The sequence below is a fragment of the Anser cygnoides genome, chromosome 4 (genome assembly GCF_040182565.1).
Source record: "Anser cygnoides isolate HZ-2024a breed goose chromosome 4, Taihu_goose_T2T_genome, whole genome shotgun sequence".
Classification (NCBI taxonomy): Eukaryota; Metazoa; Chordata; class Aves; order Anseriformes; family Anatidae; genus Anser; species Anser cygnoides.
This window is the reverse complement of record NC_089876.1, coordinates 48014633-48146938: the sequence shown is the minus strand read 5'-3', so window position 1 is coordinate 48146938 and position 132306 is coordinate 48014633. Positions and strand designations below refer to the sequence as shown.

The 132306-nt window shown below is 39.9% G+C and overlaps 1 protein-coding gene and 1 long non-coding RNA gene across 2 annotated transcripts; both read left to right on the top strand.

The window, feature by feature from the left end:
* The first annotated feature begins 13122 nt into the window (after positions 1-13122).
* Positions 13123-116378, top strand: DCHS2 (dachsous cadherin-related 2). The gene is made up of 22 exons (XM_066996550.1): positions 13123-13261; positions 13329-15478; positions 54131-54322; positions 59273-59504; positions 73531-73767; positions 74734-75753; positions 77109-77296; positions 78097-78196; positions 84267-84424; positions 85430-86270; positions 86926-87165; positions 91263-91397; positions 91642-91851; positions 93081-93935; positions 99977-100087; positions 102513-102724; positions 104228-104379; positions 107181-107311; positions 108830-109116; positions 111750-111888; positions 112902-115053; positions 115705-116378. Exons 1-22 carry the CDS (start codon positions 13123-13125, stop codon positions 115862-115864), a joined length of 10041 nt encoding a protein of 3346 aa, XP_066852651.1. The 3' UTR covers positions 115865-116378.
* LOC125183695 (uncharacterized) lies at positions 30116-34034 on the top strand. The gene is made up of 3 exons (XR_010831136.1): positions 30116-30284; positions 31037-31151; positions 33226-34034. It is a non-coding gene; the product is annotated as an uncharacterized lncRNA (long non-coding RNA).
* Positions 116379-132306: the final 15928 nt, after the last annotated feature.

The window sequence follows — 132306 nt, the reverse complement described above, 5'->3', positions numbered from 1 at the left end:
GTCAGCTTGGGAAAAAGAAACTCTACAGTTGAATATAAACTGTAGCTGGCTTTCTCACTGCCTACTACAAACATAGTGCGGGCCAGATCCAGCCAGGCCACTGCTTGGTCCTGCCCCACCAAGCTGTGTTGGGGCAGGCTGGCTTGTGGCAGAGCTCCATCAGGCCCCGGGGGGTGGCAGGTGGTGGCCAACAAATTCTTAGGGTGCTGCTGAGGAGCACCAGGTCAGGCTGGCACCACTTCTTCTGGAACTGGTTCTTTTCTGGACTCCAGGACCTAAATTCTGGAGCCTTTGGCTTCTCAGGAGGTGAGGTTTTGGCTTCAGTGAAACCCTGAGACGCAACTCGGGGAGGCTGATGTCTGCAGTAGCCCAGCCAATCTCCCTTTTCATTAAAAAATGCGAGGCTTTTATGCCAAACCTAGCATGCTCCACAACTTAACTATCAGCTTTGCATGATAGAGATTAAGCTAGAAAAATAAAGCAAATGCACATTCTTGTGGAAATAAATTATGGGAAGCTAAGTTTGCAGCTCTTATTTCACTTTTTTTTTTTTTTTTCTCATTTTAAATCAAGCATCAAGGCAGCAAGGGGGTGAGTTGTGGTGTGAGTGTGTGGCAATCCTTGTTGTTGCATCCCACAGAGGGAGGAGGAGAAGTGCTGCTTCTATGTGCTCTACTCTGAAGTCATCTTTGCTCTGATAAAATCTCTTCACTGGCATTTTATCCATATCTGACTCATTGGAGCCATGCATTTGTTTTCCATTAGTTGCCTCTTTTAATACGATGGGTTTCTTTCATATTATCCTTAAATATTGCATTTTAATGAAAGATTTAACATTAACATTGACACTCCTTCAATGGTCTGATAAATCATTGGAAGATAATTTGCTCTTTCTGCCTCATGTTTTTCTTTTCATTCATTTTGCTTCATTTTTCTTTCCCTCCTTCCTTTTCTGTGAGCCGATGTTTCTCACCCGCACACCGTGTTTAATATTTTCATATGCATTGTGCTACACACAGAAGCTGTGAGGAAGAGGTGGTTTTCTGCCATTGTAAACACAAGTTTGCTCTGTGTCCTCTCAGGGAGCGTCCTGTGTGCTGGGAGCAGGATCTGGAGGTACCTGGAGGCCAGGAGGATGAGAAATGGGAAGAGCGAGGTGTCATTAAGAAACGGTGTTATCATTTTTTAATATTCCCCTCAGCTGGGTGCCTTACTTACTTTCAATGTATCTTTAAATTTTGCACGTAGGTTCTGGGGTTTTGCTCCTTTAACAGAAGGAAGTTTAAAAAAAAAATATCGGAGTGCACAAGAGAGTGAGTATTGAGAAATAACTCTGAAGTGAGATTTTTCATGTGCTCTTTGAGTCCTATAAACCCACTACAGAAGTAGGACCATAGGATTAAGCCTTCCAAATTTCATACTGTAAAGTTTCCTCTATCAAGACTGTACATTTTTCCTTTCTTCCCCTTTGCAAAGATTTAAGCCAAAAGATAAGTCTTGCCTCATGGCCCAAAGGTCAATAAATCCAGTCTGACATACACCTGTGGGGAAATTAAAAAGTTACATTGTCCTCATGGCTTCATTTTCTAAAACGTCTTTCCTCTGCCAGTGTTTTGGTCATTAGCTCTTCGCAGCAAATTCTGTAGCTATAGTTGTGCCTTGAAGTTGCTCTAGTAATAGAAATAACAGGGGAGAGTTGATCTCTACCATACTGAGTGGTTTCATTTTTCAAAGTATATTCAGTTACAATCAGTTATTATTAATTTAGGTGAGGCGGACAGAAAAGGGCAAGCTGGGAGTACTGGGGTGGGATGTTTTCATTCCTTTTAAAATGCTCTACCAGCACTAATGTACTGCTGTTTTCATTCACATCCTTCCCCAGCTCAGAAAATGACAAACTGGGGGATCAATATTTGTTCCGCCTAAACATCTGCTTGAACCACTTTTGCATTTCCTGCCCTCACCTTTCTCTCAAAATAAATTAATAAATATAAACCCATAGAGTGAGGTATTAGCCCAATCACTTGGTCTTAATGACAGAGATGTCAAATGATAGGAAATGACAATCTGAACTGAGGTATGTAAAAACTCCCCACCTCAAATGACTGCTTTAGATCTAGGTTTGCCATTGTACTTGTTGAGAGGAATTCCAATACGGTTCCCTTTCCTTAACCTCTCTGTTTTACAGTTTATTCCTTGTTCCACAATTTACTGTGTTTGAAATTGGACACGGAGACACGTATGGGTTGAAAAGCAAAGGACAGGTCCCAAACCGTGCTGTTACACACTATTAACCATAGGGATAGCAGCCAGTGAGCGCACTTGATTATGCCAAACCCAGATTATGCAGCACAAGCCCCAACAATTTGATATCATTTTCTGAAGAAGCTATTCCAAATCTACTTTCTGGTGGGGAGAGAAGACAATGTTTTGGGGGAAAGGAGTGACTCTCTTTAGCTGTTGAGCAAATACAGAGCATCTGTCTAATATGCACTGTGCATATCCAAAGACACTTAGGTGGAAAAGGTTTGTTTTGGAACTAAGGGGATGGATTCCTGTCCCATTAGAGTAAATGGGAGACCTGCCATTGACTTCAGGCAGGCCAGCTTTTCACCCAATATCTTTTACATATGTTCTTATATGTTATGATAATTCATGAATGAACTAAAACAATCCCTGTAGAGAATATATAAAGATTTTTCTTCTCTACCTAGGGGGGAGCAATCTTTGTTGCTTCGTATATTGGGGTTCTTGGAAAAGATATGGATTGGAGAGCCTTTACTACATTAATGATACATACTTTGTCTTGTATTACTCTTTTGTATAATCTATCAACCGCAGCATTACACAGAGGTTAGTTGAGAAAGGAGCACAGATGGGAAGAAAATGCTTGAAACTGGATCTGAATGGGGCTGAGGCGATGTTGTCTGGATGGGGACTGAGCAGAAAATGAAGAGAATAACTTGCCCTTCGAGTGTGTCTATTTCAGATTGTTCCAAGTCTATGTTCCAAAGGCAAGGTTGGATTTCCAGTCCCATTCTGGCTGGATTTCCAAACACTTAGGACAGCATTAGTAGCCAGGACAACTTTTGGGGGGGGGCTTCGGGGGGCAGGGGGATTTCTGTACGTTGCCTGGCCAGGAGATTATGATGAATCCTTCTGGGGATGGGTCTTTTTGTTCTTTATCCAAGCCTTCATCTGCCCAGCAGCAGGTTTGTTCAACATGTTCCTTATGAAGATGCATCTTCCATCTGAGGGGAAACTGATACCCATGGAGATTAGGGGCTGGCTTATCCCTCTGTGAGCATGTAGTGCCTGTGCTCCGCAGTCGGCTTTGGCTTTGGCTACCTCTCATCTTGATTTGAACATGTTAGTTTTGGCCGGAGAAGTTCCAGCAAGCTGAGTGAGCTTGTCCTTTCTTGGCCCAGGCCATGGTTAGTGCTGGCCCTTGGCCTGCAGGGCTGCTAATGTGAGAGGGAATAAGAGGTAGCTGGAGAGCCATTTTCTGTTCAAGATCTTTGATTTGGAAACTCACTTTCTCCTCTTGGTCAGAATGCCTTGTGGTGGGTGAGTAAGAAGTGGTTTGGAGCTTAGGCAAGCAGAGAAAGAGGATGAAACTAATGTCATGCTACTTTCTCTTGCAAGACTGTAGTTAGTTAGCAGGTAACTGGGGGAGCCCTCTAATAGCGTAACTAGAGTCAGTTTAAATATTCGGTGGAGTAAGAAGTGGCCACCCAGAGAAAATAAAATCATAACTAATATAAAGCCTGTGTAAATTAGAGTATGAGAAACTGAGAGGAGAAAAGCACTGTTGACACTGTTGACTGCAGAGTGCCGAAATCCCAAGCCTTTGCTGACAAATTAACATTGCCCACCTCAGGGGTGGAAGCAGTAGAGCTCTTTGGGTTGTTTTGTGTGCAAGTATCACACAGTATCACACAGTATCACAGATTTCTAGGTTGGAAGAGACCTCAAGATCATCGAGTCAAGTAAATAAGCTCAGTTTTTCAGAGCAACTTGGGTGTCTTCCATACCTGTGGTATGAGTGACTTGCAGTCGGGGAAATTGATTTCTGGGTAATTGAGAGCTGTCTATATTTCCAAGGCTATCCAACAATTCTGACTACATGGCTGTTATTTGCATAATAAAATGGACATATTCTAAATGAATAAGAAAATTAAATTGGTCACTGCAAGAGACTTGCATCTGTTTCATGGACTAACAATGTGCAATTCTGAGTGGTCCAGATTTTATATTTCCCCAGCACGCTGCTGATTCCTAGCTTCTAATTGATACTTCTGCTATAGCTTTGTCAGGCAGTTAATCTGCCAGGCAATAAGGACACAAAATTGTTGCAGTAAATAAAGCATTTCAGATAAGCACTGTAGTGCTCAGTTGAAGAAGCCCATGGGAATACTTCAGCTCATTCTGATTTCCTTTAAAGATTATCTTGGCCACAAAGTACTATTATTTGTCCTTACAATATGACTTTTTTTCTGGAAAATGTTAACACAAGCTCTCTTATATCATATTGTCTTATAATAAATTATCATGGTTTGGCTGATGTTCTGGTTACAGTCTGCTCTAAAACAGAAGGAAGGGAAGTAGCCTAAAATAGCAATTAGAAGAGAGATTTGAGGGTCATGCATTATTTTCTATTCCTGTCACTAGTTGAGATCTCAGCTCAAAATGCTTTGAAGTCACAGGAAATCCTTTTATTGATCTCAGCAGGTTTTGGATCAGGTGCATTCCCTCTGACCTCAGACAAGTCAGGTGCCTTCTGTGCTTGGAAAGGAAACATGCAAGCTCTGCTTACCAGTCGGACAGGATTGCCGTAAAGCCTAATTCATTCACATCTGCAGAGAGCAGTAGAACCCGCAAACCAAGGCCGCTTTTTTAAGTACAACCTGTTATTTCTGTGTAGATTAATTCATTTTACCTTCCTACTCGCTGCCAACAGTCTGTTTAGTGCAACAAAATCCTGACAGCCTGTGTCAACAACCGAAAGCAGCTATTTTATGACAGGGAGAGAAAAGAAAAGAAAATACAGACCTGAACTCTTCCCCTTACAGGGAATGTATTAGTTGAAGGATTTCGTTGTGTATGAAAATAAAAATTGTGGCTATCATTTAAAAGACCTTCTCATAAAAGAAATGCACGTTAAATTAAAACCGCTGTTACTTTTTTCATTCCCGTGCAATATGGACCCCTCCTGGTTCTTGATGAAGAGCGAGGTGAAATATCGCACGACTGAGCTGCAGAGAAAATACAGGCTGTTCCAAGCACATCAGCCAAAATGAGCGTTCAGAGAGAGATCACTGTGTCATGAGCTCATGCTGGCAATATGGTTTTTTCTATGGGTGTAAACTGAGATTTAAGCCTAGGAGAGACCCTATAGCGAGCCTCACAGGAGCACTTCCACTTGTGTTGTTTTCTTTAGCATCAGCAAGGAAGCTGTGAGCTGCTCCCAGACCTGGAAGCACTGCAACAGTCCCCGGCGGGTGCCACAGCCCAACAGTCACCTCCACCTCCCTCGGCGATAAACTGATGACAGAGCCAGAGATGGAAACATCCAGATCTTAGCAAGGAGACAACGTAATTTTGTCCCATGTAACTATTTGCCTTTGCACTCCCATTTCAGATGGGGAAGGGCTGTGGTGGGTGGGTGCAGAGATGTAGTGGGCAGGGGTGGGGATGCAGCAGGCAGGAGCAGGATGGGACAGTGGAGGTGCATCGACCCCCCAGTCTTTCTTCATTTCTTCTGAATGGAAAAGGATGCCCTGAGCGTGGCCCAAAGTCAGCAAAGTGCTGGATTTCTCAGCATCCCGACTTTGCAGTCCAGTAAGTGCCATGCTGCACATTTTACAATTCCTCTTAAGAATTTCCTATCTGTATTACTGACAAAGCCTAAAAATCATATTAGTAATTCTTCTCAATGTACTAAAAAAGGATAGTAGCTTGTTAGGAAAAAATGTATTTAAAAATAGGTGCACTCTTCTAATCCCCAAAGCACTGGCACCCGGTTTTAGAGTGTGACTGGGTCAGGGGGACCCTGGTGTTGGGAAGGGACTTCCCCAGCAGCACGACCCCAGGCACCTACTTAGACAAGCAGGTTTAGGAATCTGGTTTCATTTGCCCAGTAGCATTGTCCAGCACCATTCAGCGAAGTGATGTGTCTTGTGTTATTTTGAAAGAAGCAGCCGTGGAGCCTTTGACACTGGAATTTGGAAGCGATGCACCCAAGTCAGGCATGAACAAATGGCAAGGGTGACTGAAACAGTGAGCTAGGCATACAGACAGTCCTTGCCTAAAATTAGCTATATCAGTTTAGTCTTCCTACATTTTCGTTTTACTGTAGCCACATGTTAGGGCATGTATGTATATGGGTTTAGAAGAAATGTTTTCCTTTTGGACATGTCTAGCAGTCTTCCTTTTTCCTATAAATATACACTTAAAATTATAAAGTTTATCATAGAGCCTTGCTTGAAGGCTTGAAAGCTTCTCCTTTCTATTCTTTCTGGTTGAATTCAGTCTGAAATACAAGCACTGGTTTCTGTACCTACTGCCGAATGATATATGCAAGTGTTACAACCCTTAAACAGTTACAGGATATAAAGTCAAGGAGGTGAATATTCTCATATATAACTGGAACCAAAGAAAAGGCATTAAAGAAGACATTACATTGACAATTTCTTGTCAGGGAAGAACATCTGTTTTTAGTGAGTCTGCAATCTTCACATTTTGAAACTTTAAAGTTACTGCTGCAGCTCTGTGATCTCAAGTATTCAGATTATTATAGCATCTGATAGTTGACATTCCAGCTACCAGAGCAGAAGACACATAGCTGAAATTGGTAAATGCCTACATTATTTTATTCTTAAGCACACCAGGAAAAAAAAAAGTATTGGGGGGGAGGGGGGAGCAGTGGTCAAATACTGCTAGAACAGGCTGTAAAAAGCAAGCAGCGAAAAACAAGGCCTGAGGCATGACCTTGGGATCTGAGCTAGTACGTGGCAGAGAGCTTCTCGTCCCAGTGCACGTGCTGTGCACAGGCACTAGTTTGTCCCTAGAAGCCGTGATGAGGGGATATTTGGGCTTGTCTGGCATTTAACCTGCCCCTTTGGCCTGTTATTTCAGGCTCGGCACCCTGAGAGTGCTCCTGTGGCATCACCTGCTGAAAAGCAGGGTCAGCATTTCTTCAGGGCACTTTGTCCATTGCACGACGCACATGTGCCCTGCGGACAAGTAATTCAACATCTGCATGTGCTCCCCTGTGTGGAGTGGTGATAATGAACCTTTTCAGCCCTATAAAGATTCTGTAAAGACAAACTCTGTAAAAAAGGATGAAGACCTTGAATAAGTCAGTGAGAGCATCATAAAAATAAGATTTCCCCCTATAGACATGAAGCGGCTGGAGGAAGCTGGCAGGAAACTGCTTATAGATTCTGCTTCTAAGCCTTAAATTAAAACAGGCAATCAACTTCATCTCCAGCATTCGGTCTTGGCTTACTTTCAAGCAAACAGGATCCATTAATTAGGATTTACACGAATGTGTTTTCACACATAGTAAAAATGGGTGCCTACTCAAAAACCATGAGGTGTTCCTCCACCACTTACCAAAATGAAATCAACAGAATTAGCTAACCAGCAGTTTACCTCTAGCTGCCAGCAAAAACAAACCTGCTGCAGAAGGTAACACAAACATCTGCTCTTCTCCGGCTTCTGCAGGCTGTCACCTCCACACACGGATGCGTAGGACGGCGTAACACTGTGTGTCCTGAAAATCAGCAGGTCAGGGCACTTGCACGGTGGAAAAATGAGGATTGCTTTGTTCCTGTGTATTTATAGACACACCCACCCACCTTCTTTTTAACAGGCGGTTTAAGAAAACAGGCAAACCTTTCAAAATCGTAATTATGTTAGTGTCAGCCGGAGCGCAGCAGCCAAGACTCAGGCGTTCAAGCTCCTTATGAAATTATCATCTGGAAAAGGAGTGCAGAGGCTCAGAAACTGCTGGTTGGTTAGTTGCTTTTAATTTGCGTGTGTGTGTGTGAAAATAGCCAGGGGCCTTAATTCACACGTGGATTACAGTGTATTTTAGTTTTAAAAGCAAAGCCCCTTTCCGATTTATAGCTATTTTAAATAATTACTAAGTTCTGAACAGCGAGGGAATCAGCTGGCACAGTGACTGGAGCATACTAAGATCCAGCTTTGTGCCGACCCTCTCTCCGCTCAGTGCCACAAGCTCGAGTCCCCAGCAGGGACTTGCTCTGATGAAGTGATAGCAGCAGGTTTCCAGACCTCCAGCGCGCTGTGTGGGCTGTTCTTCTGTGATGAGGGCAGCTGCCCTGGGAAATGGGATTTTCGTAGATTTGAAAGCCAGAAAGGAACATTCAAATCATTTAGCCTGACTTCATTTTACTCGGTAATTCCTGCCTAAAGCCCTATAATTTGTGACTGAAAGGGAACGTATCTGTTAGACGTCTAATCTTGATTTAAAGACTGCAAGTGTCAGAAAATGCATCGTATCCCACAGTATCCTGTTGCAGTCATCCTTACTGTTTGCATCTTGTTTGCAGGCTGAAGGCTGCTGACTTTCAACTTCCTACTACCGTATTTTGACTTGCTGGCACCAGTGGTGCTGTGTGCCACATTAACCACAGTTAATGCTGGCTAAATGACTTCCCTGAAGGGAAATCTGGGAAGAGCTAGGTCAGAGCAATCCTGCCTCTGCAGGCTTCTTACGCCTTCAGATATGGTTGTAAAGCTTGTGTGTTACTTGTGAAAAGTCAATACAGTGGTCAAAGGAGGTTACAGTGTTAAATCTGACCTGGGATTATTTCTTCTCAAGCTTCCTGGAGTTCATCTCCAAGTTTTAGAGAGACCACTAAATTCCAGATTCAGTGTTGGTAAGCAGATGCAAAAGACAACTCTACGTGAAATGCAACTCATACAGTTGAAACCTCTTGTGTTTTCCCGCCTGGCCCCAAAGGGTGAACCCTTCTCCATCTTAAAGGGGCTGCTTCAAGCCTGCACTGGTTTGTCAGGAAAACACACAAGAGAAAAAATCCTGTTTCTGTTTTAGAAATAATTTTATAATATGTTAGGTGTGACATATACTGCAAACCACACAAGGAAGTAAAGAGCAATCAAAAATAGGGTCTTTTGCTTCTGGATAAATATTATCGCTAGAATAATAAAATCTGTGGCTAAGCTTATAAACTATATAGAGAGCGTATGTATATATGTGTATATATATAAGTGAATAGAATGTCAAAATCTGAATGAACACAGATCTAGCAGAATCTCATTTATTTCTGTTAATATTTAATTTCATAAATAATTTGACTGATTTTTTCAGAAACTTTCTTCATTAAAAAAAAGGATCAGTTATGTATTACGCATAGACAAGAAGGGTCTTCATCCTGCCAGCAATAGTAGGATTAACGTGATGTGGACAGAAGAAGGAATTTGGATTTCCCAGGCTGTTTGGTGAACCTACCGGCTGGCTGCGAGGCAGCTAGGAGCAGTACACTTGACAAGTGGTGCGGTGCTCTGGCCGGTAGATGGAAAGGCATGGAGTACAAACGGGGCGAGATTGATGGCAGAGAGACTACCAAAGGTCTGTGATGGAAACACAACATCGGGACAGATTAGGCCTGGATGATAGCACATGAGATAAGTGAGCTAGAAATAAAGTTAATGTGAAGTTATCGATCTGGGTAATCTTACTTAGATGGTTATAACCGAGTGACAAATCCTGAAGTGATTGCACATGGAAGGCAGCAGCAACACCCACTCCACAGAGGCAAAGGCACTGCAGCACACCTGGAACTACAAAGAAAAAATAATAACAATAAAAAAACAACTACTACTTTTCCTACCTGTAGCCTCATTCTCTCAAAACAGCTTGAAAGCCTCTCCTATGTTGGAAGGCAAAATCAGGTATGCTATTTCCCATCGGATTCTGGCAATGAAGTGATTCTTGATTAGTGAATGCTCAAGCATCTGTTCCGCAGCAAAAGGAGTTCAGCAAAACACTTTGTGCTCAAGAGTGACGGGATGGCTCCCAGGAAAACGAAATAAAATCAAATCACTCTTAACTACATTGTGCTGCGTTAGTAGGAAAAGCAGTCCCGTACATTGCTTTCTATTACAGTCACTGTGACCAGCCTTCATTTGGTCACCGGCAAATCTTTTGTGCAGCTGACACTCCTTCAGAGAGGTGTTGCTGAAATCAATACACGTCTGCCTGGGGAGCTATAAATAATGAAACGCCTGATGATCTGCAAAGTTAACGCTTTCTCCATACATCATGTATCCCAGGCTGAGTATTCGAAGTGACCCCAGCCGGTAAGGCTGTGGACAGGCATTCTTCCTTAGATCCAGCTGCAATAGTTGGAGATATTAGTGCTTCCCCACCCCACAGTTCTGCCAGAAAGGTGATTTGTATGGGATCTCTGCAATCCAGTGTAGGAAAAATAGCACTGGGGTTAATGGAAATTGTTGTTCCAGTGTTGATTAAACCCAATTCGTGTCCTTAAACCAAACCCACAGAGGATCAGGGAACGCCATCTGGTAGGCAGAAACGCAAGCATGGTGCCCACTTGCTGAAAGTCAGTAACAAGCAGCTGACACCGTACTGTCCTCAGACAGCACAGGAAATAACCTCATGGAAAGACTTTTCCATTTTTTTTTTTTTTCAGCTCTATCTGGAGCAGTTCAGCCACCCTCTGCCCTCAGCTGGCTGCTACCTCCCATATAATGCATGCTGGAAAGGACCTGAAGAGCTCCGGCTCTGTGTCAGTACAGAGCCAGCTGGTTTGGCTGGAGCGGCTGCTGTGGGCTGACTTTGCTGCAGGAAGGGAAGCAGTCGTGCTGCTTCAGCACCACCTCAGCTCCATGGGTCCTGAGTGTCTTGGGGACACATCTGAGGCTGCCACAGCTGCTGCGTAGGCAAGGCGATGTGTGTAGGTACCAGTAAGTCTAGCAGTGAGGGACCTTCATGGCTGTGACGACGTGATCTCTTTCAGTGATCTTTTGTGCTCTAGTATTGTACCACAGCTTTGCTTTGCTACATTTTAATTCTCCTTGAAGGAGGAAGAATTTCCGATTAGCCCAAGGAGCATTAAACCATGGTGAGCATCGACTTACAATCACGGGCCGGTTACATTTGAGCAGCTGATCCAGTTATTGGCCCCGCTTCCTTCCTCGCTCTCTTCCTGGAGGCTGGGTCCCTGCCACAAGGACAGCTGACCTGGCACACGGAGCTGCCCCGGGATCACCGCAGGTTGCTGCCTTGCACAGCATAGCGGTGCCAACGTGGGGCTGCCTGGAGGAACGCCAGGTTGCTGGAAACGTCACTGCTTTGGAAGTGTTGGCGTGAGCTCTTCACCTGCCTATAAAGGCAGGGGTGGCCACCTCCAGGAAAGCATTTGGTGCCAGCCAACATCCCTTGCCTTCAAACAAGGTCATGTCTAAGTGCAACAAAATGAGTAGAGGTACAAATACACAGCACGCTATTCTGTCTGCTGTTTACACCATAAGCTTAGGTAGAAGATGTAAGTAGCAGCCAAGTGTTGTTGCTGCAAGAATGACTCATTTGGGATGTCGGGGTAGTGCACTGAAAATTTGCACCCTTCCTTTGGGATAACGTTGCTGTGGTAGCTTCCCTTTGTGCCTGATGTGATGCCACTTCTATTTTACACATAGGTCAGCATGTCACTGGGAAGATGGGGAACAGCGGGGGTAGCTAAATATATCCAGGAGACTGCAAGCATCTCCTCAAAATTTAGAAACTTCTGTTTGTGATTTGTGGAAGAAAGGGAATGAGATCATGAACACGGCAAAAGAGAGGGGGACAAAAAGCTTAAGAAGGAATGGAGAAAGGAAGAAAATGCTCAAAGGAGGCAGAAGGACAAAGAAGGTGGAGGAGCACTCACGAGGTAGGGCTCAAAGTAGGCAGCACATCTGTGCTGTCCCACAGATGCGGCATTTCTGGAAACATGCTGTAGTTGGGCAGGGTTTTACATGACTTTACATGATGTAAAACTGATGATGTGCCCTGGCCTCACAAAACACAGGGATGCTGGGTTATCTATTTCTATACTGCCAGAACCTCAGACAGCTAAGTCTGTCTTATTTTTTTTTTTTTTTTCCAGCTGCCTCCATGCTTGCTGTGTCTGAATACAGAACCTTGCTCCTTAGGCACTGCCTGAGCTTGGCAACAGCAGGTTTTGTTTATTTCCTCAGTAAACGCGCCTGATTGAACATGATTCACATGTTTTCTTAGTGACTGCATGGGCTGCATGGGACATGGCAGTTTTTCCAAACTTGCTGTGATTCAATGGAATTTAGGCATTTTCATATTGAACATCTGTGACTTGGGGAGGATCCATGTGTTTTCTCAATGAATATGAATGGAACTGGCAAGGGCCTCAGCGTTTCCTTCTTGCTTCTATGCTTGTAATTATCGCAGTATATAAATATACAGAGACTTTCTCAGAATTTGCACTGTGCCTAAGAAGATCTGACAAAATCTAGATTTTGCTCAGCCCTGTCTCTCTACGTAGGGAGGCCAGTCAGATGTAGCGATACGATCTGTGCCTCTCCCCTCCCGCACATGCAGGCACACACACTCGCAGACTTCCAGACTTACTTTGAAAACTGCTTTTCCCTCTTACCTCGGTATGTTGACTTTTTAGGTTATAGCAACGTGGGAAAAAGCCACCCTTCTCTTCCCTTCTCCTGCCCTACGTGGATACTTTCAGGGCTGTTGCAGCGGCTTTGCCCCTTCCTCAGGGAACTGGTGCTCTGGCAGTGGGATGTGGGTAGCAGTTCCTAGGGAGGCAACTAGCAAAAGAGCCGCTCTCCCAAGTGCCCCATGCTCCTTCATAGCAGGGGACCTAACCCGCAGCATCTCCTCCTGCCACTTTATTTTCTTTGCCCTGATTTCACTTGTCTGCCCTAGGATGAATGTGCTTTTCTCCGACTGGCCGGCAGGAGAAAGGGGAAATGGAGTTTGGGAAGGGAGCAGCGGGAGCAGCAGGAGGCTGCAGGTAACTGTTGAAGCATCGCACGTAGCTTTCACGGGAAGATGGATGTCTGGTACTCAGCATTTATATGACGCCGTATATTCTCGGTGGCACCGAAGAATCACTAATTCTTCCCAGTCAGATACGGGAGTCAGGAATAGCGAAAAAGGAAGGAAATCCTGGTCCCACTCAAGCCGACCGAACTTCCTCCTTAGAGCTTACTCCTGGTAAGCGCTCCCCTGCCGTGCCGAGCGCTGTTTACTGACCTAACGCTGGGATAAAGAGCGAGCCTAGAAAGCGAAGACGCGAACATTAAGGCGAGAAAAATCCTGGCCGAACACGGCAAACCCTCGCAGGTTTCCGTCCGATTTAAATCCCTCCCCGTGCCCCCGCGTGCCCCGGCTCCCCGGGGCGCTCCGCTCCCGCCCGAGCCCCCCCAACCCTCCGAGCGCCGGGGGGCGGCGGGGGGCGGCGGGGCGGGGGCTGCGCGGGGCGGTGGCGGCGGCGGGGAGCCGCCCTGCCCGCCCCCTCGCACTCGCTCGTCCTCGCAGCGCCTTGCAGGCTCGCAGGCTCTCCTCCTGCCGGCGCAGCGGAGGAGCATGGCGGGGCGGCGGCGGGGCGGCGGCGGCGACAGGTGCCGGGGCGGCCGAGGGGGGCGAGGCGGCGGCGGAGCCCCGGCGCCGGCCGCCCCGTCGGGGCGGGCGCTGGTGCCGCTGTGGCTGTGGCTGTGCGCGGCGGGCGGCGGCGGCGCGGCGCCGGCCTACAAGCTGAGCCTGGCGGTGGACGAGGGGCTGCCGGCCGACACGCTGGTGGGCGACATCCGCGCCGGGCTGCCGGAGGGCTCCGCGCCGCCGGGGGGCTTCCTGCTGTCGGAGGGCAGCGGCGAGTCGGCGGTGCTGGCCGACTTCCACGTGCAGCCCGACACGGGCATCATCCGCACGGCGCGGCGGCTGGACCGGGAGCGCCGGGCGCGCTACAGCTTCGCGGCGGCCACGCTGCGCGGCGACGTGGTGCAGGTGGAGATCGCGGTGGCCGACGTGAACGACCACCCGCCGCGCTTCCCGAGGGACCGCCTGCGGCTCGACGTGTCGGAGCTGAGCCCCCCCGGCACCGCCTTCCGCCTGCCCGCCGCCCGCGACCCCGACGCCGGCCGCTTCGGCACGCAGGGCTACGCGCTGCTGGCGGCCGGCGAGCCGCCGCTCTTCGCGCTGCGCTACGGGCGCCCGGCGCCGGGCTCGCCGCCGGAGCCGCTGGACCTGGTGCTGCTGCGGCGGCTTGACCGGGAGCGGGCGGCCGAGCACCGGCTGGTGGTGGAGGCGTGGGACGGCGGCAGCCCGCGGCGCCGCGGCCGGCTGCGGGTGGCCGTGCGGGTGCTGGACGAGAACGACAACGCGCCCGCCTTCAGCCGCGCCGAGTACCGGGCGCGCCTGCGGGAGGACGCGGCGCCGGGCACGGCCGTGTGCCGCCTGCTGGCCACCGACCCGGACCTGGGCGCCAACGGCGAGGTGCGCTACGCCATCAACCGCCGGCAGAGCGACCCCGACGGCTACTTCGCCGTGGAGGAGCGCAGCGGCGTGCTGCGGCTCCGCCGCCCGCTGGACCGCGAGGCGCGGGCGCTGCACCGCCTGGTGGTGGAGGCGCGGGACGGCGGCGCGCAGCCCGAGGTGTCCAGCGCGCTCGTCTCCGTGGCCGTGCTGGACGTGAACGACAACCGGCCGGCCATCCGCCTGCTCTTCCTCACCGAGAGCGGCGGCCCGCGGGTCTCCGAGGGGGCGCGGCCGGGCGACTACGTGGCCCGCGTCTCCGTCTCGGACGCCGACGAGGCGGGCGGCGAGCCCGGCGTGGCGCTGGCCCTGCGCGGCGCCGACGGCGCCTTCTCGCTGCGCCCGGCGGGCGCCGGCGTCTTCTTCCTCTGCGTGGCGGCCCCGCTCGACCGGGAGCGCCGCGACCTCTACGAGCTGCGCCTGGTGGCCCGCGACGGCGGCGCGCCGCCGCTCTCCGCCGAGCAGCCGCTGCTGCTGCGCGTCGCCGACCTCAACGACGAGGCGCCCGCCTTCGCGCAGCCCCACTACCGCGCCGCCGTCTCGGAGGCCGCCTCCCCCGGCACGGCCGTGCTGCGCCTCAGCGCCTCGGACGCCGACGAGCCGGGCTCGCCCAACGCCGAGGTGCGCTACGCGCTGGAGGGCGCGCCCGCCGCCCTGGCGCTGCTGCGCATCGACGCGCGGAGCGGCGCCGTCAGCACCCGCGCCCGCCTCGACCGGGAGCGGCAGGCGGCGCTGGAGCTGCGGGTGGTGGCCCGCGACGGCGGCCGCCCGCCCCGCTCCGCCTCCGCCCGGCTCAGCGTCCGCCTGGAGGACGCCAACGACAACGAGCCCCGCTTCGAGCGGCGCGTCTACCGCGGGCGCCTCCCCGAGCACGCCGCGCCCGGCCGCTGCCTGCTGCAGGTGAGCCCCGGGGCGGGACACGACGGCGCCGGCACCCCCGACGGCACCGGCCCCACGACGGCCCCGTGCCCCCGACGGCCTCGTGACCCCGACAGCCGGCCCGCCCCGATGGCTGTGACCCCCCGACGGCAGTGTCACCTCGGCTGCCGTGTCCCCCCGAGGGCCAGCCCGCCCCGACGGCCCCGTCCCCCCGACGGCCGCCCCGGCCCTCCGGGCGGGATGGGAGCAGCAGCGCCGTGCACTGTGGTGGCTAAGTCATAGCCTACACAGCCTACGGGTGCTTATTTTCTTGGTTTTAGGGCTTTAGGTTTTCTGCCCTAGAATAAAAATATCGCTTACCCCTTCTGCAACGTGAAGCAGCCCAGGTAATGAGCACAAAAGCTTGGATCTGCAGAGATTCAGGTGCCGGCTCTCTCCAAGCCCCACACAGTTAAACAGCCTGTTTAAGCTGCCCGCTTTGGAGGATTTGGGAGAGTCCTCAGTGTAGAATCAGTAAGATCACACATCTCGGAGGGTAAGTGTGGTGCACAGGGGAACTTTATGGCAGAGAGCAAGTGTGACACAGAGGGACCTGACATTAAAAAGCATTTCTGGGGCTTTGTAATGTTGTCAGAGCTCTCTCGGATAATGAAGAGAATCAATTCACCCTGCCTTTACAGAAAGTGATTAACGCTGATAGAAAAAAATGTCCGCTTTTGTACATCAAAAAATCCTGCGTAAGTGAGGTTGAATGGAGGTTTTTCAAGGCCAGGATTTGCCAGATACCCCTTCTGCCTTTAGCTTGGAAGATTTCAGAATTTCTACACTGGAAAGCCTTCAGCTTTGTATCTCGTATCCCAAAGCAACGAGAAAACCTGGCTGCAGGGCTGGTGCGCGGGGCCCCTGCGGTCCGTGGTGCTGAAACACAGCGACTCGTGCGTGTGGTTTGGCCGGACAGGCGCTGCTTGAAGGACCTGGGGAAAAAAATAGAAATGCTGGGGTTTGGTACTTGCTCGATACAGGTTTTCTAGCAGGTCAAAGCACCACATGCGAGGGTATCATCCGGGGTGTGCTGAATTTTGCAAACATCACCAGGCTGCCGTGATCCTTCTTAGAGAGTAGGAAAAAGTAGGCAGGTTACATGGGTGGATGATCAGACCTGCGAGATTAAAGCCAAAGGTGATCCAGAGTGTGGGAGGAATAGGAAATGAGCATCCCTTGGACTGCCGGGGAAGGAAGCTGCTGTTTCTGCGTGCAGATTAATCCTGTACCATTGGAGTGATGCCCACATTTCTTACTAGGCTTAATAGGTTTAATCCTTAAACGTGCTCCCTTTTAAAATATCCATTTCCAATCCATTTTCCCTGCTTTCATCCTATTCACCTGTCATAAGCAGGAAAAGCTCTCATAAAGCAGGTGGCTTCATTTTCATTGCTGTTGTAGCTTCAGTGGGTGCTGTGAATGAAGAAAATAGTTTTTGCTTTGGCCAAGCCATCTTTCAGGATCCATGGTAGGAGTCCTGGCTCTCACTTGGCTCTTGAACTTCAGAGCTAGCATGAAGAGGGGGTGACCCCAGAATGTGTTATTGCTCCTCCTGAAAACAAACACCACAAAATGCTGGGCAATTTGTTCCCTTGTGTTCTTCGCTGCACGCTGTTGATGGGAGATTTCTTTCCTTCTGTGAGGCCTTTTACTCTGGCTGTGACTCTCAGTTAGGTTTTCGTTCCCTTCTGCCTCCTTGCCTTTGGGATAATATCTCATGGGGTAGATAAATGAAGTGTGTCAACTTGCATTTAAGCCTGTCTGTCAGTGGTTTCTGCTGTTTTGTAGAAAGTCACTGGTTGAAGGAATTAACTGCACTGCACTTAGGGGACATGGAGTTTTCAGCAGCTGCTGCAACCACTGCTCATTTCCAGGCATAGGGACAGGATTTTCCGTGTTGGCAAAAAGCTCTCCCTTCTGGTGAAGATTTCCCAGGAAAGGAGAATCTGCATCCTGAAAAATAAGTGGTGTTTGTTTACATTGGCTAAGATAGAAAGAAGCGTGGCAATGTAATGATTGCATCACTGAAGAAAATAACACAGGTGAGATCAGAAATCTGAGCAGACAAATGGGAAAAAGTCTAAATGAAGAAAAGGGAAGATCAATGTGGAAGTGATTGGACATTGGAAAGTACTGCACAGGTATACAGTGAAACACGTATAACTAGATTTCTGAAGATGTTATTAGAGTTTATCACATTTTTGTCTCTTTTTGGCTACTGAACTTCTGTCTTGTAAAAGGTTGTGGTAGACGCACCTTTGTTAAAATATAAGGATTACCATGGGTAATTGAATCAAGTCTTATGCAGGAGATGGTGTAGGCTGAGTTTGTGCGGTGTGGTCACCATTATGGCACATTGCGAAGGACGGTGGCTGCAGGGTGAACAAGGGGCATGTTTCATGGTTCCCGTTGAAGGGCAATGGTCTCTGAGGTGGCAGCACTTCTGAACTTGTAGCCTTTGGGGCGCTTTCATAAGTAAAATGCAAGTCAGGACAGGTTGGGTAAGGGAACTTTCAACATAATACGAGTCTGTTTTCTGTGGATCTTCAGTATGACCTAGAAAGGAGATAAGATGGACAAAAAGCGAGAGCAGCTCTGGCTTTCTTCTTTTTTTTTTTTTTCTTTCTATACTTTTCATCCCAGTCTAATGGAGCAATGTGATTGCAAAGCCTGTGGACAGCTGAGTGATGATGATGATGATGTCCTGTTTCCTTGCTCCTTGGTGTCAGCTTGGCAAGTTCAGTTGGGTTTAACAGACGATGATTTATGCCTCTGTGATGATTGCACCTCTGTGGCCTAAGGGTGATGAGTGTGACCGAGTGTCTCTCTTGTGAGCCATTCTCTTACTCCTAATGTAATGAATTGAGGAATAAAGTTTTCCCGTTGACCTGACTTGATAACACAGGTTAAATTCTCATTACTAATTTCATTTTTGAGCTTTTTAGGTGATTGCAGTGCTTTGTAATACTCATTGAAATGGCTCTCTCTAGTACAATACATCTATCTCAAAATTAGAGTACTGAGTTGCCAGGTCTGTCAGGATTTTCAGTCTCCTACCTGAAGCAGCAATATATTTTCTTTGTCTCTCATGCAGCAGGCTAAAACTTGATTTAAAGGAAAATAATTCAGTACATCAGGTTGGCGCCTCTTTTCCTTAGGTTGTACCTTTTACCTTGGTGAAGCAAAAATGTGCCAGTTCTGCTTTGTGTCCTCCAGGGACTCCTGCGTAAATGACTATTTGTCCCTTATTGGGCTATGCAGAGCTTAGAGTTAGAAAGAGATTTGGTGGCTATTGCAGATCTCAGCTGAACTCTTATTTCAAGCTTAATGGAGGTGTTTATTTTGTGTTACACAGCACGGCACATTCTGTATATGTTTGGGACTGGTAGGTTAAACTTGCTTCCCCAGCCGGAGTGTGCTGGAGCTTGTGAGGTGCTCTGTGGCAGGAACGTAGCTCACTTAATTCTGCACATGAGTTCTTAGGAAAAGTATAATAATGTGTTAAAAGCCTGTAATTGCATCTTGAAGAGAACATAAATCGTCATGAATTAGTGACAGTCATGTCAGTAGAGTTTTCTTGTTTTCCTAAGTTCATTTTCTTTCATGGTTTATCAGAAAATATGTTTATTGGCTTTTGAGTGATCTCTGACAGCACAGAAGAGGAGAAAAAACATATGTTATCTGTCAAATGATAAAGACCTATGTACATTCCGCTGTTATGACAACTTGCACTTTTCTGGTCCATTAAGGAGGCTGTTTTAACTCACTGGTTAGAGCTCCTCCGTTCCTTTTATTTAAAAATGACGGTCCTTCTGGTGCTGAGATTGTGAGGGGTTTGTAAATGCAATGACAGCAAAGAAAGATTTTGTTTAGAGCCCTAGAAGCTAGCCTAAGTACACTTGCAATTAGTCCATGATTAGGGAAAGGCCTGCAGGTTTCTATAAAATAATATTTAAAGGTATAATAAGAAGGTTGCTTTGTTTTTGATTTTTGTTTAAGTGCTTAGTATATTTCAGATAAACTGTTTTTACTTGAAATACACATTTCCAAGAGGCACTACCAGAAGGAGAGGGTTCTAAAAAGGACATTTTAACATGCAGCTGTTCCTCATTTTTTCTCTGCTTTCTGCAAAATAAAAAGAAAGAAAAGTAAGAGTATGAAAAGGGATGAGGGATACATCCCTGCTAGAAGTGATGGAGGCTTGGAGGCTGTAATCTTTTGCTGGGCCCCTGACCAGGTAGCAGCACAGCCTGCAGACTGCATTTTCCTTTCTTTTCTTTCCCTGAATGTTGAAGGAGGGAGCTGAAAGGACTGTCCTTTCTCTGAAGGTTTTGGTTTTAGATCATTTCATCCACGCTGCGGTTACTAGAAACAGAAATGAAACCAACAAACTAGACTATAAGGAGCTGTAAAATCTGGCTCATCCTCACTAGACGTAAGAGAAAAAGAGGCTGGAGGAGATCAGGCCATGTGGGCAACTCTTAAGTTTCTTGAGCTTTCCAGGTCTAGCTTCGCTGTATCCTATTTCAAGAATTCAGCTGCAGGGAAGAGTTAGGTTTTGTTTGTTGACTTAGAATGAGACATTTTAAAGCTACTGTAATTGACAACAGGGAGACCAAAAGCCAGGCTGAACTACAGTTACAGCAAAGAAATCAATCATCTCACCTCTAATTACAATGCAACAGTATTTATTCATTCATCCATCCAATTAATACTATATTATTAAGTCTGACAGCAGTCACCATATCATGATTTATCTGTTTGGTATATGATTTTGAAGCAATTATTTTTCTATAAATTCACAACAGATATCCTTTTGCACTCCGGAAGCCATTCAGTAGATTCTCGGTAGATTATAACAGCTTTGCAGAATAAAATCAGTTTTCATGGCTGCCCTGAACTTTATTTGATCTATAAAATATGTAGCTTCACAAGTATGGATGGTCTGGGCCCAGAGAATAATAAGTGGCTCTTTGACTGTGCAATATTCTGATGATTCCTGTATGGAGATGGAGGAAAGGAAAAAATTCAGAAAGCAAAATACATGATTTTAATGATTGCTTTAAAGTCTCTTTAAATGAGTAGGATTTTTAAATATTCTTTTGCTTCAGAATTCTAATTTTGGTGCCCTTTAGCTTTTTAATAATAGGAAAAGAGTTTCGTTCAATAACTGAAAAGTTTATAGTAATGAGAGTCCGATTCTTGATGCTATCCTTTCAGTGCTGGTCTTAAGCACAGGCTGCATGCTTTGTAGGTGCAGGAAGCACTGATCCTAACAATGCACGGATATGAGAAGTGGGAGGTAGAAGTAAGTTCCTCCATAGTCACTGACTTTTTGGGTTAGTGGTTGGTGTGCTACTGTTTCAGATGGGAGCCAGTCCCCTTCAGAAAAGCAATGGTTTTGCTGGTGTTCACCTTTAATCAAAGAGCTGACTTCAGCAGTTGTTTTATGCCACACTCGAGCAAATTATAAATAAGCTGTAAATGGCTGGCTATGGCCTGTCTATTCATTTATCAAACATTAACGTCAGTTTATCATCCGTATAGATTTTCATAAATTGCTGGGTAAGCAGAAGGCTTAGTCTTTCCTGGAAGGTTTTAAAGCATTGGGAAATATATGAGTTCACAACCTCTTAAGGTCTAGCTTGCAATGCAAAGAGATTGACACATCACAGAGCAAGCCCTTGTTTTTATTTCACTGCTTTATTCATTCTTGAAAACAAACTTCTAATTGCACGCTTAAAAAACATGAATGATTTATAGAGTCTGCATTTGTCTTTTAAAATTCATGAGTTTGATTTAGAACCTACTCAGGAGTTTTATGGGATTTGGTGCACTGTGCATGTAGGAGAAACTTGTTCTGTGATGCGTTAATGATAGGGTTTGTTTAAGCAACCCTTACTCCCTGTTCCCTCTTAAGTGGTAAGGAGTAAGAACACCGCTGTAGCAAAGAGTGGGGGGCTCTGCCAGATTGCTTATGAAAATCCCACAATAGGTGTCAACAGCACAGAGGCACAGATATCAGCTGACACAATACACTTGGTGGAAAATACTACAGAGCTCACTTGGCACAGATGTACGTAATCTGTGCAAAAGAGGCTTCTTTCAGGAAGAGTAATAGATTTTTAATATATTACTTATAAGTCACAGTTCATTCAGTCAGTTCAGGAGCTTTTTAATTTCATTGGCACTTGAGTGAAATCATTCTTCTCTGGTTAATGTAGGACTGCAAAGGATTTGCATCATACCTGGAGAACATATCCAGTAATGGTGTATTTGATTCGGCAACAGAAGATGTGCAAACACTTCTCACCTTCTGGTAGTGAACTGCTTTCCTAATAAATGTGTGTGTGTACCTATATACATATATATGTATATATAAATGTGCAGGAGTTTAAACAGTTGCATCCTATTTAACACGTACAGGACCACACGTAGTAACTGTCAGCATTCACAGTGACCACCAGCACACAGTAATGCAGCAGGAGTGTCCCTAAGGACCTGTATGCTGGCCAGCGGTGTGTGGGTGTAAAATCTCTGCCTCGTTCTCTTGGTAATTACTAGGTTAGGGTTTTCAGGGTAGGTGCAGGAGCTATGTACCAAAGCATGTGGATCACCGAGGAAATTGTTCTGTGTGCCAAATCTGTATCATTCTCATTCCTTGCTCAGTCTCCTTTAAATCAGGCAGCATAAAGAAAATGTTAACTAGGTTTTTCTTTATGTGGGTGAAGTTTACTGTACACCCCAAAGCCTCACCCTTCATGGGTGAGACATGAGAGTAAGCAGAACATGTTTTAAGGGAAGATGCTTTTGTTGCAACCCCTTTTCCTCTGCTCCACATTGATACGGAGGTTGCTCCAGAGAGGGTCACATCTATGGACTTTGAGACACTGCTTTGCTGAGAAGTGGACTTGCCTTTTGTAACTGACAGCATAGCATTAGAGATGCTGCTCTAGGTTCTGTCTTCTCTCTTCCCTTTCCTTAAATGAAAACAAGCATTACATTTCTGCCAGACTTTAATGCGTCTGATTCCTGTTGGATGCGACTTAAAAATCCGGATGCTGTCATGCCTATTTACTTGCTCTCACAGGCTGCACTGTTTTAAGAGTAAAACTGTTGTGGTAACAACAATATCTGCTATTATACAAGCAAACGTACTGATTTCCAGCCTTGACAGATGTCTCAATCTCCCGCACTGACCTTGTGGGACTCCTGTGTAGTGTTTTCATCTCCCCTTCCCCCTTCCCCAGCTATGTCCCTCATGCAGGGAATTAGCTTGTCATGCTTATGTCTGCTCCACTTCCACTGGCTTCTACCTACATCTGGTACTGGGAAAGGGGTAACAGGAAGGGCAGTTTTTTTAACTAACGTCTGACTGAACATATGTGAGACAAACAACTTGTGTATGCCTTGGTGGTTTTTTTCTTTACAATTATAAATAAACACATATGGTTTAATGCAGCGTCCAAGGAACTGGATGTATGTCACCAATCAGAGAAACTGCACTCCTGCACTCAGCCTCTGGTAGATTACATGCTACACCATCTTTTGTTTCCTAATGTGTAAAACCCCAGAAAGTATAATTTTATAGTACACATTCATTTTTTCGTACTATGTTTTGTAGTTTCTTTAAATTCTGAACTCATGGCCAGTCATACCAAAGTAATAGTTTATTGGAGCCTGTTCTCCCAGTTGGCCTTCTGCACCATGACTGCCTTGATAGTAGACTGACCATTTGTAGAAAAGAGGTTTTCTCAAAGATTGTTATCAAAGTCAAGGCTTTATTGATATCTTCATCTCTGCTTCCATACAAAAGTAGGGCTACATATTAAGCATTCTCATATAGACACCTAATTATTTTTACATAGTGATGTACTGTTAATCTTGTGATAGGCTATTTCTTTGGACATTTATCCAGTTTGATTCTGTAAGAAACTCCACACACTTTTATTAATTAGCTAATTTCTTGAATACGTTTCAGTTTGTTACTTTTACCACTGTAATACTTGATGATATTACTGTAGGAGTGATGTTGTGCCCTTATGTGGGAATGGACAAGATAAAGCATGTTCTGTAACATAAATTTCTGTTCCGAAAAGATTTTCAGTTGTCTTTAGATGCTGTCAGATGGAGGAGAATAAGCTCTTTGAGACAAGGATTATCACCTTGTTAATGCTTGTGCTGTACGTTGTACTGTAAGTGCCTGCTGGATAGATAGTTTTTTTTGGTGTGGTATTAGAAAATGTATTAATCTCAAGAATGTATCAACACAGAATTTAAACCTTAAAATTCACAGATATGTTTGGGGGAAGGGGATTAGTAACCTGATTTATGCCAGCTCAGTGCTTGCTCTGTTTCCAACAGTTTTGTCCCTGTTTGCGCATTTTATGTGCCGCACTATTACTCATGCTCAAAAAGACATTGAATAATATATATATAATAAATATAATTATAAATATAAATATAAATATAATTTTATAGCATTTTGAGAGGTGAAATCACTAAAGGCATTTCAGACTTCTTGCTTACAATTGTAGTTACTCTAGCGTAGCTTTGGAGTAGCTTTTTAGCGCCATTAGTGCCAAGGGGCAGTTGATGCTCAAAGCCTCAGCAGAATCCCGTTGCCAGCTTGTGCTGGGGTAATAGGATGGGGCAACATTGCTGGGGGAAAATTGGCTGTTTACCTCACAGCACAAGTCAGTAATGTGTGTTTTTAAAAACGAACAAACTTGGTAATTCCTGCCTGCCTTCTGCTTTACATAGACCGCTAAGCCCGTGCAAAGTAAGTGTAAAATGCTACCATATGGTAATGCTGTACGACAACCTCGCGCCCCTTGATGGCTGCAGAAGTTGTGGGGCAGTGGGGAGCTGGAAGGCTGTTTTCAAAAGAGCCTTTGTTGCGCAAGTGTGCAGGCAGCTTAGGAACATAAGCCTCGATGAAATCAGCCAGGACTTGTTCTTTGGGGGTTTTTCAGGTTCTCTGAATTTTGAAAATCCCAGCTAATTTAATGTGTGCCTGTGTCTCCAAGGCGGAGAGAGGGAGCGCTGTATTCATGGTGCTGTAGGAGCAAGGGGATGAAATAAACTGCAGTACAAACATGACCTACTTTCCCAGAGCACAGAACTTTTTCTTAATGTCACATATTTTAACGCAGTCTGTGCTTCCATCACCAGTGACACTAGAATAATGATTTTACCCAAAGGTTGCAGTTGAAGACAGACTCACAGCTTCAAAATTTCTTTTGCTTTTAGTTTCGCGTTCATATAATTTTTAAAGGAGCTAAGAGGGGACATTTCATTCTGGTTCTAAAAAGAAAGAAGAAAGACAAAAATGTATATTTGGCTTCTATTGTTGTTTGTTCTCTCATTTTTGTTACTGTTAAAGTAAAATTCCATATCCCGGAATTTGTTTCTTTTCTTTCTTTAGCTGTCTTTGAAGTTGATGTCTTTAGCAATAATTTTGGCAGTGTTGCAGTCTTATAATGATTTTGTTCTGATAGCAGGCTGCTTTTGCATTCTCTTTTCATTGAAAAAATGAACCGCCAAATCTCTTAGATTTGTGATTTGCAATTAAAGAAGTAAGGTTTGAATTTTCTTGGAACTAATCACTAATTACTACTTTTTTTTTCTTTTTTTTTTCTTTTTTTTTTAATTCTCCATTTGTGCCTGTGTCTTTGGAGGGGAAAAAGAGTTGGCAGTGGGAACACTCATTTTGAAAGTCTAACTGCTTTTCATTTTCTGAAAGGTTTGTCTGAAGCTGTTTGTGTTGAGGACCAAGGCCAACATTCGGGACTTAGACCAGAACATGTGTTGCATTTCCAGAACACTGCAGTTATGGGATACACGTTATCCTAAAGTTTCTGAAACTCTGTTGTTGAAACACCATTTTGGAGAACATTTCTGTTTCCTGGGAGATTTCTGATGTCTATTGTATCTAATTGGAGGCCACTTAAAATGTACTTTGTTACTTCCCTTTTCCCTTCCCATCTTGTTTTCTTTTCTTCTTACCTGGTTTCTAACCATATGATCTTTTGACTAATAGCTGAGTCTGTACTAAATAAAAATGGAAAGAAATGTTGCTTCACAAAATGCAGATCGACTAAATCTATTAAGCTTTGTGTGTCTAGAAAATCCATTGTCAAAAGGATACCAAAATACTTGGCAAAATGTTGTCTTTTATCCACTTATTCTATCTTCTGCCTATTCTTCAGAACTTGTTCTAAAGTTTGTATCTGTTTTGGTCAGCATGATGGGACTGCAGTGCCCACGTTCATTTGCTCTTCTTTTCTACACTGTTGCCTCTCCTTTCGGTATTTTCAAGAGAGGTGGATTTGTTAAGACCTAGAATAGTTTTGGCTGCAACCTTGTAGTTTTATTTGTAAGTTCTTTAACAATTCTAGGTCGGATCCTCCCATTCTGAACACTGATTTAATGTTAACTTCAACATGTATAACTTCCTTTCTCGCATTTTCATTCCCATTAGTTATGATAATTGTTGATACCAGAGTGAGGAAGGTACTCCTTCACCTCTCACGCAGTGGCCAATTTTAACAGTATGCTGGCTTCTCATCTTAGCACACCCAGTTTTGCTCATTCTTTTCTGAGTATCTACATATATTTATCCTGACTGACTTAAGTCCTAGTCTTCTCTCATATCCAAACCCCCGTATTTGTCTGTTTGCCTTTAACTGTCCCTTTCATTTTTAATGTTACTTGCTTATCACTTTAAAACTGAGATACAGACTGTTTATTTCCCTCTTTATTTTACACTCAAGTTATAATTACATGGTCTGAAGTATTCATGTCTAATATCTTTATTACTTTAATTGATTTGTGAGTCTCTGAGAAGCTAAAGCTCCTCATAAAGAACTGATTCCTGGTGATGTTCTTTCTCCAAGATCATTGTAATTCTTTCTGGATATCTTCTAATCTAACCCCAGGGCTGAGGAGGCCTATAGCAGATACTGAGCTTTGTTCCATATGATGATGGGGAAAAAATCCACCAAGCAACATACCCTGTGAGCATTAACTCAACACTTTACAGCTGTTAAAATCTCATCTTCTTGCTCTAAGGACTAACCATCTATGTTTCTCTTGGCTCACAAACTCACATGTGAATTCATTCTAGCTTTGTGTGTGTGTTTTTTTCTTTTTCCTTTTTTTTTTTTTTAATAATAAAATAGGGGTTAGCTGGGGTTGCTCGTAGAGTTTCCTCTCTGCTGGGACACTTCACTGGGTGATATGTTAGGGATTTATTTCATTAGGCCATGCATTCTTTAAGCCCCTGGAATCTGGACCTCCGGGGGGTCTCTAAGCACCTTCTGGAGATACCATAAATCTTTCAAGCGACTGCTGGGATCCTGCCCAGCTCCTCTTGGCTTCTGCAGCTTCCGGCATTTCTTCAGTAACTATGCTTTTCTCCCACTTTTTTCTCACATGAATCTTATATGTCTCCAGTTAAATAAGACCCCATCTTCTTTCTCTTGTCCAAAAATTATTGAGATTGCCCCCTATGCTCATCTTTCAAGTCTTTTTCTAAGCTTGTGTTGTAGCCACTCTCTTAGTGAATATTTCTAGCTTGGGTATTCTCTGCTCTCTCCGCTTCCTCCTGGTGGACAAGCAGGAGAAAATTCACTTCTGGCTTTAATCACTCAGCCAAAGAAGCAATTGTTATTTTCAATGGCCAGTTACTTTATCTGGTTGGGGAGGTGTGGTTGGAAACTTTTACTGGAAATGGTGTGTATGAGATTTACTCGATAAAAAAAAACACTATTTATAAAACAAATTCAGAATGTCAGACAAAGTTCATGAGTGGTTTACAGGGAAGATTCCTGAACTGTCACAAGGAGTGTGGATATTGTCACTGTGCAGTTACTAAAAACGTTTTTCTTGTGTGGAATTGTTAATGAAGCCTTCAGAAAGCCTCAACAGACATACAGTCATCTTTCATATTCCCCATCCTACTTTTAAAAATGCTCTAGATAATTCAGGACTTCTGAATATTTAGAATAGCTGTAATCCCTTTCAGAATTAATATTTACTCAATTAAATAAGATGCATCCCTAAAAAGCAAGAAATGAGAAATTGTGACTGGGGAGAATAAACATCTTAGTTCTTCTATTCCTCTTGCATCAGTGAAGTTCTTAAAGGTTGCCAAGTACAGTGTAGCAATGAGTATGAGGTCTTCGGTGGCTATAATTCAGCCTACTTTTGTTTATAACTTCACTGTTGCATGTACCAAATTGGAGAAAAGAAGACCCTTGAAAAACACTTGAAAAAAGAATTTTAGCTCTGGGATGAATGCTGTTGTAAGAGTTTCACATTATGAATATCTGCACACTGCCCGAGATTCAGATGAGCTTTCAGAGCAAAAGGATGTTTTCCTTTTGTATATAGCTGTCAAAGTGAAGGATGCTCACCTAGAAAAGCTGTGTTACGAAGTAAGGATTTGCACATATGGCTTTGAAGCTACATGTGATTACCACTAAATGTACTGGTCTACTACTCATCTGCAGGGAAATTCTAGCTGTGAGACAGAAGCTGACCATAAGTTGCAGCAGCATCTTTTGAAGACCATCACAATCATATCCATTTCATGTGCTTGACATGTTCTGGTCATTTAAGGCAAGGTAATGTCAGAGCATAGGTATGTGAGACTTCTGTTTGATACATATTTGTATTGGATAACAAACTGTGGTCAAAAAATATTTGCAATTAATGCATGGAAAAAAAAGAGTAACACATTTCAAAGAAGAGATTTCCTCTAAAGTAGTAAACATATGAGTTACAAAAAAATACAGAGGACATCCTGATAAAATGATAGGCATTTGGGGTTATTTTTGTTTGTTGCTGCTGAAAAATCCCTTCCTTGAGTTAGAATTCAAGCTGATAACCCCATCTCATTCCATATACATCCAAAACACCTTCTTCCTTTTAGATATCTACATGCTATTTATCAAACATAGTGTAATCTGTCCATTCACGTTTGTTGTCAAATTATTTTCTAAAAATGAAGTGGTAGTATTGCTGCTTCTTTAAAAGATAATAAAAGTGGGATTCTATCAGGTAGAGAAACATAACTGTATGTCCAGTTATTTGGATACTCTTGTTTAATATGTGAAGTGAAGAACACTTTTTAAACTATAACTAGCCTAGAATTATTCAGCTTCCATGAGAACTACGTCCTCCTCATATGGGCAGTCATTAGAGACCTCCTTGCAAACTGGAATACAGAACACAGATTTAAAGTCTCGGGAGCGTCGTGCATATTTCTAACAACTCCAGGAGGATTTTGTATCTCTACATGGTTAGCAGGCTGTCAGCATATTCATCTGTAGCTGGAGCATTGATATTTGGATGATCTTAATATGATAAATTATTCAAAAATGTAAAATACAAAAATTAATTTGGTAGAGCCATTTTTAATTTGTTCTTTTAATCTATGTGATTTGGGGTAATTTATCAGTTTTTAGTAACTCCAGCATCACCAATCAGAAGTTCCTTTAGGTGAAATTTCTGGGTCATCAGTATGGTTTTGACATTTAGACCAGCAGCACGGAATAAGTAGTAGCAGTATTAGGTTGTTATCTTCTCTGGTTCACATCCCTAAAGTCATGCCTTCTGTTAGCTTTTTTATCACACTTTTTCTGGTTCAATGTTTTACATCTTATCCCGCCTTGTCTAAGCTGAAAAATTAATGCAGGCTTTCAGTCTGAAAAAAAACCTGAAAAGTATTTTATTGCTTTTTTCCCCTTTCAGATTAAATATGAAATTAATAAGGTGCTCCAGGCTGGATGAAACATTGGCTTTGTTTGGAAATAAAGCACTTTTTTTTTTTTTGATCCTTCAAAGAAAGCAAAGAAATTTAAGTAAAAGTGTAAATGTTCTCTCTTCTTATCTAATAGCTCAGTGATTAATTCACTCACACAGGGACTGAGGCAGAAAACAAGCACCCATCTTCTATTTTCTGGAGGGGGTTGTGCACAGTGATATGTGTAAGTAAAGATTTTTCTTGATCCTTTGAGACAGGTACAATTCAGAATATGTTTTCCACAATCACAGGTTTAGACTTGTGCTTGGAAAATACTTTTAGTACTGAAGATGTTCTTAATCGTTGTGACATTATTTTCATGATTCACTTTTTTGGAAAAGAAGGATGAACATAGCATTTGCCATGCAGAAATAGAACATAAGAAAGGAAAGTTGAAAGAGGAAGAAAAGTCCTGGACAGCAATGCGAGGTTCTGTTTCATAAAGAAGAGGTTACTGTGAAATTTCAGTTTCCTTTATTTCCACTCTTGCCCTGTGACTTCTGCTGGTGTATTTCCCCCAGTGCCCTCTTTAATACTGAAAGCCTGACTTAATTGTCTTGTTTTAATTAGTACAATACAAAGTGGAGGAGACTGAACATCTGTGGTTGACAAGGAGGGACCTGCCATGAGGTTGTAGAAGTGGAATAGATTTGTGAAGGTCTTTAGGAACACTTCTCCCTGCAGGAGCACTGAGGTGAAGCTCCCTGGCATTTGCTGGGAGTGATAATGAGTTACTCTGGGACCTAATTGCTTTTTCCAGGTGTTAGCAGTCTTAGAGGGTACAGCCTCAGCTGCATTCACTGCAGTGGGATGTAACACTTGGGGAAGGTAATTACTTAATTTCATTTCTGCAGGAGAGATTATTAATGGCTTCATTCACACACCCTAGAAATTTTACCTGCTCAGCATGTTATTTGCCTTCTGCCTTCACTAGTCACTTAGTGGAGTATTATATTACTGACCTCCATGCTCTGTGTTAGTCTTTCTTTGGTTGTCGTACACTGTAGATAGGAAAAATAGATTACCAGAAATGTAAAGCTGTTATCTGGTAATTAAGACTGTAGTAAGTGTAGGTGGCATGCTACATGTATGATAATTGTAAAACTGTGTAGTTTGTTAACTGAATGTGGGAAAAATATTTGGTAGCTTAAAGTATTTAAAAGTCTAACAGACTTCTTTCCTTTAGCAAGGATTATATTTCAGTGCACTCTAGTCTTGGAAATGGATAGGTTTAAGGTGGTAGCAGTAGATGTCTGTATAATCCTTTTGTCTTTATTTAACCATTTTGATAGCATCTGGAAAGTATTCTTCAGGTACTGAGACGTAGTAAATACCTACTTGCCTTAAAATGATCAGATTATGCTATAGAGATCATCACAGTAATGTGTTAGAATTAGCATGATACTAAATGGAACAGGACAAATTTTCTGCCATTCACAAGCTTTATTGTTTGATTAGAAAGTCCTCTTTACATGTAAATGCTAGGTTGTGGTGAACCTGCATGGAGAAAGTTGTTCTACTTCTGCCTATTAGTAGAGGTAGAACCTAGAGAACTTCTAGAAGTCTAGCAGATATTTGAAATGGTACATTTGGTAAATTTTAGATATCTCTGTTTTCCTTGGGAGCTGCGTGAAAAGACACCCATCCACCCCACCCATTGGCCATAATTTTTGTAATAAAGGGAATTAAAACTAATATTTAGTTATCTTTTCCACCTCACCTACCAGTTCTGTGGTTTAGTTCTGACTTGCATCCAGCCTAGTGTAAAGTTTTCTGCCTCCAAGCTCAGCAAAAGATGGAACGTGAAGCACACCCGTGTTACTGAGGCAGATGTGCTTTCAGGTAAGCCAGTACTGAGCAGTCAGAGGGATTGTGCCTGTGCTTAAATCAGGATGGGATTTCATTGCTGCCAGTTCTCTGCACAAACTAGAAACACTTGTTTTGTTTCTTCTTCTGTATTTTTAAAATTTTATCAAGACGTTATATTTCTGTGCTTTGACCATGTGACTAGTTTATTTTTCTTCTTTGATTTGCAACTGAAGCTGTTTCAAATTATTACATTTTTCTTATGCATTCTGTCTGGAAAGAATACTTTCTCCCAAAGTCACTAAGAAAAGGCACGTAGTGCTACACTGTTTGCTTTATCCCATGAAACCCTTCATGTTGTGACACCGTAGTGAACTGGAAGATATATGAACTGTGAAGTCTGATTTTGATAGAATAGCATTTCCAATTATATAGAGATTTTTACTTACGTGGGGTTTCTTTTTAATTGTTCGTGCTAAACTTTTGTGTTCTAACATTCATCAGCTCAATAGAATTACATTATAAATCTTCATATCATAAGCCAGAATGGTGACTTCTTTTCTGTGCTGCTAAAGAACTTGCTCATATGAAAAACATGCTTTTAATGATACAGATGGCAGTAGATTCTTGAAAAAGCTTTTATGTTTGTCAGCAACATTTGCATTTCATGCTTTAGCAGTCAGGAACACTTTGTAACATCAACGTGACAAATGCGGAACAGTTAGTCCTGTCATGATGCATTTTTGGTGTGTGGCAGGGTTTTTCTTTTTCTAATTAAGTCAACCAAAGACTATTCGTTTTTCTTTCTTGTCTTTCTACAACGTGGTTGGTAAATTCCAAACAGCATTACCCAGGATAGCGGTCAATCTGTTTTGTTCCTGCAGAGAATTGCTGACACGTGTTGGCAAACTTTGTAAAATGTCAGAGCTTATTACATTAACCGTCATACTTCTCTGGTTCTGTTAGTGTTGCCATATTATGTCAGAGTTTAAGTTCTCTTGTATTCCTGGCCATGATGTTTCCCTACTTTGAGTTTAGTAATTGTGAAGCTTAGTCCTAATAGTCCTAATTCTGGATTCCTTGTCCACTCAAGTTGGAAGCTTAAACTGGTAAAAAAAAAAAAGTGAAAATAGATACTCTGGGATGATTTGTCAGCCATTTGTTCCTCTTACTACCATTATTCTTCATTTTCCTTGTTAGTGTCATCTGACTTTTTTTTGAGAACAGAACAAGCATCTTCTGTCAAAGCTGTTGATAACCCTTATCGGACAACACTGTCCAAGGTGTCAGAGTGAAAGACAAACTTCTTTTCCTGTTTTAATTCACTTGAAAATGCCTTGTATTGAGGGCTCTACTGAGATATTTAAGGACAATTACATTAAGTGTAATTACATAGTAACCTAGGCCTTAGGTAGGAAGATGAAGACCAGTTTTAACTTTATCGTGACTGGTTCTCTGTCATAATACTACTATTCCTGTTTATTTAAGTCTAAATTTGGAGGGTGTAGTCATATAGCAGTTTAATCTATCCCCTTGACTACAGTGATATCAGCCATGGAGAACATAAAAATTCAGCATGCTTGGGTTTGGCATTTAGGTTTCCTTTTATTTCTGGAATTTGCCAGCACTATTTGCATTGGCATTATAGCATAAAATCTTTATAATTTTGAGTAACCTTTGTAAGGTCTTCTGCTTTATCAATTTCCCTATTGCGAATTCTTCTCTCCATTTCTGTGATATTGTAAAGAGTTACGTTAAATGAATTTTCAGATGTTACAGCCTGTCTTTAGATACGTATATACAGGAAGTGCAGCTTGATTTCAGTATCTGTGTTCAAGGACGTTTAACACAAGAATCAAAGCCCAAAGTCTGTGAAAGCAGTATTTCAACAAGTATAGAAAAACCTTAAGAGATTATTATAGTTCACAGTAACTGTCAAATTTCCAAGTGTCTTCATTGCTGGGAGATTCTGCCCCAGCTGTGTAGATTGCCCATATATCTTACAATTCCTCAACAACCATCCTAAAACAAATTTAAAGCCATGCATTTTATATTTTTATGATGACCATGGGCAGTATTTTATTACAGAATGAAATTTGCTTTCTTCCAGAGTGTAGCAGCTGTAGTGTGTCCAAATGCCTTCATCTGAGGAGCTCCAGAACCAACAGGTCAGGTCCTATTGTGAAAAGGAAACCAGCCACCTGCTTTCTTTGGAAAACAGGATACTGACTCCTCACCGTGAAATCAGGGCTCAAAGGAGAATGTGAAATTTAACAGCTGCTGCTTAGTTTCTCTTGAGAAGGATCACATGCTTCCATGAGGCTTGCATTCATTGTCCTTAGCAAGAAACCTGGCTGCTTGGAGGAGAAAGGAAGGGGGGTGGACACTTGATGCTCCCCCCAAAAACCTCACTGTCTCCACTTTCCTGGACATTATTCTCTGGAGCTAGCTGATGGCTGTTTACATGGTTGTTTATACTCATCTTTAGCTACATAGAGATTGAATAGATGTGTAGATGTTTTCATGTGCAACTTTGTTATTGAGGCTAAGTGACGAAAGCAAATGTGGATGTTATGGAGGGGAAAACATTACACAGGGCATAACTTGAAAACAAACCATGAAGATTACTTTTTCCATGCTGGCATTAGAAGCCTAGAGTAAGGAAGGAGTTGGGTGTGCGTTATCTTCTGGGACAAAACCAACCAGAGTTGTCAAACTCCAGGGCCAGTACAGCTGACCTGCTTCTTCTCAGGAGTAAAAAATATTTGTGGAGCACGGCAGAGCTGTGGTGCCACCTCCTTATTCAGTCCCTTGGACTGTCAGCCTGGTACTACCAGATGGCATAGACAAAGGAGCTATTAATATGTAAAATGAGACACTGCTGTGTAATGTTAATGAGTGGAGAAGGAGCATATTAACTCTAATTTATAAAACTTGTCAATGTACTATTTTTATTTGTTGTTATAAGAAAAACACTTTTTCCTAAGTACTAATAACAATACTATAAAAATACTATTATAACACACTCTTGTGAGATTTTCATTTAGTGGTTACATGTATACTCTTCTTGTAGAAATCACTGTTGAAAAGATGCACTTCTGACCTTTGGTGTAGCGAAGTAAGAAAAAAGCTTTAAACTTTCCTTATGAACTACGTTCAGTCTGGCTTTAAAAGTTTGTCTCTAAGACTATGTGAACTTCATAGGCAGATAAAGTGGTTGGAATACAATGATCTTCGGGTCCTTTCCAACCCAAACCATTCTCTGATTCTATGATAGTATATGATAAATGATGCTAAAATGTGAGAATTCTCCTCTTCCTCCTCAACATTTCATCAAATATCCAATATCCATCTTCCTGTTCTGGATGTTGGCAACACCTTTTCTTTAGGCCTCAAATAGCAGTATTCTTCCTTTGGCCACAACGTTCTTTCAGCCTTTCAGCGATTCTCTTTCTTTCTTTCCCATCTCCTTGTTGATGTACCTGTGCTATCACTGCGTGTCCTCCAGACACTCCAGAATCTGGGGACCTCATCCTTGTGACATGGGATGTAACTGACCCGCAACTGTGTGTTCTTCCTATTGAACAGCTACTTTGGTGTTTGTGTTATTGAAAAGAGAAATTAGAAAAATCATCTGAAAGAAATTTAACATTTTTCAAGGGAAAAATTTTCTTTTGCTATCACTGACCAGATTTTTATAATTGAGGCAGGGGTGGGGATTTCATTTCAGCTATTGGTGTTAGCAGGGTAGTTTAAGAAAATAGTCTTTGCTTTCTGTTTTGGTAAAGCTAAGGTTTTTTGTTGTCCTCATCCCTTCTGGAAAGGTTCTGCTTATTTTTGCCCCATTTGGGGTGGGGGTGGAGCATTTAGATGTGTAAAGTGCGACTGATAGTTCTGTCATTTTCTAAAAGCAATCTTTCTGGTAGCTGAACTTTAATTCCAATGAAGAGGTCTGAAGATAAGGATGAGAGCCTTCAACTTGACCTGTTCTTTAATGGAGAGTTAATCAAATGAACAAATGGAGAAGAGGTTTGAGTGACTGCGGCTACTGAGCAACGGCTTTGCTGTAGTTGGATCTGGTTAGAGCTTGCCCAGGACTTGAAGTAGTGTGTGGAGTTACCTGTTCAGTTGCAGTTGAAGTGGTGAGGCCTAAAGGTGATAAATTTTGTGATTGAGTGCAAGTGTGACAGGAATGGGACCCTCTTAGTAGGTCTGGCCTTTTGAGTGTTTGGGAAGAATTATAAATTCAGGTAAATACCAAAATTGGTAGCGTAATGTTGTGTGGAGAGATTACTTTTGGTGTGGATGATACTAGAAAGGTGGTATTTTTATTTTAACAACTCTTATTTTTCAGCCAACACTATCTTAGCATTGCTAGGGTTCATCCAGCTGTCTGGTATGCGAATCTTATTCATGTTGTGGATAACTAGGAAATAGCACTCTTACATTTGATAGCAGAGAGGGATGTTAGCAGTACATAAGCGTTTACATTTAACTTTACCCAAGGGCTTTGTGGAGAGGAAGAGCAGAGATGTTTTATGATTTTCTGAAAAGAGCTCTGAAACCATCTCAGCGCAAGCCCAGCAACCCCTGTGAGGTGTTTATGGCAGTGGTGTTCCCAGACAGGAGGAATTCTGCTTTTTGGCAATCCCTGTGTTGACTTGGAGGCAATTCTTGTCAAGTCTCTTATTTGGCTTCCTCAGGAATTGAGAGGTGGTATTACAGATGGGAAGTAGATAGAGGAGTTGAATAAATGGAGAGCTTAATACGGTGTGCTCCAAAGGAGATTCTTCTCAAAAGAGTTTTAAAAGGTAAGATGATATAACTGAAGAACAAGGAAGAGCTTTAGGTTGTTGTTATTCTAAAAGCCTAGGTTGTTAGTTATAGTTTTGTAGCATGTTACTAATGAACATTTTTACTTGTTACTCCTTCTTAGTTTTTAGGACTGGGACTGACCATCTCAGGCTGGCTACTGCCCCTTCATTTGTCTTTGTCACAGAAGCCACCGTGAAGGAAGTCACTCTTCTTGGTAGCCAAGCAAAAAGGTTTAAAGTGTTCAGATATCAAAATTGTCTCAGTACTGAAAGTGTGTTCGCTCATGTTTGGTGCTGATACACATCAAAGAAAACTTCTGTCAGAGGAGAGAGAGAGGTTTTCATTTTGTCAGTGGGGTTAGTTTGGGGCTTTTATGGGAACCAAATGTATGGTAAGGAAATATCTGCAAGTTTCCCACAAAATTCATAAAGTCTCATTACACTTGTTTACATTAAAAGATCCAAATACAGTTGTTCACATGACATTATCTGGTTGCACACAAAATGACTTCTGTGTGACCTTTCAAGTTTGATAAAAGTAGCATGTAATTGTGGACAGGTTACCCCAATAGACAAAATAATAATAGTTACTTTACTGAGTGATTAAAGCCTGAAAAAGAGAGAAAATAGATCTGCTTAGATACTACCCAGCCAAAGAAAATAAGGACCAAGACCTCAACAGTAGCTGAGATTTATGGGATGCTGATGCTCACTGAAAAAAGGGCTTATATCAAGTATATGCTAGCTTAAAATTAATTCAACATTTGTAATTTTACATCTATATTGTAACTGTTTGTGTTTAAGCATGTTAATGTGAGACAGCTGCTGGAGCTTCACACAGAGATGAAGTCCACATGAGCCTCTTTTTCCGTGCAATAGAGACGATTCAGTGTTACTTGTGCTTTGAAGTGTTGCAGCAAAATGGTGTTTCACTACAGAACTGTCTTGCTACCAAGCGACTAGCGAGATACAGCTGACTGCAGGTTTTTCTGATTTCTACTGGTTCTGCTGAAAACTGCTTCTTATCAAACAAAGCAGCAGAAAGGGCTTACTTTTCCTATCTAGCTGCTATTGGTGACACACAGGTGTCAAGGAGAAGCTTTTGAATACTGCTAAGGTGCCTATCAATGACCAATATGCCTGTGGAGGAGGTCAGACTATTTTTTGAGGTAATAATTCCAGTGCTAGTTCTTCAGAGGTGAAGGTGACTGGTGTATTTTAGGGGTGCGGGATGTTGCGAAGCGGATAATAAACAGTTCCTGGTATTGTTTGGAGCCTGTTGGGACTGCATGTAGAGTAAGGCAGACACAGACATATTGTAAATATGCCTCACACTGAAGGCTCTGCTTTTCTACACTTATCTTCTGAGTTATTTGCTGTCATGTAACCCTTGCTTTTTGAGTTGAGTTTTCAAGGTGAATTCACTCAGACATAGATGTGTTTATAAGACCAGTGGGTATTCATTAAGGACTTAATCCCGTTGAGTTTTGTGGTAACTTGACGTGATTGAAGAGCACTTTGAACCCCTGTATTTTGATGCAAGAGATTCCTCACTTCAATCATGAAATTATCATGTCCTGTTCAATACCAACACTCCCATGCTGCTTTTAAAAGGGAAGTTTTACACAATGCCTGAATCCTACAGCATGTGTAGTTCCTGAAATGCCTTTTTTTCCCTGTTGGATCCAATATTTGGGGGTTGGTGGACAAGGTTCTTTCACTGTAGCACCATTGTCTATTGCAGCAGTCCCATGTGCCTGCCCCAGTTGCCCAGGAGCACAGGGCTCTCATGGAGTTGCAGTCCAAAGCACCTGGCCATTGCAGGCTTCCTGTAATTTGTCTCTAGCCTTTTATTTTGCAAAACATTGCTGTTATCTAGTACTAGTTTATTTTCTTAACCTTTGGGGGAAAAAAATATCTTGACATGATTGATTTTGGCACAGGTATCAGATGAATGCATGCCAGCATGACTTTGACATTTTATCACTGATATCATTGCTTTGGAGTGATATTATTTTCTATACTGTGTGAAATGAGCCCTGTTAAAGGCAGTGTGTGCTCATTCTTTTTACTTTATAATGTTATTACCTTAGGTATTTAAAGTTAATGATCACTCTTCCAAAATTTCCCAGGCCATTGCTAGCGTGTTGAAAATCGTGGAATTCAATGCAAGGGGAAAGATTAGTAAAGGAGGATAAACATACCACTGCAGGATTTCCTTTAAATTTTGTATTAAATATTTTATTAATTTCATAATATGAAATTTTATAAGACTTTATCTGTGAAAACTGTAGCGTAAGAATTTTGAAATGCTGAAGCTGCAATTATTTTGTAATTAAAGGAGGCATTGAAGCTGAAGAGAAGTTAGAGCAAACTAGTAGTTATTTCTCATCATGAAATAATGTTACAGGTTGGATGGCACCACAGAGAGGAGGCACTTGCAGGGAGGAGAATAATGTTGAGAATAAGACCCTTTTCTGTGTGTTGGCCTGCATACAGGGCTTTTCTTTTGTCTTCAACCCACCACTAGTGACAGTGGGATTAGTTTCAAAATGTGTTCAAGTGCAGTCATGGTCAGTTCAAATCAGTCCCCCAGGATTCTGTGCCATAATAGAGAATACTGGCTATGCTGGGAAATGGATTTTGATTCACATTTTGCAAATGCCTTTACTTGCTACGGTGGTGGTGGTAAAATACTGAATTCCTCATGCTGTAGAAATTCACAGCAATGTTGTCATATTTCTTATCTTTGGCACATAGGCTACCATGTTTTGTCTTTTTCTCTGTAGGGTAGCTTTATATCAAATTAATACTGGAGTTTCTTAACTTCTGTCTTGCTCTTCTTAGGATTGTGTGGAAAAAAATATTAAATGTATCTTTCCTATCCTCTCTTGTGGCTTTAGGAAGTCATTTTTTTTCCCTTCAGGTAACTTCTATAGTTTTCTTTCTGTACTTTCCTTGGTCTCAGCATATCCCTTCTTTGCTTTTCTGTATGTTATATACTTTGAAAGGTGTTGGTGTGTGGACATCTATTTACAAAACATACTGAGTTGAATTTGCTCCTGGGACTTTGTTTGCTACATGTGCGAAGCTGCACATCTTCCTTTTAAAAGCTGTGGCATGCAAGAACAGCACACAGTGCTGACATCAGTGGCTTTATGTGAAAGCTCGTTTGTCTTCCCTTCACTTGTTTCAGTTCTTCATGCACCAGCAAAATACAAATGGAATTTGCCCTTTTGCCTAGCTCAGTTTACTCCGTTATTTTGCTTTAAATTTTTTTTGTCATTAACGGAGGTTGCTAAACTTCCTTTTCCTTGAAGTGTGGAGGACTCTATTTATTTCATGGTAGTAGGCTGAGGTGGAAGGACATGATGACTTTAGAAAGACTTTTTTTTTTGACTCAAATTATCTTAGAAATTGATGTTATTTACTATGATTAGATGAATTATTCTCATTAATCCTGTGGAAATGCATCTTCACAGGATCAGAAAAGAAAGACCTTTGCATTGTGGGCTGTGAAAAGCCTGATGCTGTTGCCAATGTGGTATTAGCATTGCGGGTGGCTTTACTATGAAGGGCTGTACCAGTTGGTAACCAATGTACATCTCTTGCTTCCTCTGAAGGATGAAGACCTGGATTTCTCTGGTTGTCTCACTTTTCCCAGAGTTTTGTGCTGAATTTCCCATTGAGTCCTTTTTTCTTTTTTTTCAGTGTTATTTCTAGTGAGAAGAAAGGTAAATTCAGTTCCAGCTAGGGCAGCAGAACTGTCTCTCAGCACTTGGCTCTATTGCCAGCCATTCTGACAACATACAGCACCCAGTCGTCTGAGCTGGTTCTTTAGTGTCTGTATACATACAGAGCACTGGTGCTGTCATTGGGAGTTGAGTCACAGTCAGTGTCGTGGACCTTTTCTCTTTAATTGGTGTGACTAACTGTGGAGAAATATTTTGTTTTTGTCTGTAAATCTCTACCTTGCTTGCAGATCTTTTTGAGTGTATTGCACAGCCTTGCAGATAATTACTATAATCAACTACTTGGCAGCATCTCCTGCTGTGTGGTAATCCTGTTTAGCTCAGCTGCTGTCAAGAAACAGCAGTTTTTATCCCCATGTATGCTGTTTATGGATGGGTGTTAATGATAAAGTAGCTCTACCAAGGGTGTGATCAGAGACAGCTCACTGTTCATGAGTTTTGGCTGCTACTGAAAGATCACTGTTCAGTACTGCTAGATGTACTTCTTCCAGTCCGCTCTGCATTTACTTCAAAACATGCCCACTTTTTTATTGACCCACCTGCACTCCTGGTGCATGTGATGTGCATGACATTACCAGATAAACATTCAGGCTGTGCTGCTGGAGCATTGCGTTACAGATGTGAAAACAGCTCAAATGACAGTGTTCTGAATCTTAGTGGTGCACAGAGTATGGTGGCTATATGGAGATCATTTCCTGACACACAAACTTGTCTGCAAAACTAAGTGTGCAGGCTTCTCTACTTCTGAAGCTGGTGGGTAAGATGGACTACATTTACTTTGTGCTAGAGCAGGTGTTCTCCCACCAAAACCCTTCAGTCTAAGCATAATTTTTCTTTAATAAATTTAACTGTTTTTAACACCTTATATGAAGAATGATATTTTAAGATCTGATAACAAGAAAAAGCATTTGATTGCTCTCTTTTCATTCTTAGTTTTCATTTTTATGCAAAGTCTGGTACTTTGGTAACACATTTTGCAGCTAGGGCACTGTTTCCTCCAGCTGCATGCCTCCTGCCCTCCCCAAGTCACTTCTCTGCTGGAGTTAATTAGAGCTATGCAGGTGCCATGCTTCCTTTAGGCCACGTGTTCTTCCATTATTCCCCAATGTCAATGCATACTCTTTAGCTTTTCTATCAGTTGAGTTCAGTCCTGCTCTGTCCTCCATTACTGCATCCTATCTGTAGATCTGCATGCAGGATGCTTCTAGTGTTTCAGAAAATGTGGTATTTCCAAATTTGAAACATCTGTCAGTTAACCAACCTCCATACCTCATGGTGAAGTGAATCTGAACAGCAGAAGTTGTGGAAATAGGCTATAGCAGTGTCTGATGCCAGCTCCCACGATGATAAAGATCTGAAGAAGCTGGACCAACCAGCTCCATCTTCCTTCTTGGTTGAGGACTGACACATTGATAGCAGTTTGTCCTTTAAGAGATCATGTCTTTTTAGCTTTCATGAGCAAGTGACCATTAACAATTATTAGTTATTAGTCATTGCTAGTATTCTTGGAGGCTCAAGACCTTGCTGTGTTCCCTGTGGGCAGAAGCATGGAGAAACATCAAGGATAAATAGGTCATCATTGGCAGAGGAAGATCTCTACTGGCACTGCTCTACCATTTCTAGGACACCCATAGGGACTGGAGTTACTCCTTTCTACAGTGCTGGCCAATGCCACCTTCATAATCAAAGGGATTTTAAAATACCGATTCAGGCACAATCCCTGTTTCCGGGTTGTCTTGGTTACTTCACTCCATAGACTGTAGCTCTAGTGCAAGGACTTGGTCACCGTTGTAACTTCTGAGGACCAGGAGCCTCCCTGACACTGGTGCTGGCAGAGAGATGGCTGAAATCTCCTGTCTTTTTGTTGTCTCAGTATCAATTTCCAAGTACCCATTTTTTTCTTTGGAGTGGAAAGGTATCTAGCTTTTAATTCCTCATGTAACAAAATATACTCCATTACACTGAAAGGCATAAATTCCAAAATGATGAAATAAAATTCTTCCTGAGCAGGAACCTTGTAGCCACGGCACGTCTTCAGAAGTAGTTTAACATGTTTGGAGAAAGCTTGGACGTTTATGCTTGTAATGCAAGAAAAGGTATTTCATTCAGAAAAGTTTGGGGAAGAATATAAGCCTGACCTCTGTTTACTTACCTATTTAACTATTAAATTTATGTTGAATCCTTCATGGAGCAGGAGAAAGATGAGGCGAAGGGAGTAGTATATCAGCTATGGGTTTTTAGCATTTTACTCATAGGGATGTGGCACTAGCCATCCTCCAGGACCAAGGTACTGAACTAGAGAGCCAATTGTTCCATTGTGGTCTGGAAGCTTTGCATCTTTATAATGCCCCTTCAACAGCTACAGTTTCACTTGAGAAAGGGTGGGGGAGTGAGGTTATAATGAGGCAGGACAAATGAGAAAAATGCACTGGAACAAGATCTTGAGAATAAAATACAACAGGGTATTTACAAGCCAACTGGAAACCTGTGGTGCAAAATGGAAAGAGCACACACTGCAGCCCAGATATCCCCATCTCTGTACTGTACATTCTCCAGTGTCTCTTGTGTGGCTGAAATATAATAGTCCTGTTGTGAAAGTGTAGCTGCTGTGATTCCCGCTTGTGTTGTTTAACAGGAGCCAGGTCTCTGTAAGAAACTGTTTGTTTTACAAGGTTAACGAAAAGGCTGTTGCTACGTGTCTGCTGTGTAGCTGCTGGCCAGGGGAAACTGCCACCCTCTGGAGCTACGGAAAGGACAGAACCTGTGCTGGGGATAAAATGACATGGCAAAGGTTGGGAAAAACAAGCTATTTTGGGGCCAGCTGGTGAAAAGCTCCAATGCAAGCAGCTGAGATTAATGAATGTTGTGGACAGGTACCAATACTATGCATGAGAGAGGGAAGCAACTGAGAGCAGGATCTCATTATTCAGCAGTTCCCTATTCTGAGTTCTAACATACCTTTTTAGTTTCTCCAGAAAACAGAGGAATGCTATGCTACAAATTTACCGTGTAGATGGGACAAAACTACAGGCATCATTTTGGCTTAATAGGAATATCTGGTCTGCTTATAGTTTAAATACCATGCTACAAATGGTCTCATCTGTTAGTTTGAGGAAAAATGTAGTGAGTCAGTAAAGAATGGATCATCTAAAAGTAGCACATGTGATAAAGTGATTTAGTATTAGCAACATACTGTCTGAATATTCAGGGAGGCTTCAGTCCTTCCTAACCATATGGATGTGCAAATTCTGCATGCACAAATTGGACATAAGCTTCTTTTTGGAGTTACTGTGTTTTTAATTGTTGTTTCTGTGAAGCAGATACTGAAGAATGCTTCTAGTTGCCAGACTCATCTTGCTCTTCTGGTTGCTGAAGTTGAAATTCATTCCAGTTAGCTGTTTTGATCACTGAAAGGGCCACATCCAAAATGTTCAGAACCAGTCTTCAGAACAGAATATTTCCTTTTCCTAAGAGAGAGCAAGAGACTTCAGAGAATTCTGGAGCTGAGCAAATGGACCTGGCCATCTGGCTTTCATAATCTCCCACTTCAAAACAATTCTGAATTCTGCTGCTGTGCAGGAAATATAAGAACAGCATAGGGCTGCAGTGTACTGTTTGTGGGAGAATTCCTTATTGTGGGGGGGGTGTTGGATGCCTCTATCTGTGTAAGTGATGTGGCCAATTTATACCCTGTCAGCATCTCTCATTTCCTTCCCGGAACTTAACCCATCTGTTGCTTTTACTAATTAAAATACGCTGTTGGTACACAGTGTGCTTTCCTTAGATGTTGTGCTATAAAAAGTAGCTGCATTCCATGCTTGAGATGCTCCCATATGCAATGCTCCTTTTGTTATCTGGTGTATTTTGAAAAGGCTTGGGATTCAGTAGGTGTCACTATTTAAAAACTCTGCATTTATTGGGGGGGGGGACTTATTGATGATTAAAGTAAGCAGAGTCTGAGACGAATCAGTTGTAGCAGGACAGGATCCACTTCTGCAGCAGGTTCATGGCTAGAATGGTTATTTTCTCCTCATTTTCTTTAATTTGATCCTGTTAGTTGGCTCGGGCTGTGTATCCTGACTTGCATACTGGTAACATGCTGGTCTTGTGGCTGTTGCGTAATTGGGGTTGTGTATGAACAGAGAGGGATCATAGGAGAGGAAAGGCTGGTGCACCCTGCAGTTTCATTTAGACACTCAGCCTGTGGCCAGCGTGCACCTGGGGATAGGGGTACTTCTGGGCCTGTAGTCGTGTGCTGGGGCAGTTAATGACCTAAATGTTACGGTGTTTGTTTAAAGATCTGTAGCGTATGAAAGGGTGCTATGCAGAATTATTTTCATTCTTGGTAAGTAAGGCTTGTTTGGCGTGATAGATATCAAGTAAACTTTACTTCATTGAAGTATTTACTTCATTGAAGAATTTACTTCATTGTTCATTTACTTCATTGAACAGTTTTCCTTGTATGCACTTAAGCATAATTCCCATAATACCAATTAAGATTTGTAGTTTGGGAGCAAGAAGTTATTTATGGTAAGTTCTTTTTAGATATTGAAAGTGTTTAAAAGCTCTACCTTTAGAACATCTTGCACAAAGTAGGGCAGTGGCTTTGTGGTGCTTCAGTGACCCCATGATGTATAAGCAACAATATGCAGATATGTCCTTTAACTTCTTGGGAATGGCTCTGCCACCTCCACATATTCAAAGATGGGCCATCTGAATCACTTTTAAAACGTATACCTAATTCAAATCAAAGAAATTGATGGATTAGTTGTATACATCTACTGCACACAGTTTTTTTATTTTGGACTAAATAGTCTTTTTGTTAGACAGTTTCCCAAATATTGTTTAGTGTCATGCAAAACCCTAACCTGGATAGCATGTGTCATGCCTTTTGATCTTTCTGGTTGCTTATTGTTATGTTTTGTAGTCTTCAAGCCTCTAGACTGTGTGTGTGTATGTGTGAGACTGCTATAGAGCAAAAATAGCTAGGGACAGATTTGGAGTGTTGGAGAGATGGGAAACAAAACTGGTGTGTATATGAAAAATTCTTTCAGAAGAAAGGGGAGAAATGTCTCTATAGTTTGTGTCAGGCTTCATTTCTGCACCAATCATTAGGAGATATATAGATCCCTTGCTAATTTTTATGTCTGCAATGAACAGAATATAAAAATATTTTTTAATGTGCTATGAATACATTATTCAAGCTGTGAGTTTGGCCATGTTTTAAATTTTCCATAAAAGCAGAATGAACTAAGAGCCCTCATCTTCTTACTTCCAAATATAAAATGACTATGATTTATAAGGCTAGTTACACAAAATGTATGCTTTTGTTAGGAGAGAAATTGTTCTCTTTAACACACAGCTCTTACAGGGAATGACTGAAAGCAGTGCAGGCCGTGTTTCTGAGAGCCAAGCTAAGGCGCTCACTGATGATTTGAAGATGTTATTAGTAGTGTTATTTTGCAGGTAAGCGCATTAACAGGTATTCACAAGGGGAGAGGGCACTAGGGACCAGTTTTCTGAAGGGATATAGGTGCCACAAGCTGCAGGCCTCTCCATGGGGGTTTTCAAAGCTCTGATTTCTATGGAAGAATATGGGAGGGTAGGCAGGCTCTAGCATGTAAACAAGAAGTGGCCCAAACACTTGAAAGGCTTTTGATATCTGTTGCACAAGTATGGGATAGAAGGGAGCCCACCACTATTTCAAGAAGTAAATAAACTAGATCTGCAAGTCAAAGGATGGTACTGTGGGGAATGTAAAAGAACCTGTGTAGCATTGATTGACTTCTTTTTTAAAGAAGGACTCTTCCTGACTTATGGAAAAACTTGGTGCCTCGGAAAACATCCAAACCCAATCCATAGCACAGCTTCAGTTATAAGGCAAGCCTGGGAGGGAGTTGACATTGGATGGACCCTCTCTGAGATCCTCTGGGCTTGATCAAAACAGTGTGTTTCCTGAGATAACCTTCTGCAAGGGTTTTCTGACCAGTAATGGTATTTTGAAGGCTGGTTTTCCAGAGGCAGCAAGCCTTCCTGTTAATCTGCCACATGAGCCCTTCAGCTATGTTAAACCACCACATTTACCTAACAAATACAGAAATCTGAAAGTGGCAATTTAGGCAGCACACACGTGGTATTTATTTATTATGAAGGTGCAGTAACAAAACCTGTTTCTCTCACAGAAAAATCAATCTGATTTCCATCCTGGTTGCTCATTGATCCTTCCTAGTGTTATTGAAGTGAAGTAGGAAAAGAATTCTTAACGTAATCTGACTAAATACAAATAAAATCCAAGAACACTTATTCTGATTGGTATGTCTTGGGAGGAATTTAAGCTCTGTTCTTAGTGATCTTGTTCACAGCGTGGCTCCATAAATAGTTGTATCAGTCAAGCCAGGAATATTGGTTGAGCACTGTGGTTTGTGGGCAGCAATTAGCAGCTCAGACTGGTTTGAGGGTTTGGAAAATGCTTGCATAAACACATGTAAGTGTGCTGTTTCAGCCTGTCTTAAGTATGTGCTGTTATTGCAAGAGTTTTTAGGTGTTTTCCTGCTGCCCTTCCACTACTTGCCCTGGGCTCAGCTGCATCAGGATCAGAGCTGGCTGGAATCTAATAATGCAACAATAACAGGAAGTTTTAATGACTGGCTTCTACTGGGTCACCTCCTAGAGCTGGCCAGTTGCACAAGCCTGGGTGCCCCCAAGGAATGGATAAGGCTGCTTATCCACATCTGCAGTTCTTTCTCTCCTTTGTAACCATCCTCCTTCAATTTCTCTGTTACAGACACTGGTATAATTGAAAGATTATTTTATCCTTAGTGTTCTGTTTTAAGGTCACACATCTACTCTTCATTCAAGATATCTACTTTGATCATTTAGGCTCAATTAGCTAGTATATCACATTATAGATATTTATATAGTAATTATATCGATTGATCTGAACCAAGAAGATTATTTCTTCTAATTAAAATTAATATTACATAGTGCCAAGAAAAGTCATATAATCAACTTATCATTCATAGGAAGGAACTGTAATAGGAAAAACATCTTAAGCAACAAGATAGCTGGTACCCTGAGTTCTTTACAAATTTTTATAAATCATTTTGTTAAATGCGATATTAAAATGAGTACCACCCCCAAAAGTTAAAACATAGTCCAGTGTAAGATCATCAAAATAACATGGTCTATATGAAATATTTTTGTGACATATTCTAGTTTATTAAAGCCATTATTCATAACTCCTTGCTTTATGCAATTAGCACAAAATAGGAAAACTTTTGTTCTCTGCTATTACTTGGCAGAGGTTCTTAGACTTGGAGCTCTGCAGCTTGCTGAAGTTAATGAATAAAAACGGATTTGTACTTAAATTCTTAACTGTGTATAGCAGGTCTTTAGTGTGCTATAAAATCTGAAATTATAACAGAGTATATGAGCAGCATTAATGAACATGCTGATTTGCTTTTACTGAAAAGTAGGGGTCACCTTTGATTAAATAACACTTTAGTCCTGGAAATATTTTCTATTTGCTATGACAGTTTACCTTCCTCAGAACTATGTTCTCCTGTTCATCATTTCTGTTCTTCCATTTTACATAGGCAATAAAAATAAATGATATAAATCCAGATTGTATTTGCACAGTAAGGAAGGAAGGATGGAAATGTAGACCAAATGGACTGACCAAATAGATGCTGGATCTCTTAGCAGATGATCTTGGCACTGGACCCTAAGCTTCCTGCTCCCAAAACACACTTTCTAATCACTACTCTACCATGTAGCAAGTAGGTATTAGCAGCACTGCTGTTTGCTATGAAGTCAGATATTGACAACTGTATTTTGTGATGGTCCTGATCCTATTGATGTATTAAGTGTGATAAGGGCCTGCCTTGCAGATTGGGCCTGATTCCCAGATTTCTGGATCCTGGCTTGCATCAAAGGGATTTAGCTGCTCACGCCACTTTGGGGGAGGTGTAGAAACAAAACTGAAGGCATGTCAGGAACTTCTGGTTTAAATAGCAGTGAATTCAGGCTCTGGGTAACATCAGAGCAGGAACTGCAGATTACTGTTTGGACTGACATGCACAGTTCTTCCTGGATCCCCCTTGGTTTACTGGATGATGTCTGGTTTTCAGAATAAAAGTGTGATGCTATAATGTACTCATGGTTTTTCTCTACCAATGACTTTCTTTTTCTTCTTTCTACGGATTAACTGAAAGCAGTAAATTGCAGATATGTCAATATTGGCAGGTTTGTTCATTGTCATCGGTTAGAAAAGAAGACAAAAATCTAAAATCTCACCATCATACATCAAGTTAAATGTTTCCTTTCGTTTACTTGAAAGATGAAGTGAAGGTAGCAAATGTTACAAAACAAAAATCAATGTGTTATTAAAAAGATAAAAATTGGTGTGATCTATGAGAGATTCATGTGTGAAATGGGGTTAGGCTTATCTGATTTAAAAACCTTGGGTTTTATTTGTACATGCCATGCTCCTCATGGGTTGGCTCACAAGTACAAAAAAAAAATGCCAACAATGTAGGCTGCTTTTCTCCTTGGTGAGGAGTGGTGGCTGCTTCTGAAATACTGGTGGTCAGTCATTGTGGTGGCATTTGGATTGTACTGCAGGACTTGTCTGGTAAGGGTTTGTCATTGGGCATTGCTATATTGCCATGAACACTTCTGGTGTCCCATAATATGAAGGGTGCTGGAGTTTGGTTTGGTGACCCCTGGATGTCTGTAGGACAGGACTATTTTCATACCACTAATCAGCCCCATAATTGTGTTGCTGAATTGCTTCCTTTCAGTGTCCTGGTAGTTTCACTGTGTCTGTATCCATCTGTAGTGTCCTGCCTTATATTTTGATGAGGAGGATTTTGGAGTAGTAGAGAATGGGTTTATTTACATTCTGATTTTCTTTGACTACCAGCAGTTAATTTGCTTTTCACAATGTCACTTCAATTGAAAGAATTGAATGCACCTTTTATACACAAAATAAAGTCTTTAGTTTTGATGTTGAGAGTCCCCCAAACAGGCTTCATGAACTATAGAAGCTGCATCTTGTCTTGCTGGAATCAAATTGAGGAAACTTGACAAAATGTGTTGTATGGGAGTAATTCTTAAGCTGTGAAAAATTAATTTAGTACTTTTTAGTCGTGTTTAATTGCTATCAGAGATGACCAATGTCACGAATGTTTTGGCCAGACTGCCTGCTCTTTCCCATTGTAGCCTATTTTTATTCTGTCGATCTGAAAGCCATAAAATGAAATCTGGTCACCCACATGTGCAATTCAGTATTGCAAAGCAGTCAGCTTCAAGGCTGCACACTACCGAAGCCCTAGAAATGGTCTTTACATAGAATGCAAAATGCATGCCCTGAATTTTTGGTCTGCATGTTGAGTTAATCAGACTGTATTCTCTGGTGTGGTTTTGTGTGCATAGGTCACTTCTATTTTGTATATAGTTTAAAATATTTGTTCTGCTTTTCAAAATACATTCAGTTGTTAATAAACAGGAAATAATGTCTTAGGAAAAATCGAAAATACCTAAATCTATAGACAGGGACTTTATTTTCATCTGTCAAAACAGTAGGGTGACAGTTAAACACATGCTTGAAGATTTTGAAGCAGTGGAAACAAATCAAAGTGGGAACTTTTCTGTCAAAATGGATTAGTGTTTGAAATAATCTGGACTTTAGAGAATTATAAGTTTTTCTATATAATCATATTACTGTTTCATGCACTTAGAATATGGGGAAAGATTGCACATTGCTGTGAGTTGTTATAGTCCCACTGGAGTGAGTGGAACCAGCTGACAATCTACCAAATGTTTGCTTTCTATTAGTTGTAAAGTCTCTTCTTCCTTAGTATGACACTGAAAAAGATTTTTCTGTTCCCATCTATCTGAGCATGGTGCCAGCATTTTTTCTCTGTTTGGACTTCCACATGTGTTGTAGGATTAAAGTGTACATATAGATGAAGTTAATGATCTTCAAGTACACAGTGGTTCCCATTATTTTTTTCTCTGAGATGAGGCCTTCTTTCCACATGCAAATAGAAAGTTGTTTCTGCACTTCTAATGTTGTCTGTTACTTGGTCATTTAAAGACATGAATTATTTTTATCACTATATTTTATACCCTTTCTTTTCTAACAGTTCCCACCATTTGTTGCCTCATGCACTAATCTGAGCATCACACTGATTGATCAGCTTCTTAATTGTTCTTCATAACACTTCTCTAGGTTCTACCTTCATCCTCTTGAGAGGACATCTCTGTTCTAACCATTTATTACCTTACTGGTAGTGTCAGCAGGGCAAAAAAAAACCTTTCTTTTTCTTTTGACAAGCTTGTGGTCTAGAAAGTGCAGAAATAAGCATGTAGGTTACAGAAAACATGACTGACTGGAGAAGTCCAGTCAGCAGCTATCAGGCTGCTAAGCCATGGCTTTTGTTGGCTTTTAGAAATGTTTCTTGGGAATGCTTTGTCCTGTAGCTACTTATTCCCAAGTTTACACTCCTTAATTACACGTCTTCAATTTGGCACATTGAAAATGTATTTAGTGAAAGAATAAGTAAGGCCCTGAGAGCTTAATTCTCCCCCCCCGCCCCTTCTCCCAGCTCCCGATATCATATCACATTCAGCCTGACTGTCAGAACAGTTGAAGTTACAGCTTTGTGCTCTCTTGCCTTCCCCACCTCCAAGGCCCGTAAATCCTTTCAGCTCTATCACCTCTGTGCTATTGCCAGCACACAATGCTCTTGATCAATGCCCTGTGAAAACTCTGGCTGCTGCCTTCATTTCCTTTTGCTAGGACTGCTGTAACTCAAAGCTACTGAACACTTAATTACTGTAATACCCTGTAGGAATGGTACTAGTGCAGCTTGTAATGCCCTAGTGCAACTGTTATACCCTGCCATGCTTCGGCTCATGACTACAATATGCTTCAGTTCCTAAAATGTGTGGTAACTTGTTCTCTTCACTTGTATCTGAAAGCTTGAACTTGAATCCAGTGAAAACACACAAACCTTCTAAATCAGCTTGTATTGATAATTGCTCCCCAGACCTCAGGTGCTATTCAACTTCTGTTTGCTACAGTAAATTATTCTTTCGTTTGTGATTTCAGATTTTTTCCTCTTCAGAGCCAAGACTCCATGGGTAAAACTGCAGATTAAAAAAACCTGTTAATTGGGTGAAAATTGAGTGGGTGCTAAGGACTTGGACAGAGATCATATTTTTATACATGCAGACATTGCCATTTAATTCTGGCATCATTTATTGGTAACAGTTAGACCTTCAAAGCCATACTGCTTTGAACTGAAGCATTTTCCTTTAAATTCATCAGTCATCATTCCATTGCATGTACTGTTAAAAGCCTAAGGACTGCATAATCTAAAAGAAGGAAAACAAGTTGCTAAGCTTCTAACAATGCTCTCTACCTTCACACTTATAATTACTCACCCATGTTCAATTGCAGACAAATGTCAGCATTTACACATGTAACTACATATAGGTATAATGAGACAGAACCTTTCATTATTGTCACCTGCATTAGATTTCAGGTGCAAAAAATATTTTTCTCCGAAGGACCAAATGAATTACTGTTCCATAACATCAGGGTGATTGAATACGGAGGGCATGCTAGACTTCTGTTCTATTATCTTTTATAATAGTAATAACAAGGTGCAAGAGTGGTAAAATACGTGTGGTAGAATTCATTTTACAGCTGTAAAGCACGCTTAGGGCCAGATCTTGGTTATGCTGAAGCTGAGTTTTGCCTATAACTTAACCAGGAGGAGTCATGGGACTGGAGTCAGGACTGGCCATGAATTGCATGCACCTGGTGCTATAGCTGGGGGCTGCAGACTGCAAGGGAGCATGAAAGGCTCTGAAACTGCAGGGCTCCTTACCATTTGCAGTGCCAGAAATCCTGGTATAATGGCCTGCAGTGCTGTAAGAAACTTGAAAAAGGGATATGCTGGAGTGTGCTGCACAATCCCAGTCAGAGATACCTCTTGACATATAGCAAATGTGGATCATCTCATGCAGAAGCAGGCAAATCCATACAGTGCTTTAAGATAGAAAGGAGAAAAAAGTGTCTGAACTAATGTGCATCTTTTGGGCCGTCACCTTGAAGTTCTGATATAAGTAACTGGTCTAGGGTAAGTTTTAGCCTTATAATTTGCTTCAGCCCTTTGTACACAGTTTCTTTTCCCCCACTTCTACATTTTTGTGCCTTCACAAGCCATGTTTTTGTTCAGGTGAGTTTCCTTCAGTCCCAGTTCAGTACCCTAATGCCAAAATGATTCCTCTGAGGGCCAAGAGGTGAGTGCATGACTAAGGCACTGAGTGGCCTTGACCACATGTTTATAGCAGTGAGGAAGGCAGCTGGGGCCTGTTCTCTGGCCTTGTGGCCACTGACTTGCAACAGCTTGTGTCCATGCACATGAATTCATTTGTCCCCCTTCCAAAGAAACAGGATGAGCTCATCCAGACTCTTTGCTAGGAACAGTCCCTGGTATGTCCTGCTTGGCTGCTGTTGAAACCATGCCTAAAACCGTGCCAGATGTCTAACAGTACAGACAGCTGTGCAGTAGCACACAGACCTCTGCCCTCCCTGGTTCATGACCGTGGGCGTAGCCTACAAACCTGGGTCAGGGCAGGTGGTCAGTCTCACAGGTCTTCTTGGGGAACTTGACTGGGTTTAAACTCCCATACTTGGTGGTCATAAGATTTCCGAAGTTTTGGTAAGGTATTGTACTCACACAGACAGGCAAGAAAAAAGCACAGGACTTCTCTTCAAAGAAGTGGAAAATGAAGCCAGATGAGGAAGAGAAATCCTTCAAGTATCTCCAGTAGTCACAAACTAAAAATGCAGTCTATTTTAATGTGTACTTATGTTTACAGATATCTTAAAGAAATCTTATTTAAAAAGTGAAAATTTTCATGATGGGATATACCACAAAAAAGCCAAACTCAGCACAGTTTTTTTTAATCAGGGACTTTGTGCCTTCAATTTTATTGCTATAATGTACAATACTTCTCTGTTTACCAAATGTTTAAGCTATCCACCCCTCAGCAAAAGAGCAACAGCTTTACACTTCAGCATCCTATTGTATTTGTTTTTTAGTGGCTGGTGGGGCAGCACAGCCTTGTTGCAGTGCTAACGTTGCCTGGCAGAGCTTATTCCTTGGGCTGTGGATGGAGAGTTGGTGGGAGGTCTCTGGTGGTCTTGGGGCCAGACAGCTCTGGCTGCTCGTGGTTGTGTCCCCTTGGGTCTTGGAACTTCAAGAATGGAGACCTCAGCCTCTCTGGGCAGGGGGCTCCATCATCTTCATAGCAACAGTATGTCTTTTCATCCAGACAGTACTGTTGCAGCTTGTGACCGCTGTTTCTCCTCCTGCCCTGCACCTGAAGAGGGACCCTGATGTATTTTCAGTAACATCCTCTTGGATAATGGAGGGCTGCTAGTAAATCTTCCTGCAAACCACCTCTTCTCCGTGCTAAGCAAGCCCATTTCCCTCAGCCTCTCATAGGGCATGTGTATGTTTTATGGACAAAGCCTTCTGATATTATAAGAGCTTTTTTAAAATATTTTTTAAAGACTGTTGATTTTGCTAGGTTGGTGCAGATGAACATCTCTCTGAAGTCTTGCTTTAAAATACTCATTTACAGTGTTTGGGATTTGCAGCAGATTTCATGCTGTTTTTTAAACGTACTTAATATAGCTGAAAAAAAGTTGGTCTTGTTCAGCATCTGTAACTCCATCCAAGGCTGTGCTAGGGACCAAGGGAATCTGGTCTCTCCCAGGAACGTACTGCAGTCTATACATCCTTTGCTTTGTGCTGTGCATGCAGGTGATGGCTGTGTTCAGTAGTGCTGGCAGAGCTCTGGTTCTGTAGAGAACTGCAGATTAAAGCACCCTCCAGCCCTTGCCTTTCATGGATCACTGTGTCGCCAAGCCCTCAATTAAATTAAGGATTTTAATTAAGCTCTGGGAAATCTTTCAGACAACACATTCAGTAAGAATGTCCTGCATCACTTCTCTGATGCACATGTAATATTCATGATAATTCATACAGGAACTGTATGAATTACCTCTGCTGATTAAGATCCTCTCCCTTCCTTTTTTTTTAACGCGTGGCCTAGTGACATGGCTTAGTGTGCATGTCTTTTCTAGTTATAGGATGTTAATTTGATTGAGATGATTATTGACAAATAAACAAGTATGTTACAGACAAGGTCTAATCGATCTTCCATGCTTGTTTCAATAATTACGCTGTCAGCATCTGAGTTTTCATCATTTTACACAATGCAAACAGATAGCTTAGGGCATGTTTGTATTCATAGGGCATCATGTGTATGCATGGTTGCTTTCAAAACACAGGCATTTTTAAAACAAAGTATCTGATTTTTGAGTAATAGTTTCACTGCCTTCATTTTTCCTGTTTCCCTGCAGGTCAAGGCAACAGATGCTGATGCTGACCAGTTTGGTGAAATTGAATATTTTCTTTATGATGGATTCCATTATTATGAGAAATCCAAAGCCTTCCAGATTGATCCCCGTACTGGTCAAATCTGTGTGTCTCAAGATATTGACAGAGAAGGAGATCCAACTACTTACGATCTCTTAGTAAAAGCTACGGATGGGGTAAGTTTTGCCCTGCTGTAATGCAAGGTTTGTGACTATATTAGCAAATTTGGATGTGCTGCGTGTGTACCCTTAAAGGGAAATGGAGTATGTGAAAATTGCATGACTTCTGAATAAATTTTCTTGCCCCTGCAGAGGACAGAATGATACTTCCACAAAACTTAAATTTTGACCTGAACTGATAAAGGTTCACTGTAAAATCCAGAGTCACTCCTAAAAACGTTTCTAGGACACATTAGTCCCTGTTGATTTTCTTTCTCCTTTCAGGAATGGTGGACTCCAACTGGAGTGCATTAGCAGCATTAAGTGCTATCATGGAGTATATCCTTCATTTAGTTTTAGCTTAGCTTGTATGCTTTGAGGCCAGTGCAAACTGAAGCAGGGTAAAGGAGAAGTCAGAGTAGTGAAAACAATAAAGAATGTTATGAAGAACAGTCCATTTCTTCGGACAGGCCAATGGACTGAAAATACAGAAGAGTTTTGCTTGTCAAACCCAGATGTACATTGGGGTAAAACTGCCTAAAGCTGTAAAGAGTTGTTTTTTTTAGATTGTCTTCCTTTGAAATATACTGTGGAGATGTTTGTTCATATCACACATCATGCTGTTCAGGGCTGGACACTTATTCTATAGGGTGATGTAACAGAAGATTTTGGTAAAGTGGCTTCTCAAAAAGAAGGGAAAAATAACTCATAGTTTCATTTAGTGATGATCACAAAACCATCTGAAGGCTGTTTGCAACAAGGTGGCCAGAAGGGAGACCATTCACTACTTTTCTTACTTTCTTTAGCAGTGAACTGTGAGAAGACTGAAGAGAGAGGTTACTGGCTGTTTGCAAATTTTACATTTAACATAAAGGCACTGTTTTAAACTGAGGGATTCATGTTATTCAGGTCACGTTTTACAGTACAAGTTGAGCTGAAAAACATCAAAAATAAATTATTTGTCTATAAAGTTTTTATTTTGTACTTTATATATTATGCTTGCATTTAAAGTAGTCCTAAGCTATCTAGTATACGCTTTTTGAAAAAGCTGTTTTTTCTAGAAGTTTTCCATAAAACATGTGCTTTTCATTATAATTCTCCAAATTTCTTCAGTGTACTGTAATTTCTGTATTCATGAGTAGATGGACTTAACTAGCTGCAGTTGATGCTTGATGCTATTTGTTGCATTTGGATGACGTAGTGGTCAAGGGTATATTATATTTGTATGCTGTCCAATTTGGATATATGTGTATAACTAATGCACCTGTATTTTTCTTTAACTGTGACTAATCAGTGTTTATTTCAGAGGCTACAGAAGCATTCTTTTACATTAACATTGCCTTTTGCAATGTTTTTTCTATAGTTTTCTTTATGAGGAGAAATAGCATAATATCATCTTTTGTTTGTTTCCTGACATACAACTCTATCTTATAGGTTATTTCTTAAATTAAGTCTTTTTTTTGGGGCGATGTTTGAAACTTCCCCAGCAGAAGTCTGTGGCCATTTCGGAGTTTCTCTGGGATGTAATTTCTGTCTTCAAAATTTCTTTCTAGGCAAAATTTCATAGTGTACACCTAAGTGCAGGTGTCAAAAAGACGAAGAATAAAGCAGTCAATAATACAATATATAACACGAGAAAGCTACTTTGCAATAGTTCATAGCTTCATTTTTCTCCTACATCCAGTGCTGATTTTGTGCAGGGCCTCACATGTTTTGGATCTGTATAAAGAACGTGTACAAATACTTGGAATAACAGAATTATTCCTATTCACCAAGGCTATGTGAGAGCTGAACAACAGCACTGAAATTCTGACACATTTCTCACATACGCTTTTTGGCCTGGTCCAGAAGGTTAGCTTGAAAATGTAAAATAAAATAGGTTTACGTGAAAAAGGTAGATCCATTTTTTTGTTAAATTGTTGCTCTGATGATACACTTCACGTCAAAAGTTATAGGAAAATGGGCAATGCATTGAAACTATAGTTTGTTTCATTTTTAAGATAGGTCTGTGATTTATTTCCATTTAGGGACCTTGTGTGTTCAGTAATGGAGAGGACTCAATTTTTGATTGCCTTGTCTGTGACAGACAAGACTTGATCTTTTTACTGGAACCCAGCACTTTACAGCTTCCATTGATTGCACTTCAAAAAATTAGGTCATCTGACACCTCAATACTAAAGCACCAAAAATCAATATTTGCCTTTCAAAATTTCCAGTATGCCTGAAAAAATGCTGAGCCACCAGCTGCCTCTACAGCAGAACTATAGTGGGTTATTTTATCTCCCGGCACTCTGCTGCTGTTTGTGATGGATTAAATGTGTTAGGTGTGCAGTTCAAGGTGGAGGCTGTGATCAGGGGAGAAACGTATACAGAGAAGTTGAGGGAAGAGTGAAGGGTCACTATTGACGAAGGGGAGGGAAGAGATGAAGAGGAGAGAAAATAACAAAGTTAATTAGAAATGAGGAGAAAAAGTGTTTTCCAGGTGGTGCTCAGCTAATCTTACAGTAGGGCTATCAGTTTCTTCCACCTGTTCAGGCCTGCTCCATTACATGGTTTTGGATCTTGTTGGTCTTGTCTTTTATGCCCTATTTAGAAGCAGTAATGGGAGAACTGAAATGGCACACAAGAGCCCATGGACAGGAAGGCACAGAGCAGATTCTGTTAAACTAGTGTTAAATAAACATCCTGTGAGAGCATGTGGGAGCCATCGTGCTGACTTAAATGGGGTCATAGTGTTAGCTTTATCAGCTAACAGCACTGATTTGGGTTCCAAAGTCTCTTACTTCACATGTGTATCTGGTCCTCCTCCTTGAAATGATTTTTATATGGGAAGAAATCATGTAGCTAGCTTATAGAAAAGTTTGCGCTGTATCCCATGGCATCTGCATTTAGCCCTACTTTTGGGTCTTTGTACATGGATTGTGGCAGATCAACATCTTGCTCCCATAGCAAGGGTCACACTCTTGTCACTTGCACACCAGCTCTGCCTGGAATTACCCCAGTTAGTCCTGGCTGTAAACAGCTGTGTTTTGCAATTGTGACAGATCAGGGTTTCAGTAGACATTTTAGGAGTCTTTGAACTTCTAGTCAGATAATTTCCTGTATTGATACTGAAATTGCAATGTTTTTCTTTAAAATAAAATCAGATGAAGGCATTTTGTTTTGGGAAACTTCACAAACAATTGAGAGATTTAGATCAAACTTACTGTGAAATCAAGCCTTACAAAAGGAAAATATGGAAAACCAAGATTTCTAGCAAGTGTTTTCAAATGTATAGGGAACAAAGTTACTACTCTTTCCCATCTGAATGTGTGGAAGTTAGATCCGATAAAGTTTTACTGCTTATGTTTTTTGTTTGTTTTTGAAACATGACTGAAATGGGTACTACAGTGTGTTTTCCTGATTGCCCAAGGGTGTCCAAACAGTTACATATGCAAGTTTATGCTTCCATTACTCCTTTTAAGTGATTCTTAGTCCTAAAATGAATTCATTTTCATACAGGAAAGCTTATTTTTTTACAGCACACATTTTTGCTGCTGTATGGTGGCAAACTTTATTGCTATGTATCATGCATATTTCAATCCTATTGTTTATTTGCATTTTTATGCCTGTCATCTTTCTTTTTCTTTCAACAATAGTAATGCTTGCACCTGTTTAGAAATAAAAAGCAAAACAAAAACAAAACCTGTTATGGTCCATGGAAATTTAATTGGAATAATGCTAGTTTAAATTCTATCTACTGGCACCTATACCATCTGTTTAGAGACAGTAGTTGTCTGGTTTTCAAAGCCAAAATCTTCAAGTTGCACAATTTTGGGGTTGGTGCACAATGAGAGGCCTTCAGGAGTGCGTCCAGCTTCAACTCTCTGAAGACCTGGTCCATGCAGTTTTTCCCAAAAAATGGGGAAGGCCTGATGACCTGTGCTTGCACAGGCTGCTCTCAGGGATTGTCCAGCTCCAGCAACAAACACCTCTCTAGATAACACAGTGCACATACCAGTCTACCACTTCTCTTCATCAGCATGGCAAGAGGTTTCAAAAACTGCAGAGGACAGGCAGGATGTTGTGCTTCTCTGGCCCTCACACCGTAAGGGATGCCACACCACATCCTCGCAGTGGTGGGATTGTATGCATCATTATGGGCTTGAGCGTGTCTGAAATAAAACTATGTAAGCAGTTATGAATTTGACATGAAAAAATCTTTTCAGCTATGTGCTTCAGTGGAATTTGGTTTTGTTCTGTCTGTGTACGTGAAGTGGGGATATGTAGACATATATATATATATACACGTGCATGTACTATATGATTTGTATATGGATGCAATTTACATGCATATATACTTACATATTTATATACAGTGTGGGTGTATATAAGTACACGTAAGTATGCTGCAGAGCTGCTTAAACCTGCCAGGGTGGTAAATTGAGAATGGATCTTACGTGCAGCAGCCTGGCAGGTAGGCTTCTAGCTGTCCTGCAGTGGTCTGCTCTCAGCCTGTGTTCCTAATCAGTGTTGAAAAACTATTGTATTCACTGTTAAAATGGTCACGCTTTTAAATCTGAAAAATGCATAGACAGAAAAAAGTTACTAAGCCCTGACTTTTATCTGTGAAAGAGTAAGCGGCATGTAGGTGATTAACGTAAACATGTGCGAAGTCAGACTAGCAGGAATTGATGTGTGTAGTGCTTGTTGGCATTAACAAAAGTAGTTTTGTGTTCAGGCTTCGCAGTCACAAGAATTTGAACTTTGTGTATTCTGTTAGCGAGCACACTGGAGCTGTTCTCAGTGTGTAGCTGGCCTGAACTCAGTATTTTGGGATACTTACTGTACATACCTTAAATTCTTCTTGATAGACAGTTTCATTGCTCAGTTGTGTTGCAGTGTGTTCTTTAATGATGTGCTGAAGCTAGATTCATGTCATTCTATTGTATGCATTTATAATTATTTTTTTTCTGATTTATCCAACAGGGTGGGCTGAGTGCCCAAGCTTTTGTTCGTATAGAGATAGAAGATATTAACGATAATCAACCAGTTTTTGAACAAGCCACCTATGTGACAAGCATCAGCAGTCACGCACAGCCAGGAACAGAGATCGTCAGTGTTGTTGCCACGGACAGAGATTCAGGAATATATGGAGTAGTCACGTATGAACTGGTCCCAGGAGAATCTTCTTCTCTTGTCACAGTAGATGCCACTACAGGTACTATGTGTGTTTCAGAAAGGCTATAATTATACATGTGTCTCTTCCTTGAGGATGTGTTATGTGATTTCCTACCCCCCCACCTGGAGTCATGTCATAAAGCTGAAACTTAAATTCTGCTGAAAAGTAATTTAGAGGAGGACGGAGGATTTAGGTTTAACATGAAGCCTTTGTATTCACTGGAATAAACAGGAAAAAGGGAAACAGTACACGTCAGTACAATACAGGGCAAGCAATTGTGTCACTTCACCAGTGTTTCAGACAAATACATTCATCGCTCTAAGGAATAAATAAAATAGTTACTTTATACAATAATATCTGAATTCCTCTTTTTTTTAAAGTTTACTCTTGAAGAGCATGCTTCTTTCATTTCATCTGTTTCCTAATCTTTCCCTACGTTGTGCTAGAGTGCATCTCCTGTTCTGCTCACAGTCTGCCATACCCAGCTGCCTCCCTGTTTGATTCAGTGATTAGCTTCAGGAGTGTGTCTTCCGCTTTTTATTTCTGGCAGTGAACCTTCCCCCTTCTGATTTCTGGCGGGAGGTTCAATGAAGGTGTGATGAAGGAGGCAAGAAAACAATTTTGGCAAAAGCAAATCTGGATGATTTTTTTTTCTAAGGGAGCTTGAATCTGGCAGATTGAATTGCTCTTCCCGTGTCCACAAAGCAGCCTGTATAGTCTGCTTTCTAATCTTAAAATAATTATCAATGTCAGCTAGAAGGAACGTGAACCATGTATCCACAAATGTCCATGGTACCTTTCAGAGAGTGAAAGCTAAGCTTCAGCTGCCACTTAACTTGAGAGCTAGCCCTTGCATACTGCAATGACTGTGTTCTCATCAAAAGTTTTGCTTCCTGATGGTCTTGGCACAGTGGATTATTTTACATTCCTAAAAGAATTTTTGGGGCTGTGTGTATTGTATGCATATATAAGCTGTTTGGCATGTGAACCGCTATGAGTCTCTATTCTTTCAAAATTATGCCTGTTTTCACTTTCTTGTACAGTTCCCCAAATATTCTGTTGAACAGAAGAGCCTAATCTTCTTAGGAAGTTGGCCTGGTTGTCTTGGCTATTTCATAATTTACTTTAACTGTGGACTTCAACTGCCTTTCAAATCAGATCCTCTAGGGCATAACTGTTGCCAAAAATATATAGGTCAATCAATAATTAGGGAGCTGGATCTCCACAGGCATTTAACTGGTCGTTTTAAAACTGCACAGGTAGGCTGGTCGGAGAGACCTTGTGGATTGTGCTGGAAGAATTGGCTGTGCAGCAGCCCTTTCTTCTGAAAGGGTTCTTGCTCAGATTGTGACCTTTTGGCCCTTTTTTTCCTAGTTTTGGCACTTTACATAGGAAAAATGTCATCCTTAATCATGGAGAACATATAAGATAACGTTATCTCGCAGATCTATCGTAGTGTTTTATTAAAGGCAGACCAAATTCATGATGAAGTAGCTTAAGGTTGTTATTACTGACATCTCGTGATGAGAAAAGCATTTAGGTTAGAGACGCTATTCCCAACATTGTAGTGCTTGGAATCTGATTGCACTTAATCAGATCTCCTGAGTAATTCAAGAGGTCAGGCTGTGTTTTGTTTTCACTTATTAATATTAATGGTGTGGGGGGTGTTTTGTTATTTTTTTTTTTTCCTGAAGAATATGTTTTCTGTATTTATATTCCTTGTGCACTCACAACCGTGCTTAGGATTAATCGCTAGCAAGTAGAATTATTTTTAGACTGGCAATGTTTAAACAAAATAAGGATAAAAATTGCCAAGTTGCTACTCAGAAGTTGTGCAATCTTTGTGGATTAAATACCTTTGAAATCTGTTCACTATTCAGAGGAAAGTGAAAAAGTGGCTTACTGTTACTGCGCAGAGATTTGAGCTCTTCATTCCTCCTCACCTCTTGTTAGGACAGTTATTTTTCCCTGTTTTCATCTTGCTAAGGCTGTCTGCGTGCACTCATAGGTCCTAGTTTAGATATGTCTCTCTGAAGGTTACGTGTGGAACTTCATCTAGTTACACAGACTGCATTTTGTGAACAGACGGTGATAGACAAATATGGTTAGAACAGAAGTTCTCAGGAGATTAATCACCAAACCCATAGGACAAACGTGATATTACTGCAGTTTTGGTATTAGGGTTTCTGATCTTTCTTGTGGACTTGAAATCTGTCACTGATCTGTTTTGCATTTTTTTCAGTTTGCAATGATGCAAATTGGTTTTTTTGTGTGTGTGTTTTTCACTATTAGAGGACCCAAAAGGAGATGTGTAGTGTTACAGGTATAAGAGGGCAGAGATATATTCAGTAATATGAGATGTAAATTAATTATTAGCTTAACAGTTTGTCAAAGTACACCATGGTACGTGAAAATAATTGCAGGATGGTGCTGTTCTCCACAGCATAGGTAATGGCATCTAGGTTGTGCATTTGAAAAACTCATCTCGTTTTAGTGTTCTTCAGGGATGTTTTTGGTGTGCTGCACTTAGAATACTCACTAAAGATGCACTTTTTTCCCAACTCCCTTTTCATTTTTAGGAGAAATGGGAAAAGTAATAAAAACCGTAGCTGGAATTCTTCACTTTTATGGCTTGCTTCTGGTGGTTGCTTTGTTGAAGCAATTATATGGGTGTAACAAGAAAGCCATTAGCTTTGCATAGTGCACTGTGGTCACAATACAGGTATCATACCAGCTGGTAAAACACTGACTGGACGTAATATATCAATGGTGCTTTTGATACATACAGTTCACGAGGTCGAGCTACATCCAAGCTGCTTGAAGGGGTTCCATCCTTGGTTTCAAGCACTGTGACGTGTGGGTTTCGTGTATTGATAAATTCAATGGGAACGGGAAAGAAGAGCCTTCCACTGGCCAAGAGATACTCATTTAAAAGGTTCTTTGAATTCTAAACAAGTCTTTATTAGTGGCACTTGTTTGCTATTTTAGCTTTTATTTTCTCTATTTATTGTTTGGGATACACTCTTACACTCTTGTAAATAACACTTTTTCTCAAAGGAAAATGCAATAAAAATTGAAATGAAGTATTTTTCACTTGATTGATGATAGACTGTCCACAGGAAAAAAAAACACTCTAAGAATTGTTTAACTAGAAAAATGTATGGATAGGGAACTGTAAACTGGTTCTTTTGCTAGTTCATGACTGTTATTATCATTTGATTCTAGTGTTGGTGTAAACAACATCTTGGCTTTATTATGTTTCCTTTTGTAGATATCTGATCTATGCATGATCTATGAACAGCTCTCGTGAACTGATTAGAAAAGAGCAAGCTGAAGAGCTCTTCTGGCTAAGAAACTGTCTGGACTATGCTTGTTTATTTTCCCTATTGTTACCTAACAACCTATCTGAAAGTGTATTTATAGTTATGGCTGAGCAGGTAATTAAAAACGTAAGTCACAGGGTACAATCAGAAGTGTGGCAGAAAACCTATGCAGTGCTTAACTTTAAGACTTTGGGATTAACAGTTGTATTTACAACTCCCATTATGTTACAAGCATTATTATTTTCTTTCACCCAGGGGCTTAAAGTTAATTTTTCCGTGGATCTTAGTGATACCCTTCTTCAGAGCTGGATAAAAGATGGTTATCATCTCATTGCAATCCTGGTTCAGGGAAGCTGTTTCAGATCAACAAAATTAATAATAGTCTTTGAAAATTATTTTGGGCCAGTGTGAATTCAGCATGGCAGTCTTCAGATAAGCAGCCTGTTCGTATTTGAAGAACAAATCCCATAGCTGGTTGTTGTATATGGAGAAAACTTTGACGTGAAGGTGAAGTAAAAGGCAACAGCCATCAATTTATGTTCGTTTGAAGGTATTAATGATTTAAACCTAGTAAGAAAAGGATTTAGAGAAGGTAGCATTCACAGTCGACATTACAGCAATATAAGCATTTATCTTAGCTTCTCTGTTTCTTTCTTTTGACAATATAAGGCATTTAGGCTCTTGTTTCTGTGAATCCTGCCTATATTAGATGCTTAAAACAGAGGCTATGACTATCCTTCTTGTATATTACCAAGATTGTTTCCACGAGGAATTTAGAGATCTCTCCACTGACTTGAAGATACTTGGTTCAGGCCTTTGTCATGATACCTTCTGTTACTTACTTATGCTAATAAATCTGTACTGAGTACAACAGACCAGCCTTTTTACAAGCTGGTCAGTAGTTTAGTGTTAAAAATTCTCATCTTAAAGTACAGTTTCTACAAAAGAACTATTCTTTTGAGGAAATTTTAACTTGCTAAAAAAAACATAATTAATTTCCTTTAAGATGCATTCTGATTTCTTTTTAACTGAATAGCATAGGGCATCACGCGACTAAAATGTCTTGGAAGAGATGTAGGGCAATCTAGGGTCTTAGTCCATTGGAGACGAATAAAGGAAGAAGGCACATGAAAAACATACAGGTTTAAGAATGTAAAAATTGCTAACTTAGCTAAAAGGCAGATTTAAGTCCAGTATCTTGTCTCCTTAATGGTGTCTGGTAATGGAAGCAAAAGGAGGGGTTAAGAATAGAACCAGTGCAGAATGTTTCTTCCACTGGTACATTTTCCTTGCTTTGGCAGCATGCAATTTAGTGCTGTACTACTTCCATTACTGTACTATGGTACCATATGTAAATGCAATTTAATGTCAAACTGAGTTAAAACAAACTTCTTGATTTGGTTCAGAGCACCAGAATAGATTAATTCCAGTTAAGAATGTTTACAAGTTTTGTTTTACTGAAGAAAATGGAAATGCTATTTTCTGACAATTGCATTTTGGGAGATTTTCATTGCATTAAAATGCCTTGTTTGATTTTTATTACACTACAGGTTGAAAATAAAAGTTAAAATACTAAAATTTCTTTTGGAGGGAAAAAATATCAAATTTTGCTCAACTCCGTGTATTACACAATATTTAATATATAGCAGATTGTAATATGCATTAAAAAAAAAAGAAAAAGAATACATCCTTTTTAAAGAAAGCAAGGCTGTTTTTATGATGATTAATGATGTTTTCATATAGTATTGTAGGAAAATTTTTTTATTTTTAAAGTACTTCTGGCATTTTCATACAGCATATTGTACATTTGCTAAACATATGAAGAGGTTCTCAAAAATAACATTTAAAATTAGGAATGTTTTTATTTTGGAACATTTTGAGACCACATTTTTTAACTGCAGTTTTTCAATTACTGTTTTTCTGATCTTTCATATGAAATTGATACCAATGCTGTAAATTAGAGGAGTATATCTCAGACATTGGATTAGCTCACTAGGCTTTCGACTTTGAAGAATTTTATTCATGTTAAGACACAAAGGAAAAAGTAGAAGTCTCAGCTGAATAATTTGTGGACTTTTACCGTTATCACAGAGATCTCATCTATTGAGTAATATGACATAAAGGACACCAGAAATAGTATATTATCCTTGAAGCATACAAACTTTGCTATAATAAGTATGAGAGTGCAGATTTTGGCCCTGAAAGAAAGCTCTGTGGCAGAACAGCATGAAAAAAATACATAATGCCAGCTCTTCATGTACGTAGCTCTTTTTTTGTTCTTTTATGAATAAAATTCAGTAGAATCAATCATGTACAAAGAGAAAAATACCTGCAAGCTGTGTGCCAAAAACTCAACAATGCAATAGTAGGGACATGTGTACTTGAGATTCATTGTGCACAACAGAATGCAAAGTATTTACCAAAACCAGATACTCTAGCCCACCCCCCTTTCTTGTACTTCAGTCACTGTCAGATCTCAGAAACAAGAATCCACCAGATGAGACAAAGAGCGAGCTGCTGTGGTGATGCACTGCCACAGCTCTTGGTCTGCAAGAGGCAGGTGATGTGGGCCGGTAACAGAAAAAATGGAGAAGAGGAAAAGATTATACTCAAACCTCACATTTTGGAGGAGAGAAATAATGCAAGGTTTATACAGTTAAGTTCAGGCGATCAGCGTGTTTCTTTAATAGTGATTGTATAGGTCTCAGGTACAGAACATTAAGAAACCAGTTATTGCTGGCAGTGAGCACATCATGTTCTTATTTTCTCTTCCATTTCAGTAGAACAAGGTACTGGTGGTATTGTCTTTCTAATCAGAAGCTATAGATAGAAGGGGTTTGCACTTCACTGCCTCTTTCCTGAGGCTGCCCAGTATTTAGTTTTCAGGGAGGTGGCAGTCCTGGAGCCTTGCAGTTAGTCCCTCTGGAAAAATGAAGGCTCTCCTTCATGTTCTCAGTTAACTTGAAGAAGAAAGTGCCAAGTCACACAAAGAACAAATAGGCTTGGAAAAATGCCTTCATGCTGCTAGACTGTTAAACTGAACACGGTAGGGAGTCCATATAGTACAAAATCAGTTTGTGAGGATTAAGATGAGTATCTGGAATGTTTTGTAATGCTCTTAATTTAATACAAGATCAGCAGACCTATCTTATTGGGCTTGTGTTATGCTTCAGTCAGTATCGGTGCTGGAAACGTGCATCTTTTTGCACGGTGCCTTCAAAGAAATATCTCTGGTTACCATGGCAGTGGAGATTTGTTATCAGGTTGTGCATTGAGCTGGTTTTGAATCTGCAAGCTGGCAGCTTGGTTGAGAAGGTCCTCGACTAAGATGTTTTTGGAAAACTGCAGTAAGCTGAGCAACCAAAAGTGACGTGGTGGGGGTGGTGAGGCAGTGCTGGAGCTGCGTGTGTTGCTTGGGGAAGGCTCTGCCTTTGTCTTTGAAAATGCAGCTGTTCGTTGGGCAAGAGTCCAGCCCACTTCATTGTTATATGCTTTGATTTTTTTGTTTGTTTGTTTTTAAACTCAGTTGTCATGTGGAAGTGTTACCTGTTTGCATACAAAGAGAACAAGTGTACTGTGAGTTATGTCAGTTTAAAGAAAACAAAACAATGCAGAATGAAATCTCCATGCAATAGCAAATTGGGTCTTTTCAGTTATGTGGGGCTTTATTGAGAAATTGGATTTTTTTTTTTCTGGTAGGGAGGAATCACTTAAACATGTAGTAGTATAAAAAAGTAGAAAAGGCGATGTCAATGTAATACTTTCTTTTTCTTTGTTCAATTTAGTTTTGGTGTCCTATGGTGAGTCATAGGAGCCTTTGTTGTACTAACATTATCACTGTACTAAGCAAAAAAAAAATGGGGGGGGGGAGGGGGATGGACCTAGTCCTGTCCTGTGAGGTTTATAGCAAGTTGAAATTGTGAGAGTAATGAATAAATATGACAAGCAGTCAGTTCAGCATCTCTAGGTGTTTGTTTTTTTTTTTATTTAATATGCACTGTAGGAAATGCATTTTGAGGAGCTGAATGTTTGATTTGACAGTTTTCTGAAGAATATACAGCAAATATGCTTGTGGGAAATTTGAGTTGTTTTTTTTTAATGTTGAAATTTAACATGGGAGGAAGAAAATCAAGCAAAATGTTTTATTTGACTTAAATGACAAAAAGAAATGAAATGAAGCAATAGCTTCACAAAGTAGGTGAGGAATTGTAATCCCTCATAGTTTAGCGATTGATTGGGTCACCAATAAGACCTACTGCAGCTCTTCAATTGCTTTGAGCACCATTGGATCCGTTAGCCTTCAGGCAGGTTTGCAGTCACCTGAATAAAGCTAGAGCCATAGGGCTTTATTTCCCTTAGTATTTCTGTAAGTGTTTCAGGCAGAGTGGAGCATCTTCCCTGTTCACATTAGCTGCAGGTACTGGTGGCTTCAGTGCAAATGCCCTGGCATTTCTTGCTAGCGGGGGGGCAGCCTGTTGCCTTTTAACTTGTTCAGAGTGCTGCTGTCTGGCTTGCAGCTGGTGGGAGCACAGTCAGCTTGCTTTGCCTGCTCTTTGTTGGGAGCCTGTTAAATGAAACACTCCGTTTAGAACCAACTTAAAAGCTCTGAATAGGTCTGATCCAGCTCGTATCTGAAACCTTTCAGATACACTCTTAGTCTTGCCTACCTTCGGGATTCTACCATCTCTCTTGAAATCAATAGGCAATTTTTCTAATAAATAATTAAAAAAAAAAAAGATATAACCAGTGGTCTCAAAAACTTGCCTTTGTTAAACTCAACTTCTTGAAATCATTAGAGGTGGTCTCTTTTTAAGAGCATTATGAATTTTATTTTTTTTGTGTGATCAGTGAGCACCGTTTTAGGGTTGTCCCACACCTGAGAACGTTTTACAAGGGATGCTTCATAAGAATCTGCTAGAGAAGGGACACTGTCTAAAGCATTCCTGGTGCAGGGGGATGAGGCTTCTGTAAAGAACAAATATAGATATGTGACTGATAAAACTTGAGTCAGTTATTTACTACAGAAGCATTAAAATACTGAATACTTTCAAACTTGAAATAGCCCTCTTATTCACTGAAATTCCAAACAGTGTTTGTGTCACAAAGATTAAGCTTTTAAAAATAACTTCCTATAAGCTGAAGCTGTGTGTATTGATGCGAATAGACTGTAAATAACACTGTAATTCCTCATTAATTCTTCCCTTTCCCCTGACAGTTATTAAACTGGCTCTTCAAATAATGTGTTCTGCAGGGTGTTGTTATGGTTACCATCAAGAATGCAGCTTCATTTGAAATGAATAAATAAATAAAATGTTTTAAATACAGGTGAATGGCTAAAGATTGAATCTAAGTGTGATGCTAAGATTAGAGGATAGGCAGTGAGCCAGACAAATAGAAATGTCAAACACTCTTTTTCTCCCTAGAACAATGCTGTTTTTAATGTTAGTGTGAAGTCTGTGTCCCCTAACTGTATCTGCCTGTCCAAGGCGAATTTTCTAGTGCAGTTCTTTGCCACATGTGAAGAACAAAGCTGTACGTGCATGTCTGTACCAAGAAGTTAGCGTGACGGGTTGGGCAAGACATACTCCCAACAGGTCAGTGGGTCGGCTCCACCCTATATGTGGTACTGAACAGCAGGTTCAACAGCCAGCTTTGGACGTGAATTGAGGTGGTGAGCTATACATCCCTTTTTGCCATCTGCTTGCTGTCTGCATCCTAGGATATGTGCTGAAGAAATATGGCCATCATCTGCAGTTGTTAGGGCATTCAGCTTTGTGGTCTTAACATTATTGGTTGTTGTTGAACTTTATTCTTCTTCCTGCGTGCTGAAGTTGCCTTTTTTTTTTTTTTTACTCCATGAACAATAAGAAAAAATAGAAGCTAATTAAATGAATACACATTTCTATGTGATCAAGACTACGTTACTGAAGTTAGTCTGTCCTGATTTATATCTTTGCCTTTTCAGTGTTTGACTAGTGAAAGTTTTTTTTTTTTCCTACTAATGGCTATAAATGTAGAGCTGTTTTTTGTGTTGATTACTTGAAGACCCTGTGGAAAAACAACTACATTTTCAAAGTGGTCAGCTAGAGGCTTACATGGAAATGCTATTGGAATAACCATCACTGTTTCCTCTATACGAAATATGACTTTGGTGAGTGAGCCTACTTTGCTGATCTATGCTGCTGTGATGTTAAGACTGAACATAGGGTCACGGAGAAGATCAGGAATGTATTTTAACAGAATCATTATATGTGGCCCCTATCTCCTACCTTTAACCCTTGAGAAATAGCACACAGCAGCAAACCCACCTGGGGAAGCAGAATGCACCTCTACAAAAGTAAGTGCAGCAAAATCAAACCCAAGAGGAACTTTGACGTTGCCAGAGAATGGCTGGTGCCACAGAGTCCTGTCTTTCACTACTGTGTTTGCATGTTTTGGGCAAACATTAGCTTTGTTTCACCTTTGTTTGTGTATAGGCACAACGTGGAGAACAACTTTTTGGAAGTGCCCTAGCACATGTCATGAGGGAGGAAGGGTGAAGCAGGTCAAATAGTTGGCACTCATGATTTCACCCCTCATTAGTGCTAGCTCTCACAGCAGTATATTGAATCCCTGGATTGTCGTAACAATTTACACTAGCTAGTAAGCATAGATTGTCCTGCAGCAAAATGTCTTTAACTCCCAGTGTGGCTGTGCTGAGCTAACCTGCCCTGGTGCAGAGCTTTTCTGAAACCACACCTTGTAGTGGCAATTGCCAACATGCAACCAGCATTGCAGCTCTATCTAAAATGTGTATGCAGATCACTATAGGCATTCTCTGGGACATGTTTATGATTTATAAAAGTTCAAATCCACAGTCAGTCACACCCATGAAGATCTATTCAAGAACACAGGCTGGATGATGACATTTCATCTGGAATTTAATTATATAATTGCTCACCTGTGAGTCAGAATTGATTCCAGCACACTCTCCTGCAGAATGAGGAATTACCAAAGGTAAAATCTTCAAGGCAGTGCAATAATATAAACAACAAATTTTAGAAGTGGGAATTAAATGTTATTAAAGACAGCAGATAAGCCTGTCCATATATATGGGAAGCCAAGCCATAAGGAAGGTGCCACTTCTCAAAGTAGAACCACACTTCTGTCTGTGTGGTCCCACACAGGGTGCTTTGGTCTTAACGAGGCATTCCTCACAGAGGAGCTGTCTAACCACTGCGTTGTTCCCTTTCCATCATTAGCCTTCCTGGAAGCTGTTCTTCATAATGGAAGAATATACTTGTACCATAGCAACTCAATTATCTTTTAAGTTCTCTGAAGCCACAAATTCCAGGCTGCACATGACTATGGTAATAATAACAATAATAACCCACTGTCTTTTCTTAATCACAGAACGAGAGAGAGAGGAAAATTATGACTCATCTGCAGTCTGTTATTTAGTGGAGGCATACCTGCTGAGTTTTGTACACCGATGTGTGACTTATGCAGCTGGCTCCCGCCTTGTGTATCTTATGGTTTAGTCCTGTGGGCAAAGACAGAAGTCTGTGCAATGTAGTACCAGGAGTTCTCCCCCACCATGCTTCAGGAGATCAAATGCACCTATGTTGGTAGCTCTTTTTGACCCAAGCAGTCATGGCTGCCCATTTGAGCCAGTCTGGGATTTTTACCTAACTAAATAGAAAGTAGAGTCCCAGGTGCTGTTTATTTCTACAGCTTCTTTCCCATTAAACAGTCATCATAGAGCTTAATGTGTCATGTTCCCTAGCATATGACAGAGCTGTCTGAAACGTCTGTATAGGTTATAATCCATATCACCAGACTCAAAGCTAATCTCTAGTCATACAAATACTGAAACAGAATGTATATAATTAAAACTCAAAACAGGTTATACAATTTCCAACATATTATAGTTTTGAGGCTGGAAGAAACCATCAGGAACACATACTTTTTGCCTGGAGTCTGCCGCTTGTCTTAGTTCATCCTTGGTCCTGAAAGAGAGGACTGAGTTGCTGAGATATACTTGCCTCTTCCCTCTCTAGGGCACAGCGAAAGCATGAAGAACAGGAGCAAAAAAACATTTTCTTTCTTGACTGTTTTCTGTAGTAGTCTGAACTGTCATGGACTGTGCTTTAATCTGTGTTTTGTCTAGGTCAGCAGAGAAGTAATTTTGATTCTGAAATATTTCTGTTCCACAAAGTCATCATAATTCCAGGACTGAAGCAGTTTTTGTTCTGATGTTCTATATGTTCTGATTCACTATTTATTGCTTTTAGAGTAAGAATTTCAACATGATGCATTTCTGTAGCAGTTTTCCCACTCTTCACATATATCTTGAATATTCCAACATGATATTTTTGGCCTTTTCAATAGAAAAATATCTAATAGTGAATTGGTCAAGTTTGTAAAATACAGTCCATTTGCTGTCAAATTAAATGAAACTATCAACAATGTTTAAAATCCATGCCTATACATTTAACCTCTGGGAAAAGAAGGTTAAAAACCTTTTTCGTTCAAGCCACAGTTACTCAGATTACCTCAGGAAATGCCAGAAGTTTATGTCCCTGGAATACTACTTTGTTAAGCTAACTAATCGTAAAACCCAATCATCAGAAGACCAAAAAAAAAAAAGGGCCAAAATAAGGTTTACTCGTGGAATTGCATCAGTTACTGGCCTAGGAACTGGATTAGCAATGAATTCTGAATCTATCTAATCTATCTGTATCTTTTGAGTTTTTACTGTAGTTTGTCACACTGGTATAAGTGTCCTTTGTTGTTAGTGGAAAGCATTCTTCCTTGATCATGAAGACCCTTGCATGTCAAGACACAGTTTGTTATTATAATGTCCTGGCAGCATAATTGGAATATATTCTGCATTCCAATTTGAATATTTGTAAGGATTTAATGCATTTTCCATTATTCTACTTAAAAGTGCATTGTAGCAAATTAAGGTTGTGGCTTCACACTCAATTTTCAGAATATATATTGTAGTTGAATCGTTCACTGATTCTCCTAAGGCAGTTTGAGTTGCATCTAATTTACCCCATTTGACAAATAGGACCACTCAATAACTAGCATGAATGCCAAACATCATCCCTACTAAACCTGTACTGAGAGCCAGGAAGTTACAAAGGTAGCTCAAAGCTTTGAAGTTTGGTTTTACTGAGCTGTTAGAGGCTTTGTGATCTCATCAGTTTCTACAAAAAGCAGTGGCACCTTCTTAAAAATATCCATTGATATATAGAAAGTGGTCCCTATTAGCTGAATTGGTTGAATTTCCTACAACCTCCGTACTTAGAAGCTCACTGCTATTTTTACATTTAGCGTACACTTAATAATAACTCATTTATTGCTAAGAAGAATTTCCTTGCATTTGGTCACCTCTCATCTTCATTTTCGTATCTAAAACCTTACTTTGCAAATGTCTGTTTGTGTTGCGAATTCTGTGACACCCCCCCCTACCCCCCCCCCCCCCCCAAGAGTCTTTGAATACTGAGGGATTTTTGTCCTCCCTTCAGAACAGGTGGAAATGTTCTCCTTCTGCTCAGTGATAGAGAAAATGCTGGACAGCAGACAAACAAAATAATGCTAATGCTCACTAGGGCCTAATTATATTTTTTTTCATTCCATCTTTTACCTGGCTGAAAGCACCTGGTCTTTAACTGTGTGCCACAGTTTATTATTTAATTATACAATTCATTGAAGTAATACAATTTATTGAAGTAATAAACATACTGTGATCTGCTATATTGCCCTATAATTTAGTGTGCTGCCCTACGTTTTTAAGTATTTTGCTCGCTTCATCTAGACCAGACGTTTCAAAGTGCTCTAAGGTTTAATGTCTTACTCAGTGTTTTTGTATCTTCATTTATAAATCCTTAATTTGTTTGCAAAGGACAATCATTAACATGGAACAATAGCAAGTGGTGAACCATTATGAACATCCCATAGAGACCTACATTTCAGATGTAATTGTCACTACTGAGACTGATGTCTTTGCTCAGACAAAGCTTTCTGTGAAGTTTAGACAAGCTTTTACTGCAGAAGATGGGCCAGGATTGCTGCCTTGTGCATGCTTTCTATCCATACTACCATCTTAGGTAATAATAGATGCTAATGTAGATGTGGGCTTCTGTAGTAATATACAGAGTAGCTGAAAATCGTGCATAATTATCTGATATTACTAAAGACTTATTTTAGCAGTCAGAGGAGAATGTATTTGGAGACAGCTAGTCTCATTCATCAGAGCTAAAGGATGAAAATGTATTTATTTTGAGGAAAGCACTTCCAAAGTACTGTATTTCTGGACAAAGCATTGCATTTTCTTTTCAAAGAATTACTTATTTCACGTAGTTTAGACAAAACATAATTGGTGGCAGCTTGCAAATTCAACAGACCTTAGAATTTACCTCAGAAAAAGGGTTTTTTGCCAGAAACTTGTGACCAGACAGCAGGTGATTGCTTCCCAGATAATTCCCACAGAGCCCACTGTTCCTAAGATTGATATTCTGGGTACTCAACTGCCTCCTGTGTGGATGTTTTATATGGGGACTTAAGATGTTTCTGCAAATCCTGTTTGAAATAAAGTTACTCATTTCTCAAACTCTTGAAAAGCTTTCTGTCAACATTGTCTGGTCCTCTCTTAGAGCACAGGTACCTGTTGAAGGCATTTTGACATCCTGCTAGATTTGGCAGAGTGCATCCTTAACTTACTTTATTACTCTTTTATTTCTGTACGGTTTCAGGAATTATTTACCTGCTCTCAGCCCTTAGTCACCTGGCACACTCTGCACTCTTCCTGACTGTTTCTGCACGTGATGGAGGCGGTCTTTCCTCTGCCATCAATGCAGCTGTCACAGTACACATCCTTCAGACCACTTTGGCCCCTGCCATATTTGAGAAATCCCGGTATGCTTTTTCTGTCCCCGAAGATGCTCCTGAAGACAGTCTGGTTGGAACTGTAAAGGCCAAAGAGCCCCCAGGTAAGCTGTTAAATCATTAGTCATGGAAAAAAAAAAAAAAAAAAAGAGCAGTGCTCATGAATAGTGAGTATTCAGAAATTTCAAAGAATCTACAGGATGTGTTGCCCCCTACTCCCCCCCCCCCCCCAATGGTGAAGTCCAGACGAGTGTTTATGGGGCCTTAAAGATATATAGGTATTTGTTTTGTTCTTTTTTAATGCTTTTAGAGGGAAATGGGTTAACCCCTGCCAAGCTCCCGTCATAAAATACCCTGTCCTGAGAGCCATATATAATTGTTTTTTATGCAGAGCAGTAGGAGCCATGAGTCCATGTACCAGCTTGGTGATGGATCTATACATGCAAGTTGGTAGAGGCAGAGGTTTCATATAATTAGTCAGTTCTTCTCCTTGGAAGGGACAGGATGTTGACCACTGTCCCCAGAGAGGTAGCAGCTGCAGGGCAGCCTTGTCAGAAAGACTTTAGATAGCTTTTGCTTTAGATAGCATCTGATGTACGCCAGTTATAGCAATGGCCATCCATGAACAGTAAGTTCAGTAAAATACCATTCTTTCAGGGAACTGCTACCTGTTTCATTCATTGCTGTAGTGAATGCCTGGGTATAGTGAAATTATTCCCTTAAGACTAATTTATAGGGGCTTTTTTCTGTGCTTTAGATCAGAGAAAAACAAGAGGCTATTATACTATTTTCTCTATAGAGTTTTATCATACCAGTGAGAGGAAAAGCAAACAGTGCACAAATGGGCAAAGTATATACACTCAGATCAAACCTGTGCAGTATTTATTTTACTGAAGGGCTCCAGGGACGGGAACAAAGAAGTATATAAAGCTTAAGAAAGTCAAACATCTGTGTAGCTTACATCTATGCTGCTGATTTTAACAGCATGCCTTCTTCACAGCTGTTCTTACCAACTTTTATGCTCTCACTTTGTTGTTGTTGTTACTTTTGTTTATTATTTCCATTTCTAGATTCTGTAGAAGTGGTTTCTTATAGAATTTCCTCTGGTGACCCACAAGGAAGGTTCTGTATTGACCCCCAGTTTGGTATCATCCGCACCAAGAAAAAGCTTGACCACGAAACCCAGTCTGTTGTGATGCTCATGGTTCAGTCACAGTTGGGCAACTCTCCTGTCTACAGCAGTACCCAGGTCAACGTATCTGTGATAGATGTTAATGACAACCCTCCGGTATTTCTTACTAAATCTGATAAAGTAATCATTTCACACACCCAGCCTCCTGGCACTGCTGTCTACATTGCTCATGCAGAAGATAAAGACAGTGGCCTAAATGGGGCAATCAAATACAGTCTTGCAAGCAATCAGTCAAATGCATTTAGCATTGATCCAAGCCTTGGAGTGGTAAACCTCACCAGGACAGTGTTTGAGGATAAACAGCAGGAATATACTCTACGCATAGCAGCTGAAGACCATGGAAGTCCTCCTCTGAGTTCTTTGCTGTTATTGACAGTGGTTGTTGAAGAGCAGAAGATGGGCCCGACTTTGGTTTTTCAGAACTTGGTGTATCAAGTAGAAGTCAGTGAAGCTACTCCTCCGGGTGCCCAAATCCTTCAGATTCAAGCCCACTCACTTGATCCACACGGTGTTACCTACAAGCTGATGTATTCCTTAGAGTCTAGCACAGATTCTGTTGCATTTGGAATCAGAGCTGATACTGGCTGGATTTATCTTCGGAAACGTTTGAACTATGAATATGCACAGTTACTAAGTTTTAGAGCCCTGGTCAGCACCTCAGAGGATGAAAACTCCATGCAAAATGCAAGTACATCAGTAATAGTTAATGTCCTGGATGAAAATGATAATTCCCCTGTGTTTATGCATGAGAGCTACTTCTTCAAAATGGAAGAAAATCCGGTCCCCAGGGGTGTGGTTGGCACTGTCACAGCTGTTGACAAAGACTCGGGAAGAAATGGACAACTTTCCTATTTCCTCCTGTCTGATGGAAAGTATTTCAAGATGAATTCCAACACAGGTAGCGTTTTTATGATTTGTAATCTGCCTAATATTGCTTTTGGAAAGCAGCCCTCCCTAAGGGAATGGAAATCGTGTAAAGCTTTCAGGAAGTGCTGTGAATCTCGGGTTGGTACATGAATATTCTAACTAAAAGCTTCAAAATTTGGGGAGTGAAATAAATTTAATACATGTTGATGAAGGATAAACTAACCCTTAGTATCTGATTTTTCATGGCTTCATTCTGACCACTTGGTTATAAGTTCTGACTGTTCCAAATTAAAAGAGGGAGTTTTAAATTATAGCTTCAATAGATTATGAGGAACTTAATTGCCTGTGTTCAAGTAAAGTTGAAAAATACAGATCAGCCATAAGTAACTATAAGGGTGACTATAATATTTGACGGTTAATGCTTTAAAACATTTGTGAAAGCTTCTGCAAGCTACATCCAAATGGAGTTCATGTTGTACAGGCTACCACAAAAACAGTTTGGCTGAGAGAAATTCTTCACCACACTGTGTACTCTGCAGTGAATCCCAAATGCCTTGTGTGATAGATACTATATTCACACAGTGTAACGATGCAGAACACAACACTGAAAGCCCAGAGGAGGGGAATCCAGTAAGGAATGTGGGTGCTATAAATAATGCAATTAGGCAAAACATGTAATGAGCAAAAATCTGACCATTTCCCATGAGATTCTGTTCTCATGGGCAGTGAAGAGGCTCTTGTAGGATTTCTTTCTATAAAACTCAAAATTTTCATTTCAGAGCATGTTCATTGAGTGCATTTATGGAAATTTAAAGGCAAACAAAGGAATTAACGAAGATCATCTTAATATGTGATTATCTGTGTGAAGGACTTTGGTCATCCGCAAATCTTCGGGTATATAGAGTATGGCTGAGCAGATGGGGACAAGATTTGGTCAGATTTATTTACTGGGCTTACCAAAACATGTAGGAGACACAAGGCTTCCTGATTAACTCACAGATGTTGTACTGAGAATTTCCTAACCCAAGGGCGTAGTAAACGCTGTTTATCGGTAGTTAAAACCCCGTGCTCATAGATTATCTGTCCTGAAATGTGATGAAGAAAGGGACAGGTGGATTTGTTTGGAAGGTCAGTATGTCAGTTTGAAATGTTTTGCACCTTTGCTTGGGGCTACCTAGAGTATGGCAAAGAATGTAATGTAGTACTAAAGTACAAGCACACACTTTCATTGACAAAACACTTCTATGGGTTGGAGCTTGGAAAACTGTGGTTTGGTATCAGCAGCAAGGTGTATCAAAAGACATATCATTACTGCATGTCATAAGAATGGTGCTAACACATAATAATATGTAACTCCCTTTCTCCCTCATTTTCTTTGTCCCTCAGGTGAAATTATAAACTGGGTTGCATTAGATCATGAAAAACAAGCTCACCACCAGTTAACTGTGCTAGTGACTGATCATGGGTCACCACGCCTTAATGCCACAGCAACTGTCTACATTTCGGTGACGGATGTCAACGATAACAAGCCTATCTTCCCTCAGGTTGCACCTGGAAAAGAGCTAAGCGCCAAGGTCTGTAGCAGCCCTTGGCCAGCCTGTGCTGCGTAGTTCAGGGCTTGTTCTGAGCACCACCCTGTGGCAATAGCTCAAACTGTAAATGGGGTTTCAGTCTGCATTCTGGACAGTCTGTGCTTGGTGCAGTGCATGCGGTCAGGCTGCTACCTGGGTGCGCTGCAGAGTGAAGCAGTCGGTCACAACGAGACGTTATCCAGTCTGCCTGGCCAGCACGTTGCCTGCAACGCCTGATCTAACTGAGATTCAGTTAAGGTTAATTAATTGAGACTCGTCTACCAGCCAGAAGTTTTTTGATCAATGTGAAATGAATAATTTATCACCCTAAAGTATTTAAATTGCCATTTTGCTGTAGAACTGAAAAATCATTAAACAGAAACAGTATAACACCGAAACAGAGACATAGCAGATTCTTAATTTAGACCCTGGTATATTTGGGACTTTCAAAATTTGCAAAATGATTTTCCAGCCTTGTAGACTGCTAGATACAAAGGATGTGTATATAATTTTGTTTATGCATGTAGTAGATTTTTTTTTAATTTCTGACCTCCAAGTCTGTTATATTAATGCATATTTTTGAATTAGCAATATATGCTATATATATATATATATGCAGACAGTAAAAGGGGCTTGCTAGAACTGCATTAACCTTTTTCTGAAATGTTATTTGCGCTGACCGTAAACATCACTAAAATGTAAAACATAGCAGCACTAAACTTTTGTGCTAAGGGAATGAATTTGTTTTAAGGCTCACTGTTACATTTGTGTTTGTAAGTTATTTATAAATTGCTTGATGACAGGTTTTGGAAGGGCAGCCATCAGGAACACTTATCACCACTATCTTTGCAAAGGACTTTGATTCTGGGAACAACGGTGTTGTACTATATTCAATAGAATCAGGTAAGAATTTAAAGTGGAATTCATAAGCAAAAATGCAATGAAATAGAGTTTTCAAAGTGGCATATATACACGCAGGATTTCATGTCTCTCTTGTCTCTGTTAGAGTAATGGTGCTTGTGTAAATAGGAAAGAGGACCATTATGTGTCTAATTAAGCATCTCTGGAGGCATGAGGAGCTTCCTTCTTTCCCTTCCTTCCCCACTGCCCTGTTTTCCCAAGGGCTTGGTTGCTTTTGTGGCCAGCCAGAGAGCATTCACCTGGCACTCACAAAGGATTAGGATCATGATCTTGTACAGTACAGTTTAGTGTTTCAGTCAGTTGTTTAACAACAGAAAGGAAAGATGATCTCCCTTTTCCCATGACCAACTGAAAATTTCCTGCTAGAAGAATGGTTCTTGACAGTCTGAGACAGGGATCAGAAGGATCAGCAGATAATCTGGGCAAACAATGAGGCTTGTGGTTTTTAGTTCATATTGCACCCTTTTATTAGTCTTGTGTTAGCCTGACATAGCATAGCTGCTTAAAAACACTTCTCTTTTTTAGTTTTTCCCTAACTCAGATGTGTAGCACCCAACTTTATTGGCAGTGGAATCAGTAGCAGAGTAGTCCTAAATGAGAATGTGAGCAGGACTGAGGCATGGATATTGGTAAGAGACATAGATGTCATCTATTTTTGTCAGGTATCACTTACTGCATTTTTACACAAGGGAGACTTCCATCTGCAAACAGTGAGGAAAATGTCTCTTCCTCCTGTTTTAATTTGTTATTGGTTCAAAACAGCAAAAGATGCCAAGAACTGAACTTTCTTTTATTTTGTACTTGCTCTATTTTACCAGCTTACTGCAATCAATGTCTTTTAACCTTGGTGTATCATTGTGATAATTTTCACATTCAACACACTGTTTCATCAGAGAAAGAAAGCATTTCCAATATTTCTGTCTGCTCAGCAGGTTTTCTCAGGTGTTCTTTCCTCCTTAGGGAGAATGCAAATGGGTGCTCAGTTGGTTTAAACTCATTATGATTACTTGTCGCTGCCGAGTAAAGAACAAAATACCATAAAGCTACTTTACTCCTCGGTCTTTAAGGGAAAGGGAGTCTGAAGCCTCTTGCCAAGGGTGAAATTACTGAAAGATTCCTATGGATTATGTTATACTGTGTCTTTATGTACCCTTTGGACTTCTGTGGGGTAATGGAAGGATTTTAAGATCCAAAATTCACAGGGGCCAGAGAGCTAACTTTGCTCTCATCCACCAAGAGATGCTTAAAGAAATGAGATGTTTAACAACTCTATTGAAAATTTTGCAGTTGAAATGTATTTAGGTAATCAGTCTTCAGTTTTTTTGCCATATTTTTATTGCATTAATTTGGATACAATTGACCACCTCTTCCAAAGGGATTTGGAAGAAAAAAGGAAACTGCAGAATGGGTAGTATCCAACCCTTTGTTTGGTGGGTGATGGTCCAGCAGCCATGGGAAGTGTTCTTAAGGGGTCACTGCCTCTCTGCAAATCTCACTGTATCCCTTCCTTCAAACAGCACACTGGATTTTCTTATGGCTTCTCTGTAGAGCCAGCAAGTCCCCTCTGTGAGAAAGAATTCAAAATATAAAAATGACTAGCAACACAAAATACGACTGGTCTTGTAAATGCTGTCTCTAGCAAGGACAAAAGGATAAAAACAGCAGCAAAAATAAACAACAACAAAAAACAATACTAAAATAGCTCTCTAAGTCTTGGAACTAGATATCTTTCTGATAAACAGATCCAGAAACAGCTGAGCTTCTCTGATACTAATTTTTGTCATTGTTTTTGGTTGGCTTACAGCCTTGAACATCTGCTCTTTTGTTTCATGGTGAAGTTCTTGCCTGGTTTATATTTAAAATAGTATTTTCTAGTTTGGAGACACTGTTCAGTGCTAAAATTTGAGGAAGAAATATGATTTGATTTAAAGCCATATTTACTAAACACAGTTATCGGGTTAATTGGAGGACTGGAGAAAAAGAAATACCTTAAAGAAATGTAACAACAGATAAAAATAGAAACAATAGATTAAGCTATGCAGGCGGGCTAGTAACAAATGTCAGCAAATTATACAAGCAAAAATCTGTAAAGTAAAAAATAAAGAAATAAAAATGTTGGGAGGAATCAGCTTTCAGAGTGTGTTTCCTTCAAAATGCACTTCCCTTTTCCAAGATAATGAAAACAAATCATCCCTACACGTTCACATGTCTGGAAATACATGATCATATGGTCATACCCCTCACTTTTGTAGTATCACTAATTACCTAATTCAGAAGGAAGTAAATCCCAGCTATGTTTGTTATCCCTTATGGTCGCCTTTATGACTGTCAATAGATTATATTATAGCCTTTATACCAGAAACGAGCCTGTATTTATAGTGCATCATAAATGATTGCTTGTGTGCTAAGAGTAGCACAGGCAAAGTAGAGGCTCTTACGATTGCCTTTGGATCTATTCTGCAAATACGTTAAAACTTGACCACTAGAGTGCTGTGAGAAGACTAGTTTGCACTGCTAAGACACAAACTGGCAAGTGTTGAATGTACGTCTGTAGACAAGTGAAAAGCCAATATTTGAGATTCACTCCAGGGTGTTGTGTAAGCACCATGTAGGGAGCATTCCTAGCCTGGTGGAGGGCTACATTTCTGCAGCAGCCCCATGGTGTTCAAACTATTTCAGAGCCATGGCACTGCTTACCTCTTTTCTATTAAGAAAAACAATTTTAATTTTATCTCAAAGGACAATGAGATGGCCAAGGCACCAAGTATTTTAAAGAATATGTAAAATACGTTTCTTTGGGAAATTAGGCAAAAATGTATGTGACTGCATACTGAGGTTGCTATTTTGGGGGAAAAATCTCATGCTGCTTTCTGTCTGCTTTTTGGGCCATTTTGCCTGAGTGCCAGTCCTCCTGGAAGGCTTGAATGTTCTCCCGAAGTTCGCAGCCACACATTGCATTGCAATATTTTTGTCCAAATTTGCGGATTCTGTGGTTGTGTTTGAGAGCACAGAGTTGAATAAGTGCCTGGTCTTTGGAGAACTCAAGTGAATGAAAGCCTGGTGGACAGGTCAGGCAATGAAGAGTTAGAAAACCTGAGTGAAACAGCGTATTGGTTTATTGGCAGGTTAGAGTAGAGTTAAAAGCACAAGAAGAAATTGTGGTGGCATTGGAGTCTAGTCGCTGACATATTTTTCTGTTCCATGGTTTGTCTGCTCTTTTCTATCTCTTTTCTGATCCATTTGTCTCATACTTCTTTTTTTCTTTATGCATAAAGGGAAGCCCTTAGGATGTATGATAAAAGGAGCAGTTGCCTAATTCAGGTGACTTACAGAGATGAAAGTTGGGCAAATGTTTCTGGAAGCGCAGGGAGCATGAGCTTTTAGAGAAACAACTCTTTGAGCATAAAACTTAAAACCATCTTTTTCATTGCTTTGAGCTCCCCAAAAAATAATGTGGAGTATTTGGAATGTATTTAGAAAGTGAGCAAGCAAGGACTTACATCCACTTGCTCTCTGTTATCTTGGGCAAAAGTATTTAAAAGTGATCTGTCTGTTCTCTTAGCATGTGTCATCTGTTAAATCAGTGGCAAAACAAGATTGGCTGTTTAAGTAGGCTTTTGAAATTCAGAAATTGAATAAAATGGTTTAGCATCAGAATATAGCATAAAAGGCTGTTTAAGCTGTTTGTAGATGAAGGGAAATCCGTTGCATGGCAAGATTTTTTTTCTTGATAATTTTATTTAGAATCAAATAGCTCTACTTTGAAATCGTCCATGAGGAAAATAAAAAATAGACTGATAAAAATATTAGCAAAATAAAACCGAGACATTTCAGCTTTGAATGTCTTAATAGTGCAGTACCAAGTAAAAATATGAAAATAAGAAACAATTCCATAATAGAGGTTCTGAAGGGCTCTGGTTATACAGTCACTTTCCAACGTGAGCAGACTGTCTTGTTACTGAAGTCTCCAGCAAAATGTGCTAAATTGATGGTTTCAAGCAATTTTTGGATTTTAGGAGAATGATAGTCTCTAATGAGTAACACTACGGTAGTTTCTTTTCTGACCAGTTCTTTTATGTTATTCAGAAATGTAAATTCCTTTCTCCTGTGAGATAAGCGTCAGCCCTCCTGAAGCTCTGTATGATGCCTGTTTCAGTTGACCTTAACTATATGCTCTGTTACTTCAAATAAAAAAATGGGTATTGGTGTTTATGGTAGAGATACTGACGATCCTCAGTTACTGCTGGAGCAATGGTGAATCCTTGTAGCTTCTGTCTCAGACTGCAGTTATATGCAGTATTTCTTGTTTACTGGTATTCTTTTTTGGCTCAATTTTGTAACTACAGATCTGTTTTGATAGAAAAAAGAAGGGAATGGTTTTCATGCACTTTTGTTTACTGTTTTGTTTTTCGTGTTAGCTCTCACTATCAATTATTTTAAATGTCAATTTTAGCAAAATGTTGAAAATATTTGCATGCAATTCACATCGTGTTCTTTTTTTCATATCTCCTTTGCTGTTTTTCTTAGCTGGGGTTTTGTGTCATGAAATACTATATTGGACAAAATAGCATATCTGTGTATGTAGATGTACTGTTGGGACCTAAAACTGAAAAGTAACCAAAAGCAATTTATGAAAACAGTAATGTGGCAGCATTAATATTTTGAAACTATTGCAATGCAGAATGTGAGACTGTATCATTCAATGTAATTGTCACTACATATTGCTTCCTTTTGTTGGCAATTTCCTCATTTTGTTCCAGACTGTGAGAGTCAACCCAGAAGGGACTCGTGGAGCATTAAAAACCTATAGTCAGTCAAAAATAACAGAACAATGTTAGAAAAAATTATTTGTAGATTGTCAAAACTCTGTTTTCTAACTAGCAAGCTCAGTGTTTGTTCAAATTCTACAGGTGCAAGTATTTTGCAGTTAGAGACAATGTTATTGGGTATATGAATGAACACTTATATGGGCAGCTAACTAATTTTCATGTGCAGATTTGGAGAATATAAACAGCTTCATGCTCGCTTAGGTGCCTATGGAAATACAGGTTTTTTATGGATGTCTTCTGTACTACATCTGCATTGAATTTATTTTTACCACAGTTGCTTATTAGAATAGCAGCTGTTACGCTACATGACTTTGTTTAACCCACCAGCACACCTTATTAAAAATTGATGTAGCAAAATTGTTTGTGTACTATTTTAAGAGAGAAGTGGTTAGGACAAATTTTGATTTTCTCGGTTTCTGGTAATGTACATCAAATACTAGATATTTTCCAATTTTACTAAAAACTGGAGAGTGATTTCTATTGTGCTCCCTGAAAGTGGAGGAGAAATTGCAAAGACCTATTTACTCTTCTGTGGTAGATTTTTTCTTTGAAACTGAAATAAATGTTATATGATGCTACTGGTAGTAATTTTAATTAGAACTTGCCAGTTATTAGCGTGAAGCCAGTTCTTGGTGATGGATGAAAATGCAATTTCCAATATTCACATTGCTTTGGAAGAAATCAGTGTAAGATGCTAGTCACCCCCAGATGTCTCCCTGTTCAGAGCAGAGGCAGGGCAGGCTGCATCACCGTGATTGCTTTGTTTTAGGGGTAGAGGGGTCTCTTTGCTGACTCGTAGTCCACCAGGGATGTGAGCCAGCTGTGTATTCAGCACCACCTAACTGACTCTTCATGCCACTTCAGAGAAAAAGACTTTCTCTGGCCCTGATTGCCAACTTAGGTTGGAAACAGGAGTGGCAGTCCTGGGCTGTCTGCTGCACTCCTGATGCACACACCATTAATGTGAGCAACATCAGTACAAAAGTGAGCAGTTGCTTTTGTATTCCACGGTGTTTCTCTCTCTGAATTTTTAAATTTAGAGTAAGCAGGTTATAATAATTATTATTCAAATTAAATTCAAATTCAAATGGCTGCAGCAGTTCCCTTTCCTTTGTGCCCTGCTCCTTCTTACTCGTTAATTAAATTATCATGTTCAGTGCCATGGAGGCACTTGGCAAGCTGAAGAGATCTGTAATAACTGATACCCATTTTTTCCCCTATAGAAGAGGGTGCAGGATGCTTCCAGATTGATGCTGTCACTGGGGAGCTGAGAACGACCCAGTTTCTGTCATATACTGCGAGATCAAACTACAGGATGACAGTCACTGCCAGGGATCAGGGAATGCCTTCCCTTCAAGGACACACTGCTGTTTCCATCCAGGTACTTGTTTGTATTGTGCCAGTAGAAAAACTATGCTGCATACTTCGTTCCTTTAAAATAATAACAAAATAAAAAAAGCAGTCTGGGAAGACTTTAGGGAACTAAATTGAAGAAAGGAAAAATCTGGAAATAAGTGTATTGTCTCAATTTTCCTTAGTCTAACTGCTTTTCTGTTAAGTGAGGAAATCAGAGGCCAAATTCATTTTGATTTGTTTTGAAGACACAATATTATGGGTTGTCCTGCAAATAGATCATGATTGTGCTTTAGTAGGGGGTCTTTATGAACACTGGAAAAGAGAAGGTAAATATCCGGGTAGGCAGAATGAAAAGCAGATTTCAGGAGGGATTGGAAGTGGGACAGATAGAAGCTAAAACACCTGTTGGAGTAGATGTTGTTTCTCAGCTATATTAATATCTTTTCTGAATTCTCTCTCTGTGCAAGGACAGCTCATTCGCTTGTGCTGATTCACAGTGGGCTGCTCTGCACAGGAGTGTGAAATGCAGCCTGTGCTCTTCCTGCATGCAGGAGGTCTGCCTGGCCACGGCCCTCTGCACGCTCCTCTGTCACAGGTTGAGTGTCACCTGCTCTGTGCGTGTTTGGCAAAATGTATAGCATAGTACCCCGTGCTTCCTTGTCCAATCCATCTGTGTGAGTGCTGAGCTGCTGTCCCAGGGAGAAAGGCAGCTGAAGTGCTCTGGAGCAGGGGCAGAGGTACCAGTGTTGGAGGCTCCTGTCTTTGGATGCCTGCAAATCAGATGACGACAGACTATCTTGTCCCTTATTTTTTTTCATATGGGAATGAAAGAGAGAATTATGGAGTGACTGGCCAAGGGCCGTTTGAACTCTGCTAGAGCATGTCAAGTTTGTTTTCTGGCTTTCAGGCATAGTTAGTATAATTACATAGTCACAAACGATAAATGATTAAACTGTCAAGAAAATAATTTTCATTACACTACTTCTAATAACAATGGGAAAATATGGCAGTCTTTGTGCTTTTGTTATAGGTAATCCCACTTCCCCCAGGGAGGCCTGTCTTCTCTCAAGATTTCAAGCACTTGGTCATACCTGAGAACTTTAAACCTGCACAAATATTGACTTCTGTAAAGCTGCCTGGTAATCATCTGGCAACTAACAGGAAATTGTATTTTAGTATCGCTGAAGATGTTGATGATGTTCATTTCGAATTAGATAGTTTGACGGGAGACCTTTTTCTTTCCAAGGAACTTGACTATGAAACAGCTTCACACTTCCTTTTACAAGTTCTTGTAAAGGATTACAATAATAATCCTCCACAGAATAACACCGTGTTCCTCAATATTGATGTAGAAGATCGGAATGACCATTCCCCATGTTTCCAAGGTGACTTCATAGTGATTGGCATAGAGGAAAATGTACCTGTTGGGACTCTGGTTTACACATTCAATGCAAAAGATGGAGATGGCAGTTTTCTAAACAGCAAAATACAGTATTCTGTGGAAATGAGTAGCGTGGCTGAAAATCCATTTCTTATTCACCCTTCGTATGGCACCTTGGTCACAGCATTTCCACTGGACAGGGAGATCACTCAGTCTGTGATCCTTACAGTGTCTGCCACAGACCAGACAATAAACGTGGCTGATCGCAGGCTTGATTCCCTGACTGCAAAAATTGTTATTCTAGATATCAATGACAACACTCCCAGTTTCATGTCTTCATCTCTTTCCTATGTCGTGGAGGATGCGGAGGTGGGTTTTCTTGTGCACCGCATAAATGCAAAGGATCCTGACGAGGGAAGAAATGGACAAGTTACATATCACATCGTTTCAGGCAATGAAAACAAATCGTTTATATTGGATAAAATCACAGGTACTGTAACTTCTGTCTACAGTCTGTACGATGTGCTTCTCAGGGTCATATTTGGGAGTATATACAGTGCAATACTGAAATACCACATTACTGTGGTACTCTACCCCAGGTGATGAGCATGGTGGTGCTACTTTCAGTATGCATACTCAGTGAGACTCAGCTCAGAAATTTATGCATGGCACTGTGACTGTGTTGTGCAGATGTACTGAAATGCCTTCCAGTAGGGCACTGAGGGAAGCAGGGAAAAAAGTGTGTGCAATGAAATACTTCACTCAGATTTTTACACAATGCATACTTAAAGCATGTATACGCAGCTACATTAATATATGTAGATGCTATATGTAGAGCTGCTAATTGTAGAGCTAATGTGCAAAAAGAAAATAAAGCTAAGTAAAAACTTTAAGCCAAAAGTTAAATAAAAATAAATCTCTTAGCTTCAACTTCACTTCAATTTCCATGAATCCCAATTTTCCCTGATGTCAAAATGAGTATTTCTGGGTGACTCCAAAAGGAATGATCTGCTCCAAAGTCTGGAAGCCTTGCAACAGTGGCACAGAGTGCCCTGCGCTGCTACACTGAAGCCGTGAGTGCTGGAACAACTAGCATCCTAACCTGGAGCAGAGCACTTCTTTAATGATTCCTTTCTTTATAACAGGATTCCTAAGTACAGCCCAGCTTCTGGACCATGAGGTTCAGGAGCGCTACAGTCTGATGGTCATGGCTATTGATGATGGCAGCCCAGCTCTCTCTGCAACTCAAGTTCTGACCATCGTTGTTCTTGATGTGAATGACGAGAGACCAATATTTCTGCAGCAACTTTATGAGACTGCAGTTCGTGAAAACCAGGATCCAGGGGAGCTGGTCGTAAAGGTAGAAGCTATGGATAGAGACACAGGTAATTTCAGTCCCTTTGCTATACATTTCATTGTGAACACTGTGGACTGATCAAATCTTGCTGCCTGATTAGTATATTAAATATAAACTGAGTGCTTGGGTGATGTGGATAGCTCAGCATGCTCTAGATTTCATGTGAAAACAGTCGGAGTATTCTGTTTATAAGTCAGAAAACAATGTTCATCTCCATTAGAGTTAATATTTGAACATTTTGTTTCTCTCCATCAGTTTTGCATAGTTTTAAAAGTTATGAGATAGGGTCCTGGTTTTGTAAGAGAACCAGTAAATATGCACTAATCTCTTCTGACCAGAGAGGGGCACTGTCATCCAAGATTTTCCAGGTAGCTGAGCTGTGAAGGAATTTTGGAAACCACTCTGGATTTCAAATACGATTTTACATACCTAAAAATATTAATGCACTGCTTTTCAAACATACACGAAATGGATGAGTAAAAAGGGTGGTTCATAAGCTCACAGAAAATGGTGAAATGTGAGAGAGTCTTTGCTGAGCAAATAAAAAACTCCATCCAGTTCTTCAACTACCTGTTCTTTCGGAATATCTGAAATGCATGTGATGCTACAGGTGGTCTGTGTGCTGGAGATAATCATACCTTCAGGAATACCAAGCACAGCATATGCAGTTGGTGTAACCTGAAGCAGTTGCCCAGAGTTTGATTTGTAGTAAAATAAAATATGAGAAAAGAATTAAACTTGTGGATATTGCTGCAATTGTCCTAAAACTTGTCTCAGCTTTGTGAATGACTTTCTCTTTACCATGAGTTTGCTTTCTGCACATCTTGAGAATGGTTTAAGATTGTGCTATCCAAAAAATAAAACTCTTGAGCAAAATCATCTTTCGTCTCCCAGTAAGATTTACCATTTTAAAGTAGAGCACATACTGATTATGAAAGGCTGATGTGAGATGCACAGCTCAGCAGAGATGCTGTATGGGAGAGCTATTTCTCCACAACTATGTAAAGTATTTGGAAATTCGGAAGGAGTGGGTAGCCCTGTATATGAACATCTTCATGCCAGTTGAGCAGCATTACCGTCTGCCTCTGTCTCCCTCACTCTTCCATGTACTTTCTTTCCTTTGCGCATCACTCTATAAAAACAAAGGCTGAATTTGATGTTAAAAATTGCTAGATAATATAGAAAAAGAATGGGAATTTGCTTGAATTCCTCTGTCTCCTTTCTCCATCCCTTATATTATTTTATCCCACCTTTTGTGGGAAATACAACAGAAGGGAAATTTTGGGAGCCATTAGTAGGAGGGAGCGCGACTGGCTTGGCAGGGTGGAGAGGAAGGGCGCTCCAGGTCTACCAGGTGGCATGTGGCCGGCCAGTGTGCACATGATGGAACAGATACTTGAGGCTGGAGCAGTGTTGGAGCTAATGGATCCTTCCTGTTTTGTTTGTTTTTTGTTGTTGTTGTTGGAGGTGTGTGTGTGTGTTTATTTTTGTTATTATTAATTATATTTTAGTTTATAATTTTTCCAGTAATCAGAGTCGTTCTGTTGTCTTTTTCTCACATTTTCATGATTTGGCCCAATCTCATATGTATGTTGCAGTATTGTTCCAAATACTGAAAATGGTGCTTGTAATGTAAGAAAAGATTTATATAGGCGCCATACAAATATAACATAAGTAACTTTTCTTATCCTTTTGGGACATAATTTTTGAGTAAGACAACTGCTCTCATGGTGTTCTTTTTTTCTTTTTTTATCACATTTTAAACATCATTTTTATTTGCTCTTTAAATTGCAATTCAAATCTCAGTAATATTTCCAGTCTCAGAAGAGGACTTTCCTTCCTGTATTGTTTCTTTCACCTCATATGTTCCCTGACTGACCACGGGGAGGAATGATGGAATGATTTTTACTGACAATTGCAGCCATCATCAACCGTTTGGTTTCATTTGTTTCTCTACTTTATGTATTATCTGTGAAGGAAAGAGCAAGCAGCTGTCATCTACTTTGTGTTTGACCCAAGCTTTAAGGTCACTGCCACTTCAAAAGGTCTTTTGTGGAAATCACTGCTAAAATTTTTGCCTGTACAGATTTTTTTTTTCCCCACATAGATATCCATGAAAATTCTTGTTCCACTGACTCCTATCTCTAGCTGTACTTACTGCAACCCTGCCCTTCCTCATCTTATATAAGTCTTCTACACAGTGTGGGAGCTCTCTACTTGCCCCAAGGCCAACATCTAGCTGTGTGATGAGAGTAAACACAAGTCTTCAATTGGTCATTCCAGTTTATAATGTCAGCCCCCCAAAATGTGACTAGTAACCAGTTAACCGGGAGGTTGGATTAAGTGCAGATGTGTCAGCTGCTACGTCAAGCCCATGGCGCGTGAACGCATAGAGTCATCACCCTCCTCTCTTGGCAGTATACAGGCATGCATTTTTTTCTGTCTGTAGCATGTTGGTAATTAAGGATGGATAAATGCAGACAAAGTTGCAAATATCTTTTTAAAGGTAGTTGAGAGTTGATAGACTGTTGGTAATATCAAGTTTTCAAGATACTCTTCTTCGTTGTCCCTACAGCCATGATTTTCCTCCTTTCTTCCAGAGAGCTGGAAGGATTTCTGTAACTCATTTTTTTTGTATTTTCATGAATACGTTGCTTCCTTGAATTGGTTTAGATGCGAATAACAGTAATAATTCCTTCAATCAAATTTCAGTAGCATTGTCAACTACTTAGCAAAGCTATTCAAAGGCAAACAAAGGCAGTCATGGGCATCAAAACTGTAGAATCTGTTTCTTGTCTCACTTTGGTGTTTCTCCATCAACTCCACTGCAGACCATCCTATTTTCTGCTGCTGTAGCTGACATCAAGGATGCAGTGTTAACTCGGAATAGCAGTTATAGTATTACCAGGAGTACTTTAGTTTTCCGGGTGCACTAACTGTCTCTGTGTGACCAAAAGATTGTTTATTGTGTGGAAAAAACAAACAAACAAAAACAAAAAAAAGTATTTGCATGAAACAGAAAAATGTGTAAATGAATGAGCACAGTTGTACAAGATGTGTGGTTGCTGCCTTTTAATTGTAATGTAGGATTAAACTCATTAGCGATCTTGTAATTGAGATTACATTGTATTTTCCTCTGATGGGTGTTGAAACTACATGAAATATGAAATAAATTATAAAATAACCATAACTCATAGGAATGTGGAATCCCATTTCTTGTTCAACTCAGGCAGCTTTGGAAGAAGGAGTTGTAAAAGCCTGTACAGTTTTAGCCTAGTATTTCCTAGAGAAGGACAGGAAGAATAATATTTGTGTACTGTATACAAATGGTAGGTGCAATTAGGAACAGATTGGAGATGGCATTCAGAAAAACATTGAGGGAGGGAAAATCTTTAATCTTCCCTTTTGGAAATTCTACAAGACTTCACAAAGGCAAGCAGTATGATTTCAGAGGTTGGCTACGAGCATGAACAGTCTAAAAGGCCTGAGACGTGCTGTGGGAATGTCCACCAAGTTGGCTTTTGTGTTGAAGACAACTAGGAAATGCCTACCCTATGAATCCTGATTGGACTTAGGCACCTGCCTGCTCAATATTACAAATGTTTACAACTTGTGGGCATGCCAAGAAGCAGATGCTTTCTCTGGATGTTTATGCTATTCTGTATCATACTTTATAGAGATGCTTGTATTGGCTCTGAGTGAGGAAACTGGAGAAACAGAGCTGCCAGACAAGCCTGGTGCACTGCCTGACGTCCTGTTGAGAAATAATTAATTACCTCAGGGAGAGCACAAGACAGATGCACAGATTCCACGATCTAAGCTAGTGCTGTATTACACCACAACAATATGTGAGCTTGCTTGGAGACTTGCCCTGGATGCTGAGAAATGCTGCTGGGGTCACTTTGAGTGGCAGGCAACACATTAGGTACAATGCAGCAGCTGGACAAGCATTTTGAAGATCCAATTTTAAATTTTAATCTCTTATGCTAATGAAGAAGCAGTTAATCATTGCATTAAAAATAATAATTTCATCCATAATCCATTTCCCAGAACGTGGGGGGAAAATAAAGAGAGCATGTAAGGAGAGTGGCTGAGTTTTACTAACACTTCTATTCTGCTTTTAAGGACGAAATTCCTTGCTTCAGTATGAAATCTTTCCAGGAACTGGATCTGAAAAATTTAGGATGAACTCAGAGAATGGAGAACTCACAACAGCTGTATCACTGAACAGGGAAACCCAGGAGTTTTTCAGCATTAAAGGTAACAGTGTGAAATACCTGGGACTGCTTGTAAAATGGGAGGTGAGAATGGAATTGGTGTTGCCGTCATCATTACCTTCACTTCTTGCCATCTGGATTAGATGGAAGTGGTAGTGTTTTGAGGAGCAGGAGAGTATGTGCACTTTGCATAACACAAATAACTCTAGTGCTCTGATATTGCTAAAGAGTATCCCTTGTTGCACCTACCCTCTGTACAAAATTTGCTTTCTGTTTTTTAACCTTAGTTTTGGTTCGAGATGGTGGAACTCCCTCACTATCAAGCACAGTGACAGTTATCTGCAAAGTGCTGGATGAAAATGACTGCTCTCCCAAGTTTCTCTTCCCTGTTTCTGAGATTCATATTCCGGAGAATCAACAGCCTTCAGTAGTCTACGTTGCTGGGGCTGTAGATATGGATGCAGGCAATAACGGAGCTCTAAGATACCAAATAATTGGTAAGTTATACCCTATCATTTTTGTTAGTTAGTATAAATTGGGAAGCATATAAACAGCAGTATCCAGGTTTTAGACTACCTCCTGCCTTGTCCACATCCTTCTTTTATGTAGAGAGGAAAAAAAAAAAATCTTTCACTCCTTTGTCAGCATTAATAAGCCCTTTTCAAGCACACTTTCAGTCTGTTTTCTGGATTTGAAATAGTACAGAACAGAAGAACAAAAACAATCAAATGCTGGAAGGAGGCATTTATCACAAAAGCATAGTTTTGTCCCTGTTGTAATAGTTGTGGAAGTATTGAATGTAAATATACCCTTGCAAGTAAGTACAAGAACTAACTGAATTTTATTATTTTATTATTTATTTTATATATTTATATAAATTTTGTTTCTTGAGAGCTTCTTTCACTCACCAATTAAAGTTATACTTAATTTTCATGTTGCCAGACTCTCCACATGTCCACTATGCCAATGTAAGCTCCACAGCTGTTCAAAGCCTCCGGTAAAATTTGTGCAGAAATACAAGCACACTGCGCTTACTTTGGTTTGTGGCTCTCAGCAATAGCTGAAAAAGTAGGCACATAGCTACTGTGGTAACAGCCAACAAATTTTTCTTTGAAGAAGCAGTTAAGAATTCCTTTGTGTTTTCTTGGTTTTCATTTCATGATCTTTAATGATCTTTAATTACCTTTAATGGTCTTTCTACGTGTTATAAAGTATGTATGCCATTCACTGTTACTAAAAATGCTAACTTTTCTTCTGTCAACTTCTTCATATTTACCTTCCCCCGCAAATCAAGATCTTGCACAATTCTTCACTTCCAAGAGACAGGTTTGTAGAAGAGAGCAAGGAGCATGTAATTACAATCGTCAGCAATGCTTTATAGGTTTCTGGAGTTTGTAACTAAGGTTGGGAAGAGGTCACTTTGTGCAGCAGCATAGTTGCAGGAGATTTTATAAGGTGTGCTGCTTTAGGAAAAAAGACATGCATCTGGCAAAATAGCCACTCTGTAAATTGATATGATATTCTGTATTTACTGTCATTGCCACCCACTGATTTAAATGAAATGCAGGTTTTAATTCTTATAAGAGGAATAAAATATGTGAAAGACACATGAGCACAACAGCTGCACTGGCAATTGGATTGTGTTATTGCAATTAATGTGGTATTCACAAGGGATTCTTTTTCAAAAGCAATTGTTTGTCATCATTTGATTTTGTGTGTTTGAAAGGTGGAAACGATGGAGAATACTTCACACTAAATAATACTTCAGGAAAACTGTTGGTCACTCGTACCTTAGACAGAGAGGATATCAGCAATTTCACCCTTGTAATTGAGTGCCATGACCTAGGCAGGCCCTCGAGAAGCTCCACTGCACTGTTGTACGTAACAGTCCTGGATGAAAATGACCACAGCCCTCTGTTTGCAAAGAACCAGTATCACGTCTCTGTGAGAGAAGACCTAGAGGAAGGCTCAGCCGTCCTTGACCTTTTTGCTTCTGACGAAGATGATGGCCTGAACGGTGAAGTTATGTACCGGCTTATCGACGACACCTTTGGAGCATTTGCCATTGACAGCGTAACAGGTTCCATAGTTACCACAAAGGCACTGGACCGGGAGACCAAATCCCAGTACACGTTCAGGGCTGTGGCAAGTGACTGTAGCGCTCACTGGCCGAGAAGTGCCACTGTCAGCGTTGTGGTGCATGTTGACGATGTCAATGACAATGACCCGGTGTTTCTGCAGAACCCTATCAGGGTCTTCATGCCTGCTGAAACTGCTGTCAACGAGACGGTAGCCACTGTGAGAGCAGAGGACGTGGATCTGGGGCCAAATGGAGCTGTTGTCTTTAGCTTGGTGCCAGAAACTGTATTTCAGATTGACGCAATGACGGGTGCCATCGTTCTTCAGCAGCCCTTGGCTTCCGAAGACTTCAGTGCTCAGCTGCTTGTGATGGCTTCGGATCAAGGTAGCTCACCTCGAACAGCCACGGCCATGGTCATTATCTTTACGGAGGGACAAGAGGAGCAGATTTCGTTCAGTCGTAACTTGTATGAAGCAAGTGTGCCTGAGAACAGTGCAGCAGGTAGGTATCAAATCCCCATCTGTGTTCTTGCAGCTGCTGGGATCCTTTCCATTTGGGATGGTAATTTTAACAAACAGCGTAGGGAAATGTCCTTCCTGTGCAGCAACGGGGAAAAGTTAAGCTTGATGGAGCAAATACCCCTCTGCCCTTTGCCAGCGTACCAGCTAAAGGATCATAATCTGTTAGTTGGAGGCATTGTCTGGCACACGGGTTTGCTGCTCGTGTACAGTGGTGTTGCTCACATTAAGCAGAAAACTCCCGTACCAGAGATGGTGTGTTCCCAGCCCCTCAGTCTGCGAAGCACTGAACATCAGTGGGTTAACTCCTTTAGCAAAATGACTTTAATGATGGGTGGACAGTGCTTACTCCTTGTTTCACTTGTCAACACACTAAGGTTCAGATGAGATGAGTGGTATGTACCAGTTGCAACACAAGTTTTTATTTTTATTTTTGTTACTTTTGCAAAACCCTTAATGAACTGTAATAGCTTTCAGAGAGACTGTAAAACCTTACTTAAGTTTTGGACTTTCCAGAAAGAGAATAAGGGGGTAGGGTGAGGTGAAGGGGGAAGAAGTTCGGAAACTGTAGTACATCAACATTCAGACTTCTACAATACATCTCTAGGTAGAGCCTGCTACCAATAGATAAACAGCTTAAATCACAAGGTGCTTACAGATTTATTTTTTGTTCATTGTAATGATGAGAATTACTGCTTTAATTTTTTATCATTTAGAGGGTATTTGTAGTTGTGCATCCTGCTGATTAGATATGGTAAGTACTTTTTCAGGCTTCAGGGGATGGGTTCATCATAATGAGGGGCAGAAAGGAGTGCCTTTCACTTTTTTTTCCACCCACAAATACCACTGTACAATTGACCAGACGTATTTAGAGGTCTGACCTGGACTACATTCTTGATTCAAAAGCTGCCTCACAAGGTTCACCTTGAACAAGTCATTTATTCTCTTTATAGTTCAAATTTCCCTCTGTAAAATGAGAGCAATATTCCTCTATATCCTAAGGGTATTGTGAGACTAGTGAATTCTTAGATCTTGAATAACAGCCTATATATTTGATTAGGAATCAGTAAAGACGAAATGTGCTATTAATTTTGGAAAACCAATCAATATACATGGATAATTACAAACAGAATAGAGAACTGAGGGTGAAGATGGCTGTGGCAGAAACTACTGCTAGGATTGCTTAGACATTTCTTCCTATGTACCTCACTGAGACTACAAGCCAAATTTTCAGCAGCGTATTTTAAAATTAAGATAATGCTGTGAGTATTAATAATGTTTCAGTTAACAGGCCAAAAATATGCAATATTGTGAAAAAACACTTTAGATTAAGTGACTTTTTTTGACCGTAGATAAAATAGCCTGAAAGCAAAACATTTCACAAAAAAGTTGTGAACTGTGACCAAGCCACCAGACTAGAGCATCCATCTTGTTTTCTCACTGTCTGTCAAAAAACATGCATGATTTTGGAAAAAGTGGAAGACTTCCTACAGGAAATAGAAGAGAATGCAGTAGAATGGTGGTTACAACACCCTCTGGAAATAAGAAAGGTATAGATTCAGGTCTCCTCGGGTAGAGGAGTATTTCCATTTCCCTTACTCTATTCTGAGCACTCTAAGTACTGAATCCACAGGATAAAAGTTTATTATTATTATTATTCTTTTGTGTGTGAAACCAGTGCTTCATTTATGGCTTCTATTTCAAATACAAAAAATGTATAAATTCCTAAGTACATTTGTCTTGACATTTAAAATATGTTTTTTATTCCATGAATTTGACCAGGCTTTGCAAGTAATTTTGGGTGGCCTAAACATGTTTTTTTCTGACTGTGAGTCACAGATACACCCTGTTTTATTAGAATCAGCACTGTACAGTAATTAATTGCGTGTTGCTCTGCAAAGGAGAGGGAAGCCCTGAACTCTGAAGTTTGTCTATCTGTTGATGCAGCAAGCTTATATTTTTAGAATGTGTCACAGGAACTTAATTCTCACTCTTCCATGGAGAGTAAGATGAAGATCCTGGCATCGGCCTTTTCATAACAGATTGGATTAATTTGCACTAATCCTGCATTGTATCAGGAAAGATCTAAATTTCTTTCTGTTCAGGAAAAGATAATAAGAGCAAAGATAGGTTTTGTTAGGAAACAAGTTAAAAGAAAGAAAATGAAAATGAGAACTTTGCAGCAATTGATAAACTAATCTGATCCTAAATTTTCCTAAGTGTGGATACATTTATGGGTCAGGCTAGACAATCCAGCCTGAAATCATGGAAATACCCCAAGGAACTGTGGTAACAGAATGCCATAGTCAGATGTTCTCCCACTCAATCTATAGAAAACATAAATCAGATTTGATTTAAGTTGTTTTGATTAAAAGAAATCTCACAAAGCTTCAGGGTAAGCTAGAGGGTTTCATCCCAAAATTTTAGTTTGTATTTTTAATAAAAGGCTATTTATAAAGAAGATCAAATTCTTTTAAGAGTATGAAAGATTTTACCAAATATTAATCTGTTTTGCTCTGCTTATAGTATTTTCTTATTTATATAAGTATAAGTGCATATCAAATACTTCACTTCTCAGGAAAAAAGGCATGATTATAATTAAAACTCCCATAGAAGTTAGCTTACAGGATATATGTGATCTGGGACCCCTTCAAGTATGAATAGCAGCAGTGTATTCAGTCCAAGGGAGATTTACATTACATACTGATTATTTGTAGACCTGGTATTAATAAATGTGGCTTTTCCTCCTCATTTTATTTCTGCCTTAACTAATAGAGTGGGAAAGCTCTAAGTTTATTTTTAAAAGAATCAAAACTCAAAACAATATAAACAATGAAAGTCAAAGCCAAGGGTCCATAGTTTGAATTTAGTCTAAAATTGTCTTTTAGATAAGTACCTCAGGAACTGGCTCTTATGGTCAGATTTTCTTTACTTAAAGTGTATGACCTCCAAGTTTAATGATCTTCAGAAAACCTATTCTTCTATTTTTTCTTTAATAATGAATATTTAATGTATTTAAATATTATAAACTGCATTTAGAAGCCAGTCAATACTTAATTAGGTCTCTGCATTCTTCAGAGGGTACCCAGAGAAACCCTTATTATTCACCAGGCTTTCAGTTGAATGATTATATGCATAGCACTTCCTTGAAGACAGATTCAGCAAAAAACCTTGTTGACTCCTCTGCATTTGCAGAATCATTTTTTTCTAACAGATATAAAATATGTAGCCTCTTATTCTGCGAGTCATCTCTTTGTGCTCAGTTAGCTTTTTCTTTCATTAGCAATTAAGAGATCTCAAGAAATAAGGACAAGGATGAATCAGAGTTAGATGATAAAGGAGGAGAAAATGACTGCAAGGCTGACTGCAGAAGACAGAAGAAAAAGAATTGTATAGATTATATGGTAGCTCAGTTCTGGTGTGCATTGTATGTCCGAACACAGAATACAACAAACATTGTTATGAGCTTTTTTTGCCAGGTAGGCAAATAGTGCCCAAGCTCCCCTACTTCAGTTTCAAGTCTGCAGGCATAAAGTAAAAGTTGGTACGCATGATATTTTAAAGCAGTTTGAGATACTTTCAAAAGCAGTATGTCTGTGATTTAACTGAAAAACGAAGCATAAACATTTTAAACTGCTCTTCTTACACCTTTAATATTCTTAACTAATTTAGAAGTTGATTGTGTAGTGTTTTAAGAGCATCTGACTATCGTCAGCTGTGATCCTCATCTCCATCCTTCCTTATACTGGCTTCAGTGCTGACCTGATCCTCACCGTGACATTTCACTGTGCTTTACAGCCAGAAAGCTCCCTTTCTCCTGTGTTAATTTTCTACCAGCTTGGCACAGTGAAATGGCTCAAGAAGGGGTCTGCTGAACTTCAGCTCCAGGGGGGGAAAAGGACTGTGAGGAACCACAGGTGAAGGCAATATTTTGGCATGCAACATCTCGGCAGCTACAAGTCACTGTGATTTGGAATGCTGTAGGGGCTGAAGCTTCAGTGCGACATGCTGTGACCTCCGCTTGAGCAATGTTTGAGTCACGTATGCTTGATGTTGTAAGCTACTGGATGGGTGCTGTCTTTTAATATTTATCTGTATAGGATTTATTTGTGTCACAGTAGAGATATCAGAGCTTGGTCGTATGTTTTTTCACAATGAGCTGTAAAAAAAAATGCTGTTTAAAGGAGTCATTTTCCGTGAAATTTATCAGAAACAAAGGAAACATGTTCTTTGCCAAAAATAAATAAATAAGGTTTAAACAATTTTCATCACATGAAAATATAAAACTTAAAGTATTAGGATTTGAGGACCCAGAGCAACATTTTATTAACTTAATCCCTGAAAAACGGATTCAAATGGAAATACTGCTGCTTGCTGTATTTGTGGTAGGTTTTCTTCTAAAGCCAGCAGTCAAAAAGTACAGAAAGATTGCTGACAGTGTTGGAAGATAAATATAAACAGTCTGGACCTTGAGTTTTTTTTCTTATCTTTAGCTCTGGTAGGAGGATGCTATAAATGATTGCCCTTTTGCTGTCTTCTATTGTAAATCAAAGTTGCCCAGCAATGAACATTCAACCTACTATCATCCAGAAGTTCCCCATTTTAGATCCTAAAAGCAACTGCACAATCTTCGTATCCGTCTGTTGGATGGGTAGATCTTATTTCCAGAACCCTTATAATAAATATATTCACTAGTGCAGAAAACTGTATCTGTCACAATCAGAGTGTTTGTGTTTTTAATTGGCAGATTTTAGGAGAAAATTACAAAGCATATAAAACAAGATTTCCTGTTTTTAAAAATTAGTGGCTAACTGTACTAAAATAAAATAAAATGAATAAGTAACAGTACCAAGAACAAAACTTCCTCTCACATTTACACTAAAGATAAAGCCCTTCCTTCCAAAATTGAATGTGAACAGCATGCCCTTTGTAATGTAATAAAATAGCTAGCTGACTGTAATGCTGTTTGGAAGAGTTCAGGATGTATGGTAACCTCATTCCATCACAGCTGGATGGAATCAATTAAAATTAATTTAAACAATTAAAATTGGTTAAAAATCAATTACCATATGTGCTAAAAGATTTCATAACTCTTGAAAAGAACAGTTATTTGAGAATATTGATAATTTTTTTAAATAAAACTTGCTACAATTCTGTTTAACATGACTGATTAGGATAATGTATTCAGTTTCAAATTTTTTTCTCTAATCCTATTTCAAATAGGATTTTTATTTCACATCTTTTATATTCTGTATTAAATCATTACTTTTTTTCACTGAATTCAGATAATGCTCAACTCATCTGTCTTTGACACATTCAGTTTTTCATTCCATCTGTCAGAAAATGACTACTTAAAATTTTTAAGAATATTTCAAGTATTTCTCAAAAATTCAAATTGAACTTAGATAAATGAAGGAAAAATAGAGGACCTCTTTGTAGTGATTTAGAAGTAACACGCATTCTTATGCATGCTACAAGAAGGACTATTTTCCTTGACAGAATTCATGAAAAGGTTAGATTGTAATGACCAAAGGTAGCATAACCCGAATAAGAAGACCACACAAATAAAAAGACACTTTCTCAGACAACCTCAGAAAGGGAGTTTAATATTCAATGTCTATTTTGGCCTTCAACTCAATCAATGTTATCACCACTAGAAAGAAAAAATAATATCATTTTTTCTTTTCCAAATGTAACTTCAGTTAAGAGGTAATTTTGGTGGTGCTTGGGAGTTTGCAATCAACAGAAGTTAAAAACTTATACTTTCATTAGGCGGGTGATGAAGTCACAATCAGACAGGTAATTTACTGGGCAAGGAGGGATAGATAGTGCCTTGCCTATGAAGTTGCATTACAGTGAAAGGTCGTTGAGGATTTGTTTTTCTTGTCTACTATTTCAAATCGATAATAAGCAGCTAGGCTAGTTCACGTGTGTTTGGCTGTGCATCTGCTATCACTCAAAGTAATATAAAAGCGCAATAAAACTTTATCAAGTGGACATTATGAAAATGTCTTGTTTCCATAGGTACATCACTTCTAACTGTAGAAGCTTATGAACACAAATTTACAGGAGAAAGCATAAAATACAGTATCCTTGGTGATGAGGAAAGCGTATTCTCCATACACCCAATTACAGGTAAACTTGGTTGTTTTTCTCAAGTGTCTGTCTAGGTTAAAGAGTGTGGTCTCTTCCCTGGTGTGTAAGAGAGCGTAACTTCTCCGTTTGCTTCAGTTCCTTCTGAATATGAGCAGCAAGAAAGCTGCCTTTTGAACAGCCGTAGTCTATTTGGGCTGGCCGTAGACAGTATAAGCAGTTTTCCTCAGAAGTAGCGTAGATAGGTTGTACTCTTAACAAATGCCATTCTCTCTGACTTCCTGGTGGCTTTCATCTCTGATTATTCTGCTGTCACCAGGCACCAAGCAGTGAACTCCTGCAGAGCTGCTAATGTTTGCTGCAGATGGACAGTTTAAAATGATTTTGTTTTGTTCAGATGAGAGGCACTTAGAAGTGCATATGCTTGATTTCCAAGTCCTTCTCATTTCACTGAAATAAAGCTAGAAGTGTTAAGCTGAATGACTGTCATAGTCACAGGCAAGTTTATCCCTGAGGAAGTGAATCTTCTCCAATATCAACTGCCCAAAAATATCGAATGCCAAAAAAAGAAAAAAGAGATGCTACTATTTTTTTGTTTTGTTTTGTTTTTTATCAGCCAAGTTGCAAAATGGTTACACAATGTTTTAAGTCTCATAAGCACTTTCTTCACAAACACCAGTGGGATTTGTGTAGCCCAGGATGTCGCAAATCTTCCTTTGAGACTTTTGAGCCATTGTAGTTGAGTATTGAAATAGTTGGTGTAAATGTAATAAAACCTTTTTCCCATTTCTTAGAAAATATTGAAGTGCTGCCTTTCCATACTTTTAAGAGCAGTTCTTTCCTCAATACTAATTTTGACACCAGTGGCTCTCTACCCATTCTTTATAAAGCAGAAGTATTTGGAGTTGTATTGATGCCCTCTGTAACTTAGGTGTTCATAACAGATAGAGGTCTGCTCCTCTTCAGTTTTCAAGCACTGATGTTAATTAACCCTGCTTTGGAAAAAATAAAAATAAAAAAATCTCCAGAATTGTTTGCTGTTACCAGACATCCACTATACTATCTAGAAACTTTCCCCTTATTAGGGGAATTTATTATATTGTTGAATCACATAAACTATAGTTAGAAGTGACCCAAGGATGTAAACTAATCTGTCCCCTGCCACAGAAAGGGAACCAACTGTGCCTAAATCTAACAGGCATTAGTCTGTCATGTTCTTAACAACCTCCAGCGATAGTAATTCTGCAAACTTGGTAGTCTCTACAAGTCTTTGCAGCTGGAAAGTTTTTATTCAAATTTACCCAAATGTCTGCTGAAAGAATTTCAACTCATTACTTCTTAACCTAATAGCAATAGATATAAAGAGTTTTTGCCTTTGTCTTTAATGTATTTGAAGAGCGTTACCCTATTTCTTCTTTGTGTGCACTTCTCTAGAATGAAGCTCTGGTTCTTTCACATTGTCCTCATAGGTGATGTTTCTCAAACTTGATTCTTTGCTCCATGTTGCTACCCAAGGATCTTTCAGTTACTCTCTGCCTTCTTGAAATGTATTCCTTCTGCCACTGTACTTTTTTTTTTCTGTATACAGAATGTGATAATTTTTAAGTATTGTGCTGGATATAGACTACCTGCCACCTTTACGTTCAAAACACAACTCTTGATCACTGGAGAGATCCATAAACAACAATTAATCATTGCCGCTTGTCTTAGAAAACAAAATAAGAAGTACTAGCTTAGAAAGACACGGTAGTTGGGGCCTTACGCTATCACAATTTTGGAATATAGATATTCATGGCATCATTACTGAAAAATTAATGCAAAACTCAATTTGAAATCTAAGGAAACTGACATACAAATGGGCTATGTTTGATGCTAATGAAGAATTTTAATATATCACTATATTAGAACGTTGAAATGATGACGACAGATTTCCAAGGAAATTTCAGATGTAACGTGGAGATGTCTAGTTCTGTCTGTTGTCTCAGTCACTGATTATTTTTGACAGAATAACAGTTGGTGGGGAAACTCACTGCATCAGAAGGAATCTAAGTGCTTTGCCTATTTGTCAGATACAGCTATTGCCCTGTTTGTATATAAATGGAGCATTAGATGTAGCTACGCTGCAGATGAGAGCCAGGAGTCTCTTGAGACACAGCTGGTCCATTGTCACATGTCAAGGAACCCACATCACACAGCCACTTTCTTCCTCTCTAACCCCTCTACAAGTTGATTTCTTTTGCTTTAGGAAATTGCCAACACAGTGGTTGATCAGTAAGAACTTAGCTGAGATTTATCCAATAACTTGCACTTAGAAGATGATGTCAGGTATAGGGAGGACACAGTGGGAAGCTTGCTGAACTTCTGTGGTGTGTCCAGCAAAGGAGACCACATACATTATAGGTTTCGTAACTGCTTTTGTTGGTGTTCTTTCCTAACTATGCATGTCATCTCTTTCTCTCATAAACAGGTACAATCACAGTAAAAGAGCCAAAGTTTCTTGATTATGAAGTTAAGAATAAAATACATCTTTCAGTTTTGGCTGAAAATAGTTTGGATTCAGCGCTCTGTGGAGTGACTATTTTGATACAGGATGTGAATGACAACTTACCGAAATTTGAGCAAAGCTGTTACAAAGCATCGGTATGGGAAGGCCAAACTGCTAAAACAGTCATCATACAGGTAAGTAAATGTTTGTAACTACAGAACTCAGCCTGCGAAGATACAAGTTTGGTTAATTTGGTCACGAATGCAGTCTTAGTCTGTTTTGGACCACTATCATCTTTCAAAAATCAAGAGTGGGGTTCTTGGTGTAGCTACTACTTTGCTTGCATATCTAAAATATTCAATGATTTAGTCTACACCATGCTTCAGGTCTTTCAGTTTTATCAAGTTGAAGGAGAAATATCTCATTTATATTATTTAAAAATCTTTATATTTGTACTAGTTGTGCAGCTGGACTTAAAATTCTTCTTTTTTTTAATATTCTGTTTATCTCTTCAAGTAGTTGAAAAGAATTATTCAAAGCTATGGTTCTGGTTACAATGTAGGCTGGGTCCTGCATTAATGCATCTACTGTGAAAGGGCTGTAGCAATAAAAAGAATACTTTCAACCCATCAGACTAGGAGTGGAGTCAAATCCAAGTGTTCAATTTAAAATCTCATGCTTAAAGAGCAGCTTGTCTCAATTTAAATGTGCAAACACTTCTTCCTCTGAATGGATCCATTCTCTGAAAGTGTTTCCAGCTGGCCACGTTAGAGCAAAAGAAGACATCAGATGGACTAGAAGAACACATAATTTCCTCAGTACATGTTCTTGCATTGCAAGTCAGGTCACAGTGAGGGTCATGTTAGGTACTAAAGATATTCCTCCTCTAGAGAATAAATAAATGGAAAGCTACAAATGCCTCACAGGCAAAGCGATTAGAAACTGATGGACGTTGTATTTAGAGAAACATATGTCCAGCAATGGAGAAGAATCAAAAGGCAGTCAACCCAGATGTGTAGTCAAAATTTTATGACATGATACATTCTACTATGTTTCCTTTATTCCGTCTGACTGGTTGCCTCTGCCATGGTTTGGATCCTGTACTCATTATAATGCTTGTTCAACAACCAGAAAAATACAAAGACAACTCGTTGAAGAGAGTCAGAAAAATCTTTGAGGAACCTGTGCGCTGCTGTTGAATGTTATTAACAATATTGCTTTTATAGCAACATTTACGCTGCTGGTTTTTATTTTAAAAAGTAATTAATGAACCATCCAATGAAAGGTTTGAAAACTTTAATAATTCCTTTTACCCTTTATCTGTATAGCAGTAATGCTTTAAAGGGTAGTCCTGGACTAGTGAGAAAGTTCATTTTTAGGCACTAAACAGAGATAGGATTCTAACAGAAACATTATAGTAATGTAAACAGTGTAAAAATGATTACATTCACCTCTAATGCTTTATGTAGTTGAATTTCAAATTGTGTGGGCAAAGAATTTATGTGCATACTATCTCAATTCATGAGCAGATTTCATGACCTCACATGACACTTGTGTTGAGGGCCAATATGATTATTTGCTTAAATCTGTGCTGTCATGAGGAAAGTAAGCAGAAATAGATAACTGTAGTATATTTTTTTCTTGCTGAAATAATGTTCTGCCATTTTGAATTAAGCCTCAGGTTTCCTCCTAAACAGATATTTGCAACTGACCTTGACAGTGGGCTGAATGGAGAAACCGAATACTCAATTTTATCTGGTAACGAAAATGCAACATTTCTAATTGATTCAGCAAGAGGGATTTTAGCAACTAACACAATCCTAAATCGTGAAAACACTTCATCTTACAGGTTTGTATGCAGGGATCTTATAAAACCTTATTCTTCTTTTTGTTCACTTCAGCATGAGATTGCTCATGGTATGTGTTTTACAGTTTTCAGTTGATATCCATTAGCCACAGAGCCTGGGTGCAAGCCAGGCAGCATTGAAAACAGCCCTAAAACTGGCCATTTGTACCATGGATTCTTGGGTACTTCTCAAAGTTAAGAAGGAAAATAGTTTTATTCAATCAATTGCAGCACTTACTGATATAAGTGAGCATGATGATTCACTAGAGGAATGATGACAGTTCCTGGTTTTCAGTTCATTAAGAACTACACAGCCATTCCTTTTCTGGAACCATTTTTTTTTATACATAAAGGCAGAGGGAAAGCACTCAAACCAAATCCAAAAAGCAGGGACATGTTCTGTTTTTTGATTTAAAATAGAATATATTTCAAACTTCCTGTATAATCAGATAAAGATTCTTCTGTAATTTGTTTCCATCTATAAGTTGTCTTGTGCTCAATATTAGTTTTTTCCTGTTTTCCAAGAAATTGTGAGTAAATACAATCAAGTGGATGTGACAATTTTTCTTTATCAGTCGTGCCATACTTGAATTTAGAAAGAAAACAAATCATGCCTTGAGAGAAAGAGCATCCTGATTCATAAATATACCCTTTTTATATACTGCAATCTCTACAAAAATTAGGTTGCTTTATATGTGTTAGTGGAAATTACTTTTTTTTCCCATATGGCTGGGGCATCAGTTAAAGTATTTGCAAGTTTCTGATCCTCCAGGGCCTCAAATTTTTAATCATCCAATCACAGTTCTTATGAACCAGAATAACTTTTAGAAAACCACATTAAAAAGATGAACAGAATATGATTTTTTTTAAATATCAGTGTAAGATAATAGTCTCCTAAAGGGAATGCTTTGTGTTAACTTAATATGCAGAGTACTTCATTTGGAGTTTCTTTTTCAGTTTTTCACTGAATCAGAAACATCAGTCCTGATTTTTAGTCACTTAAATAGCATAATACATTTTATTTACGAGTAGTACTTTAAAGAATGCCTGTAATAAATCCTTCAAGGAAGGATGTTTGCTGTTAGTGAAGCATTGAACATGTAAGTCTAACAATTCTGATATCTATCTTTAATTGGAAGCCTGACTTATTTCAGTATTTATGTTGGAATTCTAGCAATTTAAATAGACAATTTGTTCAAGGAGTCTGAAGCTTCATATCCCTTCTCTTTATTAATACTTTTTTAATCGTGTTGCTAGGTGAAAAGTGAATAGCAAAAGAAGCTTTTAAAAGTGTTATGCTGTTTAATTTCAAAATGACACCATTGGTTCTTTCCAATTTGCAAGGAGTTGTTTATTTTATCTAAATTGAACATTTTCATCCCCAGAAGTTCTAAGCCTCTTGTAAGAGGGATTGTAATGAAAGTGTTGACAGAACCTTAATTTTAATGCCTTGGCTGAGATATTTTTATGGGAGTTTTTTCCTGAAACCTTAGAAAGTGATTATTTTTAGTAAAATATTTCCATATGTACCTTCCCAATATTCATTCTAGAAAAAATACACTTTATGTATGGAATTATACATGGTCACTGACTGAATACTAGTCGGCAATTCAAGTTGTGTTCTCTCAGTGTCAGAAACCACAGGGGCACCCAGAGCAGAGTTTATGTGGTTCAGGAGTGGAAGTGCCATCCACAGCTTGAGTTACAGCCTTGGTTTTCTGTACTGTCATGTGAACCTTTAGAAGTTGGTATCTCCATGACACTTTGAACAGCAATTGTGACTTAGAGGGAGAAATTAAACTTTCAGGAGATCTGTAAGGAGACCCAGGAAGCATGACACACATAAAAATTGTTAGTACCCAAAACATTTAATAGATATGCTGGGTCCTGACATGTAAATTCTTTCTTGTAGCTTGATGTTATCTGTTTTCAATCATCTCTTTTTTTAGAGCACCTGCTGAGTTAGATTTAATTTTAAATTTCATTCTGGATAATTCATAATTGTGGGGAAGAGTGAAGAAAGAATTTTTTGCTTACAGTAACAGTTTTCTCTCTATTGTTTAGAAGCTGGTTCCCACAGAGTAAACATCCTTCTATCTGTGTTTATCCTTGCTTATTGTTTTCTTTGCTATGTTGTTTGTGGAAATCAAAACGTTGTTGACAGTTCACTACTGATCCTTATGCAGGCCTAACATGGATGCCTAAAGGCAAGCTCTCTTAATCTGACTATGAGATTCTGGTCCCACTAAAACCAGTGGGAACTTCGAGAAATGGTGTCTGTATTCAGTAGTTTCATTTTATCGCTTAATAATATAATGGGGGGGTTATTCTATATCTCCACAGACATTGTCTGAGTATTACTTTGGAAGTTTTCATAACACCTGATTTTCTTGTTTCTGTTGTCTCTCCGTAATCAATGAGGACAGTCAGGTTCCTCCAAAGGACAATTCAATACTTACAATTTATTCCTGCTCTGAGTTGCTTTCTGGAGAAATGTCTTATTTGCAAGAGTCTTGCTAGCTTTTTTAACTACCTGCATTTCATATGAAATTGCGTGAAATAAATGCATCCTTTTGTCATTGTTTTCAGTATATTTTTGCCACCTAGAGTCTTTTGGACATCGTTCATACAAGAGACAAATCATAAAACTGCAGACAGTCACCCTTATGGAAAGAAAGATGGAGTTTACATTGAGCAACAAGGAGCTGAAAGAGCTAACCTGTTTTTTTCCCTGTTTATATCATTGGTGAATAATTCTGTGAATTTTGACAGATGGTGACAATTGCTGCTTCCTTTAATTGTAGGTTGGTTGTACAAGCTGCTGATAAAGGAAACCCTAGACTTTCTGCTACAAGTATTGTGAGGATACAAGTGGTAGATGTTAATGACAATGCTCCGATTGTCCAACCACTGGGGGAAGTGGAGGTCCCAGAAAGTAAGTGTCATGGTACAGCTAGGTGATAAGATCAGGATTTGTCAGACCACGACAGTACTTTCAGTGAGTTGTTTAACCGTAAGATTATAGTCAAAAGGATAATGGATCATATTAATACTGAAATATCAAAGTAAAATGTGATCTGCTTTTGTTCTCAGAGGCATTGTTCTTACTCTGTAGACATTGTATTTAAGAACAGTTTGGAATAAAATCATAGGCAATTCAGAAAGAAAAACAAACTCTACAGAAATACATCTGTAATCTGTTCCTTTTGGACTCCAATGTCATATTGTTCAGATGTCTTCAATTTCTTCTTTTCTGCAATAACAATACTTGGTGTTAAAACCAGCATTGCTAGAAATTAGACATTCTGAAGTTCATTGTGATGAAAGAAATTCTTTCTGTAAATTTGAATGAAACTTTAAAGTGCTATGTAGCTTGATCTAGTTGATGAACACGAAGAAAAGGGCCCAGACCTCCAGAGTTCTCATCCCATCTGGTATGTTGTGTGACATTAGCTCAGCACTTGCATATCTTAAGTCCTAAGCCCAGCAGTTTCAATTACAGACATCATATATGTGATGCATTAAGATAAGCAGCAGCATGTTTATAAAGACTTAGTCCAATCCTCTTGTTAACAGAATGTATCAAGGCTGTCTTTCCAGTGATTTTTTTTTAGCTTTTTCTAAATTTAGCTCCCACTGGTAATGACAAGAACAGGAGCCATGGATGCACAGCAGCTGTAAAGTACTGGCTATTTATTTATTTATTTTTTATTCAGTTTAAGAACATTTGCCTGAGGGCATGGCACAACATGTTTGAGGCTTAATGCTCCAGGTGTGCAAATGGGAAATGGTTTAGTTTCTGTTAGCTCCAGGCTTGATTAGATTATCACTGATAGTCGGATTCAATTTGGAATCTGTGGTACTGTCAATTTGACACATGACAAAAGCTGTCTGTATACAATTTCTAAATCTCCTAGAAATATATATTGAGCCCTTAAGGTTTTGTGCCATGTGGCTCTGGCTGGATATTTCTCTAGTGGCCTCTTCCTCCCGTGGAAAAGCTATCATAACTGCGGTTGTTGATTCTAGAAAGACCAGGAGACTCAGTTAATGCCTCAGTTAAATATTCCTGTGGAATTTTGTGACACCGTTCAGTAAATTCATGTCAGCTAAACATATATCACATTTCCACATGTTGCCATGTGGAAAAACATGGAAGTTCCTGTTGCTGGTGAAGAAGCAGTTATCAGTATACTGCATCTGTGAAAGCCTAAAGAAAACCCAGACTAAAACTGGGAAGAAGCAGAAGCATGTGAAGAAATCTGCTACTTGTTTCTGTATTATTTCTGGATCTTGCTTTTATTCTAAAACATGAAGCCATAAGACAAAAAAAAATCTAAGGCAGAAAGATTACATATGCCTAAGATTTAGTATTAGAAAATTGGCAAAATCCTCAGAAATTGTAATATCATCTTTAGCTATGACTTACTTACTCCAAAAATTATTGTTTCAGATGTCCTTCCTGGTTTTACAGTGACTCAAGTGTCAGCAACTGATGCGGACTCCAACCCAGCACTTCAGTTTGGCTTTACTGATGACAATAGTTCTGGAATGAAATTTGCTATCGATCAACACACCGGTGTAGTCACAGTGGTGGAACCATTAGATTTTGAAGAAACTGCTGTGTATAAGCTGGAAATCATAGTTTCAGATTCTGTCCATCAAACAGAAACAGAACTCACAGTCCTTGTTTTGGACATCAATGATAACCCACCAGTGTTTACTCAGGATTCATATCAGGTGGGGAAGTGGGAAACAAACAACAAATGTGTGATGTCCTTCTCTATATGAGGATAAGTAGTGGGAGGGCTTGTTCACATTTGTGTGTTAAAAATGTATTTGATCACCACTAAGAAGGGAGGTCTCTGCAAACTATTACTGAGAACAGAAACAGCAGATCGTGCAAAATGCTCTTCTAGGAAACCCCTGCCCTTTCCTAAGAATTCTGCTGAAAGGACTGGAAGACTTGTTCTGTTTTTGTGTTTGTATATTCTGGCTTCAGAAGAAAAGTGGTGTGAATGCTAGCTGTACTCCTTACACTATGCATTCATCACACACTTACTGGATATAATCCAAAACCAGTTTGGGGAGCAGTGTCCATTGTTCAGGACTGATTGTTCCTTCTGACAGAATGGTAAACAAGTTGGTACGTTTATTTTGGCCCAATTACTATGGCATGCATTTCTTCATTTCCAGTTATGCAGCTCTTCCAGTTATGCAGCTTTTCAGAGGTGTAGTAAATGTCCCTGTGGTAGGTTAAACATGTATGTTTGTAACATGTAGCCCTGCTTTATAGCCATGGCACTCTTCTAGGCAGTGGGGGTGTATCGGTTTTGACCTCCCGTACAGCTCCTACTAGACTGAAGGCACAGCTCAGCTTTTGAACTACTAGACAATTGTAGAAGACAAGTTGTCTGACATGTTTTGAACCAAAGCTGTTTTAGGAGCCACAGGCCACCAAGATGTTGTCCGTGGGTTCGTGCCCGGTGCGCCATGCCAATAAGCACACAGAATCGGAATCCACATAAAGGTTTTTAATTAAATAATAGGCCTGACTTCTTCATGGGAGACGAAGGCTGTGGGGCTTCGATGAGGGTTACAGACAGGAGAGAGACAGTCTGGAGCTGCAGGGGAGATGAGGCTGCCAAAGCAGTCCTCTCTTTAGGCCTCATTCATGTGTGGCTAGGCTGTGGGGCTTGCCCAAGAGAGCCTAGAGCGTGGATTGTTCAGTCTGGCAAGAAAGATGCTCAGGAGGTATCTTACCAATGTATCCTAACCTGGTGGGGGGAGTAAAGAAAAGCCAGACAGTTCTTCATGGTGCCCAGTGACAGGGCAAGAGGCAATGGGCACAAACTGAAATACAGGAAATTCCTTTTAAACTTCAGGAATAACTTTTTGTTCTAACAGTGATTGAACACTGGCATAGGTTGCCCAGAGAGGCTGTGGAGTCTCCATCCTTGGAGTTATCCAAAACCACAAGCATATGTGCTCCTGAGCTATGTGCATTAGGTGACCCTGCTCTGAGCAGGGCTTGGACAAGATGGCTGCTTCCTGTGGTGCCTGCAGGCCTCAGCTGTTCTGCGGGCCCGTGGACTGAGCTCTTTGCTTGACTTGGTGCTTTTTGTGTGCAGGGTGTGCTCAGAGCCAAATATATGAGGCACCACAGAAGACTTTGATTTAGTAATGCTTCATTTGTAAATCTCAGACAGTTTTAAGAAATAAGTTTAAACATTTGGCTTAGTAGAGAAATTTCAACCTCTGAGCATGTGTGGGGGAAGCAGTTTAGCTGCTCAGATAACTGTGGGTCAGGCTCTAGGCACCTGTGAAACTTTCAGGCATCTGAGTTGTCAGGCTTTGTGTAAATCACCCACTTAGACTTTTAAGTCAAGATCCCAGAAAAAAATACACTTTTAATGCTCAAATGATTTCTAGATCTGGCCTTAAGTTTTTCTCAACACTCGTGTGTGTCTGATTTTGACGAATAGTTTAGGCAAGTACTTGCTTGTGCAGGTGCTAGGAATTTTTTGTAGATAGAAGCAGACCTTACAGGCAGGGTTATGAACTGATGTAAATCAGTACAGTTCTATTGACTATGCTAACATAAACAGCTGAACTCTCTCCACAGTCCTGATGTTTTGATATGTTGCCTGGACAGTATGGTACACTGCTTCTTTTTAGACAACGATATGTATAATTCCCTATTCACAGTCCTGTAATTTTTACCCTTTTACTGTCCTTTAAAGATAATGGAAGCTCTTAAGAAGAGCAAGGACTGGCTTGGCTTTCCAGATTAAGTGAAGAAAACAAAAAAATGTTTTTTCAAATTAAATTACAGGAGTAATCTGGTGATTATTCAGGCTCTAGTGCTGGAATTTTCAGGGTTTAGGAGTTGTGGGGGTTTTGTTTGTTTTTGGTTTTTTGTTTGTTTGTTTTAGATTCCCCAGACTGGCACTGGAAACTGTATTGTATCTGTAGAAATCAAGATATTTCTGAAAGCAGGGAGAAAAGCCTGTGAGAAAGCCAGGGAGAGTGCCAGGGAGAGTGCTGTGAAGTATTCCTTCCATTAGTGTATTACTGAAGAGAAATTCAGCAATTCATTGAATTTTTCATAACTAAACCTGAACTAGATGGATTTTACTACTATTTAAATCTTACTATAAATTTTGGCTATATTGTATGCAATATTTTCAATATCACAGCTCTTCGTTTTGTCCCTGAAGGAAATGGGTAGGTGAAACTTTACAAAGTTGGGAATTGTATTTGTGTGTTTTTTTTTTTCCCCTAACCAGATCAAATGAAGGGAAATGTATCTTTTTATGTTCAAAATATTTCATTAAGTTTTATCAAAACTGTCATTTTACTTTACGTGCCAGGTGAGCTTTCCAGAACTCATTTCAGTGGGTGCCACTGTTCTGACTATCTCTGCTGTGGATAGGGATTCACAGCATAATGGAATGATTTCCTACAAAATCCTCTCCTCCTCTGAGGGATTTTCTATTGATCATAAGAATGGTGAGTCTGTAAGCATAGTTTATTATTTCAGCTTATTCACTGTAAACTGAAAAGTCTTATTCCATTCCTCACCTATTTCCAGTGATCAATTCTGGAAATCATTGATGACTGAAGTCCACCATATATTTTGGCTAAATCTGCCATTATCTCTGTAGAACTGATATTATCAAAGACCAGGGTTCTATTTGTCCCTGAACCATGCACAAGATATCTACTTACAGCATTTCATAGGTGCTATTTCCTTGATGTAGTTTAATAAAATGTTGATATATGTTTTGTTTTGTCTCATGACATTTCAGATCACATATTAGGCTGCATTAAATTTAAGTTCATATCTACTATTTTTCAGAATAAGATGAACATATCATAATGGAGTTTTTCTACATTTTGGGCTGTATGTTTTTAAGATTTCTACTTTACAGTACTTGTTATTCAATAATCCTAAATGGATTTTAAAAGTTTTCTAAATTGAGAACACACTTTCCAAAGTACATAATTTTCTTTAATAGTGAAGAGATTTACTGATTTTTCTGACCGAAGTCTGTAACACTCTGGGAGGTAGCAAATTGTGGGTGTGTGTGTGTCTCAGTATGCATGTGTATGTATTACTTTTGATAATGTCAGCTTCAGAGATCATCAGATACTGTGAAAACGATGTGTAACTGTTGTTCAGTGAGCAAGTGCATGTCACTTTCTGTTCCCAGGCATTTGTGAGATGAATTTTTTGAATGTTTTATTTTGCCTCTTGTTTTCTACAGTTTACATGTTCAGCCTGCTATAAGGAAGATACATTTTTGGTAGTCTAAATGCAGTATGTGTATTTGATACTGCATCATTGTGGGTAGGCCTTGGCTTAGAGCATTAGCTGTGATTTCGTAGAATTACTTTGGGGTGTGCAACCATTACATTACAACCATGTCATTTTTAGACATGACTGATAAGATTCAGCTTTTGCAATAACATTTACATGTCTTAATGAGTGTGGGTTTTTATTATGTCTATTTTATTTTCAGGTTCAGTGTACACTACCAAACCAATGTCACAGCTGAAAAACAATACCAGTATTCAGCTTCTGATAGCTGCCATGGATGGTGGCAATCCTGCCCTGAGTGCAGTCACCTCCGTAGAGGTACACATAGAAGATGTAAATAACCATGCCCCTCAGTTCACAAGGGCATTGTACAATCTCAGTGTGAGAGAGAATGCCTCAGTTGGAGAAAGTGTCCTCGTGTTTTCAGCAGTTGACTATGACTGGACACATGAAAATACATACATGGAATACTCTATTATTGATGGTGATGCTGAGAATCTATTCACTGTGGAAACAAGTGTCATGGAGTCAGAAACATCCTACAAACTCGTTGGCAATCTTGTTTTGAGCAATATTCTTGACAGGGAAACTGCTGCTTCTCATCGTTTGATCCTCCTTGCCTCTGATCATGGAATGCCCTCCTTGAATTCCACTGCTACCGTGCTAATAACTGTACTGGATGTCAATGATAATCCTCCAGTATTCAGCAGCCCAGAGTACCATATTCATGTTAAAGAAAGCACCTCTGTACATAGTCATGTCACTGAAGTTTCAGCAAATGACCGTGATGTGGGCACTAATGCAGAGATCACTTACGCTATAATCTCTGGAAATGACAAACAGTATTTTTCCTTGGATGGGAAAACTGGATCAGTGGATTTGATAAAAACTCTGGATTATGAGGATACCATGAAATTCACTTTACTTGTCCAAGCCACAGATGGAGGAGCTGATGTAAAAAATGTGGCTTTTTCTGTTGTCCATATTAGTGTCCTAGATGACAATGATTATGCCCCACTGTTTTTGTTTCCCAGCATGAACTGTATTGTCAGTGAAAACTTGCCTACTTTTTCTTTTGTGTGCTCTATTAATGCACTGGATTTTGATAAAGGCTCTTACGGACATCTTACCTACTCCATCCAGTCTTCATGTTTGGCTCAACGTGAAGTTCCTAGAGACCATGATATGTTTTTCATTGACGCTTTGACAGGAGATATTCATACAAAGCAAATGTTTGACTTTGAACGTCAGAATAGGTACTGTCTCATAATCCAAGCAAAAGACAAAGGTGACTCACTGGCCACAGTTACAGTTCAGGTAGATATTGAGGGAAAGGATGAATTTGACCCAGTGTTTGCACAAGATCGGTATTTCTTCAATCTCCCTGAGAAAAACGAAGCAGGCCAGTTGCTTGGCCAAGTGACAGCGTCAGATAATGATGGTGGACTAGATGGAGTTGTTCATTACTCACTGCTAAAAACTTCTCCATTCTTTTCTGTAAATCAAACCAGTGGTAATATATATTTGACTGAAAGTGTTCATAGAAAGAAAAATGGCAGCAAATGGAATGATGACAGCCTGGAATTGTTGATAAAAGCACAGAGCCCAAAAATGGAATCAAAGTTCACTGTATGCACTGTTTTTGTGAATGTTTCTAATTCTCCTGAGAGTTATCCCATCGTGTCAGCATACAGCCTGACCTTTAGCCTTTCTGTTTCCTTGATAGTGTTCCTGCTGCTTTCTATCAGCCTTATTGCACTGATTCTGAGACATAAGCAGAAAGATACAATGAACTCTGGTGTGGAAAAAGAAGCAGTATCCTCCTCGGCTTCTGATTTCAATTTGGCCAGAGAAGATGAGGACTGCCAGAAAATCCAAAGTACTGAGAGCAGTATGCTTCCCATGGGTGCCATAGCAGAATGGCTGAGCTTGGCAGGAATCGAAGAGAGGAAGGATGGTGGTGTCCCCTGCAGGCATTCAGACTCCAGTGGCCGCAGTTCTGCTGAAGGAGAAACAGCGGAGGATGAGGAAATCAAAAGGATCAATGAACATCCTTGTAGAAAGAGGGCCGGCTCTGTGTTGAGTGAGCAAGGCTCACGGGTACCAGATTCGGGAATCCCAAGAGAGTCTGACCAGTTCTCCTGGCAGTCTGGTGAAAATGATGTGGCTACCACACGAAGTATGGAGAGCATGCAGGCCATTCAAGGTGAAGGTGGAGAAGAAGCCTGTGATGTTGCCTATACAAAGAACACAATGTTGTCCCAGACACTAAAGAAAATTGGAATAAAAGAGAAGGACATAATGGCAGACCTCACAAGAGAATATGCCTTGATATCGGATAGGCAGGACTCTGGGTATGATTCGCTTGTAACTCGTGGCACCTCTGATGAGGATCTTAGAGTTGGTTACAACTGGGATAATGTGCTCATCTGGCAACCCAGATTTCAACCTCTTGCCTCAGTGTTTAATGATATTGCAAAACTGAAGGATGAAAGTGTACACATTCATAGCTTCCCTAAGGAAAAGAAATCTTCTAATTTTCCTCCTCCCTTGATAACGTCAATAGCTCAACCTGGCATAAGGACAGTGCCCCCTCGAATGCCAAATACAATATCAGTGCAAGTATTTAAAAAATACCCTCGTTCTCCATTTATCCAAAATTCTGGATACCCTTCACCAGCTATGACCCCCAGTTTTTCTCCCTCTCTATCTTTACTTACCATGCAGACACCTACTGCTTCTCCAGTAATGTCTAATGGGAGAATGATAGGAACGTGTCTTATTTGTCCAAGCCATGAACTTGCAACAGAGGAAGAAATTCAGGTCTAGGTTATTAAATGACGGTAGTCTGTGGAAAAATGTATGGCTTGAAATGTTTTTGTTTAACAAGCAAAATACGCCTGTTGGAACTGTATCACCAGTATTCTTTCTGTTTTCAAGAGCTGAAAATGTTAATATATTAACATAGCCACAAGCTTTCTAACAAACCTTCTTATTCTTTGTAGGGTATGCTGTGAGTCCATGAAGTTTCTCCTTTTGCAGCTCCCAGCAAGTGTGGTTTTCCATGTAAATCAGACAGACAGGTGCCTGATATCCAACTTGATCGAGTTTACAGGTTTTTTTGTTTTTTTTTTTTTTTCTCATAATGTGTCAATAACAAATTAATGGTAGTAACTGTTTACTGTGGAAAACCTGTATTAGCATGCTGGTAGATTCTGACTGCCGCTGTGGTTGCTTCAGGAGAGGGTACTATAGGGATGTGCAAGTATGGCAGTTTTGGCCAAAAAGTCATGATTTATCTGCATAATAACAGATCACTCATAGGGTCCACTGGAAAACATAATAACCAATGGTAAGATAAAAGTAACTTTCCTCTTTATTCCTAGAGTAATAAATATCTATTGTCTTTCTGTCAATAGGACAGAAGGATCCTGGTCCCCAGGCAGCTGTAGGATAGGACAGTGTTACGGTTGTGAAGGGCTCGTATGCCTCCACCCTGCTCTTTGGTCCTGTGCTGGGCACATCTCTGCAAGACCAGATACCTGGCCTTGTTTGTTGTATGTATCATACATATTGCATTTCATCTATGTACGTATATTCAGACATGTACACATGCCTATACTGCTGTGTATGCTTGTATATTGTATCAGATCAATAAAACACAGAAAATCTTGAGTAACTCTGGTTTCTCTTCTGTGTATATTTAAAAGTCGTTGATGGTTCTTTTGCATCATGTATATTAAAACTGAGCTATAGGTAAGAGCAATTAGTGCCTGGGAACCTATTCCAAGTTGGATATGTACAGAGGGTGTATATTGTATAGGTTGTAACAGCTAAAAGGAAATGCATACAGTGCTGTTAGATTGAATGATCATGTGGGATTAGTATCATGTGTAATGCCTCAGTCATACATGTCATGATCCTTGCTGGTTTACAGCCTGTGGGTTCATAACCTACCTTCAAATAAGATCCTGTTTCTAAGGCTGCACCTGCATGGTACAAACTTGCAATGAGATCCATGCTGCTATGCAAGAGTGTTTCTTTTAAAGCTGGCATGTGTTCATTACATGTGTTCATTAGGGATTCATCAGGGTCGAGAAATCTTACTAAAAAAGAAGAGGAATAAAAGTTTTATAATTGGATGAAAACCTGTACCAGGAAGAGGGAAGAAAAGAGGAGGAGCCATTCCCAGTTCATATCTGGATATAGAGCATCAGTTCAAGTCCATTGTTTCAGTATGAATTGGGTCATTAGATTGGCTGCCCCAGGGTTGTGGGATAAACTTCTTTGGACCTATATCTGAAGAAGGCAAAATGTGTTTTTGCATTTTTATGTCGATACAGACTGCATGTGCAGTTACCAAAGTTTCAAGATTAATTCATGAGCTTTCAAAGTAACTTGTTTTGGCTGCTTATTGATGCAGTAGTTATTTTTGCAACTGAATGGAAAATACTAATTTTTGAATGACATTTCAGTGAGAAATCTGTGTACATAAAAAGCAACTGTAATGTGATGCCATGACATCAACACATAATAATTTCATAGCTCAAATAATAAAACACTATTTTAAAACTTAGCAGATTTTTCTATTATAAAGGCTAAAGGTTATCCACAAAACTTGTTTTCCACCCGTTAAAATTGCGCCATCTACAGCTTGTTTGGTTTTGACATATGTCTTGACTGTAAAGTCATTTCTGATTAAATGAGAGGTATTCTTTGTGATGTTCAGCTCTGTGTGTTTGTAGTTTCAGGAGGCAAACAAGACACAGAGAACTGCTTTTTCTGTATAGTCAGCATCTTAGCTGCTATCATTTTAGTTTCAGGCAGCCACGGTCAAGTGGCAGCTGTTGTTGCTCTTAGTAGGAGCAACAAGCACATGCTATCCTCATAGAGGGATCGTCTTTGCAGTGGGTGATCGGTGGAAGATCAAATGCTTCAAAAAGCAAAACTATGTTTCACAATGATGAATATGAAGTGGTATCTAGGGTGTTGTTTCAAGTATAGATTATAGATTAATGGTTTAATAGCTTTTTCTTCACAAATATTGCTGTTGCAAATAGAATAATATTAGTGCTATAGATTTTCAGGCATGCAGTCATACTTTGTACAAAGATTTGGACCTTACCACACTTGCTAACATGGGCCTGCTGTAATTCTGCCTGAAAAAGAGCAAATCTTGTTTCTGTTCTTTTTGCTCCTTCAGATATATTTTGGTTTTGATGCCTCTCTGAAAGGATTGTGACTCACATCCTATTTCTCAAGCACATGAAATAACCAAGACATACTTTGTGCTCCTCTTAAATGCTACAAGAATTTTTTCCTTTTTGTGTATTAGCTCATTCTACATCAAACAGGAAACAACACTTAGGTAACATATTGTTGTTTTGTATACTGTCAAGCTTAAAGAAGTGGCTATTGAAACAAATGTTTGCAATAAATCATGCATAGTTCTTCTAACCTTACTGTTTTTTCCCCTAAGTAAACAGTGTAACATCTATAATTTACCATGAGTTTAATATTAGCTTGAATTGAACAGGCTGTGTTACTTGCAATTCTGCACACCAGTTTTAACACTTTGGAGAAGGTACAGAACTTGTTAGTGGAAAATCATATTAAGCTCAAAATGCATAAGCTATAAAATAAAAGACAGTTGTCTCTTCTGGAATTTTGGCTGCCTGCCTTCTGGATTTCTTGTTGGCAGCCTTGAAAACACTGGTGTAAATCACTACCAAATGGATATCAAAATTCCATCTACCAGTAGTAATCATTAAATTGACATTCAAGCAGATTCCTGTGCAAAGAGGAAAAACTTTCATAGTTTTTGGGAATTCATCATTTAAAGATTATAAAAATATATATACCTATTTTCTAAAATGATATGAGAAAAACACTGGTTACTTACATAAGTCCATATTTAGTCTGTAGTTTATCTTCAACTGAAGACAGGAATTGGTCCTAAACCAGGTCTAGACTTAGAAAAAAAAAAAGTTCTGATAAAAATGAACCAAGTCTTTTGCCAAGTCTATTGCACTGCTCATTCCTACTATTATTTATGATTGGTTGCTATTGATTCTCTTTGCTTTTCTTTAACTTTTCTTTAACATGTAGCTTCCTGAAGAATTTTCCCTAGCCTTTCTTCCTCACAGTTAGTATGAATATATGCAAAACCTTTCTTGGGAGACCTGTAAGACAAAAATGTGCTGTCCTTACAAAAAAAAAATAAAATAAATTGCTAGAACATCAGCTAACACCAGACAGACAGTTGTGTCTGTATGGCTTTATAAATTTACAGCCCATGGAGGCAAAGGCCAATTGGTGATTTAGGTGGCCATCATAGGCAGCAGTGTGCAGGGGTGTTGTAATTAAACATTCTCCTTGGTCAGAACTCCCAATATGTCCTAACTTCATTGTTCCTTGAAAACCAGCCCCTGGGGTAGAGGAAGGACATGGGGAATCCTTGCGGGGAGGGAACTGGCACAAGTTTGCTGTGCATAGAGGGTGGTGTTCCCTCAAATCCTGTAAAAACGCTAATTAGAATGGGACGCACTTGTGACTGTAATGGAAAATACTGTAATGGTAGGTTTATATTTAGAATTTGGCTTACTTTGCAAATGAAATGGCTTTGCAGCTTCTTGCTCCTAGTATCTGGCACAACAAAACCAACTGACTATGGCATTGTGTGGCTTAGTTTGCTGATGATGATCTGGTTGGAACAACTAAGGTGTTGCAATATCAAATTGAGTATACTTTTGAGTCTTGCATAGCTGCTCGTTCTGCTAGCTGTTCACCATCACGTATGCAAAGTCTAATATATATTCAATCTGAGTACGGATTTGGATGTTCAGGTCTCATTAAACTGAACTGCAGTCTGACATCCAAATCCTCGTGGTGGCTTTGAAAATTCCACTGTATATACGCACAACATTTTTAAAACAGTGGAAAAAATGTGGTTGCCTAAGCAAAAGAAGGGGCCTTACAGAAAGGAAAATTGAGCATATAAAACCTTCTCTTTTAGGCTTGCACTTTACGTTGCAGCTAGAACTATTACTTATAAAAAAAAAAAGCTTTTCTTGTACAAAGTATGAAACAGAAGACCTTCTATAAGGAATACCGAGAGGTATTAGGGTAGTCTGAAATTGTGAAATGGTTCTGTTTCTTGATACGTATGTGCTACCTCAGCAATGTAGAAAGTACCAAATCCTTGCTAATCAGAGTCACAAGAATCAAAGTTTCTGCCCCATTACTGTGCATTTGACTGACCCAAATGAGTCCTGTGCCTGATGAAGCAATAGATGCCAAACCAAATGCCTGAAAATGCAGATGTCACGTTAAAGGACTGAAATTATCCACTGTGATACTCAAAACTTTAGTTGAAAATCTCACTACAACTAGAAAAATATCTTGAATATGTAGTTCAAAACAATGGATTGCAGCACTACAAACTATGTTTAAGAATATCAGCCCTGTCCATGTCACCTTATCCACTGGAAAATAATCTTATATTAAACACTGTTTTGAAGCTTAGAGTATTTAACACACTCTGAGTTGCCTGCCCTAAAACTGCATGTAAACTGCTTGTGAAAAGCTGTCAGCAGTCTCAGAAAATGGAAGTTTAATTGTGCATAGTGCATTGAGCTGACATGTTTGAGAATGGATGGAGCTAGATGATGCCCACTCATCAGCCCAACTTGGAGGAATACCTTTCTGTTCCCTATGTACGCCCACTGCATTTGGTTGAAAACTTTCAGGTGGGGAATTCAAGAGAGTTTCTAAAATGGCATTATTGGTTCCATATCCAAACAAAGTGAGTAGCAAGTCAAGCCTGCTTGTGTTGACCTCAGAAATTCCTGCTTCAAGTCCTGCGTATCTGGGTGTGGACACATTTCCAGCATCTCCCTTTTAACAAACTGTAGGGTTCATTTAATTTCAAAAGACTTGAAAATACTGGGTTGTGATCCAACACCCCAAGACTTCTTCCACAGATTTCAGTGGGGCTTAGATAAAATATGCACCTGGAAGAAATGGACAACATGTGTGCCTTCCTGGTACTGTAACGAGTCACTGGCAGCAGAGAGCTGGCTCCCTAGTGTGCAGGGCTGTAAACCAGCAGGAAGAAGCATTAAAAGAAGGGAAATCAAGAGCCTGGAAAAGAGAGTAGAACCAGCATGGGGTGGGGGGAGGTTCGGAGGGGAGGTTCCTCTTTGCTACATGGTGATTGATGCGAGTCTTGCTTTATATGCTTATTTTGGAGTGCCTTTTAGAGAAGCCTGAGAAGGTCTGTAAGGAAAAGGTCACCCCACCGCTTCATCATTCTACTTCTGTGTAAACTATGGTCTGCTGCCTCATTTGTTAGTGCTTTTATTGAACGCACAGAATAACCATGCCTTTGTATAGTGATTTCGCTACTCATCTTTATACTGTAAGCACATTACCTGAGGTCAAGTTCTGGGTAGAATTAGGCTTCAAAATGACACTAACAACTGCTAACATCACGGTAGCAGGAAAAGGCTTGGTGTTTCTTGAATGGGTTGTTGTGTGGTGGTTGGTTTTTGTTAGTTTGTTTTGAGACGTGCATGTTTTTTTCTGTTTTGTTTTTAAGCTTAACTGCACGGTTGTATGGTTTTGTGCTCTGAGTTTTGGCTTCTGTCATACTACTGGAACATGGTGTGCCATTGGTTGACCACATATTCACTGGATGGAAGTCGAGGAAAGGTTTCAGCAGCCTACTCTGCTCTGGCAGCAGAATGGTAGAAAAATACATATATCTTCATTGCTGGATATTGTGTACTGTACTTGATCAATGATATGTTTGAACTCGCCCAGTTTTCCTCCAGAATTTTTCCATGTCTAGCTAAAATGTTCCAATGTGTACAATTTCATCCCCCATATGTTTCTTGTAACTCAGTTTTAATAACTGAAAATTGGGGATTTTGACCCTAATCAGTTAAGGTGTGAAACCAAGATGTGAAAGTTTCCTATTAAAACAATGTGGTCTGTTCCATCATTATAATTAGATATATATGAGGTTTTAGTAACACAAAGCCTCCTCTTACCAATAGTTTTTGGATGGGGTTTAATGAGGTTTTTATGACTCGAATATCAGTACTTAATTTATACCATACAAACAAAAAGAAACAAGGAAATGTAATTACTGCAAGTAGTGTAAAGTTTAAATGGTGATGTAAGGAGGACATATTGATAACTGGATTTTAAAACATTAGGCTGAATTAAAGGCATGTCCAGTTTGCCCACCTGCTTGAGATACTAAGAGCTTAGGCAGGTCTTGTGGTAGTCAAGACTGCTAGGTGTAGTGCTCTGGGTGCCTAGTGGTAGGGCTAGTAGTCCTGCATTACAGCTCTTTCATTTCGTAGCAATGATAATGCTCACATGTATAAACAAAAGTGCCTGGTATTGTGTCCCATAGTAAAATCAGTCATGCTTCTTGGCAACAGTAGGGACTGGTAGAATACCTTCAAATCCATGACCTGCTGAGCTTTCAAAGTTACTGAAAAGCTGCCTCAAATACATAATGAAAGGAGAAATTTCAGGGTCTTCTTCCTAAGAGACAAATTCATTATAAATGATATGAGCAAAATCCTTCCAGTGACTGCTGAATTACATGTTTCTGGAACGCGTCTACACTTGACTACTGTGGTGTAACTCCTAAGCAGAGTTTTTGTGAGTCTCAACAATGAGCAAAAAGTGTAATATGTGAAAGTCTATAGCAGAGAAGAGAAGATGGGATAAGGAAAAGCAAAGATAAGTATGGACACTGAGCAGATCTGTCTTAAAGAGCACTCTCTGTTAAGAACTGAGTGCCAGTCAGCTCAACTGATCCAGAAGACAGAGTAGTGTGCTGCCTGCCAGGAACAGAATTACGTGTTGAAGACCCAACAGGAGAAATGCCCACTGAGGAACAAAAAAAGCTTGCTTCCTCCACCTATGATTTCATAACAAAAGAAACTGTCTGCTGGAGTTCATGAAGGATGGTGATGGCAGGCTGTGGCATGAAGACGTAGCATCTTTGGTGATCTCCAGCAGAGTTTTGCCAGCCCATCCAGAAGGAGGATAAGGATAGGGGAAGACAGTGCAGAGAAGGTAAGGGAAGAGACACACAATTTCTCAAGTCTGGTTCTATTACACAGAAAGTGAGTGGGGAAGAGATAAGGGAGAAAGGAGTCACAGAAGCAAAGGGAGTAGGAACAGATTTGGAGCTTAACAAAACTGAATGAGGCCCCTGATCAAATTGATCAAACTTTAAAGCTGACACTGCTCTGAGCATGAGGTTGAACTACAGACCTCAAGAGGTCCCTTCTGGTCTTAAGTTATTTGTGAATTCTGTTACAGTAAGAAAGAAATATTGCCATCATCGACAGTGATCAGGTAGATGATACAATGAGCGATGAAAGATCAGGTATGGTATTGGATGAGGTTAGTCAGCTACAGCTGAGGTTCTTGTATGATTTCTAGAGATGCCTTGCAGAACAGCGAAACTTCAATTACTTCTGCAGGATGTGAAATCAAATATAATAATTACAATTGCAACACAGGTATCAAAAAATATGTTTTAATCAGGAAGAGCAGAACTAAAGGCAAAAGGTGATGAGATAGTACTGTACGTCGCTAATGATTGCTAATGTAGTAGACTGTAAAGAAATGGGAAGGGACACAAAAATAAAGCTGCTTTGGATTACTGTTACATTGGAAGAAATTAGTTGAATTATTTCCCTTGTATTTGGTTGGTTATGGAGTCTGCTGTAGATACTAAAGTTGGCTTAGGCACAGGCATATTGTCGATACAGGATTTTCCATAATTATTGTGGTATGCTTCTCTGTAATAACATATATGTGGCTGTTGAACAGATATTACAAATCATACCAGGACCGAGGTGTTCATTTGTTTTATAGTTAACATGTTTCTTCACATAGTTAATAAACAGCATCACTGACAAAAGATTATCTACATTAATTTTTATTCAGATAAGTTATTAGAAAATTATGGAAGACTTGACTGTAGAAAACAAGCTTGCATCTATGATCACAGGTTAGTTTTGTTTAGATTTAAAAATAACCATTCAGATAAAAGGAAGAAATTGGTCTGTAACTAAAAATACATTTGCATGCTTTGTGCTACTGCATGCTTTGCTCCAGCTAACTTATTGGAAATATATTAGCTCAAGTGGAATACCACAGAAGAACAGCACGGGAATGAGGTGACTAGTGGAGATCCTTGCAGATAGATTTTCTGGGTTGTTCAATGTTTCCCATTAGAAGTAATGGTGGAAACAAAAACCGTCTGGAATAGAGCTTGATTATTTTATTGGAGGAAATTTGGATTATTTTCATATTTGAATTTGTCAAACTTCATCTTCCAGCTATTATTTCTTATAATACTTTTTTCTGCTCTGGATTAAGGCACACCTGAACTTCTGGTATGATTGCTCACTGTGAAGCAAATCTATTTTTTTTTAACCTCCTAAAAATATTGACTTTTTCTACTCTCACGTCATGAGTCATTTTCTCTCTTAGTAATTTTTGTGGCTATCATCTGAACCTATTTTTTCAGCATCTTGAAGTGAATGTAGTTGTTATTCTAACATTCTTATAATACCAAAAATTATTACAACAACAATTTATAGACCTGAAGTATTCGCAAGCAGTTCCAATTTGTTTCTTGAATATAAAATATCCTGGCTGTTAATTCATCTGTATTCATCTTCATATATGTTCTCTGACCTCAGTAGTATTAGCATTCTTCTCACTTATTAATGAACTGGCTAATGCTTATTATCCCTAAACAATGTCAGAGGTTCTTCATGTATCTTCAGTTGTACAAACCAGAAAGATATGTTTAATATTTAAATAGCTAATGTCTCACATAATTGTATTTGAAGAAAGCATTTACCTTGCTTTGCACGGAGAAAGAAAATACTGTCATTCAAAAAAGTTATATAAAACATGAATACAGTTATAAAAGGGAATGTGCTGAGATAATAGCATCCTAGATGGTGAGTATTGGCACAGACTTAAGTATTCTTAAAGGCACCATAACTCAGACCTCTGTTTACATTAGGCTGTGTAGAACTGCCATTTCTTGATGTGAATTTTGGATCAATAGAGAAGTTTCAAAATTTGCCCAGAGAATCAAATATTTTAAAATATTTTGCTTGAATTTTCATCCCAGTATTTTGAAATGTGATAGGGATTATCACATTTAACAAATAATTCATGATAATTCAAAGGCATTTTATTAAGCTTCCAATTGCATGACTCTACATCTTCTGTTTCCACCACCTCTGTTCCCCCACCCCATATCTCTTCCTGCCAGAATTGTTTTGGGAACTGAACACAGATTGGGGAGTGGTAATCAGAGGACTGAGAGCATACTTTTCTCTTAAATATTTTATTACTGAAATCTTCTCCATTTTAGAGATATCAAAAGAGATAAGGTATGTATTTGGGGTTTGTATAAACAGTAACACTTCAGAATGTGGTCTGAAAATGTTTAGCAGAGTGTATTTGGAAAGATGCACTATTTCTGAGTGAAGATACTATGAGTGAGTTTTGGAGGTTGTCATCAATAAGCAACAATACTCTAAGACCTTTAGAGTATTTCACACCACAGTTTTCTCTGTAGATGCCTGATATTTTACAGCAGCTTATTCACAAAATATTTTAGTAAGTTTTAAAGTTTTATTGTTTCTATTTTTGTCTCTGTCTGTAGAGCCAAACTTCATTAATGCTACAATTCCAACTATAAAGAATTCTGGGAGAGCAAAGGAATTTATAAATAATGTATTTAGAAGCCTCTAAAATGATCTGCAGAATTTTTGACGCAGTATTTAAAGGGGGAATGTCTCATGATAGCCACAGAGAGATGTTTTATCCTATATCCTAAGTAGTAAGAGTTTCCTGGCTTTTTAATAGATTTAAATCTCTTGTTTGCAACCTGGGAGGGTCATTAAGCTTACAGGTAGCTTTTATTTGGGGCAGAGTAATTCCAAAGGGGAGATTCATAGTTTATTTGTGGAGAGAAAAGCACACTTTCCTTGTCTGGGACATTTTTTAAGGTGGCTGTTAGAAACCATTGAGGAGGTAAGATAATTTTAAATTAATGCAGTGAGAAAGGATTAACAGTGCAAAATGCAGGGTAGGCAACCAGAGGAACAAGATAAAATACCGTTTCATTTTGTCTGCCAGTGCACTAGCCCAGCAAAGAAATCTTGCTGCCAACCCAGGCTCTATAGAAAACCAGTGCCATCTCCAATGAGGCTTGACTTTCTGCGAATGGGTAGTCCTCCATGCGACGTTATTTCTCTCAGCTGAGTACATACCGACAGAGAAAAACTGCTAGAGCTGGGCTTTATGGAAAGGAAAAGGCAGGGAAAGTAGTCTTCAAGGAGAAAGACAGACACAAGTGAAAGGAAAACAAGGTTAAAGAAAAAGCCTAATGTTTTGGTCCAGAGAATTTAAGCTGGAAACTTGGTATTCTGGGGAAAATGGCATCTTGCTTGACTGGGATCTGAGTCATGTAAATCCTGCACAAATGAAAGTACCATCTGGATCCCGAGTTCCTTGCTGGAAGTCTGCAAAGTGTGATCTGTGGCTCAAAGGCTGAGTCAGGTCTTCGGACGTTCTGTATCCATTTTTAATCTAAAATGTGGATGGTTTTCTATGGCAAATTTGTGGAAATTTTGGCAGAAACACTCCAAACATAACAGTAGTATCTCCTCCCTGAGAACTTTCCCTAGTGGCTTACTTGTTGTTTTGAATAGTTTGTTGGTGATTTAATTAGCTGTTTTTTCCTACAGATTTTCCTCCTGGGCAGTGCTGCAATACAAACACAACACAAACAGTTCCCTTCCTCAAATGGCTTTCAACCCAGGTGCCTGTTTCTGTGATGGGGCACAGGAAAGAGGAGTCCCACTCTTTTTCTTATCTCTAACATCTTTTCAGCTTCTTGGCAGCACCTGTACAGTTTTCCTTTCTTCAATATCTGCAAATACGAAACTGCAATTTAGCCATCTGGGAATAATTCAGTTGAATCTATTTATCCCCAGGGCTTCAGTGAGAATTCTCTCAGGATTGTTCTCTTAGATACGTAGAAGATTGCTCACAACGTGAAAATTACTTCAGTTTATGCTTTCCTTTGCAAGAAATCTATAGCTTTATGATTTTCACTAACCCCACTAATCAGAAGCTAAATTTATGGGTCAGAAACAACTTTTAATAAAGACACTGTAGAAGATGCTGAGGAACACGAGGAAGACTTTCCATGGGAGCAGAAATTGCCAGTGGTTGAAATGCATCTGGAAGCAAACATTTTAATCCTGTACAGTTTCACATTTAGATCTAGAAGACGTAGCTCAGTACAGATTAAAGAATTTCAAGAATTCCCTGCTGGCTTTCACCAAAGGAAAAATAAATCTTTAACTTCTTTTATTTCCTTCCCTTTCTTTTATTATAGGCACTTTGAATGCTTTTCTCACTTTTTTGTCTTCCGATTCCTCAAGAATTTCAACATTGTAAAAGCATCACCAGTATTTAAGCTGCCCTAAGGAGCAGAAGGCCAGAATCTTTTCTCTGTTGCATTCTCATAAATGTTAAATAGTTCCTGCCATTTTCACAAGGTACAGCAAAACAGAATATGATTCAAGGAATAACTCTTTGTTTGACAGTGACTGCCGAAGAACAAACCTGGTGATCTTAAAGGGGAAAGCTGGAGGCTGGACAAACAGATAAAAAAGGAAGTGAGTTGAATGCTAGCCCAAATTCTGTGGTTGTCATATGGCTTGGCACAAGAGTCAGGTTTATTTTTTTGGTGAAGTCCCTGAATTGTAGCTTGGAGTTTGAAGCCAGTTCCTACAGCTTCTGTGTTTGGAATGTGCTTTGTTCTCCAGTCAGTTCCTGAAGTGATCCACCCACTGCTAGGACTGACTTTAAAGCTGCAGCTCAGTCTTTGTGGGATCAAAGGCAACCCTTTAAAATGAGACAGTCTCTGAGGATAAATTCCTTATTCTGTATCTTGCTACTCACAGTCCTACCCGGTTACTGTAAAACCATTTAACAGGGGATTAAAATCTTTCTGTGGCAAGTGACATAAATTAATAACTCATTGAGTGGGATTCGTTGTCCATAAAAGCAAAGGTAACTTCGGGTTTCCAACACAAACAGCTATGTTACATTGCCAAAGGATTTCAAAGCTGGCTTTTCTCTCAGGTCTGATTTGGTTCTTGCTTGGCGATGCTGAGGTGCTTCAGAGTATTCCAGTCCTTCCTACACTAGTAATTAGAGGTTGATGAACCCAACATCAAAATGTGTTTGGGAAAGTACACAAGTTGCTCATTTTGTACCAGATGCTTATTGTACTTGAGTCTGGAATGCTGCTAAAATTAATAGTGAAATTAGTACTGAATCCTGAGAGAAATAGGAATTGTCATGGGTTGTCTCTTTCTGGATTTATATTAACAGGTTTTATTCAATTATAGCTGCATCTTTGCCAAAGGATTCTAGCCTGTAAAACAGTTGAAACCTAAGATTTCACAGAATTTAAGAAAGATTCTTTTCTTCGTACTCAACCCTGCCTGAGGCCATCCATGATAGCTTTTTTAGTATTAAAAGCAATTCTAGCATTATGTTCTTGCATAATCTTCTGTGTGATGTTACCTGGCAAACCTTTTTTATACACTTTATTTTCTCAAAGGGCTCAAAACATGGCATTGTGAGCTTTGGTGAAGGACAAAATAGGTAAGTGTATTAAACTAGAAGAACAGATGAGCTTGAGGGGCTGGGAGGAAGCTGGTACAATAATTGTTAATCATATAAATAACTTTTGGAATTTTAGTGTTGCTGGCTGTATAACAGAATTTCCATGCAGTGCAGAAATTCAAGGTAGTAATCTTTCATGTGTTGCCTAAATGCTATAAAGACTTTAAAAATAGGAAATAAATGACCATAGCAATTTTCAGATGAGTCAGAATGGTTTTATCTTTCTTTAGTCCTTTATAAAAACCTGACAAAAAGAAAAAGGAAAAAAAAAAGTTGCTGGTATAATTAGCTGTCCAAGGAAATGAATCCCAGAAGAGGAATCTTATTTTAAAGAGCTATCTATTGACTTGGTGGAATATGCTTTGTAAGACCTTCCTTAAGATTAATGCCAGAAGTGAAGCCTTTCAGACACTGTAGGAAGCATTTATTCATGTAAAGAAAATGAAGATGTGCAAATGAGTGGTACCTAGGTATAAGGAAATATTTCAGGAGAACTCTCAGGAAATGTCACAGGGTGAAGCTGAGGCTGGTTTTTGTCTGGATTATTGCTTTGCTGGACATTCTTACACAGTTTCTTATATTGTTTCAAGCACAACTGAGTTTTGAAAATGATCAGATGTGGCCACCTTTGAAGGAAATACTCCAAAAAGCAGAGGTAAAATTTCAAACATCATACCCCAAAAAGGGAATTATTCCTCCATTTGTTAAGTTCACTGAGTAACAAGTTCTGCAGTAAAATAACTATCTTTTTTTGAAATCAGTACATGCACTCAGTGACCCCTGTAGTACATCTACCTGTAGACAACATCTTAGCCATGAGAACATGGAACAATGTTTTTTGAAAAGCCACAACTTTGCTAAACTAAAGCCAGTTCCTTTCAAAGCATGCAAGAGCACTAATTTTCATTGATTACTCAGTTATGGCCAAGTTTTAAACTTCATCTGTTTTTACTGTAGCTCTTCTGGAAAAAGTTTGGTCAGAATCACTCTCCCATAACCTGAAAATGGTTGCAGAGATTTTGCTTCAACTTTAGGGGGATAAGAAAAAAAATATCTCTGTAGGCATGGAAAACTCCAAGCTGAACAATGAATGTTTCCAAAAACTGTGGCTGTGAGAAAAATAGGCTTTTAATTGTATTCATTTTGTGTATGTAACCATTTGGGTCCTATTGAGAAGCTGCTCTAATGATCATTTTGCTTATCAATGATAGGTAATTTCCTCTAACTAAATGTGTGTCTACAGGAGGGAAAAATAAGAAAAGCATACCTATGTATGCCTGTGTTTTGTGTTTTAAAAGTTTAAAAACTTCCTGTGCATATTTGTGCACGAAGTCCACCCAGGACTCTTAATAGGAAGACACTGATTCTGGCTAAGGAAATCCTTTAGCCGTAAATGGCTGGAGCTTGGAAGCCTGTTCTGGAAAAACTTGCGTTGCCGGATTAGACGAACCTTTTATCCAGTACCTTCAAACTTGGGTGAACAAAACAAAAGCAGGGTGAGGAGAAAATTCTTGTGAGAAGATTGAATTTTGGCTTCTTTGTCCTGAGTTTCATGGAGGAAGCACAGGCTTAGCCCTCCCTGCTGTTCGTTGCAAATATCCCAGGTGCTTTTAGCACCATGCTCTGGAGGTAGACGTGCTGAGCTTGTTGCTCCTGCAGAGGACAGTTGGAGAAGGGTCTTGCCTTCCTGTGGCTGTGTGAAGACGAGGAGCTGGGGGCTGCTTTTTGGGTTTCTGTCTGGCTGCAGTGTTGAATTACTCCGAGCCGTTAATCCCGCCAGGTCAGCCACAGTGGATGAAGCTAAGCAGAAAGACTTAGCGCTGAAGTTAATGTCAGGAAAATACTGGAGCTGACAGATAGAAGTGGCAAGTAGGTGATGCTTTTATCCTAGCTGATAGCAAAATGCTGGCTGCTAACAAATTAAGTAGGTTAAGCCACAGGTCTCAGTAATTAGATTTCAAGAGTTTTGAAAGCACTGAGAAAGGGCTGCCCTTTAAATGTGGGTGGTTTTTATGTCCTCAATGACAAATAAGTGTCCTAGGTGACTCATATAAATGTAAATATTAAGTCAATGTTGAAATGGAGACAGCTGGCATCATCACTGTGGGCTTGTTGGCCTGGCTGAACAAAATACTGGGAAGGCTGAGGTGTGAATCGAGAGGGAATTAAATAGTAGTAAGCTGCATAATGCCAGTTCACAAAGGCTGACACAGAATTTTGTTAAGGTGAGGGAAAAGAGAATTTACCAATTTAATTTGATAGAACTTTGAGGCTGTGAATTTACCTGCTAATGTTTGCTGTACTTATGTGAGGTTCTTGGACCCTGAAAGGTATTATACTCCCCTGCCACCACCCCATATTTTAGTTTTGACATAAGAATGCAAAATCTTCATGACCTAGTCAATGAAATGAACAGGATCAATCTTGAATGAAAGTAGTTTCCTATCTTTTATTAATGTTTTGAAACCTTAAGTTGCAGTTAACTCAAAGACCAAGGAAAGACAAGTAGTCAAGGGATACGTTTTGGAGAAAGGGGTTCAGTGAGATACTTTCTGCTGCAGTGTGGCATTCTGTCTTGGCACAATGGTGGCCACATTTGTCACAGCACTGAGTGATGCAGAGAAAGAGCCGATCATGGTAGCTAACAGATGAACTCAAGCTCCCTGTACAGTGCTCTGGCTAGAAAGGTGACTTGAGCCTTCAGCCTTGCACCTGTAATCAAGGAGATAGGATATGGTGTGGGGACATTTTTGTGTCTGTACTTGGCAAAAATTCTGTCCTTTTCTGTCACTCATTGTTCAAGAGCATGTTGAATATGGGTTGGGCTTAGAGGTGAGCCATGAAAGTGATAATACCATTGCTAAATGATGCTCATTTAAGCATTGCAATGTTACAGTCATTTCCTTTTGCTGAAGTTGTGCCACTGAGATAAGGTCAGATAAAGAAAGTTTTATGAGAATGAGCCTGACTCTGTAAACTGCTGATCAGGGCCTTTACCTCCAAGGGAACTGCAGAATTTAAAATATGGAATCACTAGTAGTAAGCAATAGCATGACCCCATTTCACAAGTGAGAAGCTGCCTCTGCTGGCATGAGAAGTATAGCCAAGCTGGCATTGTGAAGAACTTCAGGTGTGAGACATCTAATGAGATAAAGAAGCTCTAGACATGCAAACAGTCTCATGCAGGTAAAAATAGACCCAACTCAAGGAAAACCTAGGAACTTGTTCACCCGTCTTTGGAGCACAGTGTCCATGCAGTGATCATGAGCTCCCTGTTTTGAGCATTACCACTTTGTCTTTGAACTCTCTTCTTGTGAATCAACTGGATTAGAATATTTTGGTGCCTTGTAGCTGCACGTCCCACTAAAAAGGCATTTCTAAATTGCAGTAAACAGGACAAATAATTCTTCCCGACTCTCTGAATGGTAGAGATGCTAAGACAATAAGCTTTTGATTTTGATAGACAACCCCCCAAAATTAGAGGAAGGGGTGGAGAAGGCTCAGTGAATTGACTATTTGTAAAAATATCAACACCACCAAAAATGAATTTGAGAGCTGAATAAGAGCTTTTTTATTATTGTTATTATTTTTAAAAAGTCCTGAGTATAGCAGGAATCAAAGCAGTTCATTTTAATGAAAAATCAAAACATTTAAACTCTTCTGAAATGCTTGAAGGTTTTTGGCCAAAAAATATCAGCCAAAATACAGAGAATTTTGGTGGACTTAAATAAGCATTTTTCAGAGGAAAAGCATTTCTTCCAAAAAAATGTCACCATTCTCTAGTCAACAGAACATTATAAACAAGCCAAGTAAAATCATTAATCTGTTATGTAAAATTA

Bases quoted from the DNA above. Each gene is read 5' to 3' on its own strand.
- DCHS2 (XM_066996550.1), top strand. From the start codon at position 13,123: ATGACGCCGTATATTCTCGGTGGCACCGAAGAATCACTAATTCTTCCC. The intron at 84,425-85,429 runs GTACTTGTTTGT...CTTTTGTTATAG, and splicing joins ACACTGCTGTTTCCATCCAG to GTAATCCCACTTCCCCCAGG. The intron at 104,380-107,180 runs GTTTGTATGCAG...CTTTAATTGTAG, and splicing joins GAAAACACTTCATCTTACAG to GTTGGTTGTACAAGCTGCTG.